Source organism: Strigops habroptila, chromosome 7 (assembly GCF_004027225.2).
Source record: "Strigops habroptila isolate Jane chromosome 7, bStrHab1.2.pri, whole genome shotgun sequence".
In the NCBI taxonomy this organism is placed as follows: Eukaryota; Metazoa; Chordata; class Aves; order Psittaciformes; family Psittacidae; genus Strigops; species Strigops habroptila.
The window spans coordinates 13,656,753-13,772,738 of record NC_044283.2 but is presented as its reverse complement, the minus strand read 5'-3'; the positions used below and the strand labels follow the sequence as shown (position 1 = coordinate 13,772,738).

The window sequence follows — 115,986 nt, the reverse complement described above, 5'->3', positions numbered from 1 at the left end:
ATGGAGCATACAGAAAGAAAATCACTGTCAAAGCTTAGTTCAGCTGCTATTACAGTGAAGTAGATTTAGATTACGCCATGTTTGCTTTAGAGCAGTTGTTTTACAGCCTAAAATAGAAAACATAATCATGGAGCCTGATAAATTATTTGGCTTGTAATCATGAGTTTCAAAGCTACCAGAAAAAGGACACTGACAAAAAAGGTTTTGATCTTAAAAGCTTTTCTGTTTTTCTCATCTATTTGGCAAAAGGATGCCTGCTGGGGCCTTAGGGCACCAAGGATCTTTACTAAGTGCCTGGGAGGCCTTCAGAACAATCCAGTAACAAGCCAAATAGGAAGAAAAGTGTATTTTGTTCCTCTGCTGGCTAGTGAGTGACTCTTCTGGTAATTTGAGTATTTGTCAGGAATATAAGTTGTTGAGCTCTGGTTCCAAATAATTACATTGGCACATGGGGAAAACAGGAATCCTGATTGTGCCCAGCTGGGAATAACTTTTAAGGCTTTTAAATACCTAGGACCAAGTTAGCTTCGATTTTTTCCAAAGCCTAGAAGCCATAACCCTAAAGGATGCTTTTGTCTGAAATCCTAATGCGAGTGTTACACAAACGCTATTTATGTGCCATGCACTTTGTGTTTGCATTTGAAACATTGTTTCTCTTTCTTGCTGCTTTCATGTAACACTCCTTTGTATTTTTAAGTGCTTAGAATAACCCTAGTGTGACAAAATGCTAAATAATAATCAAAGTCTAGGACATAAAATGGTAATGTCCAATGTACTTCTGATAAGGATTCCTCTCATATGTGGACTGCAATATGGATGAGTATCTTGAGTGCTCTGACTGTCCTGCATATATCATTTTGTCCTTGTCAGTAACCTGGCTGTACTGAAATCATCAAAGAGTTACCACTTTGGAAAGTTTTGTTATAAACAAGGAAGCTTTGTCAACTACCATTAATATTGACACCATTCAGCAGCTCAACTATGTGATTTGTGCTATTTGCTATTCTCAAAAGTTCTTCCCTCTGAAGATGCGATTAGGTAAAACCTACCATTAAGAGGGTAGCCCTTGGTATTGCAAGAAAAGCCTGACATATTGTAAGTGCCTAGAAATCAGAAGACAAAAATAATTTCAAAATACTTGTAGCTATGTTTAAGTAACATTCCCAATGTGTTGGGATATACCCACGTGATTTCTGAATGTGTGATTTGTACCGAGTAATAGGTTCCTTCATCCCTCCCTTATTTCTCCATGAAATTAAGCAGTTTATTTTGTCCTATTAATCCACCAGGCCAACTTTCTCTCTGATGCATCATCACTAGTGAGTCGGATTCAGAGTAACTCGGCGGTGTAAGCCCGTTTGTCCACCGGGTGGCAGTGAAAGCCCGAGTTACGATGGGGTTGGATGGTCCCTGTGGCTGCACTGCTCCACTGCGGCTCCCCGGAGTGCGTTCTTCGACCAAGAGTACCTTCCCACCGCACATCCCTGGTAATCAGACTGTGGCTCTATCAACAGTGATAAACCTCACTCCTTTATGTTAGGAGCGATAATATGCTACCTGGTTTGCTATCTACATCTTTAACAAACTGTAAGGAAATAATTTCTTACCCTTAGGCGTTCCCTTCCAAACAGAGCTGGAGATGGTATTGCCAGCAACAGCCAGAAAATGTCTGTGATCCAGTCTTGTGGATATGGTGATATGTGATATAAATATAATTGGTGATATGTGATATAAATATAATTAGTTTTATAAGGTGCTTTATCATGAACATGTGCTCCTACCTTATGCCTTAATGCTTCACAACTGTTCCCTTTGCTGCAGGTTGTTGCACAAAGTGAGCCAGCTCCCTAGCACTCACACAGGGGGTCCCCTGGCAGCACTCAATGGGCTCTGGGGACCTCTTACTGTTTCTTGATACTATTTTCTAAAGAAACACTAAATTACTCCTTTTGCTTAATGTGAAAGAATGCTGAGCACACTAAGTAGATTTAACACTATTTTGAACTTACTGGTAGCCACATTTTGCCATTCATCAATTGTATGATGCCTACCTGTCAACTCACCTCTTAACCTAGGAAGTCATTCCCCACTAATTCTCCCTGCAGACCAAATGTCTTGACTTCTAGTTCTGGCAAGGATCTGAAAGTATTATAGTGGAACTGAAAGGGCAAGGATCAGAGGAACTGCATAAACAGTGAGAAATCCATGTTCAGAATAATAAGAATGTTTGGAAATGGCATGATTGACGTTGCTTAGCTGTACCCTCCCCAGCATGGGAGGACAATAGGTTGAAAATCAATAAAAAAGAATCTGAAAATGCATGTGTTAGTAATAGATGCAGATCAAACGCTACCATTGGTCTTAAACATACTTACAGGTCTGGCAGCAGTAAAGGTATCTATAAAGTGTTATGAGTCGAATAGTATGACTTTGTCAGTGCTTTAGCTTTACAACCCAACTACATTTCACCATTTTCCCATTTGTGGTGAGGGTTATCACTACAACTGGTATTGCCATAGCTCTCAGAAAGACACCCTCCTGTACGTACTGATATGCAGGTACCCACAGACATATGTAAAAATGTCTTTAAAAGTTGGCCTTCGGTTTCCAGCAAAGTTGGACACTAGTGTTCTTTAGAGTTTGTGTGTAAAATGTATGTTGCGTTGGTCAGATTACTGAAGGAACACACGAATCACATTTGCTATCCATTTGTAGTCAGTATCATTATTTATGCTTGACGTAAGTGTAATTTTTCCCAAATGAGAGGAAGAATTTTAATATGGATTAAATCTTATTCCCATGCAGGGGGGAGAAGCAGACAGTCCCTGCTGCTGCTACTTCTAGAATGTTTTATAATATCCATAGCTGCACAGTAGGACTAGATTGGTAGCACGGATAGGATAGTGCTTGAATGGCTGATGTCCTCCTTTAGTAGAAGTGATAGATACTTCCTTGTCTTTGCCAAATATTTCCTTATGCAGCAGTCCTTTTTGATATTCTAGTAGTTGACATCTATGTACAATAATTTGAGATAGATGGAAACAAGAATAGGCTACTGGGAAATGACAGAAATATCCACTTGCTCCTCTGTGTCTGGTGAGCTGTTGCTTTATGATCTTACGACTACCTGCAAATTCTTTTTTTGTTATAAGCCAGTTGGATGGAGTTCAGCTGAGCAAAATGCAGTCAGGCAGTTGGGAAGGTATTAAAATATACCACTTCAGGCTTCTTTGTAGGAATTATAACCTGGGGATTGTCACTAAACTCCTACTGTGAATTAGCTTGGCCATCCCAACACTCCTGAAAATATTAACCCTTTCTGTCTCTCCAGTCTTGGGCCCGATTTGCTTTTTCTTTTGGAATTCAGATTTGTCTATAATGGGAAATGAAGCAGGGAATTGTTAGTTCATCCTTGTCCAGTGCTTTGAAGATGTAAAGTGTTTTTGGAAGCTGCTTGGTACAGTTGCTCATATTCTCCTTAGGGAAAGAAATCTCACATTTGCTTTCCACAGCCTACCCTTAGCCAAGCATTCGAGGAGCTCTTGCTCCCCTTCTGTTCCCACAGGGCAACTAGATGTCTTTACTGCCAGTTCTGATTGAAGACATTGATTCAAGAACCCGATTTAGGGAGAGTCCTGAATGTGTTTGGCAGATTTCCTCAGCTGCTGTACTTCAGCGCTCAGTGGGAAGCCCGTCTTTCTGGAATTGTTCCTTGCTTGTAATTTTTATTTTCTATTTTTCACCGCGTTTTCATTTTGACTGATTCTTTTGCAAATGTGCACCACATTTAGTGATGTGATTGATTTAGAATTCATAAGTACTGGGTTTAGATTTCTTAGCATCTAGGGTGCTTAATGCCCTCAGTTGCAGCTTCCTGAAGCACATAAGTAATTCAAATATAGTGGTGGCAATGCTGCATAATTTACAGAATAAAAATAGTTTTTAAGTTCTTAGATCTCTTGCTGTGAAGTAGCAGCAATCCTATTCTAGTCAACATCTGTGCTGGCTGGAAGTAGCTGGTCTTGGTTTCATTTTTTTCAGCTAGCAGAGAAGGAGTTATTCCTGTGGCAACCAGATCCTGCAGGGTTAATACCACTGCTTTGAAGTTACTACTGATACTGCTTGCTGTATCTTTTTGTCATTGTTTTTCAAAGAATCTTCTCTTGCACAGATTGTCAGTTTAAAGGAATGCAAAATGGGTTACAGGATAGGAAAAACTCTGCTGTTTTAAAGCCATGATAAAGCTCTAATCTTACAAAAGAGTGTGATATGCAGTGTACATAAGCCATGAATGAGGTTTTGCTTTTATGGTCCTTAGTAGCAGGCAGGAGTTGTGCATGTAAAACCCTTTCCATCAAGAGTATAAAACTAATAATATTTTATGTTAATAGCAATACATTTTTAAGTCAAGAGTACCCTTGTGATACTAGTTAGTTATACAATTCTACTTCATTCACTGAGTTACTCTATTTCACGGGGAAATGGTTCAGAGCTGTGCCAGGGAGGTTTAGGCTGGACATTAGGAAGCACTTTTTTAACGAGAGGGTGGTCAAACGGGCTTCCTAGAGAGGTGGTTGATGCCTCAAGCCTTTCAGTATTGAGGAGGCATTTGTACAATGCCCTTAACAACATGCTTTAACTTTTGGTCAGCCCTGAAGTGGTCAGGCAGTTGGACTAGATGATCGCTGTAAGTCCCTTCCAACTGAAATTACTCAATTCTATTCCATTCCATTCTATTCACTTCATTGCCTTGCTCCAGCTGCCCTGAAAAATATAATAGTAAGCACTGGACCTTGCCGTTTAGTAACATTTCTGTTTGCAGTTCTGTTTTTCAGAGTAATATATTCAAAGCTTTATTGAAAAAAAAAATTACAGAGGAAACCTGTTGCAGTCTAAGCACCTAATTCTAAGAATTCATTACTCCCTAAAAGGGATAATTCATCCTTTCAGTAAAGGTAGCTGGCTCATTCATGACTTGCTTTGCAGGCTCCCTCTTATTTTTCACTTGTTAGTCATCTGGTGTGAGCAGATGTTTGTACATCCCCCCTGTCTTTGTCTTTTGACATTTAGATATCTTTGTAAATAAGCAGCATATTTAAGAGCCACAAAACAACATGTATGAAAACTGCCACGGTCAATAAATGAAATCCCTACAGATTTAGGCTCCTCTGTCACTCGGCTGTTTTGGAAAAAAATTCCCATTGTCCTGCATCCCTTTCCATTCATTTCAGCATTTCTTCTCATCATATATTTAAATATCGAACAACTTTTTAAAGTGCTGATCTAAATTATCAAAAGTGATCATTAATTTCCTGTGCCTCAGATTTTAAGTGCTCGCATTAAGAGTGGACCTTGACTAGCTGGCTCCCTTCCTTTTGCTTACATGAAGGCTTTCCGTTTCCCTGCTAAAGACTGAGAGACCACAAAATCACTTGGTGCTTTTGGCAATTTCAGTCACTGGATACTGAAGTGAAAGTGAAATCTTCTTAGAACTCTATTACGAGTACAAACTGAATGAAAAAGCACAGCCACAAAGATTACAGAGCTTTGAATTTACATGTACATTAGAAACAGCCTGATTGCTTTTTTTTCCCCCTCGACAAGTTCTATTTGCAAACTGAAATACATCAAGATCAATGACATGTGCAAAAACTTAAATGGCAGCTTTTGAAAAATTGCCCCATTCACTTGATGAGTTTCTAATTACAGTAAGATGTAAAAGCTTTTCTTCCCTGTGCTATGTAGGATTTTGTCCTAACAGTTTTTTTTAAAGCCACCCTGCTGTTAAAACAATTTAACTGCAGTGTTTGAGTATAATTTGTCCTATATTTCTTTTGCTTTCTCTGAGGAGTTACATAACTTTTTCATTTCTAATGAGTTTTCCTAAATATAAATTGTGATGTTATATTACGCACCTCCTTTGGCTCCAAACCAATTAATCAGAGGTGGTTCAAGGCCAAAGAGAAGTCTAGGATCGCATCATGTATTCCTGGTGAAAGGTTTGTTTATGTACTTTTTGTTTTAAAGAAATGGTTCAGTGGATAAGTCAATCTTCCGCTGAAATTGATCTTATCCTTTAAATTTAACACTAATACTCTAAATTAATCGATGATCTTTTGGATATCTGCATGACCTCGTGTTACTTAGATGCTGTTTCAAACCCATTTGTATAATAACCCAAACATTACTGTGCTTTCCTAAATCAGATAACTTCAGCCATTTAAATGACTGTTTAAATCATAAGCCGGATTAACCTGGGAAGAGATCAGTAAAAGATCAACCTCACTTCACCCCTAAAGCAGTGCTTCCTTGCCTTTAGCTTTATCCCATCACTGCTGACTCCCCAGATTCCTCTGCCAGATCTCTGCCTCCTCCTCATCATGACTGTCACCTTTCTGCTCCAACTTAGCAAAGTGTCAGGTTGGCAGCTGGGAATAGCAAGAGGCACAGAGAACAACTCATCTGTCAGTATTGCCTCTCCCTTCCTCCCCCAGACCCAGAACACTCATCTCTCCTGCTGTGTTTTGGCACCTTCTCTTCACCAAGAGATGAATTTGCAGGTGTACAGACGGTGTGAGGAGGTATGGTACATGATTTGCCTTGCAGCAGAATTTCTCCCTTCTGCTACATCTGCAAGCTCAGTCAGAGTACTGAATCTCAGACCAATCCTTCTGGCTTTTATGGTGCTGTATCTTATGTGGGTATATCACTGATGTTTGCCCGTTTGGGAAATGCTGCTCTTGAGAATCTGAGTGCTTAGAACTTTCTCTGTCTCAGTGTTATTCCAATGTGTGGAGCATTTCCTTTCTGAAAAAATCTTGTTTGGATGTCTACATATAAGTTCAGGATGATTAACATTAGGAAACCAGGCTAGAAGAATTGTTTGACATTTTAAAATATTTCACAGCTTTCTAGTGACCATTTCTCAATTTTCCCCAAAGCAGAATTCAATCTCCTCCTTTTCAGTGCTTTCGGAAATAATAGATGTACATGCTTCAACATCAATACCTTTATTTCCATTCAGCAGTTCTACAAATCTGGCAGTACATATAAATCACAATTTTTCATACTGCTGTTTTCTGTCATCAACAGGGTATCGCTTATGTTCGTGCATAGGTTCACAATCCATTTACCCATTATCCATTTTGGCATGAGTGTAATAATTCTGGAGTTGTTCACACAGAAGCCTATCACATACAGAAATCAGAAAATGAAATCATAAAGAGGAGGTTCAGTTTTAGCTTCATTGCTGTCCCAGTGTGGATCTACTGGGCAGAAGGAGGGACTAAAGGTGCAATGTAAACCTCAGCACCTTCTGATGAGGTGAACTCAGGGCTGTATCATGTGCTATTAGCCATGCAGCCGGCTCTACCTGTCTGACTTTGCCATGCATTTCTTGCATCTCCTTTGGTGCATCACTTACTGTTTTCTTACTGTTCACTAACAATTTAGTATAATTTCTGAAGATTATTGGTTCATGAGCATTCATATGAGAATGCTCTGTTTCCTTTGGTAGTTGTAAGTAACCTCTGATACCAAAGGGATGGACCATTTGATGTGTTAGGGTAAATAAGCTGCTGGGACACCTGGCAAACGATAGGTAGTGCTGCTTTATTTCAGCAGTATTTGTCCCTATTCATGAATGCTTATGTTGCACAAGCAATTGCTGCATTGCACTGCATCAGCACTGTTCCTAATCCTGATTTGGAAACATCAACTGTTAACTTGACAAAGCGTGACACATGGTATGTTGAAGTGTTTTCAGCTGCACTAACACAACGAATTGTAATGGCTCCAGAAGAGCCATTTCAGTTGATTGTGTCAATAAACTACAACCCACAAAGAAAAAGACATGTGGCCAACCTGAATAAAGCATCATCAAATCACAGATAATAGGTTAATGGTCACAATTTTTGTCCTCATTTTTAGAAAAAGTATTTTGCAGGAAAAAAAAAACAACCCTGCAATTTCTAGAGCTTTTGCCTGTGATTAATCAGAAGTCCAGCCCTATGGCACTTCCCATTTTACAGTATTTCCTTCATTTCCATATGTAGACAGTGTGTGACTTTATTCTTCATTCTTCTGGTACAAAATGAGGCCTTAGCATGTGCTGTCAGGTCAGGTCAAAACGCTGTGCCATGCAATTGGTCTTTCTCCAGCTTTTGTGAGCTATAGACCTGCTATTATTCAAGGAAGACTTCTGTATCATTTCCTGGACCAAGTGCCAGCAGACAGAAGCGTAGCAGCTTAGCACTACCTCCTTTTTTCTTTTTCCTCCAGTAGTTCATTAGGAAGAACTGCATCTGCTTGATGTTAGTGCAAATTTTCTGCTTTCATAGTTAGGCTGATGGCACACACAGTTGAGTTCTAACCTCACTGAGACCATTAAGGTTTCAGAGTAAGTAAATCAGGGTACAATCTGACTTAACAAGACTGGCCGTTAAGTCATCTGTTCCGTGCTTTGGCTGCTTTTTCTGCTGCCTATGTACCAGTCAAAACCCACATGGAGCTATTGTGTTTCCTCAGAGATCACTAACATTAGATAAAGATTGCTGGCCATGACACTTAAGTGCCTCAGCAAGGATGTGCAGTATTTGTTAAGCATCTTGAACCTGAGTTACTCTCTAGAAGGCACAGAGGAGCACAGTCTTTTCCTCAAATTCACAATCCCCTGAATAACCATAGCAAAATAACCTACAGCACGAGCCCTGGAGGAAAGAGGTGTGCTACTTTTGAAGACACATTTATTTTCAAGTATTCTTTACATTTATATATATACTTTTTTGCATCCTTAGGGCAGCAACTTCTCACCAGGAAGCATGCCAGTTTCCTTAGTAAGTTACCTCATTCTTTCTTCTTAAATCATCAGTAGCAAACTTCAGTTGGTTATTTGATATCAGAAATGAAATCCTCTTAGCTGCCCATTTCACATAACTAGCAAGTAAGGACATGTTTAGTCACAGATATTTGTGTGTTTGTATGTATATGCACATGCACACACAAATACCTATCTTTTTTCTGCTACATCATAGTATATGGGGTGAAATGCACCTAAGATTAAAAATGTTAAGCAAACTATTTGTGGTAGTACCGAGTGGCAACAGCGCAGTGTCTAGCTGCTTAACAAACTTGCTATGTGAGGATTTTTCCGTAAAACTAGAGAAATGGATAAGACTAAGCCTAGTTAGTGTAAGTTCATAAAAGGCAGATTACCATTAAAGAAATGCACGGTGCCAAAGATAAGAATAACTTACACTGTGGACAGGCTATCCAAAATTCTCCTTTTCTCTACAAGGGACACTAAAACAGAGTACCCCGAATATGCTCAAATAAGTAAAAAAAACGGCCACACCAGTCAACTTGGGAATTTACATCCATTCATCTTAATCTGATACTTCCTCAGGCACACTCTTCATACACAATTGTCCTTTGCTTTTGACCATTTTCAGCCAACAGAAGCTGGAGATGAAAGGATGTTGTCAGTAAATTTGTTAAACCATTTGCTGTGTTATTTTGGCTCCCTGTGGTATTCTGTCAAATATACTTCTGATCATCACTGGACTTTTGATGTCATTTGGATTCTGAATTACTCTGGCTTCACATACAAATGAATGAATTACACCCATCCATCCGTGGGTTATTCATCTGTTTGCTCAAGAACACTTGCTTGTAAAAGACAAGGGTATTGCCAAAATTAAATAAAGTACTTTCTGTTTTCTGAGAAACCCCTGTGTTTCCACTTACAGGTGCAATTTTTCATATAAAATGAGATTTTCTTTTTCTATTTAACACATCCATGTATGATTTATGAAATGTTACTCGAGTCAGACAAGCTTATTTTACACTTTATTTACTCAGAACAGAACACTGATGGGAGAAATAAATGAGATCGACAAGATGATCCATAGTCAGAGACATGACTTTCTTTATGCCACAGCCAGGAAAGGAACCTGGGCCTCGAACATCGCAGGCCATTGACCTCGGAAAAAGAGAGATGGAGTGCGTTTTGGCTCTGACAACTGGAACAAACCACACTGAGGGGCTGCTCATGCTGTCACCTGTGAGAAGAGGTTGGTTGGGTTTGGTGCATAAAAGCTGAGCGCCTGCCTGCCTCTTCTTCTCAAGAGCTGCCACCATCCCAGTCACTTGTTGCATCACCTACAGCGGGTTTTGCTCCACATGCAGCGCACCTGCCAGACTGCAAAAGGAGCACGCCGCTTGTCTTGGGTTATAGGAGGCTGTGAATCTGAATCACTTTCGTTTCCCCCTAGGACAGACGAGATCGTAAGATGGATGTGCTCTCCCCTCACTCGGGCTGCAGAGCTCTGCAATACGCATTTACCTTCAAGGGACGCGAGCGCCGGGTCCAATACTCGCGGTTCCCCCCTTTGCGGAGGGAGCTCGGTCTCACCGCCCTGACAGGCACGATCGTCCTTTCCCTGCAGACGCGCTAAGGGCGAAGCTAACCGCCCGGTGACACCCGCCCAGCACCGCCGCCGGGCAAGGCGAGGCCGTGCCCCCTCCGCCACGGTATCCAGCGGTTTCCCCGCCCGAGGTACCGCGGCTGCCCCCGCCGGGACCGGGCGGCCCCTACCTCAGGGACACGGGGCTGCCGTGAGGAGCAGTGCGGCGACCCCCCGAGCCCGTTAGCGCAGGGCACTGGCATCCACCGCTCCCCCGGTGCTGTTCCGTTCCGTACGGCTCCGCCAGGGGAGGGGCGCGGAGGGCGGCGCGTCCCGTCCCGTCCCTCCGCCACCGCCTCCTCCTCCTTCTCCTCCACCTGCTGCCGCTGCGCTAGTAGCCGGCTGTGGGGAGCCGCCCGCCTCATCCCCGCGGGGCCCCTTTGTGCTGCTCCTGCTCCAGAGCTGCCCTCAGCCAGGCGGCGGCTGCGTCACGGCCCAGGCGCTGCGGCCGCCCAGAGACACCCCGCGGAGGGACAGCCGCCGCCTCGACCCCCGCTCCGCCATTGCTGCGCGGGCCGCGGCGCGACGGAACGACGCCTCGCCGCCCCCCGAGGAAGGGCCGGGAGCCGCGGCGGTGAGTGGCGGGGCCGCGGCCCCACACCTCGGCGAAGGGCCGGGAGCCGCGGGTGGCCGTTGCCTCTGTGAGGGGCGGCCGGGGAGCGCGATGGCGGGGCGGGGCGCGGCGGGCACGGACAGGCAGCGAGGGGAGCCGGGGCTGGGCGGGGGATGCGGCGGTGGGGCCGGGGCGGGGGCCAGCGCCGGAGCCCTCCCGATCCCGCGGGCTGAGGGGCGATGCCGCACCGGGGCCGGGCGGGGAGTCGGCGCTGGGATGAGGCGAACGTGTCGGGGGTTTTGGGGTGCTTTGGGGTTTGTGTTTTGTTTTAACTACGGTAACAAAAGCGCTGGCCATCGTACTTCCCAAAACGCCGAGATGTAACCGAGTCCCAGCGGCCAACGCTGTTTAATATTAATATTCAATATTTATTAATTTTTTCCCATAAGCTGTTTCCCGGGGGCTGTGGAAAGGTGTGGTGCATCCCGAGTTCCTGACATTTTGCGTTTCTGTGCGTGTATGCCAGCAGAAAATCCCTCTAGCCTGGAAGAATGGTGAAACTGGGGAATAATTTCAGCGAGAAGAGCACAAAGCAACCCCTTTTGGAGGATGGATTTGACACCATCCCCCTGATCACACCCCTGGATGTCAATCAGCTCCAGTTCCCACCTCCTGATAAGGTACAGTAGGCATTAGTTTCCACCCTGGAGAATCACACCCAAATCTCAGGCGAGCAACAAAAGAATAGGTTATGTGTAATGAGCAGCTTAGAAATGTCAAGGAATACGGGGTGTTTTCAGGCATGCTAGTTCCCTCTGGGGAAAAGGATTAACAGTTAAGCTAATGAAAATCCAGTGATAGTGATTTGCATTAAAAAATAGTGGGAAATATTAGCAAGAAGCATCTGTAGATTATAGTGCTGCTGTATGAAATATCTAAACATAAAAATGCAAGCTTTTCTATGCTGTATTGTCATAGCCCTTTCTATTCTGTATCTTTTTTTGTGTCTGGAAGGTATTGTGTATTCTCTGTGAATGACGTGAATTTTCTGTCCAGAAAATGCCCCCCTAATGGGGGGATAAAGCACCGCTTTATTTCTCTGCGAGATGTGCATGGGCAGACTGGCCACAGGGAGAAAGAGCTTCCACGTTCCTGCCGTGCTTCAGTAGGAAATTAATGCTAGACCCTGACAAGCTGAAATAATGAGATGAGAACAGGCCATTGAGTTTTCTCCTTGGTGACTGATTTGGTTCAAAACCCTCTGAATAGGTGATTTGAATGCTACATAGCTGGAAGGAGACAGTCCAAGGTGCTGCTTACAGGTTGGAAGGGAGGTGTGCTTCCTGCATACCTCATTACATGGCTTGATTACTGAGGATTTAGGAAGGTGATGTGATAGCATGTAAATACATTTATTCTCACAATAAAGAATTCAGCAAGCATTACTACAGGTAAGGCATACAGTAGTAGGATACTTTTTCATATATTTCAGTATCCTGTTTTTCAATACCCTATTTTAGTTGGATACTTACTTGAACATTTTTCACTTATGCATCTGGCAAAAAAAAAAGCTTTGTAGCCTTCGAAAAATACAAAATTTAACTGGGAAACAGTAATATCTTTATGCTGATTTTTGTATTTGGCATTATGTCTTCCATGAGCTCAGTTCTATTTCTAGATAAACTGATAGCTGTACATTCCTCATAGCTCAGAAAAATGCACATAATCTTATGTTAGGGTAAAGAATTTTACCTTGTGAAATTTGTCTCAGGAGAGTGTTGCTTGTAGGCAATACAAATAAATTTGTGACCTCCATTTTAATTGCTATCAACACCATTCTGTGTCATGTGTGGTGACCAGTTGGCAGGCATAAATGCAATAAGCCATAACAGCTGTTAGAGAGCTTGAGGGTCCATTTTCTGCCCTTGGTTACATGGGTGTAAATCTTGTAACTGAGGACAAAATTGCACCCTAAGGCTTTAAAACAAGTTAAGCCTTACTGTGTCTGATACGCCTGCCAGCTGGTGACTGGATATAACCGATTACCAAGGACCAACATCCAAAGGAATTTGTGATGTTACTGCACTGCTAAGCAGGAGTCCGAACTGGGGATCTGTACGGTAATAGGTTTAACTTCAGCAGAGCCTCTTTAGTGAGCCCAGGAGGTTCTGTGCCAGCCTGATTGCTCCTACTAGAATGGGGCAGAACTCCCCCCTCCTTCATGCCATTTGTCTGGAATGAAAGCAAATTTACAGCTAGGCTAGAAGCTTAAATAAAGGAATATCTGCTTGGCTCTTTTACTCTTTCCACTGTCTATCTGTATATTAGCTTTCCTTCCTTTCACAAACATAGAGAGGAAACAATAAAATCATGTATTTATTTGCCCTACTGGCTGTAACTGGTTAGCCAAGTCAGGGTGTCTTTACAGACCCAAAGGCAGTAGTAGAGCAACTGATGTGGGGGAAAAAAAAGAAACACTATTAAGTCAAGCTTAACACACAGATCAAATTCTGAAGTGCAAAGCTATTAATGTATAATGAATAGGAGTACATCATATATCTATGGTTATTTTTCACCTCCAAGGCTCCAGTATGGCAGGGAAGCATAACTTCTTGAACAGTAGTGACTACAGCACTAAGAATTTCTTGACTTTTGACAGCTTCTAAATTAAAGGGATGAACTGATTCAGATGCATACTTAGGTATATTAAACAAAAGAAGACATTACATAACCACACAGAACTGTACGTTCAGTGTCATCTGGGGGTGACTTGAGTTGCCTGAGGTTATGCAACATAAAGGAGGAAGTAGAATGTTAAAAAGCATTCCAGAAATCTACAGTTTACTTCCACGATGCTGTTTGGCAGTTGTAAAATTAAACAGTAATTATTATTAGTTATAGCTGAAAATAGGTAAATAGTTCTAAACCTCTGTCATGCACATATATGTGTAATGCTGCATAAGCGCATAAGCTTTGTGGTACTGAGTCCAGGTACAGTTGTACATTCTAGATGCCATTTCAGGGAACCCAAAGCTTTAATTTCACTGCCTAGTGTCTTTAAGTGTCACAAGTTAACTTCAGAATAATGTAGTTCCTATCGAGACCATGTCTAGCTCTAAAGATAGAATCTGAAAATATAAAGGAGTCTACATATTTTTTTCTTTGAAACAATAGAGAAAACTGGGCAGATCTTAATAGCACTGTCAGTACAATAAACTGCACCCCGTCTTGGGACTGGTACTTTGAAAAAGATCCTGAAAAACGGCAGAAGGCAAAAATGAGGCAAATAGGTTAGGTATATGAGAATTTTGTTCAATTAGAATGCCTGGGAGAGTACTAGAGATGTGGCTGGCGTAATGAGTATTTTAGGAATACAGGTAAGGTGCTAAATGGTGTAGCTTGGGGCAGTAACTCATAGCAAGGAATAAACTGAAGTTAAAGAGCCTTGGGTGTTTCAAGATGTCTCATTAACACAAGGGTTTGTGTGCATCTTGCTGCTTGCAGCTGGTAATTCCAAAGTTAGATGTTAAAAATAAGAGTGCCAAGACCTATAGTCTAGTACATAGTGAATGGCAACTAGATGGGTCATTTCACTTCTAAACAAAAAACCTGCTTTCAAAGAACATGGCTGTTGGTGGCATCATCTGCTAGATTTCTATGGGCACTCTTCAATAATTGTCTCATCTTATTAGTCTCCAGTTTGAAATCCCATTAGTGGGATCTCCTGAAGCAAATGGAGGTGGCTGTTTTCAAACTACACAAGGTGGGAAGGTTCAGGATTTGGATTTGGACTAAGTAGACGCTTGCCTACTATAGCAGCATAGTACTGCCACAGCTGAAAAAACTGAACGTTTGTGTAAGTGTTGCATAACAAGTCTTCTGTAGGTCCCTCAGAACCACTTCGATGGATAATTGGGAAAAATAACAACCTACAGCTGCCAAACAATTACACGGGTAGGGGAGAAAAATACTGTGCTAGATGTGCTTGTAAGCAGGTAAAAGAAGAGTTAATGAATAAATAAGGTTCCTATGGCCAGTTCAAGGTCAGGTGGCATGGGGCTTTGAGCCACCTGGTCTAGTGTGAGGCATCCCTGCCTCATCTAACCCCCACTAGAAGGGGGGGTTAGAGCTAAATGATCTTAAGGTCCTTTCCAACCAGACCATTCTATGATTCTGTGTTTCACCTGACAGCTTTTTGATTTTTCTCTTTTTTTTTTTTTAAAGGTTGTGGTCAAAACAAAAACAGAGTATGAACCTGATCGCAAGAAGGGGAAGTTCCGTACTCCTAAAATAGCTGAATTCACAATCAGCATCACTGAGGGGGTTTCAGAAAGATTTAAGGTAAGCAATGCTATATGAAGATGTTAATGACTCAGTTGTGTTCACAGAAGTGCTTAAAATCAATTGCTGATTGTGTCAAAACTGTCTAGAACTGACAGAGTGGCTGTCGTGGGTATAGCAGGACATGAGGAAGATAAATGCTATAATAGATCAGTATATATCAATTAGAAGCAGAGGAAATCTTGCAGCATTATTGCTTGCAATCTTTCACTGGCAGATTAATTCAGAAGGCACCTCTGTCAGTGCATGGGTTTTGGAACATGACTGGCCAGGGTGTATGTGGGCTGCATGCAGGTAGCTCTCATGGCATGGATAAAGCTCCTGTTAGTGTTGAAGGACAAGAACCACAAGAGTATTTGTTTTCTTTTTGGCTTCTTATTTTTCACTGTGGCCAAACCATTCTCTTAAAAGCACTGTCATAGTCCATTATGTATATTTTTGTAGTTAAATGTATGACTTGGCAGCTCAAGAATGTATACCAGGGTTCTTTGCTATCAGTTTTCCTGGTCCAGTTGTATCTTACAGCTTGGTGATGGCTGTTACTGGCAGACAGCGGTTCAGCAAGAATCTGACTCAGATTTACTCTTTAGTGTCCACACCCCTATTACTCCCTTTAGTACTACTAAAGGAAAGCTGAGAGCTTAACTGGTGCAAGGCTTGAATTACCGTTTCCCCTTCTCACTGGAGGATAGGTTTTCTTGCTCTGTGTAAGTAAAGCAAAGCAGGAAAGTTGGCACTTCAGCTCATGCTTTGCTACTTACTCTCTTAACAAAGGAAGACTACAGCTTTTCAGGGCTGTTAATTTGGAATCTTACCCAAGGGTGCCAAAGCATTTTTAAATGGTAAGCAATGACACTGGTCAGTGCACAGGTACAAATCCATTTGGAAAGCCTGATATTTACTATGAGGGGAAAAATACAGAGTTTCAGTAAGGGTGTGGTTTTTTTTTATATTGCACACTTCTAACCTCAGTTTGCATGATAGGAGTTGTAGTGCTTACCCAGAGGTTGTAGTTCTGTTGTGCCTGACCAGTGGTTCTAAAAGCTGCCCAGGCTCACGCCTGCTTTCAGAAGTGTATACACAGCTCTGTGGAGCATGCTGAACAAAGAAAGTGAAGGCTCAAAGAGGGGTTAGAAGTTTCAGGCTACATTTGCAAAGGAACTTTACAGTGTTACCAGGACAAATGTTTTTAAGTGCACGTCAGCTGGTGGAGTCTTCAGACACACAGTGAAGCCTGTAGGTTCCCAGTAAGCCGTGTGGGGAACCACGCCAGATAGCTAATAAGAGATACGGGGTGTGGCAGAAATATACTAAGGAGGTAAGAAACCTAGTTCCAGTTTTTCTATTCCCTGGTGTGGAGCAAGGACATCCTGTCCCTCAGGGAAAATGCTACATTCTGACTGGCATTCTCCTCCTTGGCACCAGTCCTTGAGAGTAATCCCCTTCCTCTCAGGTGAGGGTTGTGCACGCTGTATTGCTGGGTAAGATGCAGACGGACAGCTGAGAACAAAGAGAACTTATGCCTGGCCATCTTTTGTGTGTGTCCTGGTCACACTACGGTGATCTGAAAATGCTTACTACATTGTAAAAGAAAGGAGAGAGAGAGTATTTAGTTTGCGTGTGCTGCTAGGACTTTGGTTCCAAGCAGCTGAGCAGAACCTATACCTGAGGAGTTTTGCACTTATCCATTAGCTGTAGCGACTAAGGGATTTCATTCTTACATTAAATTGTAGATAAGGAAGGGTTTTGAACATCTTGATTATATCTAAATTTTTTGCACGTCCCTTTATAGATCCAGCCTCTTTCTGTCTTTGTTGGGAGGGCTGAGCAAATGAGACCTCACTGAACAATACATAGCTTGTCGTGCTGTTGGGTAGTCTTTTCTAGTTTGAATAGCTGAACAGTTAGAAGCCTGACCATTTTTGTGTTGCATTTTTATACACCTTTGGATGGCGTACTTAAATAAAATAGCTTTTAGATACTCTTTTATGATGATCACTCTGGGATTAATCTCATACTACAGGGTTGCTAGGTTTTGCTGCTAGGTAACTACTGCATCAGAGAGAGGTTTCGGTAAGATTCGGTATCTCTTGGGAATCGCAGGGTGATTCACACTGTGGCTGTAAGTCTGGGCTGCTAAAGAAGAGTGTGGGGGTTGATCAATTAGGAAAACTGTGGTTCAGTTAATTGAAAACAATAGTTTCATGCAGAACATTCAGGTCCTAAAAATGTCCCTTAATCTCTATGTAACAATTTTAGAATTGAATTATGCTGCTTGCAGCATTTTCAAGAGAACTGACTGCTTTTCCAGCAGGGATGATTGTCATATTCACCACTCCCAGTAGTAAATATTACATGAATAATTGATGAAATTTCGTAAATATGTAGATGAAAAGTACTGATTATGTGAGGTTTTCTCCTGGGTCCTTATTAATTGTGAACCATCATGTTAACCACTGCTGTTGATTCTGAGAGAGCAAAAGGATATTTGTTTGGAAATTAAATATTTGCTATAATTATGAAATGCATTATTTAACTGATGGGATATTGACTTTGGCTTGGGTTCATGACAAAAGCTTCAGATGCTGTTTTAATGACTTGAATATTGTACATCACCGATGCCTAAGCTTGCCACAAGACCCAGCCCGAATGTTGTGCTAAAAATAAAGAGTCAGTCCTATTTACAAATAATTCACATGTGTGTTCTAAGATGTACTTCTTAAATAAGAACAAAGCAGATTGCATTTTTGGGATTCAGCAGTGCAGATCATCTAAAGCTGTTCTTCTTGAGAAATGACACATTCTAACAAAGGAAGCAACTCCAGCATGTGCATATGTCATGTAGATCATTTAGTGTTTCAGCAGCTGGGTGAATAAGAGATTATAAAACTTATTTTCTGCATTCTTCATTACCACAGTTATTACAACAGAGCTGAGAATGTTTACAAAGATAACTGCAAGTGTAATTTTCCTGTTTGAAGCCGCATTCTGAATTCAAATCAGAATCTGTCAGAAGAATGTGAAGACTTCCTGATTCTGAGAACACTATTGTCTTCATTTAGTTTTATGGCACAAACCACACCAAGGAAGAGGTGATTTTTCACTGGAGGTTATTTTTCATTGAGAAAGAGAAGTCTTGCTTGTGTTCTTTGAACAATGTAGGCTAGTGTGGGGGGGTGGTCCTTGGCATCTGGAAAGCAACTTTGAATCAGGCAGGTTTCTCTCCTATAAATTGTCCACTTTACAGAATAACACAAGAAGACTGGAAATGTCATTTCAAAGGAGCCTTACGAATCAGGACATAAGAGGAAGTTATTGCAGAGGAAAATTAATGCTATCAGTTATGCAAGGCCAAACCTTTGCCCCCCCCATTGACAGAGCAGCATTTTTACGAACTCCAGTTGGATTTTTGTAGTGCGATGTCTGTTCGGGCACCCACTGAATTGGGCTGCAGTTGACAGTTGTGCACAAATACACCAATTTAAAAAACGTTTGGTGTATCAAAGCATGAGATTTTTTTCTGTCCTTGAATAAAGAACATACAGAGGTATTTTGAAAGCAAACACTTATGTTTCCCAAAAAATTTCAAGCCCTTAAATAAATCCAAGCTGCGGTATGTCTTCAACCATTTGGTTCTGTTCAAAGGCAATTCAGTTCTTCAGATTTTATCCTTGACATCTCTACATACATCTAACTGCAGAGCCAAAGCCTCAAGCTTATTTCTGTGGTAAGACCATATGGTGCAAGCCACGTACTTTCAAGTAGCAAGCAGTTGTTGAAATATCTGTATGAGGTTATGGAAAAGGAATCAAGACTTACTGTCAAAATCAATTCTTGCAGTTTTACCTGGTCTCTTTAGGAGTGAAAAAATGTTGCAATGTATATTTAAGTACTTCATTTCTGACCTGTCTTAAAGTGGCATCCTTTAAAAAATATTTCTGACTTTTTTACCTGTTCGTAGTAATACCAATGATTATTATTGCTGCAAAAATAATCTCTTTGTTTCTGTGTGATTACTCCGTGTGTTGAATAGCTCTTTGTTGCTTCTGAAAAAGTCTGTTAGGTGCAGGAGATGTCAGCTGATTCCTGTGCAGGATATCACATCCTTAAGTATGTTCTGTGTCTGTCACTTAGTGCTGGAAAAGTGACAGGTACTTACTGTCATGAGTAGTTCTGTTTTCTTCAGTAGCATTACTCAGAGGATTAAAGTTACTCACAAGCATAAGTGTTTGGCAGGGTTTGAATCTTTCTGCTATTACTTCAAGCAAGAAAAATAAAGGAGATTCTTCTTTCAATGTAACTGCTATTTTAAAACAGTTGATGTAAGTAAAGGCTCTGCATGGCAACTGTGGTTTTTCCATTTTACATGTTGGACAAGTCTCTGATATGACATTGACAATCCTCATGCTACAGTTTTGGCTAAAAGGAATTTTTGTTACAGTCAGAACGGGAAGATTGAAGTTAAGTGGGTGCCTAACAGCAGCTCCCCTGCTCCAGGTCAGGTGTCCTCTGCTACTGTATCCATTAGAAATCCTTTTCTTGGAGCAGAACCAGTGGCACTGGTGACACAAAAGATGTTTTGGGCCTCTCGATATGTAACACTTACATAGCCTTTCCTCTCCAGCAGTAACCTTTTCCAGCCTTTCTCCTGGCCTCAGTAATATCCTGTTTGTATGGGAAGGTAACATAGTTCTTGTGTCAGGGTCTCAGGGTTTCTTGAACTGCTTCCTCAGATCTTTGTAGTTAAGAAACTAATATATGGTGCCATGTGATGGAAAATGAAGGAAGCATTCAGTGTTGAGCCACAGTGCTAGACCCTCAAGGCCACTGTCTTGTTATCTATTTTTGTTAACCCATGGTGTTAGATCTCAAGGCCACTGCTTTGTTAACCTGTTTTTGTCTAACAGTATCTCCCTCGGGTTTCGTTAATCAGCTCCCCTGCAGGCTGGTTCTGTTGTCTTGTACTGTCACTGTTAATAAGCACTGGGCCTGTAGCTTCATTGCAGTTATTTTCCTTCATGTACCTATCTGCGTTTCTTGCTGCTCCTCCCAGTCATCTCCAGGTGAGCATCCAAGCCAGTTCCCTCTTCATCTTTGTCCTCTCTATTTGAGGAGGACAGTCTTTTAATTTCTTCTACTTTTTCTGTACAGTCTACCCCAAAACTATCATCCTCTTTGACCACAAAGGTTTAATGTGAATGTTCTGGTGAAGAAGTTGAGTTTAATACATAGATAGATAGCAGTCACATAGGTAAACATGACATGTCATGTTAGAAATACTCTTCTTAAACAGGCACCTCGTTGTCTGTTGAGTCATCGGTCATCTTGTACATGTATATATGTTCCTGAAACAAACAAGTATGGGAAGTTGTACCAAGTTGTTCTGTATAATTTAGATTGCTCTGTAAATAAATGTGAGTCAAATGTTGCATGTATAGATATGAATGTTCCTTTTTCTTTCATGTTGCCATTTGCTTCAAATTGAACAATTCTTAATGCTTAAGTGCATTGTTTCAGATGCATTTTTCATGTAAACTTATAGGGACAGGCCCAGGTAATAGCAAACAATATCATTTTGGGAAAGCAGGAATATTAGGGGAAGTGAAGAGCTCATTTCAGTGTTCTCCAACGTGCTGGTAGAGGGCATTGTGCAGCTGGAGATGCAGGATTTCAGTGGAGAGAGGTGAAATGGAGGTCACGGCCATTTGCAGGGAAGTCAGTGTGGTGTTCTACGAATTTCAGTCTGTGGGCTGTAGCCAGACACAATCTATTGTAATTATAGTCTGCCTGCCCAAAATTCTCTTGTAGTTTAAATTGGATGGCAATAATCTTAATTTCCTGTCCTAAATGGTTGTACAGAGTCGCTGTATTTCATCCCAGTGGGCTTTGCATTTCACTGGTGAGCAGAGCATAAATTGGTTGTAAATCACTTCATATGATAGGTGCTCTATAAATTTATGTCTTCACTCTTTTTGTTTAGTGCTAGCCCCAAGTCTGTGCCTAGTACTTTACAGGCAAATAGGAAATGAAAGTTGTATTCCCAGGAGGCTGCAATTGGAATAGATAATGCATAAACGTGGAGCAGAGATGAGATGTGACCAAGTGCCAGTGATTGAGCAGCGAAAATTACTGCATGTCTTGTTAGTTCCACTTTAGTTCCACTTCCTGTAATAATAGGAATGCTCATAGTTGGGTTTGTGTGCAGAAAGGTGCATGACGGAAGGAAAAGCATGAAGGAAGGCAGTGCAAAGCAGCACAGTAACAGTGTGTTAATGAGAATGTTGGTAAAGAGGAAGAGGCATGATGGGAAAGGTGGAGGTGAAGGCAGAGGAAAAGCAGGTGGCACCCAGGCTTTAGTGGGATAGTGTGATACAGGCAAAATGGAAGGAGATAGAGCTAAGAGGAGCAAAAGGGACAGACTTGTGCATGCCTTGAAACATGACTTGTAATTTGCTCAGAAGGGGACAGGAGCCAGGAAAGAGTGTGAAGAGAAGCAGGCACAGTTGGTGCAGTTGAATTTTGCTATAATATTCCAGCTTGATTTAAAAGGCAGCACAAGAAATGTTATAGCAAAGTGAGGAAGGAGGAGACTGCAGCAGCCAGGCAGAGAAAATGCAGCGTGCGGTGTTCTGCAGCTGTAGCGACGTAGGATGGACTGATTGGGAAGATCTGGCAGATTCCGATGAAAGGGCCTCTCAGAGGCTTTTTACATGTTAGTGAGTTGTCAGGTCTGGTGAGTTTAATTTGTTCAGCAAAATGCTTACAGAGACTGAAGACAGCTTTTTTGCTATGGGTGCACTTAGTTCATTCATTAGTCATCTCTCATTTCTATTACTGTAATGGCTTCTGGCTAGACGTTGTCCTTCTGCTCTTCACTTGCAATCTATTAATCTGCCACATACATAATACCTTGTCGTCTTTTCTGTTCACTTAGTTTTGCTGCCAGACCCCTTAAAACCACCTTTAAAGGACACTCTCAAGATGAAAACAAAACCACTTTGAGTTCCTAGTTCAAAGAAAGAATTGTTTGTGCTATCTCGTAGTTATTTTATAAAAAGCATTTTAAAAGCCCATCACTCGTGTGATGTGACAGTCACCTTGGAGTTCGGCAGGATGTACATGGCAGTGAATGATCATAGTAATTCAGAAGCCTTCTGCTTCCATTGTGTGGGGTCCTGCACTAGGCCAGCTGGCTACCACAAAGAGAAGAGAGTCCAGATTCCTTCCAGAAGGGAGGGAGTGGTGCTTGTGCATGCAGTGCATCCTCTCCTACCTTGAACAAAGGAAGAGGGCAAGTTGCTGCTAGTGCCTCGGTAGGAAGAAGAGAATAGCTTTCCCTTAGTTCATAGCGAGTGTACAAAGCTGCTGTGGAAGAAAGCAATAAAATGACAGCTTTGGCAGAGCTTGTGGTCTAAGGAGTAGCTTGATGCCTTCCCTCTTCCCATGCTTCTATTTTTGGAAGGCATCTGGGAGGAGAGGGCTCAGAAGGTGAGGTAGGAAGCCAAGGTTGTGCTGCGTTACTGGCAGGGGGGAGCAGCCAACTGTCTCAGGTTCAGAAGTGAACCTTAGGGTCTGACAATTGTGGATCATCAGTGGTGAGTTACTGTGGGAATGAAGGAAAATGTCTATTAAAAGGAAGAGAAGGATTTTCAGCTTACAAGGGAGAAGTGGATTGGGTTAACAGGTGATTGCAATCACCTTGGAATCCAGCGATGGATTTCTTTCCATCTTTGTCATTTGCACATGTGACTGTCCTTTACTTAGATGTTACTTGTATCTTGAAGGATGATAAGAGAAGGGAGCTTCTCTTCTAGTAGGAAGGAGACAAGAGCTTACTTGATTAGGGATTTGCAAATTGAGTGTGATTGCAAATTATTGGAGATGAGAATAAAAATTTACATGTTAATACCAAAATTAATAACTTCAGGAAACACAGTAAGCAAGAGAGACCCATGAAAATTACAAACTAGGAGCCCTGAGAGCGCTTTCCAGTGGCTGACTGTGTGGCAATGGAAGAACCATGCTGGATGTGACCGGTGCGAGCAGTGAGAACTGACAGCTCCATGTATGTCTCTGAAACAGATAAATGCTCCATGTCTCAGCAAATCAGCCCTGAGGTTGTTGCTCTGCAACTTGCCAGGCTCCAGCAGTCTGCACAACACTTGGCTTTTGACCTCTATCAAAAAACATCATTACTTTCCAAAACAGTTTCAGAGCTTTGGAGAGAGTGGTCCTGCGGTGATTGTGGAAATACAAATCTTCTTCTGTTGTCCAATATTTGGTCTCAACTATAAATGAGCTTGTTAGCTTTACAGTGTGTTCCTGAGGCCTCATCTGTATGTCAGAATGGTTACAGCTGGGAAATAATGGTGTAAATCTTTTATTCCCAGCTTGTAGGATAGCCAGGGAATACGGTTAAAATGCTTTGAGATATGAGAATATTTTTCAAAGCATTTTAAACTGTTTACTCCTATCTATGGAGAAGGCAGATGTGAGCCAAATTGATCTGTACCATGGCAATTGTTCTGCTTGGTGTCTGTGTCCCATGTCGCAGTCCTGTGCTTCTAGAGAGCAGCCCTTGTCAATGGCTACGTGGAATATATTTTGTATGGCATGGGAAGCCTCAGCAATAATCCCATATGCATTTTATGTTTGCTCTCCCCAGCTTCTACTCTCTCTTTCCCATTTCTTCTCCAAGGGAAAGAGCAGTGACTGTCAGAGCAAAAGGAACAGTGTAACACACGCTTTGAGTCAGTGGGAAGTGAATGGCCCAAAACCTGCAACTTGGACCGGGCTGTGTGTGTTACAGAGTGGCTGGCTGAGGAGTCTCTGGCTCCTTTCTAGTTCCTCACCTTCCCACACTGCCCAGCAGCAGCTGGAGCTTGGTGGGGAAAGGCGGCCTTGGGCCCATGGCCACACCTGGACAGGGCACTGGGGCCCTGCATACGGTACAGCAGGACTTAGGGAACCAGCAAGGCGATAGGGAGGTGGGACAAGGAGCCCCAAGTGGGAACTGCAGGCTTAGAGATTAGAGGTGAGTTTTCCTAGAGCCTGGAGTGCAAGGAGAATTGTGGGGGGAGAGTAGAGAATAAGGCTTGTTACAGTTGTAGGGAAGGGAAAACGCTGGAAGGTGGGATACCGGGTTTGGGCCAAGCCTGAGTGTGAAGGGCTTTGTATGTGTGGGTGGGTGTACTGAGGAAACACAGGAAGAGGCCCCAAACAACCATGGAAGAGAAAAGGGAGAGGCCTGATTAAAAACACATGAGAAGGGCTGAGCTAGGGCATAGTTTGGCAAGGAATGGGGGGAGGTGGAGGGTGGGTTTGTGTTGTGAATTATTAAGCTGGGCCACCGAGAATGACCAGAAAGGAAAATATGCTTTATCTCTTTGATTCTGGAGCTCTTGGACATACTGAGACAAGGAACATGTCAGCAGAAAGTAGAAAGTTAGCAAGACCTTTGTGTATGCAAATAAGTAACAAACTTGGGGAAACACTAATTAGGTTTGAAAATTGATGTCAGTGTGAGGCTTTTGTAACCCAGTGACTGTTCTGAGAAACTGAAGATGATGCTGTTAACCAGAAAGGTCCTTTGCTCCTTGTCTCGTTTCAGTGGGCATTGTTACATTAATATCTACATTTCTTCTGCTGAATTACTTTCTGACCTGTAGTTCTCCCAGCCTCTCTTCCAGCCCCCCTCTTTGTGCTTATTTTCTGTCTGTCAGAAATCCTTACAAAATCCTTGGCTTCAGGAGCACACATAACTCCCCAGCCTTGTTTCAGCCAGGAAATACAGCACTCACTGTTGTCTGCCCATGGTGAAGTTCACTTCCCCAGCATGAGACGTCCTAAAACTTCATCTCAGTTCTTCAGTCCCACTGCCACACACAGTTTGCAGTGCTGCAGATCCTGTTAGTTCTGGGGTTTATCATAAAGGCACTGTGTTGTGGTGGTTTTTATCAAGAGGCAAAGCTACGAAGTTGTTTGTTGTTGCTTTCTCAAATACCAGATTATTCTTGTTTGCATAATTGACCCTCATGTGCCTAAGTTCTCTTCTTAGAAGATGTATACAACTGGCTTACTTGTCTTCCTTTAAAATTCAGATTATCTTATACTTTGCTTTAATTAATTACATAATCTTGCTTGTTTCTGTTTATTGCTGTTTCTTATGCTGTAGCACATGCGGGCTTCTTTCTAACTTGCCAAAACCCCCGGAAGCTCAACCACTCTTAGTCTGTGATCTCCTCGAGCCACTCATTTGTCTGTCAGTAGGAGCTTTAGAATAATAAAAACACACCTATGGACACTCTCTCAGGTAAAGAATGCTATTTGCTCAGCTCACACCTGAGCAAATGGGTCTGAATTAGGGAGCTTTGCAGTGTGACTGCTAGGCCAAAATCTTGTGCTTTCTCTTGTCAGTGGGCGAGGGCATTCTAGAGGTAGTTCTGTTTCTGGTCTCACCTAGAAGGCTGCCGGTTTCCATCTGCTCCAAGTTTATTCCTGGGAAAGGTTAGCTTGATACTGACACTGATTGTAGGTTCAACTTCAGGTGTGTCTTGGATTTTCCTCCAGCCCAAGTTCAAGACCAAATGAGTGCTTATGGACATGGTGGAAAGTCAGTGCCATGTTATGCAGTCTGTAATGGCTGTGTAATATAGGATTCAAGGCCAGGTTGGACAGGGCTTCGAGCAACCTGGTCTGGCTGAAGGTGTCCTTACCATGGCAGGGAGTTGGAACTAGATGAGCTTTAAGGTCCCTTCCAACCCAAACCATTCTGTGATTCTCTATGAGCATGGTGGAAAGAGGTGCAACAGAACTCCTCGAGGCTAGCCCTGTATTGAACATGGTGTATTCCCTTCTGGATCTGGCAGCGAGCTACTCCTGTATGGTCTCTGTGTGGCAAAGAAGTACTACTTCAACCTGTAAATTAAGGAGCATTGAGCAATGGAGCATGCTGACTCCTGGTGTAACTGCCTATATGTTCATAGCAGGTGCAACAAACTCCCTTGCTAACAAGAGAAGGCAGACATTACTTTCTCCATATCCTGCTGGAGTCACCTTTGTATTATCCGGATGACACCTGTGCTAAAGCACTGTCACCTGACTCCATTGTGCGACAGGCACAGGGAAAACAAACACACTTATCATCAGCTGACATGACCCAAACTTGCATCATCCGAATCCTGAAACAGCAGCAGACCCAAGCTACCTCCATGTGTCCTTCTGGCCTCATGTGCACTGAACAAACGTGCAGCCAAAACCACCTTGCAGCACAGAGCAATGGGCCTCTCACCAGACAATCTGCTTGCTTCTCAGAGAAGGGGGAGGTAGAAGCACTTAGGTGCTGCTTCCTTATTCTCCCTCAGTAATTAAGCAGCTGTTTTTAATCCTTTGCTTGATTTTGCTGTAAAGTGCACTCACAGGTGGCTTCTGTTGCCAGCAGTGACAAACAGCAGTACAATTAGCAGTGCATTACTAACATGAGCATGTTTTACTTTCCTTCACAGGTGACCGTGCTGGTCCTTTTTGCCCTCGCGTTCTTAACGTGTGTTGTATTTCTGGTAGTCTACAAGGTTTACAAGTATGACCATACCTGTCCAGAAGGATTTGTTTTCAAGGTAAATTGCATTCACATTCTAGAAAAATAGGAGAGCATGTAATATTCTGTGGTGTTTTCTGTATAACCTTGATTGAGTCATGCTGTATTGCATAGAAACTTGTGCTTGTTTACAGAGGTTACTGTGCTTCCTGCTGTTTCTTTCTGCTTAATTTATAATTGAGGTTGTACTACTGCATAATTTTCCTAACATTGTTATTTTGCTGATGCTTTTAACATTGAAAATACAGCAGAAGTCCCAGCACTAGTGTACTTCAAACCTACTTCACCTCCAGTTGTCTGGACAAAGCCTTCACTTACTGGGTCATATGGGTTAATTTTGCTGTTCCTCTAAATTCATGTGTCTTAAGAAAGAAGAGGATGATAAAACTTGGAGGAGGAAAAAAAAAATCACTCTGGAATATATGTCAAAAACCCAGTAGAGTGATGTTCTCATTAGCAGCAGACTGACTTCAGGGTTATTTTTGTAGAAAGAACTTGTTCTAGAACAGTGACCTCGGAGCCCTACTGCCACAGGCCAAAAGGGATGCCAAAAAAAGGGAAAACACATTTATCAGAGAAAACCTCTGGTTCTAACCAAGAGGGAGGCTGCAGAGCACTTCATTTGTGCAAGATATTAGTGCTGGCTCCTCAGCTGTGACCGGGCCTGAAAGTCAGAAAGGTAACATTGATCTCTCCATTGTAAATTCAGCAGGGTTGAGCTTGGCTCTAATTAGATAGAAAAGTAGCAGTGATGATGGTATCCTTCCCTCTAATTTGTTAAGAATACTTAGGCACGTAATGAATCAAATGGGTACCTAGTGTCTTCAGAAGGACTTAAGAAGGAATGGCTGCCTCAGCACTCCTTGATGATCCTGTTTAGGATTTTTGATTCTGTCACTTCAGACATATAAATATCTTGCAAGAATCTAGTCCAAAATTATAATCAGTGATGCCCTGCTCTATTAACTCAGCTCCACGCATTCAGTTTTAGGTTATACTGCTTTCCCTTGGTTCAAGGGCAAAAGATACTGTGGTGAGAATATTTGCAGGTAACTCAGGAGATCCAGTGCTTGGTTTTGCTGTTGTTTTCTTGTGTTGTCTCAGACAAGCACTGAAACCCCTCTGTGCTCATGTCTCATGGGACTATAGCCTTTTTTTCCCCGTAAGATTTCTCTTGGCTTTGAGCAATTTGGAATACGGACTGTATGTTCCTACTGAGCCCGTCTTGATGTGATCCTGACTTGACAGCAATGGCCAGTTACGTATTCCTGTCATAAGTCTAGTAACAGCCTGCTGCTTCTGGTTCCTTTCATACCATGTTGTCCCTTCCTTTGAGTTGCAGCCTTTTGGCCTAGTGTTACAAATATTTAACAGGAGAACAATTCTTTAGCTCTATTTCAGTTGCAGTGGGAACAGTCTGGTGGGGTTTCTCTCCTTAGGGCCCTGTGTTTGAAACAGGTTAGAAGGTCCCATAGCTCATGCTCTGTGTTTAAAGTGCAGCACATAGACAGGGCTGTGCTACTGTTACTCTCCCAGTGTTTGATTTTTTGAAGGCTGATTCCCAGCTGCTTGATGGCATAACTCCAGGACACCCAGCATCTTTGGTCATGTAACTCTTAAATAAGAGTCTTACAGGATAAACACGTTAGCAAATGACACCAGGCCCGAAACTACCAGTGTTGACATGAACTTGTATTTGTCGCCTTTGCATTTTTTTTCTGGGAGAGTCTGTAATCCGTCATGTCAGAGCTTGGCACAGATGTCCTAAGAGATATGAAGATGACATCTGTCACCTTGTGACCCATGTCTCTGTGGACTGGCTTTGTGCTTCATGTGGACTCAGGAACATTCTCCATCCTAGATGTCCTCAGGCTTTGGATGTTGATGTGATTTCCAGGGTAAGGGCAGAGGTGTCCCCTGCCTCAGGAAGCCTGGTGCCATGGAATCTCTGCATAAAGGCTGATGTACTACAGCTCTGAGTCAGACTTGTTCTTCTCTGCCTTGATGCTCTCATACATGGAGCAGTTCCAAAGGTTTCAGTGTTCTCAACCTTCCTACTGTCCTATACATCCAGGGCTTGAAGGTGTATTTAGAAAGGTGCTCATCTTCCTTTGTATAGCAAAGTCAAACTGCTCGAGCCTCCACTCTGTGCTTGCTCAAGCTTTCTGACACAGCCCTAGTACTGCTGTTGGGTAGATCCCTCACTCCTGTGATGTGACTTTTACTGGCTCTTGGTGACTCAGCTGAGTTTTCCTGTAAGACCTGAGTGCACTTACATCCTGGAGGAGTTTCTGCAGGGTTCAGCGTGCTCCAGGCTGCATCTGTTACCCTTTAGCTTTCATTGCCAAGGCACCTGTGTTCTGTCAGACTCATGGACAGTACAGCAAAGTAATTTCAGTGCATTAAAGACAACACCATCAAGTCTGGCATTACTGACCCAGCAAAGTTAATGTGACAGAAGATACTTTTTATAAGTGAATACCACTGGAGTCTTCATGTCAAAGGAACAAAAGGAGTTATCATAACACAGCCAGACATAGACTGGGTTTTCTCAAAGGCCTTAACCCATAACTAATTTCTGAAGTAGAAGGGTTGTGAAAGAAACAAGAGACTGGCAGCTCACTCTGGAGCATCTGTTTCTCCTCATGGCCTTCCTTACTACTTCTCTTAACTGGAAACCATGGTAACAAAAAGGATGGAGAGATGTTCTGTGTAAGCTGAAGGTGTTAGGCGAGCAGCAGGATGAGCGTTGGTCCCAGTTGCTGTTGCTCAGTCACTCCCAGTGCTGTGTGGCTGGCCTTGGTTGGGAGCGAAGCAGAGGGGCTGGCCTTGAGCAGGACACAAGGAGCGCTAAGCAGAAGGGAGCTTTTTCCCATCTTTTCTAGAAGCATGCAATCCCAGGAGCAAAAATGCAGTCAGGATGGCAACTGCTGTGTGTTTCTTTAGGCTCTTCGGTCAGATGTTGTGTTTGTGAATACAGAAATCCCCTTACTGAGTCATTTTGCCTGTTACAAAGCAAAGTGCTTCTAAAAGCAACACAAGATTCTGTGGCATTCTTTTAGACTGGCAGTAAACTTGGCTTGTCTTCAGCACCAATAATTATAGTTGCTTGAATTTCCTTGGCAGATTTCATTAGGTCAATGGATTGATCTAATTTTAAATATTTACAAGTTTAAATATTTACAATTGTGACTGCATCCCATAACTTGGTGAAATAACCACTACAAAAATGGTTTGTACTACTACCTACTTCTTAGTCATTCTATCACATCAGAAGTAGTGTCAGCTCTCCCAGATAAAGCATGGATAATACTTCCAGAAGATGGCATGGCTGATGTAGGGGAACATTAATCTCAAGTAACTCTATTCCAGATTCCTGGATTATATTTTAAAAATCTAGGTCCCAGTCTGGCAGCCAGGTTATGGCCACAGGGACTCAAAACAGTGCTGAACAGGCACAAGTGTCTGCTCAGCTGGGGTGAAATCCCACCTGCTCTGTAGTGCTACTTCCAACAAAACCCTGAGGGAGGATTTGCCCTTGTGCTTCCTTATCAAAAGATACCAGATAAATGGAACCTGGGTGGATGTGGTGGTAACTTGGAGCGCTGTTGCAAGTCTGACATACATCAAGGCTTCTGTCACAGGAGCAGCTTGGCACTGAGGAGGTGTAACTCGTGGGAGGGCTGTTAGTCCCGTTGCAGCGACTGCTTGCAGCAGTCACATGTATTCATCAGGGCAGGCGGGTTCATTGCCGGCAGGCCTCCTGTTTTGGCAAGTCTTCCTTTATTTCTTTCATACCTTTTGATACTTCTTTTCACTGACATCTTTGGGATTCAAAATTTATGTTAAGGCAAGACTGACTGCTAGATCTGCCCCAAGGATTTTGTGCTTTATGATTTAAACCATTTCAAACTGTTGCTACTGGTGCTTATTTATGCTCTTTTGGCTTTCTGACAAGGACAAGAGTCAACCCAAAAGTAAACATGGACACACTGAGATAGATAGCACCTGGTCCTAAATCCCGTGACATCTTTGCATGTGTGTTTGTCCTCAGAAATCTCCAATATTAAGCTCCATTTGCCAAGTTGCAGCAGTTCAAAGTAGCTGTGCTACTATAAATTTTAACTATAAATTTTAGTCTGCCAGTGCAGGAAGACCGAATAGCACATTTCTTTATAAAACAGTCAGAGTAGAAATGATTAAACTTAGTTTTCTTCAAGCTGCAGCTACTCATAGTTTGTATCTTAGAAGGCCCATTCGGTTGCCCAGGGGGCTGCCCCAGCACATGAAGGTATGAGGCCAGGCAGGCTGGACTGGCAGATGTGGCAGAGGACCTGCAGAGAGACCCGTCACTGTCTGTAGCAAGACCTGGGGCAGGGGGGTCACAGGATATGCCCAAGTCATTTTTTACCTTCAGTGCAAGTAGCTGCTGTGCAGGCTTTTACTGCATCATCCCCAAACGGCGGCTAGATGATACCTGCTGACTAATGCACTGCACTCCCTTTGGTTTTGAAGATGACAGCAAAGTTTGGATCCTACTCTCTAAATCACATCTTTCGCTTTCAAAAGCTCTGAGCATCCAGCAGTTTCTATTCAGTGCTCTTACACTTCTGGGAAATTAAATAATGCAGTCCCATGGCTAAAGATAGCTTTTTAAAAGCCTGCTGCTGGCTACGTCTTTGACAATCAAGAGTGAAGTATTCTGTATGTATGTGTGTACACACTTGCACATCAGCTTGGCTACTCGCTATGTTTTCCCTGTATGTCTTTCTTACAGGGCTATAAAACTGTGTGCTTTGGCACCAATATATCTGTATTAATTTCTGTCCCTTAGACTGAAAACACCGTATAAAAGTGCCTGAAGCTAATCCAAGGGTAGGATACAGGCAGCTGTAATTGTAGAGCAAACACTTGGAACTAGGTGGGGAGGAAAAACCATCCCAAAATATAGCTGGAACTGGAGATTGAGTACTTTTAAAAGCAACTTCAGGCAAGCATGTTTCTTGTGTGTTAATGGTTCTGGCACATAAACCTGGATTGATCTTGCTGGCAAATGCATGAGCAGTTTAAGGATTGTGGGGAAGAACATTTTGAATGCAGTAGGACAACACTGTAGTTAATTGCTTTACGTTGCATCTTGACTCACAGAAAGTAAATGCTGGCTTAGACTAAAAGAGAAAGAAGAAACAAACCAGACCTGACTGAACCACGTTCAGTGTGTGAATGGGGCTGTGTCTGTAATCTAAGTGATGGATTTTCTTTTCAGAATAATCAATGCATTCCAGCTGGGTTGGAAAACTACTACTCTGAACAAGACTCCAGTGCTCGAGGGAAGTTTTACACAGTCATAAACCACTACAATCTGGCCAAGCAAACCATCACGCGCTCGGTGTCCCCATGGATGACAGTACTGTCAGAAGAGAAACTATCGGAACAGGAGACTGAAGCCGCGGAGAAATCGGCTTAGTGTGATCCACTAATTAGTAACACTGTCATTTGAAGGTAACTAAGGGACTTTAAGGAACTTTTCATTAAATATAATTATGGATAATTTAGAGGTTACTCATGTTTATGGTGCAATTGCTTCTGTTTGCTGATACTGCTTTGCAAAAAAAAAAAAACCAAAAACTTGCTGCAGAACATTCATGGGCGTAAGACAAGGTGCCTATCAGCATTGCGTTAGAGCTTTGACACCATTTTCAATGTTAACAAACCCCCAATGTTAGGTATGTTCTTGCAGTTCATTGGATACTGACAGATTTTGTCGCTGGATTTCCAGGGCTCGGACCTTAGATAAATCACGTGTTCTGTTCTCTGAACTGATCCTTTAGTTATGAATTTTTTTATTCTCTGTCATTTTGCAAACTGAAACACCCCAGCCATAACCAGAGTGATCTCTTGTTCAGCTCAAAGCTGTATCTAATACTTAGTTTTGGCTCAAGCGAGAAGGAGAGTCAGCATTGATGTCAAGGGCATAATGTAATGACTTGTATGGAGAAAGAAAGTGTCAGGTAGCATTTTTCTTACATTTTTCTCTACTGTCGTTTCTTTGTAAGTAAGTGATGATGAAGTTCTCCGCAACAAGGCATGCTCAATGTTTTATTATTGCTGTCGACAGGATTTAACTGCATTTCCACTGTGGCTTTAGCATCTTGGTACGGATGTGCACTGAAACACAAACTAGGTAGATGTCATGGAAAAACACAGACAGTTTTAGTGATGGATGTTGAGGATAGTGTAAAACAGAGGCAGTTCAGGATGTCCTAAGGAGAAATGACATCTTTTGGTCATAGTTCAGAGGCAGAAAGCCTATACACAGTACATGTAGCCTGCCATGTAATTGGTTGGATGCAGCTGAGGGAGTAATATGTCTAAATTTTCTCTCTTATTACATTAACATTATCCCTTTTTATGGATTGGGAAAGAGCTCGCAGTTTATGTATGGTTTGCAGTGTGATACTTTTTAAAACACAAAGCATCACAAGCAAAACTAGCAAATTGGGTACCACAAGTGGGTCTTTTAAAGCTACATGTGAAACAGAGTGAAGAGTAGAAGTGTTCATGTATGGCTTGGGAGGGGAAAAGACGTAGAAGAACATAGTATTGTGGATGCACGCAGAAGTTCCATTGTAATTACAGACTTATCTATTCTTTGTGTGAAACCATGTTTTCATTTTTATTATAAATCTTAAATATATATTACAAAAAAAGACATCTTATTAATTTAAGAGTTAGACAAAATAAGTGTGTGAAGCATCTGGGCAAGCCAGTCACCTTTCTGTTCATGTCACGTGAATGGGACAAGGGGCAGTGGAGATGTCAAAAGTTCCTTTTAGGTAGAGACTACATCAAAATGAAGGGAAAAACCTTAGTATGGGCTGTTTCTCAAGATCTGGTCAGCTCTACTTTTATTTTTCTCCTGTCAAATTGCTTTATCAACCACCTTTCTTACCGACACAGTTAAAATAACCATTATTACTTCATTCTCTAGGTTTGATATGAAACATGCATTACACAGCAGACATGTAAAAGGCTTTTTATTAAGTCATAAAAAGCAATAAATTATGTGCCAAATTTTTCTTTGAATTTAAAAACTTTAATCTTAAGTTAAGAAATTCGAAACACACCGTGTCTGCATTTTGCAATAGGCAGATGCCGTATCGAATGTCATTAATTCACGTGTAACTTTTGACATTTTCACTCTGCAGAGTAGGGAAAAAGGATGCTGCTGCTTGTTGTGTATAACGTCTTGAAATACACATTTCAGGAGAGAGATAGATAGCAAACCACACATTTCCTATCAACGTATTTAGAGGCCATTCAGATTTTACAAGATAAAGATCTGTTTCTCAGCACCATCCTCCATCAAAGTGATTATCGAGACATCTTCTCCCCCCCTTAAATTTAGTACAATAAAAACTTTAATGCACAAGTAAATACTGATGAGAAACAACTTATTTCTCTCTCTGATAACAATAAATGTTAAAAAACGCTCAGCTTTACAATCTAGGAGAAAGAGACTGCTTATGCTTTGTGAAGGCTAACCTGTTTTCCCTCTGCTTTAACAGGAGAGAGTTTATTGATTCTTGTCTGCAGTTGTTTGGGAGTTTTTTTTATCTTGGTTAACAAATTACTGCCAAGTTTAGTACTTTGAATTGTTTTGCTTTAATGTTGGCTCCTTGGGCTTTGTTCCAACACCCCAGCACATCTGTTTCACTGCACAATCTGTTTGTGTTGTATTCTCTCTTTTCACCTAGAAGTAAAGCTCTTTAGTTGATTTCTTACCATTATTATTACTATTAAATCAGCCTGCTCTCTGACTCGAGTAGTTTCAGAGGATGGGAAGTCGAGGTCATACATGTGCAAAGTGATCACTATGTACTGCAGTGGTGTGATTAAATAAAAGCCTGAGACAGCGTAGATGCTTTTGCACAGTACCAGTTTTCTCTTGCTCTGGTCTGCACACGGGGAGCTGGACTCCAACCGTCACAGATGTGGGGGTGATTATGATAAAACCAGCATCGTTTTATTTTCTCCTCTTAGCTGTGCTCCAGCTTGTAGCTTTCTTGTCAGCTCCTTCAAAGCTTTCTGTGTTCTTTGCAGGATTAAGTGTGGTTTAATGTTTGATAAAGGGATTTAAAATGAATGCTATCAGCTCCCTCTGCACTAGTGGATATATACATGTTTATTTACTGGAAGATAGTCCCATCATAGCAGTATGAAAAACTGCACAGAAGAGGCAGGTGCGCCATGTACCCCGTTCTGCTGAAACCAGCGTCCAAGGTGCTACAAACAAAGCATGGAGACAGCGCTGTATTTTTAATTATCATACCAGTCCAGGAAAAGCAAGGAGAACGAACACATCACAAGGAAGAATAGGATCCATACTCGAAATCCAGCATTGTTTTTGATGGCCTGTGAGGAAAAGGTTCTCTGTTACCATCACCAGTAAACACACAGTGGCATTTCAGCAGTGGCAACCCAGGATGCCTGTTAGTGCCTTCCCTCTTCTCACCCACAAGAGAAAGAGCAGAGCTCACCACCAGTTTCAGGTGAATAGGTCAGGCTGGCTGCACCTCTTCAGATCTGTCACACTAAACTTTATGTCAACAACTTAAAGTAGGTCATTTTGAGTGGAACTCAAAGCATTAAGAACTACGTCAAAATGTACATATGTAAAGGGTAGGTTTAAGTTCCAAAAGTGAAATTCTGTGGTGAGAAATAATCAGGCCTCCAGCATTCTGATGAACACCTCCTGACTGAAAACCCCAAACCCAACAAAAAACCCAAACCCCAAAAAAACCCCCAAACCCAACAACTGTTTCTGGAGTTGGTTTAGCACCAGCAGTCATGTATTTTGGTCTCAGAGCAAGTATTTCTTTTCGATTCTCCATCCCAACATTGAGACCGGCAGACAGCAGGGACCTGACTTTCATTTTTCAGATTTACACATGGAATTGATTTTTTTTTTTATGCAACACAAACATTAATGTAAGAGATGAAGTTTTGTATTTATCACCTTTCTCTATTGTCCTTAAGCGTGGTTTAGGAAACTTAGTTCTACCTACAAATGTAAAAAATGAGGCAAAGGTAACTGTGTGCCACATTTGATGCAATTCTCGGGAGAGCTGAGCAGTAGATAAAACACACAGAATATGTGACTCAAGGATGAGTTTTCAGGAAGGAGCAAACCAAACAACTGAGCTATGTACTCAGCAGCCTAATTCAGAAGTCTGTTTTTACTGAAATCTCAGTTCCTGAAAGAAAACATCATTTCATTCTAATTAGTAAGACAGTGGGATAGATAAGCTTGCTAGGAGCACGGGAGACGGGTTCAGCATGATGACTCTTCTGCTGATGCTCAGCATTTAACTCCAGCTTCAACAATTCCAGCACTGTCCTTTATTCACAGTCTGCAATTCCCCCCTCACCCCTTTTTGGTTTTTAATCAAACTCCACAAGTGCTTAAGCTCATGCCAGGTACCTTCTGTTCGGTGAGGCCAGGTAGATGCTGCAGCTCCTGCTGGCCTGTGGAGTCCTTCAGTCATGGTCAGTGAGCTAAGTAATACCATCAAGAGCCCTCACTAACCTGTACCAGTGTCCCAAACTGTGCCTCGACACCCCAGCACGCACTGCTCAGTGCTGTGGGTGAGCTCACATGTGCTGTTAAAAGCAACAGCTGGACAAAGCTGAAAGTGAAGAGAAACGAGTTTAAAACACAACTGCGAGATGTTACCTCTCGTATGTCTTCATTGCCTTCTTTGATATTCTCTGTTGCACCCACGACTAATTGATGGATATTGTCAATATCAGTTTCCTGTTAGAAATAAAAATGAGAAACAGTGATGAATGTCAGGGGAAAAAACCACTTCCAAAGATTTGGGCAACAAGCAGAATTCCAAAATCTGGAATTATGGGCAACTTAGTTTCAGTGATGCAAAAGTACAGAGATAATTAACTTGTAATTTCTTTACCTGCGATTTTATGAGTCTGAACAGAGACCACCCAGACCTGCAGGAAGTCTTCAGTTATCTAGAATCAAATCTAACCTAATTTTCACCAGCTCTTTTGGAAGAGCTGCCAGTGTTTCCAGAAGAGGTGCTATGTGAAGTAACTCATTTACCAGGACACTGGTTCTGAGGCAGAGGGGTCATTCTAACACATACATTGCATTTTCCATCCCCAGTACAGACTAGTAAGTAATGACAGTAAATGTCTTGATTTTGCATTTGAAAATCAGAAATCTTTTCCTTCACATTTGCATCACAGATTAATAAATCTCAAGCTTATATCTTGCATGCAGCCAAGACCAAAACACTCCCAGTAAACCCCCCCAGCTGTATTTGCTGGTGTAGTATTATACTGACCTGTTGCAAGACTTTTTCAGTGAATATCTCTTGTAATCTGGAGATTTCCACCACTTTTCCTTCAATTTGTCTGGGCAAAGAACAGAAACACTCCATTAGACACTAGTGCAAACATTGCTTGCTCCTGCAGGTGCAGGTTCTCCAACCCGGGATAGGGCTACTCAAAAGGCCTCCACAGCAACAGCCTGCGATGGGCACTCCACCAGCGCACGGCTGGGAGACACCAACCCCCCAACACCAGGACACCAGCCTGGGAGAGGCTCCACCTGGAAATGCCCCAAGAGTGGCCTTCACTGTTGGGTTCCACCTGTCCTCCATCTTTCATGTAACGTAACAAAATCCATGGTGAACCCTAAGTAGTTCATTCTGACATAGCCTTTTTATGCTACTGTGCTACTGTGAAGTGTGGAATTCACCCTGCCTAGTACCAATAATCCAAACTCCATTTCCACGTTATCCATTCAGGTTTTTTGCGCAGCACACAGCAAACAGCCCCACCACTGGGACAGTTCCTGCCTGAGGGTCAGTAACTGTCTCTCCCTCTGCTGTCTGTGTGTGCAGTGCACAACATGGTACGGATGGAAAACTTCATCTTTTGTACCTTAACTGAGACAGCATGTAAACCTTCCGAATTTAACCAGCATGTTTGGACAGTTTGTGTGTCACTCAGAACCATGTGTGGGACAGCACAACGTGTGAACTCACACGGTTGGTTTCTTGGGCACCCCTATTGTGTCCCTCCCCTACCACACCACTGCCATTCCTGCAGCCAGGCGTCCTGCACAAATGCACCCTGGGGGGGGGTTGTCCAGGTTGTGGGACTGTCACCCGCAGCAAAAGTAACAGGAAATGGTACCTGACTTCATCAAAGAGGTTATTCATTTCACCAACGAGTCTCTGGTTCTCCTGCTCGAACTGGAAGAAGGAAATCACACACATGAGCTCATGTGCTTGGCCTTGGGGAACCCTCTTCAGCCCCCACCCCAGATCAACCAACCTCCACCTGTCCTTGCAATCTATTTACAATACATCCCAACTGGAAAGATGTTCAGGAATTACTAATAGTGGCCTACATAAACAATATGAATCTGCTTGTTTGTAACCAGTCCCTGTAACACTTGTCATTCTCCGCCCCTCAATGAAACAAACCCCAAATATAACTTGGAAGATTTTGCTCCTGTTACTTTGCAGGAAGGAAAAATACATTGAGTGAAATCTCTTCCTTGTCATCGAGTAGGGAAAACCATTGAGTGCTTGTGAAAGCATGTGATGCTCTGCATAACATCTCTGCACTGTCCTTCACATTACTCACGTATTGCCCATGGCATAAATCACAGAATCATAGAAGAGTTAGGGTTGGAAAGGACCTTAAGATCATCTAGTTCCAACCCCCCTGCCATGAAAAGCTTTTAGATTTTGCTACAATATGAAATATTTTGATATATATACTTCATACTTTACAAATACATTTGCTTTAGTTATTCCAGTAGACCTCTTCCATTTAAAACTCAAGAGTAATCAATGAAACACCTTAATACACTTTTAGCACTACATTTTCCAAATACAGCATAGAGACTTTATACAGGAAAATCAGCTTTGACTTTCCAGATGTACTTGACTGCCTGATCATTTGGGATTCATTACAGAACAAGCCATCATGCAGCAAGTACGATGACATGATTTGCTGAAACAAAATCTGCACAGACAAAATACAACTGAGAAAGGTATCCCATGGCATAGTGGAGCCTGTTGGAAGCTGTGCCATAAGGACTATGTTTTAGAAATAACCTGTTAGGACATCCTGAGCTGGGATTTTCAAGGTGCCCGGGTGAGTTCATCCCGCAGCTCGGCCACTTGGCTCCAGGCCCCTTGTGCTCGGGGAGCTCTGCCCCAGCCATCAGCGACAGCAGAGCACCTCATATCAGAGGGGCCATAAGCCCCTCTCTGGAGGAGGGAGGTAAAACTTATTCAAGGTATTCTACCAATTAATTCAACATGGCCAAAGCCCCGGTAGCATCTGGACCTGGCGGTACAGCCACAACTAACGAGGTCTCTGCACTTTCCTCACAAAGCTGGCACATACCTTGTCTATGTGGTTACACACAAAAAGCACACAGCATACACATTTCCACTGAAACAGGACCTGCTACGTGCCTCTGACAACGTGGAGTGGGACACGCAGCAGTGCAAATACCACAGAACAGGATTCAGAATGCAAGGAGTTTGGCACCGGAGCTGTGCAAGACAGCAAGCCCTGTTCTAGGTCAGTTGGTCTCCTTGTTCTGAGCCAGCCTATGTAACGCACTGGGGATCCTGGCATCATCCAGTCACGTTACACTTTCATTAGCAGTACAAGTGCAGCAGTCCTTGTGGTCACCTTGCAAGGTCTCGGTATCCTTTGTAACACAGAGCAGCGTGTTGCCAAAAGAACACCAGCAGAGCAGCGCTGCTAACAGTCTGACTGGGTTTGCAGTCACTGCAACAGGAATTGCTCGCTATCTGAGCAAACACCCAACGTTTGAGCTGGCAAAAAAAGGAGGGGTTGCCCAGAGAAAACAGTAAGTAATTTAAACAGTCATCTTGTGACAAAAGCGAAAGGAAGGAGCGGGGAAAAAAGGTCTGAATCACACAGAATTATGGGAACAGCAAGCGTTGTGTTACATCAGTGAAAGGCAAATGGGCGTTTTGCTTTTAGAGCAAAATAGCTGGAAATGAAGCATTTCGTACTGCAAAGGAGTTTAAACACCACCACGGTTCGTCAATAAGATGCAACGTGAAAATCAGTGGCTATGACATACAGTTGACGTGACCCACAGCTGCTTGCACAGAGCCAGCCTGTGGCAGTACATCCATCCAACGTTACTTACTGCCACGTCTGGTGACCACCTTCGGCTTGACACTGTGACCCCCTCCCTGCCCCAACTGTGCCACCAGCATCTCTACCCCAGGTCTTGAAGATCTTCCTTATGTAGCTAGTGTAGCTCCTCATGTGCTTCCCTTGAAATGATCCAGAATGTTCTGCCTGAAACTTCCGCTGTATCAAGTACTTTCATAGCACTAACACAGAGAAGAAATAATGTGTGTACACTGCTGAGGGTGCAGTGAGAAAGATCTAGTGCAGCCACTGAGGAATTCGTCCTGCTCCTCTCCCTCCCCACATGCACAATCCCAAGCAAGTGCTGTTGCTATGTCATTTCACAGTATGACACCTTAGCTCACTGAGCACTCTTCCTCCTGAGTTTTCAGGTAGGTTAATAAACTGAACCCCACCACAGGACCAGATGATAAGGCTGGCTTAAGGGAGCAGGAGCTGAGCAAGACTCTGCACTGCCACAGCCACACAAAAAAGCAAGAGAATGAGAGGAGGCAAGCCACCTTTCTAACCCTCACCTTCATTCCCTCCTTATCATGCCCCATCACCACTGTCTCTGCCACTTTGTGCTGTAATAGGTTTCATCCTGCTTTAGGCTCATCAGGGCCTCAGAGGAACAAGCACCTGACCCTCTGCCAACAGCAAATTAAATGTCAACCTGCATGGCTTAGGGGATATGGCTACTGTGTTAAAACCCAGGAATCTGTAGGTTTAATCTGGCAGAAGTGAGTGTGAAATGACAGGTAAGTTAAAGAAAGCTAACAGTGAATCTCATAGAAAAAGGTTTAGTCTTCATAGTCTGACACAGGTAATTTATGTCACAAAGAATAATGAAAAATGATTTTTCATTTCTTTTAAAACACAGATTTCTTTTCGTACTAGAGGTTCACTGTCTACCTAAGTGGCAAGATCAGCTTCCTCTCCTTGGTTAAAGGGCTCCAGAGAGTCCAAGCTTACAGATGAGGAGGGCAGCTGCTGGGCACTGTAACCTTCACTGTGGGTAGAGCAGCCTGGCCCCATGAGTAGAGAGGAACATAATGCACAGCTCCCTGCACTCCCATTGACTGCCATCTAAACATCAGTGGTTTTGTTGAATAAAGAAGTGTCAGTGTTGCAACACATTCAAGTGTCATTGTCACTGCTGGCTGTAGTGACTCCTTCTACAGATATATATAATTACATAAATATATATCAATATAATTGACTAATACAGTGATATTTACTTCACAGTGGCGGATGGTTAAAGCTGATTCATCAGTGCACTCCTTTATGTTCACACCACTGTACGTCTCTGGTTTTAGTGAGTCACCTGAGGAGTCACCTCAGAACAAAGCAATGAAATAGAGCCACAGGATTCAGCACTGAGTCGACTGGCTGGTCCTCAAGTGACTAAATGGGGCCACCAAGCTGTAATTGTTTTTCTGACTTCTGTAGGGATAAGTATTTCTGCACAAATGTTCAGCATCAAAAATTCCCTGTTTTGCTGCCTTAGTGAAACTGAGATAACTAATTTAGAAGGCAAATTTTCAATAAAGAAACAGTGAATGATTTTAATCCCTTACAAATAGCACAAATCCACTTGAGAAAGCGTTCTTTAAGAAGTCCCTTTGATATTTAAAATGCTCCACTGTCACAGATTGCCTTTTAAACCGCTAAGTGACCTTCGCAATGTGCAATCATGGCTGATGGACCGCTTGGTGCAGACAGACAGCAGTTAAGATATGCTAAACCAGTCAGTTGAACAAAAGGTTAGAGCTCAGAACACATTACATACCAGTGTGTCATAAAGGGATTTCCACGATGGGAACATTAACCAAACTCCAGCGATCAGTATAGCTCAATGATTTATGGCTTATTAAAGGAGTCCCTTCCAACAGGGAAATATTGTTACCAAAGTATGACATAAAGTGACAAACTGCTTAAGATATGTCTACAAGTCTAATGCATACAAGAAATAACCACAGTTCTGTTTTGACATCCCATGAGGTAAGTCATTCCATGTACTGTATCTGAATTTAAGACAAAACCAACAGAACAAAAAAAGATAAAGTCAGGGAAAATTAGATATTTTCACAACTTAAACAGCAGAGACAGATTTTTTCCCACTTAGTGCAACCACAAGACACCTGCTCACTGTATCTATAAAAACTATGAATATACCTGTACTCAGGGTTACAAACTGAAATATATTGTGCAAATCATACCATAACCTGCAACCACTTTGAACAATGTAAAGCTCTCTCCTGTGGGTAAAATACTGATAGAAATTGCTGCTCTAGTGATATGATAGGGCTCTAATTCATTATTTTACCCAGAGGAGGGATCATGGAATCATGATTGAGAATTGTTAAGTATGATCTCACACAATACATTCTAATTTAAAACCAATACAGCAGTTTCTACACTGTAACCTGCCCTTTTCATGGAATCATTCAATCATTTAGGTTGGAAAAGACCAACCATTAACCTAACACTACCAAGTCTGCCATTAAACCATGTCCCGGAGTGCTACAGCTACATGTCTTCTAAGCACCACCAGGGCTGGTGACTCCACCACTTCCCTGGGCAGCCTGTTCCAATGCTTGACAACCCTTTCAGGGAAAAAAATTCTCCTACTATCCAGTATAAACCTCCCCTGCTGCAGTTTCTTCTCTTCCTATCACTTTTTACTTGGGAGAAGAGACCGACCCCCACCTCACTATTTCAGGTAGTTGTAGAGAGCGATAAGGTCCCCCCTGAGCCTTTCTCTTCTCCAGACTAAACCCCTCCAGTTCCCTCAGCTGCTCCTCATCACACTTGCGCTCCAGACCCTTCACCAGCTTCGTTGCTGTTCTTTGAACCCGCTCCAGCACCTCAATGTCTCTCTTGTAGTGAGGGCCCCAGAACTGAACACATGATTCGAGGTGCAGCCTCACCAGTGCCAAGTGCAGGGGGACGATCACTGCCCCGGCCCTGCTGGCCACACTATTGCTGATACAGGCCAGGATGCCGTTGGCCTTCTTGGCTGCCTGGGCACAAGCTGCTCATGTTCAGCTCTGTCAATCAGCACCCCCAGGTACTTCTCCATGAGCAGCTTTCCAGCCACTCTGCCCCAAGCCTGTAGTGTTGCATGGGGTTGTTGTGGCCCAGGAGCAGGACCCGGCACTTTGCCTTGTTGAGCCTCATACAACTGTCCTCATCCCGTGGATCCAGCCTGTCCAGATCCCTCTGCAGAGCCTTCCTGCCCTCCAGCAGATCAACACTCCCACCTAACTTGGTGGTGTCTGCAAACTCACTGAGTGTGCATTCGATCCCGTCATCCAGATCATTGATAAAGGTATTAACCAGAACTGGCCCCAATACCAGCCCTGGGGAACACCACTTGTGGTCAGCCACCAACTGGATTTAGCTCCATTCACCACAACTCTTCAGGCCCCACCATCCAGCCAATTTTTTTACCCAGCAAACAGCGCACCCGTCCAAGCCATGAGCAGCCAGTTTCTCCAGGAGAATCGTGGGAAAATGTGTCAAAGGGTTTACTGAAGTCCAGGTAGACAACATCCACAGCCTTTCCCTCATCCACAGAGAGGGTCACCTTGTCATAGGAGATCAGATCAGGCAAGCACGACCTGCCTTTCATAAACCCATGCCGACTGGGCCTGATCACCTGGTTGTCCTGAACATGCTGGGTGATGGCACTCAAGATGATGCTCCATAACCGTCCCCAGTACCAGGATCAGGCCTATAGTTCCCCAGATCCTGCTTCTGGCCCTTCTTATAGACGGGCATCACATTTGCTAACCTCCAGTCAACTGCCATCTCTCCAGTTAGCCAGGACTGCTGATAATATGTACACAATTCTCTTTAAAACGAAAACAGAAAGCAGGACAAAACCTTTAGATTTCAGACTGGTACTCAAGAACAGTATGAGAGCATAAGGAGCAGCCTCTGAAGGACCTTTTCTGTGACAAACCGTACCATAATTATGTGCAACTTACTCATCTCTGACGGGAAGAGTGATACATATCGTCTTTGGGAACATCTCTAATCACTGCCAAAGAAGCTTCACAAACTCATGCTGCAGCAGCCCTTTGCTTTAGTAAAGGTCACAATTTTGAAAATTGCACATCTACTGGCTAGTTATAAATCAGCTTTTCTTTCTTTATATAAAAGAAAGCAATGTGTGCTAATGGAGGGAGGCTTTCCAAGAATTCTGAGCCATGTTCAAAATGATAAATTTTAGGAATATCAAAAAGCCTAACAGATAGGTTGCCAACAATCATGTCTATGTCAGGAATTTTGTATAGATCAGTTCAACTGGAAGTAGAAATGGATCAAACAAGACATAAACGTGCTGATAACAGGGAAATGCAGAAATGAGATTCTGTTGTGACAGAAAGCAAGCTTGTTGCTATTCCTTCTAGTAAACCAATCTGATCCTGATAATCCAAAAAAATAATAACAAAAAGGAATAGTTAAACAGTATCATTATTTAAGGTGTGTTGCTGAAATAGTCCAAGGAAAAAAAACAAGGGCCAATGCTTTATTCTTTCAGAAGTTTCAAAATGCTTCTTCTGATGTTGCCTTGACTTCTATTGCTTCCTGACTAAAAAAAGAGCAATTCATAACTAATTGTAAAAACAATATTAATTGTTGAAAAATAGTTGTTTCTCCTTTCATGGCTCCATATAAGCATTCTGTAGCAATTTTAAATATTAGCTGCCATGAAGAACCAGGAAGCCATGTGCAAAACGTATATCTTGTTATGGCATTATACTGCACAAAATTAAAGCTGAAAATGGATTTGGGTGAATCTGTATTTTAACACATATGAATACAGCAGAAAATGTAATATAATGGACAGTAAGACACGAGAGATACTTACCATTTGTATTTCTTCAGGTGACAGCTCATCTTCACCTTTGCCATCCCCCCATAATCCAAGGTTACTTTGGGCATCAGGCAAATTCCTGTCTGTAAAAGGAGCACCAAACACTTGAGACAATGCAGGCCACCGAACAGTGAAGTGAAAATAACTTTTCATCCATTTCAGAATGCTGATGAAATTGTTTTGTTTGTCATTAACAGAGATTCACCCTAGATCTGCAGCGCAAAATCACACCCATAACCTTTAACTTCTCAACAGGGACAAAAATCGATGCATATGTTTAATTTTGTGAACTACAAGGAGTTGCATTAACACGTTGACAGTGAAGGATGTAAAACAACTCACAGTGCACTAAGACTTGTTAGGGCAGAAAATACCACAGCATTTGTCTTTTAACAGGAGAAAACACACAGTTTTCAAAATGACAGTCTGTATGCAAACTGTTATCTTCCAATGAGACTTGACCAAATCACCAGCCCCTCATTCCAAGAAGTAAAAACAGAATCTCAGCAACATTTTGAGCAAAGTTCACAGGACAAGCTCCATTTCCTTATGCTGTTTAATCTGCATATTACAGTGCGAATCCTGCTGCACGCTGTGCAAGGGGTCTTCCTGCATACAACAGGAATCGGATCCGATTCCACAAACTAACCCTTACACATCATAGCTGCTTCATTGATTTCAGTAGTACTTCCCTTTTGATTAAAGCTAATTATCTGAATAAATCTTAGCAGGAGTTGGGCATAAAAGATCTTGAACAGCTATTTCTGGAATATTCCCTTCTGGAAGATTTATTTTTAGGCTTAATTATATACTTCTGATTATAGATGAAGAAGTTGGAATGGGTAAGAAAAGACGCTGTGCTGCAGGAACATACTGTTTCTGAAGCTGTTCTAGCCTCAGTGTATAAAACCCTAATGATAAGACTGCACTCTTGAGAAGGCCTCTCCCCTCTTCACTGGCTCTGGCATTTTTACAAACTCCAAGAGATATCTGCGTCACCCCACAATGGATCAAAGCTGAATTTGCTTTGACTTATCAGATGCAGGTTGCAAATTAAAGTACAGAAAGATTTAGTTTTTACTTTTTCATAATTTCAGACTTCCTATTTATCCCAGTCCATTTTTTTCAGGCATTTATAAGTACTGTGATTTGTTTTGTTATAACCTTCTGAACCTAATTTTTTTTCAATTGCATAAGCAGCACTAATGCATCATCATTCAGATAATGACTTGTCTTGGGAAGCCTCTGAAAGGAGAAGTCCTATTCATAAACAAACATAAGAGAATGATTATAAAGAGAAATTTTCTCCTTTATCCTTCACTATAATATTTGTGGAAACTCTCAAAACATAAATATTATGAGAGTATTGTTTATGTCTCCATTATAAATGTGTATTTTGCTTCCCAACAACCAAACCACGATGTACAAACAGTGACAATGTTACAAATGAGGGATGTGAATACAGAACATAGTAAATAAATAAACTAAAAAAACCCCCTAACCCAACAAACTATGTTTTCCATGGGGTATCATCAGTATTTCAAGTCTGTTCCACGGAAACACAAAACTTAACTTGTTTGGGTAACCAGTGTATTTACATTATATCAAAATTATAATGAATTATTTACTGGGTTCAAAGAAAAGAAGATAATTAGTTTATGGAGCCAAGAAAAAAAAAGACATATTCCTATTTTATCCCAGAGGAACCAATTACTTTCAGACACTGTCAGCTCTGTTAAAAAAAACAGCACCTGTATCCAATGTGATTGTTAATAAGCAAGTTACTTACGGAAAGAGGTAAGCGAGAAACACATACCTCCCCAGGGTTCCTCCTGTCACTGCGATACCTTTCTGGCTTTCTGCAGCTTTCATGGAGCTGACATTAATGCTTTTATACAATTCACCCAGCAAAAGCCAAACTACATTTCTTTTGCAGAAAGAGAAGTAGTTAACACATGACAGAGATACAAAGTCATGATCAAATCCTCTGAACCCTTCCCCACACTGAAAGGAGACAGCTGCTAAGCTTGTGGGCCAGTTCAAAAGCTACTCATTATTTACATTTACTTCGTAAACTAAATGTCAAATTTGTAATATGCAAATAAATACTTCCACATAGAAAAGCAATCTCCAGAGAGACTATTTCGCTACCATGAGGCACATCCAGTATAATTCTTATGTAAATGGGTGCTTTGCCTCAAAACAACAGTAATCAAATTTTGCTTTGGTTTCTGCCAAAACCCCAGACAAAACCCAAGTTGTGCTTCAGCACACCAAGTAGGACATTCAGCTGTTCATCATAATGTTCACCTTAAGGACAGGACCACAAGCTGCTCTCAGAACCATCTTTACAGCTGAGATACTGAATGCAAGGGACCCAGGCATGATGATGGCTAATTCATAAATAGAAATGATCACCATTCTCTAAACCACTGACATCCTGAGGATGAAATCGTTTATTTCTAAAAGTGATAATTTCTCCAGTTGCTTTGAAATTCAAAAAGTTACCTGGGGCAGAGGGAAAGGCTGTAAGATTTAAACTGAGCTGCTTGCTTCCTAGTCATCTCGTTCATGCTGTTTCCATTCTTAGACAACCACCTACCAGTTAAGTCATGAGGCTCATTTCTGTAAGCAGCAGCAACCAACACTTATCCTTATGTGAGGAATCAGAGGCCATGTGCATTTACAAACTGTTTTAGATTTATTTTGATATAAAAGTTTTCAAAGACTAGTCAGCAATCCTTCCTAAGCACTGCCTCAGTGCCACTTATGTGACAGGACCCTGCTTTCTTATAAAAAAATTAAAGTATAAACTAGTAAGAGACAACTGGAGTAATCAAAATTAACGTGCAACAAAGCCTCATTTCTGCTTATTGCAGTGGTTTGCTGTGTCCAAGGCAACCAAAGAAGAGCGTTTTCCACACTGTGGCACAGATTTTTGGAGCTAAAAATGGTACAGATGCTGTGGTGGGAGTGCACACTTCCTGAGGTTGTGGAGACACTCAGTACCAAGGGAAGAGCATAGGGCAAGGAAGATGTTACTACAATGCCGTGTCTCTGCTGGTGCTAGTGCACAGCTGTGGAACACTGATAACGTGTTAAGATGAAACTCATCTGTGTGCTGCATTACTTAAGACATACTATAAAAACGTTGTAAGCACTAGAAACTGCCCATAATCAAAACCTTTACTTCTTACAATAAATTCAGTGTCTGGGGGGGGTAGGCTGGGGAGACGCATACTGATAGGGCTACAGAAGTACAAACTGGTTTAGGAAGATAAGCAATGCCATATCAGAAAATGAAACCACTTGCACACTATGAGGTAATTCAGTATTAAAGACTTCATCCAGAAATGGAGTACCCACTTCACATGAATCCATCCTTTGTAGGGCCCTCAAATCACCAACCAGAAGAACTTTTTTAATAAAAATCACTCAAACAATAACTGATTATCTGAATAATGTGGCCATCCAGTGCATTTCTTCTATCTATCTTGATGAAGTACTTTCCTAATTTAATGTCACATTTCATACAGTTTCAGTTTCTCTCAGGAAGATATTTCATGCTGTACATCACTGTGTACCTTGGACTGCACAAGCAGGAGCACTCAAGCCAGGGAAAGCAACCCCAGAATCACAGAAACAAGGCTTCTCTTTAGGTATGAAACCTCAAATTATCTGTATAGTGATGATACTCCAAAAGGCACTCTGAAACTAAGTTCTGCCAGTGTACACATCCCACAACAGACCAAAAGAGCTAAGAGGAGGGACTTGTATCCCCCAGCCTCAGAAGCAGGCCACCAAGGAAACAGAACCACTGTTCACAAGTCTTGTCAAGAATAGCACTAGCTGAAATGACCCTGGGGTAAGAGATACTGCCTGGGACTTCTAGCTATCTCCTGCCCACTGAAAGATGAGCTGCAATCCTTCCAGCAGGGAAACTCAATGCTATGGAGAAGAACATCCCCAAAACATCTGGCTCTGGTGAGCCAGTAACCTCCCCTCTATTCTACCTTTGAGTTTCTACTGTAGAAGTGTCCAACTCAAGGTCTCTGTGCTTGAAAACTAGAAAATGTTCCCAGGAAGTCATTCAGCTACTTTCCAATTCCTTGCCATCAGTGAAAGGGATGTGGAAATATCAGACAGAGCTCAGAAGACATGTAAGTAGATGGATACTGATATAAATAAATAAAAAGGGAAGAGTCTATACAGTTTATTGAGAAGATGAAGGATCCACCAAGGCATAAGATGTTTTTAGCTATTTGGCAAAGCATGTCAAAAGTTTAAGATTTTGCTTCCTCAGTCTCACAATGCGCTTCACAAAAGCCTGATCAACTCAGGGAAGATGAAAATAGGAAAGTGCAAGTCACAGAAACAGGCCCTTGTAATGTGAAGGAGGTACTATTGACCAGATAGGCCTTACAGGAAAAGTAAACTATAGCAAGATTTTATTCTTACCTTTGCTTTCCTCAGCAGAAAGTTTTTCTTCCGAATCATCTAAAGGATTCTGTGAAGATTTTTCAGGGGAAAGAGGTGATTTGGACACACTGCTCGGCTCAGGTTCAAGCCTGGACCTGGAAGCACAAGAGCCCATAATTTAACTGGTATTACACAGTTGAATTTCTCTAAAATGAGAACCACCACAGGTTATTAAATTCGGCACTTTAACTGTTTAACTATTGCAAGCTTCATGTTAAGTATTTCCCAGTCAAGATACAAAATGTACTTAGCAACCTTCACTGCAATATTATTACAAGTAATATTTACAACTGTACTTTATATTGTCAATTACCATTAAACAAAAAAAAGAAAATAAACCAGAATTAGCTTTTTCCTGAAACAAGTATTATTATTTAACGAGCTTTAAAGAATAGTTTAACCAGGATGAGAGTGATCCTTTCCTTGTCTGCTGAAAGACACAATGGACTATTTAAAAGCAAGGAAAAGTGGACTACATATACTATATACTACATCTAAGTCCCTGCTATGTAATTTTAATAAAAAGGCAATGCAAAAAGTAAGAAGAATATTCAGTGATTCTATATTAAGTGCTTGTCAAGTATGTTTCACTGTGGCACCAAGAAAAGCTTTAAATTAGCAGCAACATCTTTTTCCAGTAAACTTCTGTGGTTTACTGTGGTCTGCAGTGAATTCTGTAACTACCACACAGTAGACTGTTAAATGCTCAGCAATTACGCTGTTAGAGAAGCTAAAGAACAAAAAACCAAAAAGCAATGGGGCTGAGTCACCTTCTGTGCCACCTTCATCGCTTCCTCCCTTCTCAAACACAATCAACAGTTAATCTCACTCTGATCTGCAATCCTTCCCTGCTGCTTAACTGGAGGTGTTGCATTTTGCGTTCCTCTCTTTTGTATTGTGTCTAAATTCTAACCCATAATTAGAAAATCCTCAGAAAACCAGAATATAATGCATGAGTCACCACCGAGTGACTACGTTATTTAAACAAGAAAAAAAAACATAACTGGGAACCTTTCTGAGTTCTAAAAACTCTGCAAGTACTGGGCTTTTGGTGATTTTACATAAAGAGAACTCTCATCTCCTCCCTCTCAAGTTCCAAATTTGCCTAATAATGAGGAAAAAAAGACTTATCTGGATGTCCATGAGTTCAAATAATAGTTTGGATACTAATAAAACACCAGTTCCCCAGATAATAAAAATATCAGCTTGATTTGAATAATTGCATACATAATTCACAAGATATTCTAATGGAAAAAGAAATTTCAATTTGAAACGAGATATGAATTTGAATGCCAATAAACATAAAGACTGAAAACCAAGGACCTGTGCAGAAAGAGCTGCTTGTGTTTCTATTTCTCAACTTTTCATTCTGGGGAACTAGTCCTTTGTAATTGGCATAACTTTTTAATCAAAAAATATGAGCTAATACATAAACGCAACTTATGTAAGAAAATTGTAACATTCAGGCAATTTGCTGAAGAGCTTAGGATGGTTATCAGTATAAAAGGAAACATGATGAAGCAGATTTCTACTGCAAACCTTTTGGTATTGTCTTGATACATATTTTGACTAATTTGTAGGAGAAAAAAGATCTGCATTAGGATTAATTTACTTTTAAAGAAATGCATTCCTTTCTTCTTTCTTGTCCTTACTTTGCATGGTATGCTAATGTACAAAGTTTTCAATTAAAAATGAACAAAATGCCTGGGATACACTATTTAAAGAATGCCTAAGATTTTAAGTGATGGAACATGTTCTTATTATCACATTAATGTCTGCAGAAATCCTTGGGGAAATTACAAATGAACTAGTTGAAGGCGTATGAAAAGAACGACATTTTTTCTTCAAGTCATCATAAAGATTGGTTTATGCCTGTAATTTATTTAAATTGAAGTTTAAATGACAATTTAGCCATTACATCACATCTGCAATGATACAGACTCCACCTGGTCAACATCTGTTTTCTACCTCTTAGATCCATAAAGAGAGGCAAAGAGGTATCCTCTGATATTATCTAAAAGGACTTCATCTTCTGGGTTATTTTTTAATGCTTTATTGCTCTTTATTTAAGAAGTGTTCTAACTTCTGAAATAGCTCTTTCATTGCTCCATGTTTAGCCTACATCAAATTGAGTTGTTTTCTCTGTTTAGTCATTTGAGAAATCTTGGACCTGGTATTTCACATAGAAACAGTAATGGAAGAGTATAACAAACAGAAGAGCTGGCATTTGTTAGCCAATTCTGTAACTGCAGGCACCATGCTACCTTTCTTTGAAGTTCTTTAGTGTGAAGAATATTGATAAGGTTATGTATTTTTACACATGAAAAATATCACACAGTTTGTTTCTGTATGTTTTTTCTGAGAAGTTCTGGGAGTTACAAAAATACCAATGCCTGCCTTTTCTTTCTTAGCAAATTTTAGAACTGGTTTGGGGTAGTTTGCTTACTTGGTTTTGGCTTGTGCTACTATTTACATCTCAGGATATTTGACTGAATCTAATTGTGCTTAATCATGCTGAATCACTCTGAAAAAGATGTACTTACGGACTTTTGAAAACATCTCTCTAGTTTCAATGTAAATAGCTGAGCGAGCCAAATGCCAAACTGATAAGCAGCATAGACTCTTGGAAAAACACTCAAGAACTTATTTATTGATGTGTATGTTCTGGAACTTGTTCTTTTTTAATTGAAATGTACATAATGGAACGTAAGGTTAGAATTCAAATAATGCTGGTTGAGAAGACATGGAAACCCCTTCAGGTATTAAATTGCAAACCTGTTCATTTTCCTTATCATTCTTACACCTGGAAGTGTGCAGAAAAAGCAACTAAAGCAGTATGGGGCTTGATACTTGACTGAAAAATACCCAAAATCAAGTAAAAATAAAAAAAAAAGAAGACCAGAAAGCCAGGAAGCACATCATCTTTAACTTCTCTCAGACATTTTCACCTCTAAAAGAGCAGCCTGAATATATGCCACAACAGGAAGCAGAAACTATTTTGTTTCAGCTACAAGGTATATTCAAGTTTCTACTCGCCATGAAGACCCGCCATGTCAAGTAGCATTTATCCACAACATGGTCACTTGCTTTAGCAGAAAGACAGTGGCTTAGAAAAGAAGAGAACATGAGAGAGAAGTAAAGATCTCTTGTACCCAAACAGACAGTATCTTAAGTAGCATCTTTGAGACATATTAGCAATGAGCAGTATTTCGTTCTAAATTATTTTGTGCAGAATATTACTTAATGGGACACAGGAAAATGTTTTGTTGTATTTGTAGAAGTTCAACAGGTTTATAAACCTACATTTTACTGGTTTGGTGCTTTAACATTTACATAAATGAGTAGCACAACACTGTATTGGCACTCTGCCACTTACAGATATAACTTCACATGCCAGAAGTGTAAATATACTGGATATACCTGCTGAGAGCAGAAGTTGCTCATGCAGCTACAGATTTCCATTAAAACAATCTCCTTAGAATCTAAACATGAGTAATAGCTTTGTTGAATGTCCTACAAACTAAAGGCAAAGTTAAACTACTTTTTTGGCACTACTCACAGTCTCTTCTTATCTATCACTCGCTTAACTCGGATGGCTCTTTGTTCAGAATACAGCTTACACACTCCTGTTCAAGATAGCAGTAAACAAAATTTCAGGTTAGAAGAGCATGATTTCTTTCTTGGAAAATATAATCATTCATTTTTAACCATTCAATAAATACTAAGTACTTTTTAAGTAATCTTCAATGAAGTCCAAGACGGCTGTTCTGTGCTCCTTTACCTGAGCAGACTGGACACCCTTGTGTGCTGAAATGCAAAAGAAAGATACAATCTTTTAACCTTTTACTGAACTGCACGAAAGTTTGCCTTTACAGTTGACACACAAGTTATATATTCAAGAGCCTATTAACATTTTATATATATATCTTAGTATTTATTTTAAACATAGCTATATTTAAATATAAGTTCTGTGAAACAGCAAATCATTACAATAAACTGAAAGCTGAGAACAACTAGTGTATTACAATATTTATGTTATTGGTTTGTTAGATATGCCACTGAGTCACATTATGTCAATTAGATTTCTAAACAAGTATAGATGTCAGCAAGCTAAGCATAGCAAAACAGATCTAGAGATTTAACTTGCTTATAACATTGAACTTCTAACATTTTACATTCTCTAGTGTACAGATTATGTGGAAATCTTTGGGATTTACTGTGTCAAGCATCCTTTTAGTTCACATACATGAATATTTCATATTTTGATGCTATGTAGCTCCCATGCATGACTGACTTTCAGTGATTCTGAATAATGCTATAACTATGTTTCAATGGCATTTCAAAGCTGATGAAAATCTTTGGTATATTGATAAAGCACACACAGCAAGTCAACTTGAAAATGGCAAAACAGAAGTTCTCTCTACAGATTTCATAAGATGGTGTTGTAAAGGTGTGATCCCATACTCAGGTTGTCAAAAATGCTGTTACTTTACCAGGACTTTGTTATTTAATTATACCAAACTTGGAAGATTATACTTGTAATACCTTACAGGTGGACAAGCTAGAAAGAGACAACCATAGAATTTAGTAAGCTTTGGTTCAGGCCCCTGTGCCACAGTGCTAAATTACTATTCAAGTAGTAAATATTTAAGACTATTTTTTTTCCACTTGCTAATAAACGTATTTAAACAAATAAATAGAATTCTATGCTCTGCCTTCTCTTCCACTAACATAAGACAATTATGTATAGTACTAATCAGGGAATGGGATTACACAGATGCAAACAAAAAGGCAATGAGACTTCACGAATCTCTTTCAAGATGCATTTCAGATTCACCATGCAATATTCAGCATTGTATCAGCCTTTATCAGTAACTAAGGGGAAAAAAAAAAAAGGCATTTAAGAGTTGCTCAGTTTACCTTCTGTTCTCAGCTGATGAATGGCATCGGCACACGTCCTCATAAACACCTGAGCATCTTGATCTATCTGATCACGCTCTGTATCTGTCATCCTCACATACTCAGACATAATATGGCTGAGAAAGAAGACAAACTGTCACTGAAGGTATCCCCAACATAAAATCTACAAATACACACCTTAGACCTTCTTCCCATTCACTATCCCCACAAAAGCTTTTCTGCAACATTGATTTTCATGGAAAAAGAACTAAAGAGTACAATAACCATTCCTGATAAAAACGCCGCTGAGAGGGTTTTTAACATATTTTAACACATTTTTGACTAGTAACAGATGTAAAAAGAGCAATATATCCTATCAAGTCATACACAACCAAATACTGAGCAGATATAGATACAGATAGAAGATACAACTACAAAATATAACATTACCCTCAGTAGTTAGTCCAATCAAGCATATTTCAATTCTGAAAACATGAAAACAAGCAGGATAAAGGAATAGCTCAAATGTTGAAAGAAGTACAAAAAATTGGATTTTGTTTTACTTTCATTATCCTAAATACCGAGATTCACTTTTAAAGGAGCTGTACTGTGAAATATGTGAATTTAAACCAAAGTAAAGAACACCACTGGAAAACAATGCATTGGAAAATGCACTGGAAAATTATTTTTACTATCAAGTCAATTGTAAGATTTATTAAAACCTGTTCCCGTTGTTTATTTCTATTTTAGATGATTCATTATGTATTTAATATTTTCTAATAGGATTCATATATCTTTTTGGTACTAAATTAATAAAAATGGAGGCTGTAAAATATAGCTCTAGCACATGGTTCATATGGCTTGAAAATTAGTTTCTGCTTGCTGGCCAGCTAGTACACAAGCACAGATTAGCCAGCAAGCAATAACACAAACTAATTGGAAGTAATATTACAATACTTAATAAACTTGTTTGTTTCCAACACTGCCATGTCTTTGACATCTAAATACCACAGCTTTCCCTCCCCACCCCTCACCCCAGTTAAAACTATTCTAAATGTTATAAAATTATTTTTTAGAACTTACAGAAAACATACAGAAACAGATATAGTGTTTCCATTTATATTTTACTAGCTGAATTGCTCTCCTTTGGTCAGGATAGATCGGTTTCATACATTTGTGGCAAAATCCCCTTCACAGCTGTAATCACTGGGTTTTCAAGCTTTAATCTGCACTCTCTGAGAAAGCAGCTTCTGAATGACGAAAGGTTTGAAATTGTCTGATTTTAGAGACATCTGATGGAGAGGCTTTCCACAGCCTGGTTAAGATGATACATTGATAGTTACATAGGCAGTGTAAGATAAATCATATTGTTAAATATGAGGACATACCTCTCCCCCACTCCTTTTGCAAGCTTATAGAGATGGGTCTTTTTACTACTACTCTGTGGCATAGCAAGTTCTTAGCATGTGTAAAGCCAGAAAATCCATTTCTCCACCCATATTTGCACAGGCCCAGACAGAAGGGGACCATTATGATCATCGAGGATGGGTTCATGCATAACATTGTTCAGCAAGCCCTGCCTAGAGAGTTACTCAAGCATGTTAAGGCACATAAATTCAGATGGAAAATGAGGATGGAGTAACGGCCTCATGATGGCCCCCTGATGAAGCAAAAAAATCTTCACTCTTCTATTTCAGATTACAACAGTAAAAGTTCTGGTTGGTCTGCTACTGAACAGATACAAAGTTCTCGTCTTTATACACCTAGGTTCTTGCACCCTGCCCAGCTTTGTGGCATTTGCAGAGTTCTATGTTTTCCATGCACTTTTTAACACTACAGGGTAAAATAAACATTACAAAATACAAACCAGAATTTTCTTTTAAATCAGACTTAGAAATACATATGAAAAAACTTGCCTCAGGCATGCTTTATTTTTTACTAACAGTATAACTAGTAGTAATATAGTGATACACTGAGGACAACTGCAACAACTTTAACATTGGGAAACAAGTTGTTCAGTTACTTTTCATAGTTGCTAATACAAAAATATGGTAGATTAAATTCTTAAATAGGAGCTTCACAGCTTCAAAAGCAGAAAAATACAGCTAATTTAGGTAACAAGAAATAGAATACTTATCATTTTTTAACTATTTACAGCTTGTATAGTGTCCGATACCAACACTTTCGAGTAAGAGCTGCTCAAGTCACTCAGAGGCAAGATTACCTGAAACCCAACCTCTCTGGCAAGGCAAAAAGGGAGTCATACAATCACATCCCATTATGTCAAAATACATATGGCATCCACTAGTACTAACAGAGTACTGAAATCCCCACTGCACTCCTCAGTAAATCTGCACGTGGAGATTTTACTAAAAATCCATTTATTCACCATCCTTTAGCCTTACCATAAATAGAACCATTCATTTTAAAAGAATAAAGGGCCAAGACAAAACAAAAACACACAAAAAATGAACAAAACCCAACTGAACAACAACAAAAAAAAAAAAAGCATCTGTCCCCTGTATGTCAGAGATACAAACACTTGTTCAGAAGTGCAGTGGCAGTATCATAGCAGTGGACTGACACATCACTAAATCAAGAACGGTCAAGCAACCAGGTTTTTCAGAAGCAATCAGAAGAATTAGCCAAGACATGCACTGGCTAATGCATGCAGATAAGGGAAGAAGGGGAAAAAGAAATTCTTCCAGATTTTTATCCTAATCAATAAGAGAAAGCTTAATGAGAAATTGGGCTGGAAGCCAACTTGGGTTATTTGTGATTTTTAAGAAGGTGGGTGAATCGTAAGATACTATCTTAAGTGGCTATCAAGTAGGCAATCTTCAATAGTCTAGAAAAATGAGGAGGTTAAACTGCATAGAAAAGGGAAACCTAAAAAAGAACAGAAAAATAATTCATCTGAACTAGTAGTTTTCATGTAGAAATTGCTTTACGATAATTTGCAGTTCTGCCTTTGATGAAAGGGAAGAATAGGCAATGCACTAAGACATCAGCTTAGCTGCTTCATGAGCTCTTCATTGAGCTCAAACACAAGCAGCAGAAGAAAGAAAGTGCAAATTAGGTCTGATTGCTACTGACAAGTCTAAAGGAACACAGCATGTAGGGACTCAATCAGAAAAGGGTCGAGTGCTGGATGAGACACACCTGGCAAGGGATGCCAATGATAACAAGAGATTGCTCTGCAATATTACTTAGAGAAACAACTAAGAATGTGGTGTTGGCTTGTTAGCTCAGTAGAGAAATAAAATTATACACAGAATATGAATAAATTCTAGATGTTTATTGGTTTGGGGGTTTTTTGCATTAACTTTCATCACTAAAGTCACTTGTAAGCTGCAGTTACTATTCCCTTTAGCTTACTGCTTCTAAATCATCTGGCCTCAATTTAGTACCTCCATCATTATTAAAAAACCAACATAATTATTTGTTGATATTTTCATCACTAATAACAAGTGCCAGACAATATATTAATAACAGGATCTTGAGTGAATGAGTGTCTAAGAAAGAGTGCTATGCAAGCCAGATCATGGCACAAGTGTACCTTGAAGGGGCAGTGCTTCCTGGGATAATGGTGAAGATAAACTTGGTGAAGCACATATCCCTCCTATCTGTGTGCCGAAGGGGTGCTCTTGAAGGGAACTAACTGGCTTCCAAAAAAGACCAGGGTATATGCACGTCCACAGAGTGTGCAGAGACAGGAGTCCAGGCCTCGGAATAAAATAGGAAATGCATCAAATGGAAGGATGCATCCCCACTGCCAAGAACTGGGGGAGGCTAAGTGAGTGCTTAGGTTGATGAAAAGATAAAGTGTAGCAACTATCTTTAAAAAATAGGGTTAAGGAAAAAACAACCAAACAAACCCGAGGATTATAGACCACTCAGCCTAGGAAAATACAGGCACAAATAATCAAACAATTTTTAAGTGCTTAGGAAAGAACGAAAAGATAACCAGTAGCCAAGATACATCAAGAATAAGACATATGCAATGTAATTTACTTCTAGGATTCAGTAACAGGTCTTATGGTTGGCTGAAAAGCAATTATTGCTATACATCTTCTCTTTAGTGTGGCTTTTGTTACCATCTACCATGACATTCTCATAAGCTACCAGTGAATAAATGAATTAGAAGAAATAAGTATCATATGGACGTGCAACTGTTTGAAAAGCTGAACTTGGAGTAGTCATATACCCAAACAGAAGGACACACTGAGTTATGTTCCACACAGGTTTGTCCTGAATCTGATGCTATTTAATACTCTCACATTAACAACTCAGACAGTAGAATGGAGTATAAATTTATTAAACTTGCAGAGGCATAAAGCTAAGCAAATTAAAACTGTATCAAGAGAACAAGACTTCCATTCAAAACAACACTGCCAAGCTGGAGAAATGACATGAAGAATTTGAATAAGGAACGGTCAGAGGCTCTTTGTTGCAGCAGGAACAATTATCTGAACCCACAGAGAATGGGGAACAACTGATTAGGGAACAGTTCTTTAGAGAGTCATCTGGGATCATACTGGATCATAAACCAAACATTACAACAATGCTATTGCATAAATAGTCATTACAATGGGATGCATAAATGCAGTATAATCCATTCCAAACGAAGGTAATATTTCTGCTATCCTTAGCTCTGAGCAAGGCCTCAGATTTGTTTCATTTCAGCACCTCACTGCAACACCAACTGGGAGAGCATCCAAAGGAGAGGAAAAAGTACAATCAAAGGACAAAAACCCAAATATATTGTAAGTGTTGATTCTAGAAGAGACTGAGGAGAAACCAAAATAAACTAGCACAGAAAAGGAAGCAGGAAAAGGCAGAGGGACGATATGGAATCTCCACTGAAAGAAATATTTAAAAGTAAGCAAAACATGGTGGTAGAATGACCTAATCATTCCCTTTTTGAATATGTCAGCCGTGCTCCTTCTAGCCCATCATTTCTGTGATCCTGTTTTGCTGGCAAAGCATGAGGAACCAGAGCTGATGGAGGCATTACACCAGTTTTTGGAACAAGTAACTCTTTCTGCTGGTGCATAAAATATTTTCTGCTTACTGATTCAATAAAGACACCAAATCAAGCAGAAAAACTTGATTTTCCTCCAACAACGTAGTACAAAAGAGAGAGAAGCAATAAGCTGAAATAAACCAGTTATAAAATACTGATATGTACTGTTTGAGCAGAGATATGCTCAACTTACCACCTGCAGATATTGTCTTACAAATATATACATAAATGTTCCCACATACACACACTTAACTGTGTTAGTATATGCACATATGTACATGTATGTATAACCTTAGCTGGAAATACAGCAGACATTTTTTAACTTTTTCCCTTTGGGCACCTAATATGTTTTAATTATTTTATTTCTTATTTAACTACTAAATTTAAACAATACTTATGTTTTGTGCACTTTGATTTACTGCTTTTTTCAATCCAAACGCTGTTTGACATAAATCCAAGGTAAAAAGTTATCTACTCAAATGAGAAAATGTTCCCCAACAACATATTTAAAACATTATTTTTTTAAAAGTCCGTGAGGAAGTTTCAGCTACAGAACAGGCAGCACAGAAACACCTGAACTAGTAATTTCTTTTCTTAAGGTACTGTTCATCACTAACTCACTAAAGATATGCATTAGCCAAATGTAACATTGCTGGCAAAGTCCTTAAAGATCACAACTTAGCAGGGATAATTTTCTAATATATAAACATCCAGTATTTACCATGCTTACTCATCAATTTAAAGTTATGCTTGTGATTATCTAGTAAACTAAAAAGAAGTTTCAGTTCTGTTTTAAGAGAAAGTCCTTGCTTATTTTTCTTATACATTGCCTCAAGAACTATACCCCATACATGCTTTCTAAACACCATTATGAAGGTTAATAAGCCTACTTGAAAAAGCTGGTGAGGAAGTCCTTGAGATAAATCATAAACCAGATACAAACCAATATCCAAATATGTTCACCATTGCTGTTTTTAAGTATTGTACATTTTCGATACGAATTAACTAATTTTCAAATAGCCTGAGATGTCCTAAGGCTGAACTGTTGAGTTTCACTTCTTTCCAAAGATTCTTGGAAAGAGAGTGCAGTTAACAACATCATAAGTGACAGCTCAGAGACAGCTACTATTAGCAGGAACAGTGATGATACAGCGTCCCACCATGTAGCTACATGTTTCTGACAAAAGACCCTGCCACTGAATGTGTTCACTGATCTTGAGTATGACACCCAGAGGGCTTCGTTAGGTTTGAAACGTGTCTATGAAGCCAGCAAGAAAATAATTAAAATTATCTGAGTTATTTTTAAGACAGGGTTCTAATGTTAAATAAAAGTAATGATACATACAAAGCTGTTAAGTGACATGAGTCACTCATAATCTTTGCTACTCATTCAGTGTTTCCATTATTTATTATTTTTCCTTAAAATGTGTGTTGTAGAGAATGCACAAGTTTTCAGTATTATTGCCTTCAATTTTTAAGCCAAATTAGAAGAAATAACCATACATTTGGAGAAAAGTTTGAAGGAGGAGATTCTTTCTATACATGTCTCTCTAAATCAGAGTCGTCTTTCTAACAAGCCAGTTTCAATTTTCTTTCCCTGGTAACTCATGCTTCAGTGGAAGATGATACCACATCTCTGGTACTGCCAAAGCTCTCAAAAGTTCTATCCAGAGGAGAGAAGTATGACAGGATAAACTGAACAAAACAGAAAAGTTCCTTATCACAGAAAGCTGAAAAACAAGGTGTAAGAGAAAGCAAATGAAGCCTGATAAACAGGAAAGGGTAGAGGTGCAATGGCCTGTAAATCAGCTAGCTTAGATCACTGCATCATTAGTTTCATGTATTTTGCCATTCACATATTTTACAGCTAACAGTCAAATCAAGAAGGTGAATAAGCAATTACTAATTCTCAAGCTTTTTGGACTCAATTTAGGTATTTCAGTTAAATATTTAAAATTTGATCAAATGGGTCAGGGCCTTCTTTCAGTTGTCTTTCTCCTTGCTAAAAATCTTCCCCTAAAATGAATTAAAGACATACCCCCTGTAGTGGCATGTTTTACGCATGCCAAAAATAAAATCTCTATTATTAAAGAGTTTACACTCTGCAAAATTAAGGTCAAAGCAGCAATCGAGAACCTGGATGTAACACATTATGAAGAAGTTTTAAAACGCATACACTCTTAACTCATCAACGCATCATCATCAACACATTGTGCTATAGTTGGAAAAACAAATTGCAAGATTGACAAAACATAGGAGTCAACTTTCATGAACAAAGTTAAACTTCCTACATAAATTCCAGAAGAGCCTTTCAGTATTAAATTCCTCAAAATTTTTCTCTTCACACAAGTGAGGCATTTGCTAAGACTGCAAGACTGACAGCATGGATGCTATGATCGTCTTTGCATCCAGAAAGTGGAACAGCATAAGCCATCTAGTATGGAATTTGACAGTACTATCTGTTTTAAGTTTGGCCATTACAGGCAGGATCAACTGCAACAACACATGAGACTTGGAGGATTATTTTATTGTTTAACAAAGGAAATGACGCTTTTTTCCTCTCCTTAGTTAATATTTGAGGGGGGGGGTGTGGGTGTGTGTGTGCACGCACGAAAAATCACTGAGAATCACCACAATAACTGGTTAAAAAGGAGTTTACAAGAAGAACATTAAGAGCTTTTAGAAACCAAAATAGCTTGGACAAACTTTTACTCCTCTTATCGCTTCAATTTTATGCACACTACTGTTAATAAAATACAAATAACACCCCAAAATTAACTGGTACTTACTGTTCTTACTGTAATTATTTGCAGTTTCTCAGCCTATGCATTCACATGAAGTTTTCATACAGTAAACGCAGTTATTTCAGTACTAAATTGGTAGCTCCACCTAGTGTTGTTCACGACCTATTCCAACAGGAATTGAACAGCACAGCTAGTCAAAACATGCAGCCGTACACTACTTCTGCTTGCTGCTTGGAAATGCAGTTCCTCATACACCTTGCACACAGAATTGACACCCACCCCGAGCATCATTTTCACTGGCACTATGAATAGCTCTCATGGCCCTAGACTTACAAAATGTGCCAAATTTTTGTTTGTTTGCGTGAAACAACAAAATACTGCTTTTAACCACCTCAGGGAGACAAAAAAAGGTGCCAGAAGTCTTCTGTCAACTTACTCTGGGACACATTTTGATACCACTGATTGTATAGTATTGCTATTACTGTGACAGACCCTTTCAGGCCTAGAAGTTGCTTCTCAGAAAGGCTGTTCCTGCAATATAGACTGAGCTTAAGGAATAGCAGCAGATGGATCTGTTCCTATTGTCTTCTCCTGGGGTATGGACATCTGTCTGGATAACGCTCCTATTTGGTACCTGTGAAGCCTTTTGAAGAAGGGTATTAAACTGATTTGAGACTTCAATGTCTTTAAACACAAGATGGCTTCAGACTGCATTTTCTCTACCTTGACTGCTTAGCTTTAGTCAGGGTTGTGGCAGGATCAGACGCAGACAGGGCTGACTCCCCCATGCAATACTGCAGTTACTGCAGAGGGACTGGAGAAATGCAACACAGGAAACTGTGAGGTTTCAGAAGATCCTTTAAAAGGGAAAGCTTACTTAACACTGTCTCATTTAGATATAAGTTTTGAATTTTTCCTAATGGCTGAAGAGAACTAAAACTTTCTCCACAGAACAATAACTACCAGAACAGAAGCCTACCGTTTTGTTTCAGAAAAGCAAATCCTGTGGTGCTATCCCTTGACATGGTGCTCTCAATTATGTCCCTCATCTGGAATTCACATTCCAGAGTACGAAGAGACCTCCTCCAGGTCCTGCTGATGCTACTGACTGTATCCTTAGTGATAACAGGTAGGTATAATGTCACAGAGTGAAAGGGAAAACCTGGATCACTGCATCTAGTATTCTGCTGTTGCAGGAACCACTTCAGAAACCTACTCCGCGGGCCCTTAAAAGGTGTCAGACTCAGACTGCCAGGTTGTTTTGTTTCAGAACTCATGCCTAAGAGCCAGAAATCTTCAAACTCTGAGTCTCATTTTATTTAAGAAGAAAATGGTGCTTTTACAGCACTATTCTTCATCATAACTATCTTACAGTAAGCCAATTAATAAGCAATCTAGTTTTGGTTTTAGTCATTATGCCTATAGATCTTTAAGCAGTTCACTTTATAAATCAGAAAATAAATAGACCTATTTAAACAGAATGCACACTTACCTGTAAGCATTAATGTAATCCTTTCTGTGTTGCAGAAGAAAATCCTTCAGCTTTCCAATATGAGAAATCTAAATGAACAGAAATCATAATTAAACTTCAGTCAGATCACTGATAAAAGGGGTAATGGGTTTAAACTTAAACAGGGGAAGTTCAGGATAGATATAAGGAAGAAGTTCTTTACTGTGAGGGTGGTGAGGCACTGGAATGGGCTGCCCAAGGAAGTTATGAATGTTCCATCCCTGGCAGTGTTCAAAGCCAGGCTGGGTGGAGTCTTGGGCGACATGGTTTAGTGTGAGGTGTCCCTGCCCATGGCAGGGGGGTTGGAACTAGATGATCTTAAGGTCCTTTCCAACCCTATTCTATGATTCTATGATTCCTTTTATGTTTAAAGTTCAGTATTCCACACTTCAGACACAATTTTGTGAAATTATTTATTCTATAATTAAATAGAATCATAAAATTTACTCTTTCTTACAATTTTCATTTTGCAAGCAGTCAATATGTAAAAATCAACTAAGATCTGTTGCATGAAAGTACAACTCAGAGAAAAGGAATAAAAATACATCTTCTACTCAAGAAGCATAAACTGAACACTAAACACCACTGAACGCTAAATACAACTACAATATTAAACATGATAATAAGAAGACAAAACATTGTCTAAACTGGCAATCCAGAACCTAATTTACAGAGCATATATCTGTATCAAATTTCTATTTCTGGATTTCCACATCACTGTGGATACATTTTACTATAACTCCACCCGATTTTCTTTACTAAAAGTCTTTACAAAGATCCTTTGAAAAGATGAAAAAAACTCCTAAAAATCTGAAAGAACTTTTGCAAACTCTAGTCTGATTTAATATATTTGGTGCAGTGTAAGATGCTGCTTATTCTAGAGAATAGAGGAACTACAGAAATCTAGTTTAACTGGCTAAAGAAATGTGATGTCTACCACTATGACTTCCTCGGCAGGTCTTGAAGGAGACATGATGCGGGGTGTAGGAGGAGAATTATATACATTAGTGGTGTATATTTTCAAGGGGGAGGCAGGGAGAGACTTCCTAAACCATATTCTCAAATATTCATTAATAATTCAGTGTAAAAAAGCATGCAAGGAATTTTACAAAACAATACTTGTTTTAGTTTACAAATACAATAAATGCGGCTTACTCCATGTATCTGGGAAAAGGCATCAGAAGCTGTTCAAGCCTTAAAATCCCATTTTCATGCAAATGTTCCTTGTAATTAAACAAACAAAAAAACCCACAGAGAAAGAACACAGAACAGTTTGGATAAATAGAAGATTAATTCCCCCAATTATTTTTTTCAAAAGGTCTCTTTGAAAGAAGTAAGAGGAAAAAAATGTGCTCAGTAAGACTGCAGTGATTTGTACAACTAAAAGTGTTTCCTTGTGCAAATAAATACGCATACATTTCCCTAGTATTATTTGCTCTGCTTCATTTTCACTGCAACTCATCGTATTGAATAAGAATTTTCCCAGTTTTCATGTTTAAAGTTTTCCATGGGATTAACAGCACAGAAAATCTCACCCCATTCATAGCAAGCTGAGTTCTGTTAGTACCTCCAGTAGATCCAAGGTTTCCTAAATTGTGTTAGCACCAACACATACAATAAGAAGGGAAATACTGAAATTACTACAAGACAATGAGGCACAAAAAGTAAGCTCAACCATTCCACAGATGTTCCTTCTCATTGCCACTGGAGCTTCATTTTTCTATGTTTTCTTTTTCAGCTCAGACTTGGTATGTCATGAAATTTGCTGAATAGATAAATTGAACTTGACTATGAAAGCAAAACATTTAAACCAGTCATACAGTGTTTCAGTAGAACAATACTACTTCATAGGCAGAAAGAAAGTACTACAGAGGACAAAAAGGAGAAATGTAAAACAAGAAACACATTTCCAAACATTTCCATTAATACATGAACAATCACTAAACTAGAAAACGGTTTCCAAAATTTTATAAGTAATAAATCTCAATATTACTGCAATAGCTACAATTTAGAAGTGATTAACAAGCAGAAAGAATCAGAATGACAAGCAAGAACACTGTCTTACAGTAATTAATTCATCTAGTCACAAAGAGCATTCTATTTAGGCTAAAATTGTCATCGTGTGTTTGAATTGCTCTGACCCCACTTTGCCTCTCCTTCATTTGTAAAGCTATTTTCATGAATTTAGAATGACACCATTATGCCCATACTCACATCAAGCTCTTAGTTCCCAAGATTTGCATCAGAAGTGAGACTTCTTGTTCTACTCTCCCTCAAATTCTAACAGCACCTTCTGCAATCCTGCGCTGCTGCCATTTCTCTGTTGCCTTTTCTTACTGTGTACTACTGGCACAGTTTTGAATTCAATTTGTCATTAACATATCAACAGAATTAAACAATTTTTATGAAAGAGAAGGTCTCACTAGCATGAAAGGAAATACCAATTTTATTTAAAAATAAAAAAAAATGGGGGTCAGTTATGATGTTTAATCTGAAGACAAAAAATATCCCTGATTATACAAATATAAATCTTGACGATATCTCCAGAGTCATCAACCTGCAAGTATTCTGGGGTTATCAGAGGCATACCATGCACTCTTTACAAAGTTATCATGCTCCAGCCTAAAGGTCATAAAAGTATATCCCTATTCCAACTGAATGGCTTTATTAGAATCCTACTGCTCTTATTATGAATAAGAACCATCAAATTTCCAGGTTTACTGATTACCAACTTCTATCCATCTGTTCTTGCTTCAAAACAGTCCTTTCTTTTAAAAGCGCTGCTTCCCTGCATGTGTGTTGGAGTTTACCATTAGTCCTGCCTCTAACTTCTGTAGCCCCAGACAAATTGCTCCAACCTTTTAGTTTCTTCTCACAAAATGAGGTTGCCTAACCTGTAACTTCCTTTGCATTTGCTCCAGTTTGTATCCATCCTTGCTTATGACTAGAAGGGCATTCACTGATGTTAGTTACTTGTAACTCAGCTGGACGTACCTCTTCTTCCACCATTTTCATTGATTAGTTTAAAGCTTTCTCTTTGTTTCAGTCTCTAAATACATATTCTACTTCTGAAGTTCTTTCTTCTCCCCACAACTCCAGACCCCAGACTCATTCAGCACTTGCTGTAAGATATAATGCTCCTCCCTCTCCTTCCCCGCAGTACTCTCTCATCAGTAAGTTTTACTGACCCATCTTACCCTGGGATTATTTTTAAAACTCATCCTGGTTAGTACTGTTCCTATTTTGGAGAATGCAAAAAGTAATTCCACTATTAACCTCTCTTCTGCCCAACACTTCTTTCAACACAGAAGCACTGCTTCTGCTTACTTATCTTATTCAGTTAATATTTTCTCTGCTAATCTCCTCCAGACTTCTATTAGCACTTTATCAGACACTGTACAATCAGATACTAGGTCATCTTAATGAAGAAAAAGCAGATTTTCTTATAGCTTCAGATTGGTTGGGCACATCCTATTTTTAGTAAGATAGCAAATTATACTGCATTGTGTCTTGCTTTCTTATCTTTTTCCCCTTATAATCTTTTCAGAATCCTGAACCACTTCTGGGTCAGGCCCTGCCGACGCCATTATCAGTTTCCCTCTGCTGACTTAATTATAGGCATTACATTTGCTTCCCTCTGATCAAAGGGTAGATGAAAGCAATTTGAAGACGAAGCACAAACACATTGTGAGCAATATGAGTACTGGCCTCTTGTCATGGCTCCCGTTCTCTGCCTTTGGAAATTGGCTTCTTTCTTCTCTGAAAGTCCGGGGCAGAGAAAGCAGCCTCTCCTTCAACTGTGAAATAATGAAATTATTTCCTTTCTTCCCTGAAGGGATAGGAGGGCTTAGAGAAACGCCCTGCGTAGTTGCAGCACTCCTGCACTACATTAAAACTAAATGTATCTTATGGGGAAGAACACTACTGAATTTCCAGGTATAACTGACATTTTTATGAGAATCATGGGAAAAAAAAACCACCTTTCCTCCCAATATTGCTAAAGTCAGTTATATTTTTATACTAAAAGCATGTTCTTGAGCTTCTGTTCATTACCAGAATACAGAGTATTACATTCTTTCTGACAATGAAAACCACTTACGAAACATCAGGCTCTCCCTCCCTCTTTTCTTTCCATTCGCACTGGCACTCCCTTGAGGTTCAATACCACACACCAACACACTGAAATGACTTTTTTTAATTACTCTTCTTGAAACGGGGGTTAATAATGCCTAAGATCAAATCTAAAGAATGGGTTTCTTTCACTTCAGCTCCAAAAATACCTGTATCAGCACAAGGGAGGGCAGTAGCTGGATAGCATCATTAGGAACTTCCTAAAAGATGCATCTGCCATGAAAGGAGATATGTTTATTAAAACTCAAGAAACTCAACATAACCTCCTAAGCTCAGGTACCAAAGCTGGAGACTCCAGGTGTTATTTAAAAACTCCCAAGTGTAGTTGTGATTGTCAAAACCCAATTGATTCTCTACAGGGATGCAGCTTTCTGCTGGATGGCAACAAAAGCATCAGCATCACACAAGTCAAAAACACTCTGTAAATTTACATTAGCGCCTGTAACATAACTTTAAGTTACTTGCAGTTCCAGTTTGTACATTAAAGTTTATTTTCATTGTAAACTACCTCTTTAATACATAAATCTGTATTTTGTTGCTGATGTAGAGTTTTTAAACAACTCTTATTAAAACATAAAAGCAAATATTGCATATAATGCAGGTCCAACACAAAAGGAAGCTGTGAATGGCTGCCATCTGCTACCACAGGTGGCATGCATAGCTCTATTTATACTTGGAGCCTTCACTAGAAATGGTAGATGTTCCTCTATTTAGAGATTTTTCTTATGATTTTAGAGTAGGCTGCATTTTTAAACAAGAGGAGAAAGAGGAAAGCATTCCCTCCAAAGCAGCATCTTCAAAAGACGTATATACTTTTGAACGAAGACGCTGAGTAAGCTTCCTTCAGTATCTTAGCAATATATACAGCATTTCTTTCCACTCCCAACAAAGAATTGATCACTCATGAAACAGTAGGTTCCAATTTGCATACGTTTAACCCACTGCAAGAAGCAGCAGCATTGTTTACGATTAAAATGATTGGAGTAGGTTCCCGTGACATATTGTAGAGAGAATTCGACAGCGCTGAATAGTCATTTTCATTGAACAAACATAGCGTTTTATCAAGTTTACCCTTCCAACCAGAACAACACACGACTATTTACTACCATATAAAATCGACTGTTACACTTTGCACTACATTGCTCCTCTGAATTTTTAAAAGATGTGCTTTGTTAAAGGAAAATTTAAAAATACTTAAAACCAAAACATAATAGAAAAGCTCTTGCAAAAGTCCTAAGAGACATGGCATTTACTGTGGATTCAGCAGCACTGACAAGCACTGCTGATGGAAGCTGATGGAAGCATCTTATTACCCACAAAAATAAAAATAAAAAATAAAGGTTTACATTTAATACACCCAAAAAGCCTGATCTTCAAATGTCTTACCTAACAGAGTCCATCTACAGATTCATGAATAGGCGACTACATTCTACAATTCCTTCTGCAAAGAGCAGAAAAATTAAGATTGTTATAATATTAATATATCACCTATCATGTTTTCGATTCCAAACGTACAGTCAACCCAAACATACCCACTGCCCATTTCAGAAGAAATCAAGAATTTCAATAAGACACCACATGATGTACAGGACTGCATGATTCTGACCAAAAAAAGTACAGGCTCAGTTCTAGGAGGAGATGCAGTAACTGGTGTAAGAACACAAACTTGTTTCTATGAGAAAAAAAAAAAAAGTTTCCAATTTCTACACCATATTAAGAGAAAAAATAGAAAGGAAATTTTCCATGGTTAGTGCATGTAATGAAGTGTTTTCAAAAATCTGGCATAAAACCCAAACAAAATAGATTCTATAAACAGAAACACAATTTCTATTAAATAAATTTTAAAATTAAGAGCAATACCTAAACTATTACAGTTGGGAAAGAGCAGTTAGAAAAGTTTTGATGCAGAAATGACTCTTAGGGAGAAGTTTTCCACTACAAACTAGTGCTGATAAGAGTCATGAACTATTTAAAAAGTTCAACATACAAAAGACCAGGTCCCACACAGCTTCCTTCTAGGTTATATCTTAAGCACATTTAGGGACAATGTCAGCCCACTGAATTCACACAGGCCCCTGCAGGATGTTGCCTAAGAACAGGCAACATTTTGGTTTTAAGATACTATTACCTGGATTCTACATTTCAGAAACTGGAACCTTCAAAAGACAAAGTAACAGAGTTCCCTGATACAGTGACATGCAACAAAGATTAAACCAATTAGATTAAACCAAAGACTAAATTCAGAGCTGAAACTTTGAATGCAATAGTGTGGAAACTTATTTAAGGGGTTTGGATGGCGACTTATTAGCAGGCCATGAGGTGGTGCTGTCCTACCAGAATTCACTGCAGAGGAACACTGCCTGCCTCCGAACGTCAACGGGCCAGTTTTCAGCTGATTTGTCTCTTGAGGGGATACATTTGGTTTAGGTTTCCCCAGCAAACGTGAAAGTTTCTCAAACAGGTCACGCAGATCAATTGCTGTCGTAATCTGAAACCCAAAAGAGCAAATAATATCTAAACTGCGGCGTGGGGGTGGCCCGGCGCTGGAAGCGGGTACGGGGAGGCGAGGAGAGGAGACAGCCAGCCTGGCTACCTCTAATCTCAGGAAAATTGTGACTTTGTTCAGTTCCTGCTTTACATCAGCATATATGTTACAGCAGCAGCAACGGGCAGGGAAATGTTTCAATCGCATTTTATTAGTAGTAGCCTTGCATTCAGAGCAAACACAACCAAGAATGGGGGTGTCGTATTAATGAAACGTGTGGTACATGGGATAGGAACATTCAAAATCGAATTAAACGCCAGGAAAATTAAGACTGGGGCATTTTGACTCTTCAAGGTAAAGATGGTACAAAACTTTGAATATTTTTTAAAACTAAATGTGTAATATTATCAGCATTTTTCTTCTTTAAAATAATTTTCTTTTTTTGTAAGACTGGAGTAAAATTTCAAAGAATCACTGCAAAAATGTGCATTACCCATTGTGAGATATTGGAAGATAAATCCTGTTTGCAGAATACCACATGCAGCATTCGGTGATCACTAACAAACAGATTAAGAAACCTCTAAACTGCAGTAAGAAGGAAAACTGATTTCCTAGCACCTGATCTGGAGCAGAAAATGCTTCCTTTTGTATAATATGAAACTGGCAAAGAATAGAAAGTAAAAAAGCACTGCCTTGCACAGTACAGAAAACAACAGTTTACTTTAAAGGAAATATTCTGGGGTTCTAATTCCTGCTTTCCTTAGCATATATTTATAAATACTGCCTATGGTTCAAAAATTGACTCTCATTGATTTTTTGCTACTGTCATTCACATTTGAAATAGCCTCTAAAGCACACTTTAGATCTGCACTTGGTTATTTTGATATTTGATTCACTGTTTATTATAATAAAGTGGAAAATGTGGTAGTAAATAACTCACTAGCAGCCTAAAAGCCTCACATTTCATCTTACCATTCTTTCCTTAAAAACAATCCAGACTTGGTGTAAGATTTGGTCAAGTGCATGATGAAGAGATTGTTTTAGGAATTTTGTGACACAACTGCAAAACATTTTTCATTCAAGATTCTTCTGAGTAAAGTGAAATGACCTAAGAGTGTGAAAGTTCCAGTTCCCCACTGACCACAATAAAGACTGAAAGTACCCAGTACTACCACTAGATTAAGGTTTTACTGGGGTGTTATTTGGACGTGGGGTTGCTGTATGGTTTAAAAATGTTTATGGTACTTACGGCAAACTCCAACTGTATAGAAAAATTATTTTGAAGCCATTGAATATTTTTTAAGACTGAAATTATCCTAAAGTAAAAACCATTAAAACTTAAAACCATTAAAAAAAAAAAAAAAAAAAATCCAAGTGTTATAAATACAGGGGGGCAAAAAAACCCCTTAGTTTATAGGATGATTACTTACAAACACTAAATTTCAGTTCTTAACCAGAAAACTGCAATACATGTAGAAGTTAAAGAGGTCTGTGTGAATTTTGTCACAGTTTTCTTAGGTCTTGTAGGAACACACTGATTTGATACCTGCATGTACAGAAGCACACCTAAATATTCCGAAAATCGTCTGTGGAACATAAGGTGACCTCCAGAAAAAATTAACAGTAGGCTTTCTACAATGTAACGTCATGCTAAATGTTTTTAGTAATTTAGTCATTTATCCTCTGTGGCAACAAATACTTTCAATAAAAAAAAAAAAGAAGAAAAGGCAACATCTGATTTTAATAAAACTTTCTCTTCCCCTTTTTCTTGTTTATGGTCCAGCTCTAATCCTAACTTTCTTTAACATTTATATTTTCACACAATCATCCAAAACCTCACTGACTAAAATATAAACCCCACAACAATTGTGGGGAAAGTTTTGGTTGAGAGATAAAAGTAAATTGGTCAAAATACATATCTGCAATAATTGGCTGTTACCATTGCTGTTCAAAACACTCCATTTACAACCTTTCAGTAACTGCACTCAACTCTGCCTGTGACTTTCTGTAAGAGGTATTTTTCTTGTCCCTTGTTCTCACAGTCTGAACTCATTTAGTGCTATGTTTTCTTGACTCCGAGATGTTTTATGATAAAAAGAGATTTCGAGTCTCATTTAACAGATACACACCAGTAAAAGGTTACGCTGATGACCATCGTTATGAAATTCAGAATCCAAATTTTTGCAGAGAGTGTCATGTGCATGTGCTTCACTTTGGGGTTACACTGCAGCTGCTCCAGCAGAAGCCATCACAGGGCACCAGAGCAGTTAAGCCTGTGGCATCAGCTGTGCCGGCGTGCTTGCTGCTGAAGCCGCAGCCAGACTGAAGCCTCCCTTGCACACACTGTAGTCCCATGCTCCTCTACCGGGCCTTTTTCAGTCAGAGTTCTACATTTTCGGTTTATTTATACTAATACACCTATATACTGATGCGCACGAACTGACACAACACTTACTCTGTTCCTAAATCCTACCACTCTGTCAAACACGATACAGGGGGCCAAGCACCATTCTGTTTCAGTGTCCAAGTATTTTACTGGATTCTCATTATTGGTACAATAATGTTCTTGGCGCAAAAATCCTTCCACTATGTTTCAACACCTTCATTCGTGTTATGCAGATGAAACCCTACTTTAGTGCTTGCTTTAGCTTTTATGCCAAGTACGTTTCTCCCCCATTAAAAAACTGGACCAAGAAAACATCCAGTCGGAAGTGAGAAATTGATTCCTTAATGATTCCTTCTCTAATGTAATGAACATGTACAAATCACGTAAAATCCAGTGTATTGATTTATACATAAATCAATATACTGCAAAGAAGCCAATTCTGTAGACATTAAGATTTTCATTCATGCGCTTTACAATATTGCCAGAAAAATTAAAACAAAGGGCCTGGTTTTTTCCACCCTCCTCATGTAACAGGAAACCCCACGATCTGGATCATCAGCCCTAAATCTCAGGAACTCACTGGGCCCTGGTCACTGTAAGTCCTTTACGTGGCTGATGTGGAGCGACACACTGATGGGGCTATTCGCATCTTCCGTAAATCTAGACGAAGTTCCTCAGCCAGGGGCACAGCTCTCCTCCCTGCCGCCCCACTTCAAATGGGCTGCTTGGCTGCATTTCCTGACAGGCTACCATTCCTCCACTACAGCACCTAGGAAGTAGAACCAAACACAAAAAATCCCTCCTCCAACCTGGAGGAAATAACTCTCCTCCACTAGTCCTTATAACAGCAAAGGCTAAACCGAAGTGAGGAAAACAACAGTAGCAAAAAAAGAAAAAAACCAAAAAGGATAAGGATAACTCTTGGACCAGACAGGGATCCTAACAGAGTCATTATATTTATATCTGCTAATACTATCCCGTTCCCTCCACCCTGTCCCTTTCTAAGAAATAGAAGTGTCTTATAAAACCATAATTAAGGCAAACCATGACAGGTTCCCAACTCCACAGCAAGGGCTAGAAGTTTATCAGAGCACAAGCTGGGCTAAAACTACCACTGAGAACAAAGGCACCTTTCTGTGTCCCAACTCTAGAATCTTCTGACATGACCAAAATCCACCCATAATGTCTGAGAAAAAACCCTTCCTTTAGAGTGCATCACTCTTCCACATTTCTATTAAATTAACTACCAAATGACCATGAGCTTCACAAGGTAACTTATAATATGGCATGAAAAGTGTCTCTGGATCCCTGCATTTGTTCACCACAAAATGCTACTCATATTGATTTTGATCTACTGAGGTGTATTTGCCAACTCGTTTGGCCTATGAAAAATATGGTTCCCCCAACCATGGGGGAGAATAATTTCTACTTGAAAATATTCCAGTAGATAGTCATGTAGAGATTTCTGCCGAGAAAGCGCTTGCAGGATTTGGGAGCAGTAAGATGTAGCTGTAATTAAAAGGGAAATTGATGCTGTATTTTCACATCTGAGTAATGCTGACAATTCAAAAGCATATTTTTGATCACTGAAAGCAGAAATTCCTGACACAAATGTAAGCTGTGAAGTAAAAGCACTTTTCCTTTCTCACTTTTTCTCAGCCATGAATCTCAGTAAGATTTTTTAAATGTCCATTTCCTGTAATTTTGGTAATTTTAGAGTATAATTATTTTTACATTTTTATGATGCCTTTGGGGTATCATTACAAATATTTTTTAAGCATTTAAACTTAGAAAAATAAAATTAAGTAATAGCTTCTCTTAAGGACTGTCAGCCCTGTTCTGAATAAACAATCCCTTTTAAAAGCAATCCAGAGATTTATATCCGCTGTAACCATAGAAATTAATCTTGAGTTTAAACAAAAAAAGAGTAAAACATACTTTATTTCATGAAAATCAGAACACTGCTATTGCAAATGAAAGTTGGGTTTTTGGTTTTTTAATTCAACAGACAGCTTTTTCTGCATCTGCATCTTAAAATAAGGGTTTACTTGATGGGCTACTTCTTACTACTTAATCATACTCATTTAACCAATGTGAGCAAAGCATTCACATTTCTGAGTATTTTAATTTTACTCAAGATAGATGTCAGTCACTAAGAAGAAAGTTAGGCTTTTCAGCTTAGAGAAGCTGAAGTTAAATGTAAGAAACATTTTTAACGATAAGAGCAACCACGAGAAACTGCTATGATACTGTGAGGCAAACAAGAGGACAGCACAAAAATTTGTATGAGTTTTTCATATAAAAACTTTGTGAATAGCAGAGAAGAAAAAAGCACAAACTGGGAAACCTTTTTATATGTCAGCACAGCTGAAAAAAAATGACATGATGTTCAGTAAAAAATAAAGTGTTCCCTACAGACTAAGAGTATTTACAAGGCTGCATGAAACATTCCAGCATGCAGACCCTCAAAGCCAATGATACTGCATAAAGAACATCAAGGTTAAAATAATTCAATATTTACATCTTAGCTAAGTAAGAGCTAAAACAGCATCAGCATATGCTGCACTTTCAAAAAGGAAGTAAAAGAACCTTAAGTTCACATGAGGAAACACTGATATGCTTCACAATATAACATCAAAACAAGTAATCATAGCCTAAAACCTAGGAAATTTTTCACATCACAATTGTTTGAAAGAGCTTCCTGTGGGAACAGCCGTAACAGCCACATAAATTTAACAGAAGTTGTGAAAAATGCACAAGTATATAGTAGAAGGAATCTTTATCAAAAGAAATACAACCTAACAGCTCATTTCTCCAATTCCCGTCTGTATTATGATGAACTATTATGTGGCACTTCTGGCTGTTACATTACCTGTATGTAAAGCCTTCCTCTAAGCCTCCCTCAATCATATCAATAGGAAATTATCAGACCGTATCAGGCAAGGGAAAAAATAAAATCATCAGTCTTATTTACAACTAGAAAGCTAAACTCTGAACTTTATACTCTAAATCAAATTATTCTATCTATTGTACAATGACAGGTATGTAACTGAAGAAGAGAAAAAGCTGCTTCAAAAGCCAGAAGTTTCTAAAAAGACAGTAACTGCTTGTAAGCCAGAGTAAGAACCCTGAAGTCCTCAGGAGAGAAAAGCTTCTGGTTTCCTCCTCTTACCCCAGTCCATTAAGGAGAACAAGAGCCAAACGAGAGACTCTCCCAAACCCAAGGCTCACACTGATACAGGAAAGCTTGGTGTGGAATGCAAATGGGAAAGAAGAGACTCAGTGAACTGAGCTTTGCAAGGCCATACCAGACACCTGAAAATACAGCCGTCCATTCCTGGCTCCTGGCTAACTCACCTGTTCACTGTAATAGACTACCTCTCCCTGAAACATATTACTCAATTCCAAAAGCATTGTGTCAATCTCTACAAAGCCTCAAATTCATAGGAAACCACAACTTAATGTAGTGGGAAGCTTTTCGATGGTACGTGTCCACAGAAAAGAAAATACATGATGTGTAAATAGGGAGAGAATACAGAAACAAACCAAAAAGCCTAAGAGAACACAAGAACAGGAAAGGGTTGGCTGAAACAAAAGGGAACAGTGTCTGCACTGAGACCTACCACCACCGTATACAGCTACATCAAGCCTGAGGTTTCAGCAAGTATTCAACTCCAAGAAGAAAGGCCTGTAAACTAAGGAGTTATTTTGATGACTGCTCAGGAAAGCAACACACAGTGTGTGAAACACACACTGACACATCCTGTATCTAATGACAGATTCGTGTTCACAAGCACTTTGCAGTGACAGCACACTTCAGTTATCCAGCATCTAAGTACACTGAGATAAAAATCATGTGAACTACCAGTGGAGGAGAGAGATTGTGCTTATTCTGTAAATACTGATGAATCAGAAGAGCTTCAGAAGACAAAGATATATTAAAACACTATTTTCCAAAATTAATTTGAATTCTGATTTTACTTGAAACAATCAGTTAGAAAGAATAAAACAGGCACTGCTTCCCTCCCCATCCCATCATTTTCTTCAGATGTATTTTACAGGCAACATCAGTTTTTAACTGCTTGTGGTACATGAACATTTCAAAGATGTTTGAATGTTTCAAAGATGTTTGAAAGAAGCCTTACTTTTCACCACCCTCTGCTAATCTACATATAGGCATTGCTGTAACATGTGTAGGGTAAGAAGGAACCGTCAAGCAACTAAAACACCACCATGTCAACAAGCAAACACGGACAACTGTCTATGAGTTTAGAGATTAACCCATAAGGAGTTGCTAAGAAGCTTTGTGTTAAGATTCAGTGCCCATTAAGCAGTTTCATTGTGTCTCACCAACTTCTTACCAGTGAGGAAATCAATGTTACCTCCCTGTCTTTTGCTGTAAGAACTAAATTGCTCAGGTTGGGATGCAGTAGCTAAATGCTACTGCCTTGCTGGGGGGAAATAACAAAACAACTGGATAGAAAACACTTATGCTTCAGCAGATGTGCATACGTAAAAATAGGAATATCTCTTGTAATATGGATACTGGTTTGTACACAAATTTCACTCTGTGAACAGCCTCTTGAATCATTTGGGTTACAAGCATCTGATTTATAGATGTCATAGCTACCATACCACTGCTCCACAGCCCTGCTCTGCGTTACTGCAGATGAGTCAGTATTACTGAAATATATTTCATCAGTATTCTGCCCATGCACTGGCATGATGTACTTAGGAAGATAGGAAGGTAAACATGAAGTGCCTCCCCAAAGGGGAGCTATCTCACTAGCAACTTTAGGATAAACATTTTAAGGCTATGAAATCAGAATGAAAATGTGAAAGCTTAATACTGGGAAGAGAATTTACCATAAGGAGACTGGTCAAGATTACATGGCAGATGTCAAGCAGGTATCTGACTGTATGAATAGATGGAACAGGAGTTGGTAAAGCTTGCTGTGACACAGAGGTAGAAAAATATGTGCAACACTGAAAAGTGAAGGAAAGGGAGAACTGAAGATGGAAGAGAGCACAAAAACGGCAGCATAGGGTATGGTCTGAGGTAAAGAATGAACAAATGCAAAACATTGTAAAACACATCCTGGCTAAAGCAATAATGATGTTTTCAGTGCAAAAATGCGATAGATACCAGAGACACAAGAGCTAGTGCACGCTTGGAAGAGTGGGACCCTTATTTAGGGTAATCAAACAAACAAACAGACAAAAATTAATAGAGGGAAGAAACACGCCCCACAACCCTTAATTAAAAATCCTAAGATGTAAAATACTCTGCTTGAAAGTGTTGGAAATAGCCTAAACAAAACACTGTATGCTATATATATATGTTAGCAAAGAGAGGGTTAACATGGCCTCATGTTTTTAATAGCCTGGTTTACTCCTTGGCTCATCAGCATTTGAATCAGGGCATCCTAAAATTATAATTTCCCCCCCAGAAACACGCAACAATTTCAAATGCCTGCAGCTCTAATGTTACACCCATGGAAGACACGCTTTTGGCTGCACTGTATAGCTGTATAACTGCAGAGCAGCCGTGCAGATACTGAACACCATGATTCTTTTTCATCCCAAACGTTCCTCAGTCCCCTTCGTAACGGTTCAAATGCTGTTCCTGCAATAAGCAACTCAAGTGTCTGTCTGACACAATTACAGCATCAATGAGCATGGAAGAGACTGACCAAAATGACTAGTAATAGAAAAACAGAGAAGGAAAACAAAACCTGTTGCCTAAATAGAAAGTTTTACTAATGTAACTTTGTTTAGTTATATTTAGTTGTACTGTATCAAGTTAGCTGAACTGTGACTTTTTATGAAGTTTAAGTAACCAACATGATTTTTCTTTTATTTAAACTGTTTGAGGAATCTGCATTTCAGAAATTAAAAAAGCATAGTTTTAATGACTGCAGGCATCTTTTTACTGCTTAATTAGTAGGCCTTTATTAATACTAATTAATGATATGGAGTCCAGAAAAGGAAAAAGACCAAAAAGCAAGAGCTGGACAAGTGAGGAAAAAAACAAAGGAAAAATTAACTCTATAGATTGGAGCTTCACAAGGACTGCCCTTTTTCTTTTTATTCTTTGTCTTATAAGACAAATTAGGCAACAGCAAAAAGACTAAGCCTGTCCTGTGCTGCAGAAAGAAAGTAAAACAACTGACTGGATATTTGTGGGCAACCAATTTATCCTCCTTGCAGTTCAAGTTTTCTTACCATTTAAATAAACAATTCTGTAATATGTGCTAGCAGAAAATCAGAAACCAAATACAGTAACAAAGGAATCAAATGGAGCACAAAAGAAGAAAATACCAACAATAAGAAATCAGTGACACTAAAATTTCAGGAAGGAGATTTCAACAGAGAGCTATGATGAAATGCGACACACAGAGCCAGACTCCTTAAGAGCCACTAGTTTTTGCCAAAGCCAAGTCCAGGGATGATAATATAGTTAATGTTCCCTTCAGATTTAAACATTAGCCAACAAGGAAAATTAAATGCATTTACTTGAACGGAGACAGTTAAAAGATCCGTACCGTCTGCCTGGTTCAAAGCGTGTGCTCCAAGGCAGAGATCATATGTATAGTCATAAGAGCTGACTTAAGTAATCCAGTTTGAAAACAGTCCACACAAAAACACCCACTGAAACACAAAGGACAAATACTTTCACTTTTAAAAAATCCCTTTTCATTAAACTGAAAACACCTTTTTCTTTTTTTTTTTAATAATACTGTTTTCCTCTTACATTACAAACGTAAAGTGTATGTAATGCACACAGCAGAGAATCTGCTGTGTAGTGTTAGTTGAATGTGACTAACTGAAACTGGGTAGTTTCTTGTGACAGTCACAAAACGAAGTCCTTTTGCTAATGAGCAAAGAGGTGGAACCGTACGAACCAACTCCAACTTGGGACAAAGAGAGAGTTGATAAGGTCATGAAAAATCATGAAAAAAACAGTCGTTTTTCCATTCTTACTGTAATGCAATTTTTGGCTATTAACACTAGGCATTGCTCTCCAAACGATTACTGCCAGCAGCCTTTGCATTTGGGTGAGAGAAGTGTCACTACACCTTAGGATGAAAACTATGTAGATCAAAGTAAACACAGTATGAAATCTAGACGTCTCATTTTGGGCAACCCGCAGGCTAAAGGCACTGCCTTAGTAGTTTACTCTCAGAGCATACTAATTTTAGCTGTTGGTCTAAAACGCTTTCATTTCTGAAGCTCTGTGCAACATGGAAGCCCTGTAAAATGAACTAAAGCACAGGTAACAGATCCAGCATCCTGGATGTAGTAGCCTTTTCCTATGAAGCTATAATACAATTTCATTACATAAATTAAAATTTCAGAAGTGTGTATCAACCATCTTTCCTTATTTTCAATTACAAAGCTGATGGTACATGGAACTGCAGCATTAATGTTACCAGAATTTCCAGATGAACTGTTTGTTTCTTGTGGCCATTATGGTAACAAGGAGGAAGAAAAAAATGCTGGGGGACTTACTGGAAGTACTCAGTGTTTTTAGACTGTGTATGGTCCTATCTTCTATGATAAATCTAATAATACAAATATGATTGTACAACAGATTATGACACTGGCCATTAGCTCCTGATGTGGAGTTAAGACAGGGAAGAAACAAGAAATTCTCAGTGATTTTATAAATAGGATTTTGATGAAGGGCCGAAATTGAAGACTGGATTTCCTGACTTCTGAGTGCCTGGCAGTCCTTTTTTGAAAGAAAAAAAACCCAAACTGATGTTATATACCAAAAACTACCATGTTTTCTCATCATATACTATTACAAAGTCTTCTTTAAAATTATGATTATGAATATAATTTGATATGTTTCCATATTACCTTTTCAGAACACTACCAGTCATCCAGAAAACATCCATAAAACTACAATAAATACAGAAGACAAACACTGGAGAACTTTTAGCATGCCTATAAAATATAGAGACAAAATACATTCAGAATAATCAATGGGCCTCTCAGCTTTACAGTTAATGCAACATTTCATTAGATCAGTTTTTTCTCAAGTGTTACAAGGAAAACCAACTAAACATCAAAAGATTCCTGCTTGTCACATCAAATTTACTACTCATCAAAACAGTCTGCCTTATTCGCCAAATATGTGTTGACTTGGAAGTCGTCATGAACCACATTCTTAACTAATTACAGCAACTGCTACAAAATACTGATTACTATTAAGAATCAGTGAGTTCAGCTAAACACAGCAATTATCATAACCTTCACTTGCCAAGAGACGCCATTCCACCAAAGGCACACCACACAATTAAAAGTTAAAGACATAGTGTTTATTCTGTCCTTAATCGTTGTTCCTCCATTGCTACCCAACAGATAGGAAATATATTACTGTAACAACAGAAGTCTTGCAAACTGCAGTTGGTTTCTGCAAACTACACATCTTAATTGCAAAGAATGCTTTCCAAGTGAAGGTTGCACATGAACTGTCGTGTAAGGAATAAGAACATCATGTGGGCAACATTGTTAGGTCAGTGAACGCAGCACAAGATACTTCTCAGCAAGATGTATATTATGTGGTTTGTTTCATTTGTGGGATAATATCAAAAAATGCCTGGGTTTCAACTTCGTGGTCAAAGGGATAACCTATGCTTGCTGCTACAATTTGTAGCTGTGTATGTATTCTTTCACACTGTCTCCATGGCTGAATGGAGAGTCTATTTGCACTAACTGAAATAATAAAACAGTAGAAAAATGTATTTTCAGCATAGTTTCTAATCTGGGTCAACTACTGGCAATACTGCAGTCAGGCAGGTTTAGGGTTCATTTTTCTAAAGGAGCAAAAAAATATCAAAGGGGTTTTTTTAATCTCAACATTAAATATACAGATATGAGGATGGAGAATAAATGACAATTTTGGTCAGATGCTTTCATAATTTCGTTGTTGCAATATTAAAGACTCAAAAGAGCTGGTTAACCCACTTCTGTTACATTTTAAATTATTTATCCAATAAACTCTTAGGACTTGGTGTCATTTTATTAACTTCACTAGGATAAAAATGTAACCATAGACACTGCATCAAGAAGTAAAAACTTTCATGATCTAGCAGCTAGGTAGCAAAATAAATCCTTTAAAAACTATCAAACAAAGTTAAAAAAATTAGATATAAATTCACGTTTTAGACTGTGGTCAATTGAGGTCTAGACAAAACCCTATGTTTGTTCACTGCCCAGTCTCCAGTCTGCTCCAAGTTTGAAAAGGTAATTGAACTCAGTCTATAATTACTGGATTAGATACAGATGGGCTCTGTACATTTCAGGAGAGGAAAGAACTGTTTTGATTCATTTTATGATTGCCTGTAAGGTCAAACTTTTCAAAATGTACTTTCATCTGTTAAATGGTTTCTCAAAGTCCCAGGGGGACATCTTCAATAACTGATGTTTTAAGCAATTTGGGTCTATCAGATCCAGTCTTTGAATGTAATATGCTGTCCATTTTCTAGAATTATAACTGTGCATGTAGGTTAATTGCTACAACTCAGACATATTTTCAAAACTACACTTTGGTGAAAAATTCCAAGCTTTACCCAACAATTGCTATGCATAAATATTTGTAGAGTTATTTTGGTTTAGGGGACAGAATATTAGAAATGTCCTTACTCATAATTCCTTCCCGTTTGTCAGAAGTTTCTGAGAACGCTGTCTTAGGATCCAACTCAAAGTATGAACGGTCCCAACAAAATCAGTTCATTCCTTACAACCAAAAAAATAAGAGGAATGTACCTTAATAAAAAAATCCTAAAAAGCACTTGAGAAGATTTCTCTTTCAGTCTCTTTTATCTGAGCCTTCATCCCCACTCTCATTCAGAAGATAAAATGTGGAACAAACAATGAGCATTAAACTTTCACACTACTAAGAACTTTTTGCAAACTCTTTTCTTCAGTTAAATCAACCAGAACGCTTCAGCCTGTTACAACTAGGATTTTATCTTGCATCTTTAAATATCTTGCTTAGTTAAAAGCTCAAATGCTCCACAAAGGATATCTAGCTCTGCTCTCAATTAGGAACTCTCAGAGCTACTGTAATAGCAATTTAAAGCAGAAAAACAGTCATGCAATCAGAAGGCAATATAATAGTTTGGTTCACAGACTTAAAATAGGTAGGAAACGTAATTCCAAACAACTCACTATTCATGAGCTTTGTTTTATTTGCGTTACAACAAATCTTGCTTATAAAATTCCAATAGCAAACTTTTTTTGTTACAACATACATTTGTGTTTAATTAACAACAATATCTCACTGGTAACAGCCTCAGTCAAACAGTTATCTTTGTAGGATCAGACACATATAGAGTTGTTCTGCCAGAGATTTCGTATTTAAGCACCAGTAATAAGGATAATAGAAAATTCCCTGCCCATGGCAGGGGGATTTGGAACTAGATGATCTTTAAAGTCCCTTCCAACCCAAACTGTTCTATGATTCTATGAAATCTGTTAACATAATCTCCCTAATTCCAAGTGTGCTAAAGAAAAAGGCTTAAAAGCATAGCAAGCCATCTCATGTAATTGCCATGATTAAAAATTTACTCATATTATTTCAAAGTCTTCCACGTAAGGGACAAAACCTGAAGTCAGAACCAACCATTACAAAGCCCAACAGGAAGATACATGATAATAAGAGTTATTTGTATGCCTGCTCTGACAGAAAATCACACTCTGCCATCATCAGGCTGTGCAGAATTCCCACAACTACTTACAAGTCTCACTGGAAGAAGCAACTTCTACTATATTTGAAGAATTGGTTGATACAAATCGGTTTGTTCAAAACAGTTCAATCCATAAAATGCCTGCAAACAAACTTCTGTAATAGTAGCTCTTTTGTAAACATAAAAGCACCAGTAACAACCACATATTAAAAAAAAAAAAAAAAGTCTTTGGTGTAAACTTCTGATTCTTATTAGAGTCAAAGCCAAGCCACGCAAACTTACTCACAAGATAAAATCCACATAATATTTGCATTATTTTCCTTCCTACATCCCTAATGGATGCTTTTAAATGTACTCCTTTAGAACCGGAATAATATTGAGATTAGAATTTACATAGGGTGCATATGTTTAATTAAATAAAGTAAGACTCGATCTTTATTTAAGAGCTATATAGAAAAGGCTTCTTTTCATTCATTGCAAGCAAAACAAAGTTTCCTACAAAAGATGTACATGCCTTATTTTCCCTACAAAATAAAATTACATGAAGCATTTCAAGTGTATTGTGTGAACCCACAAACCACTCCTGAAACTACTGTAATTTTTCAGACAATAAATTGTGAAGAAATGGTAATGTAATAGCCAGACCACAGCACCACGCATTCTGTATGCCATAACACAGAAGGAAATCAATACAAGAAGTTATCCCAGGTCACATTTTAGACCAACTAATTCACTCTTTGATATTTTTCCCTTTTTTCTTCTCCTCCACATTTTAATTATCTCTAAGAAGTATTTTCCTGTACTTGCTGTAGGCTTCTTTACATGGTATTCAAACCCATAAGAAACAGTATCTGAGCTCTCAAGTATTTCCCATCTATTCTTTAATGGGTTCCACAGCAAGCTAAATTTTCAGGAAGTGGAAATAACATCATTAAGAGAAATAAAGTGTATTCTTACAGTAAACTAGTCTCACATTAGGGTGTATCACTGTGTCTTTACGCAACTGAAAAACAAAGAAAGGAGATACCTACTTATATACATGAAACTGAGTCAGTGTGCAGACTGCAGCAAAGTAGCATTATTTAATCAATGAATACATCACATTGGTTAATGATTCCTTCAGTCTTTAAAAACAATATTTACCTGTCTTTGTGCATCCATTCATCCTCTGAAATTTGTAAGGAAGGAATCAGAAAAAAAACCCCAAACATTAAAAAGTTGTTGCTTGCTTTGTAGTAACTCACTCCTGTGGTAGAAAATGAGATTAAGCACCCTGTGAAGTCTAATATGGCTATTTCATTTTAGAAATGCTTTAACACGTTGTTTCCTGTAAGTTCATTTATTATTAAAAATGAAGACAGAACATTCATACATTCACACAGCCTAAGGTCAGGCTGATCAGAGTCATAGGTCACCCGAGCAGTAGTCTGGGATTTGGAAAACCAGTATCCAATTCTTTGCCTTGGTACAAAGCCGCATCCCATATGTAAAAAGGAATTCCTGAGACATCCCTACACATTAACTCCTGCAGTATTTGTTGAGTATATGCACTTGATTTAAGAGATTTCAAGTGATGCAGAATCTACCAAATCAAGGATCAGCTGAATACCACCACAAATAATATGGACTTTTCTCAGCACTGTATCTTATTTTTGCTTTTTCATAAGATCCATGAACAAATTGGAGACTTTTTTTTTTGTGATCATGTCCCCTAACAAAACAGGATGAAAAAATTTCTCACCACAAAGTAGGTTTTTGAGATGTCAGCTCATTTTCACAGCTCTTTTCTGTAAAACCAAAACAACACAACCTCTCCCTCCACCACCACCACGTTTCTGGAAAAGGTTGATGTCAGAACTGGACACAACCTTTTGTCATTTTAGTAGTGCTATATACTCTTCCTTTAACTGATAATCCCATCTATGTTCCATTCAACTTACATCTGTTTAAAACTGAAGTTTCTTTATTTTAGTAGTGACTCCTGTCGGTATTTATTAGGAGCCGAAGAGGCCAAATTACGCCCTACCATATCCATGACTACAGTCAATAAATGCCCTACTTACACATGCAGAGGTAATATCGTGCCCAAGAATCTTTGCATATATGTAACAATTTTTCTATATCGTTGAAGGAGCCATGGCTTAATTTAAGCCAACATAAAGGAACACTTTCCTATCACGGCAGAAACTACAGTACGCATCACACTGTCCAGATGAATTGACCCAGAGAAAATAATCCATAACAAAGACAACTGAAGAAAGGAGAATTTTAAATTAATCAAAAATTTGTAGCTGTCACTTGAAAATGGGTATGCAACAAGGTTCTGAAAGAAGAATATCCCATGAACACACACATCTGTTTAATATTACAAGCCAACTGTCAACATCCTAAGTGAAGTTTTAATTTAGTATTTTTTCTTTCTTGATGTTTTACCTTTAGTCAATGCCTCATGAGAGTATCAGCTTTCTATAAGAAACTGTTAAATATAAAGAAATGTTATTGTAGCATGTTTATAAAATCATAGTTCGAGAACTTTTTATTTTTCTAAAGCCTGACCACAACTTAATTATCTGCAGGACATTCCAAGCTCACAATTGCAAGCTCCAGTTCCCAAGAAATTTTAAACAATATCTACTGTACAGGACATACGGTATTGCAAATACCATAACATGGCAGTGTTTCCAAAAGTCAGCATTAGAGCCTTTAGACATGGTTTTTATTTTCAAGAAATATTTGTCTCCTTACTAATCATTAAATGGTTTTCATCACCATTACATGTTTGTCTTTCACATGTCAGTTTGCTATCACCATTTATTTTTAATACAAGTGAACTAGTTATAAAGAAGACAGATATAATGTATAACATGTCTTATGTTACACATAAAGTGTCATAAGAGTAAGCAGTAGGTTCCTCTGCAGCTCACAAAATGTTTTGCTTCTTTTCCAGGAAAAAGCAAGAAAAAAAAACCTCAAACCAACTGCTAAACTGGAGATAAGGTAGGGGGAGAAAATGAGAGCATTAGTTCAGCCAAAAACTCTCAAAGGAAAGATGGAATTTCTTTAAGAAAGAGAAATTGTTTAAGAAAGAGAAATCACAAAAAGCCTGGGAATTCAAAATTGTTTCTACAAGAACATTGTTGTCCTGCAAGAACATCCAAACCACCTGAAAACAGGCAAGAAAACAAACAATCCATGATGCAATTACGTCTGTGTTTTACACATCAATCTGAAAACCAGATTTCTAGAACAAGAAAACAAGATTTCTAGAACAACTCAGAACTCCAAAAGTACATTTTCTTCCCCAGAATACCAATACTCTGCAGAACACTTTGGTTTCAATACATTGCTGACCAACTCCCCTGTCTTCCTGTCCCTTTAACTAACTTCTCCTTCTCCGAAGACTGTCTGAGGACTCTGGCTGCTTTGCACTCCCTGGCAGCTGCTGCCGTAGAGCCGGGGTGAGGAGTCCCACCACACTTACAGTGAACTGCTCTGGTGAGGGGTCCCACCACACTCATGGTGAGCTGCTCTGGTGAGCGGTCCCACCACACTCATGGTGGGCTGCCGTATAACCCAGTGCTCCATTCTTAACTCCTGTTTTACCCGCCAGGCCTCAGGTGTGTATTTCATTCCAGAAACCCCCACAAGTCCTGCAGCAAGATTATTTCTGGTCTTCTAAGTGCAGTGATATTTTACTTTCACCTGGACTAAACATTTGAGGACTTACTTTTTTTCTCCCCATTAAAAAGAACCCCAAAACATTGAATGACCACGTAATAATTCTATTTAGACTATTACTCCATATTAGACCTCTAATAAATTTATGAGGCAATCCAAGACCCTTTCAACCACAGAACAATGTAATGTTCAAGATAATCTTCACAGAACCTCTACCAACATTTACTAGAAACCCATTTCATACTTGCTATCCAACTGAGAGGTGGAGAGGTGGGAAACACCAGTCTGTTGCATCTTGTACTACGGAAATGAAATATTCAATTTAGAATAGTAAGATTAAATCCACATTCAAAACCATTTAGAAATCAACCAAAAAAGGAAATATCCAGTGGGAAACATCAAGCAATCTATTAATAGTGGGAAAGCAAAGATTGAAAGGAAGCTGGATTACATTTAACTGTATCTGGTTTTTGTTTTGTTTGGTTTCCAAATGCTGGACAATACCTACGGAAATGGAATAGATTGAAATTTGAGCAGATGTAGTACATCCGCTTCTCTATTACTCTCACCACCCTCCATCAAAAGGGAAGGCAAAGTCAGAATGAAAGGGTAAAAAGGGACAACAAAAACCTCAGGGCTGGTACCTGATCACTACAAAATGTCGTTTTGGGGCAGACAGAAAGCTTTGACGCACCACCCTGAAGTCAGGAAACCGACATTTTCAAGCAAGTACCCATCATTTAAAATTCTAGGCAATTAGATCACACTGTAATATTTTCAACACTAAAGCACATTTTCTCAGAATTGCTGGAAACAATTCATAGCTCCAATTTTCACCCTTTAATTGCTGTCACTGCTGAAGCTATCGTACCAGGTTTTAATATTTGCCAGTCTGACAAATATTTTCAAGCACAGTGGTCTGACGTTTCAAAGACACAGCATATAATTACCTGATCTTTCACAGAAAAATCACATCCTTTTGTCCATGGCAAAGCACAGAAAACTTTAATCCACTCATTACCAAAAATCACAAGGAATCAGTTCACCGTTACAGCAATAACTAATCCTGATGACCAAAACCAGCCCCAATTAGGAAAAACACGTCAGTCCCACTTGTTGAAAGCAATGATTTGTAACCGATTTTTGTGAGAAGCTGCAACATCTTTATGCTTTGAAGTAGCTGTTCTCTGAGATTTAGAGTTAAAACTCTTTTTGCTGATCACATGTGTGAAGCCTAGCATCCTAAATTACGTATCTCCCCATCTTATTAATATTCAATACACTTCAGATTTCAAAGCCATTGAGATGTGATGACTCCGAAATTCTGCCTGCTAATTGCCACAGAGAAGAAAACCCCTTAGCGCGAGTCTAGATCTAGCAGAAGCTAACAGAAGTAGCACATCTCAAATGTCCAAGAATATCCCTTCTCTACCTAACTTCACAAGCAGGATACACCATGCACACAGAAGCAAGAACTGCAGGATGCCAGGAAGAGCCATGGCTAAGTTCTACTCTGGGCTACTATTCACCAAACTTATCCTATTTTCAAAAGAGGAGGAGATAAAACAGAACCTAAAGAACTGGTTACTAACTTCCAGATAAATTAGTTTTATTTTCGCCTCACTGGTAATGCCTGGGAAAGTAAATCCCAGCAGTTAAACCTCTAACAAATCACACTAATATTGTTTTAAGTCTGCTTATTTTTAAGTTCATTTCTGTCCCAAACAGGAGATTTTAATAAATACAAATACAAAGCCCAAAGCTTGTAGCGATGGCAGTGTATCAAAGTACTCAAAATAATGAGCTGTTCTTGCTCCCAGATCTTTGATATAGAACTCAGAGAAACAGTAAAAAGCATAAATTCATCCATTAAATTCACTACCCTGTAAGTTGCATTCTCGCACTTCCATTTCCCTTCCTTTCTCTCCTATTTAGACGTATCCTATCATAACCTCCATACAACTTCCTGCTGTTCTTTTTCTTTACCCATACTTCTACCTCTCATGTCAGACTGTCTCTTCTCCAACCTACATCATTCTGTTTTCTTCCAGCTAAGCCTACTCACTTTCTGTTGTCTCTTCTATTGAATCTCTCCAGCCTTTCAGATGCCACAGTCCCTAGCCCACCTTTCTCCATCTTCAGATGTCATGCTAATGTAACCTGTGTTTGAAGCTACAGATGATAAACCTCAGCTTTCTTCCACTTCCACATGCACTACAAACGTCCATAGATTTTATCCTTATTTGTGGCAAGATGACAAATCAAGAACTCACAGGAGGTGTCAGTTTAATGGACAGCCATAGCCAGAAGAGTTTGCAGTGACCAGCTACACAATGTAACAATTCCTCTAACAATGAAGTCAGGAAAGAACCTCCCACAACCAAGCTGGAGGTAAGGACAAAGGCAACATCCTCAAAATGGGAACTGGAGCCTCAGATACTTTTGGACTCCTCAGCACCACATGAGGTCCAGTTAGTCAAAACAAAACTAACAGGCGACTAAGGAAAGCTGTCTCCCAAGCCAACTTTCAATCCTGATGTTCAGTTACAGTCAGAAAATAATTCCCATGGAGTTAAGAATGTACTTAAAAACAAACAAACAAAGCAGTGGGGGACAACGACAGACATTTGCACTGACATTTCCCAAAATGTAACTCTTCCCCCAAGGCCAATCTATACCCTCACCACTGTTACTGATGGGAGTTTTGCCAAAACCAGAAGCATCACAAGGGGAACATTAGTGAACTGGCATTTAATCCTGTTGCATTAAACAAGGTCAGCATAGCATTCGTCTCCAAAAATCTTAAAAACATCTTTCTTCTGCTATTTCCTTTCTGGCTTTTCACATGTTTCTTCTCTACCAATTAAAATTATCAAGTTCTTTCCCTTCATCTCTCAGGCTAAATTTCTTCTCTAACAAGGATGAAGGAAATGAGAAGTAAAAACAATAAATGTTCGTAACAAAAAACTAACACGTAGCATAATTTGCAGAGGGGAAGAGATAAATCAGAAATCTTAGAAAGCATTACACTGTAACTCCCCACTTGAAAAAGTGTCATTTAGAATTGTATTTTCTGCCTAGAAAATGGGGAGGGAAACCCATATGCATGTAAAAGAGTACAAAATGCAGCACCAGCGGTGAACTTTGAGGAAAAAAGTGACTTTATAACTGTACATGGGAGAAGTCAGAATTAATTCTAATGACCTCAGCTGTGGGCCCAATTTATTAGAACTTACCTCTCATTAAAAGTTAAGAAGTGAACTGAAATATCACTTGCTGTCCAAAATTTGGCATAGTCATTAATTTCTAATAAAGACTATAACTGGCTATACCATAAGCAGTATATATTTCCTTGCATCCAAATACTCTCTCATGGGACTTATTCTTATGTAATCATTAAAGTCAAAACGATGGTATAAACTAACCTTATTAATTCAGGTTAGATTTTTTTAGTTTGAGTATAAAACCAAAAACATTAAAGCACGCCATTTTAACCATTTTTGGCCATTTCCCTCATAGCACTGGTTAGTATCAGCTATTCAACTACAACAGAAGTAGCTCACTACATGACCACGCAGTCTTCGATGCACTGCCTGTGTTCTGCTTTGGACTTTAACTCTCAGATATGGAAGTTTAGAGGATTAAGCCCCCGCCTCCCCACTGCCTTCAGGTCTATTCTACACCTGGCAAATACATGTCCCACCCTATGAAAGTTGACATAGCAAGATGGTCTTTTCATTAATTTGGATATTTCTCTGTTTTTTAAACAGCTTAGATATAATTGGATACATTCTGGAGACACCAACTTGAACTTGACCCGTAGCCAGCAGCATAATAATTATTGTCATATTCCAATAAAACATTTAATACTTGGCATTTTTATTTTCATTTACCTTTCACTTTTAAAACAGGGATAATGTTACTCCCTTCACCAGCAGATTGGTACCTGCCTATCACTGAAGGTACTACATATCCAAAAGTAGGCAGTGGAAAAGCCCATGAACCTCCCAATCTGCAAGCCAACTCTTTTTTCTTATGATACTAAAATTGTATTACGCAAGAAGAATCCTTTGTCTGAAATTCAGACCTAATCATCTACTACTCTTTTTCAAACTGTTTTTGATCTGTAAGCCCCTAGAAACTTTCCAGTGAGCATGCAGACTTGTCCTTCTCTATTAGTGCCACGTACTAGCTACAGATTATTTACTGTAACCAGACTCACTGCACAATTTTGTCTGAATTGTATTCTTGGTACCTCTTCAAACAATCCTGAATAGTCTGAAAGGGATCAGAAAGGATGTATGGTTAAAAACACTTCTAATTGTGCTATGCCAATAATTATGTCATGCTATTCAAGGTGGTCCTATGTGGTCAATTTAGGGGACCAGCTACTAGTTTGGGCATTTCTCATGCTTTTGTAGGCTTTATTAATGCAGTGACAAAGATTAAGTCACTGTAAACACCATATACGAACACCCCAGCCTTTTCTTCTCCTACAAGAATGCTCTAAATACCAAATTGCACAAAGAAGTGCAGGAAGACGCCATGTTTGGGACCAAGGACAAAACATCAGCTCTTCATCTCTTCCAATAACAATGCTACTTTGAATTATCCCATGGGCTCCATTCAAACAATGAGACATGCTGTACTTACACAGGTAGCATGAAAGGCTGTTTTACTCAGACGATGCAAAATAAAAAATAAAAATTAAAACCAAAGCAATATACCACAAAAAGCAGGTGGCCTTGAAATCAGAAGGGTTCTCAAAATTTATATGCAATGTCATTGTTTTGGCTTTCACAAGAACCAGTTTTGGAGACAAGTTTTATGCGGGGATTTTTCCTACTCCTTACATATTTGTACAGAGCAGCTGAACATATTTTTTATGTGAATATTGGCCTATCATACCAATTTTTTTGAAGAATCAGTTAATCATCCTACAGAATCCATACACAGAAGTTATATGAATAACAGATGTTGTAGCCTCATGAATCTGGCATCCTTATGCGTTCAACAGCTTCAAACACAGACATTTGATCATTCTGAAATTTTGCATTTAAAGACTTAGAAACATTTAACCTTTCAAATTTTCCTTTCTCAAGGATATGTTTTCAGATTCGTCTGGTATTGCTTTTGAAGGATTCATGCTCCAACACTTCATTTTTTAGCTTTCTGCAAAACCTTAAAAGAAGAGAATCTCCCTAGCAAAACACGAAATTTCATTCATGGCTGCAATCAACCCCACCATGAAATTCTGCTTGACCATTAATGTATATTTATTTCTGTAATAGGCTGTATCAGCCCTGATTCCATTTCACCAACACATACTGAAGCCAGCAGTGATAAAAAGTTCTCACTCCTTCAATATGCTCAAGTAACTAAGAAAAAAGCGTATTTGGCAGATGATATTCCCAATAGCTCACACTTGCCTTAAAAAAGTAACAGGAAAAGCTTTGATAGTCAGATTTCCTAAGACTGTCCTAAGACAGAAGTTCAAGTGCCAAACACCTTCCAAACACCTTCCTTTTAAAATACCCAAACCTGCAGGTTTAAGACCATGGTAAAGCCATGAATGAGTGCCACATAAACTGGGCCTATGCTATATCTGAACTGCTCATGTTTGTCCCTGAGCACTTACTTCAAGGCTGGAGCAGGGGAATGCCCAAAGGAGACTGTGACCCCATGGGAAGCCTGTGCTGGAGCAGGCTCCTGGCAGGACCTGTGGCCCCATGGAGAAAGGAGCCCCCACTGAAGCAGGTTTGCTGCAGGACTGGTGACCCTGTGGGGGACCCACACTGGAGCCGTCTGTTCTGGAAGGACTGAACCCCACGAAGGGATCCACACTGGAGCAGTTCATGAAGAACTGCAGCCTGTGGGAAGGACTCATGTTGGAGAAGTTCATGAAGGACCGCCTCCTGTGGGAGGGACCCCGCGCTGGAGCAGGGGAAGAGTGTGAGGAGTCCTCCCCTGAGGAGGAAGGTGCAGCAGAGACAACATGTGATGAACTGACCACAACCCCCATTCCCTGTCCCCCTGTGTCACTGGGGGGAGGAGGGAGAGAAATCAGGAATGAAGGTGAGCCCAGGAAGAAGGGAGGGGTGGGGGGCAGGTGTTTTACAATTTAGTTTGTATTTCTCATTATCCTACTCTGATTAGATTGGTAATAAATCAAATTGACCTTTTCCCTAAGTCAATGCTGTTTTGCCCGTGACAGTAACTGGTGAGTGATCTCTCCCTGTCCTTATCTCAACCCATGAGCCTTTTGTTATATTTTCTCTCCCCTGTTCGGCTGAAGAGAGCAGCGATAGAGCAGCTTTGGTGGGCACCTGGTGTCAAGCCAGGGTCAACCCACCATAACTACATAAGTTTGTAGAAGTATACACTACATTTCAAATAGCTGTGATACTGTAAAAGTCTAATAGAAAAAATGCTGGTTTTGTTTTAATTGACCAAAAAGCACTCCCATATATATATAATGAATTCTAACAGTCTTTTTTAAGTTGCAAGCAATGAAAAGTCTGTCACTGTTATTGCAGCTTTCTTGTCGGGAATCCCTCAACTACCATTTCTTATCTGGTCCCAGTCAATATGTAACTGGTGAGTAGGTGGTGAGATGCCAGAAACATTCACCGTACATGTAGCACCAGTCATCTTTCATCACGTATCAGACAACCCAACAGTTGTACAATGCAGCTGACAGACCAAAACAACCCAAATCAAATAAACAGTGATGGGTCAATGCCGGGGCAAAGAAAATCCTTTCAGAAGTTCATGGGCATAACATTTGTCTTTGATTTAGAAGAGCATCCATAGGCAAGCAGGTCAGTTTTGTCACAGTTTAACAGTATGATCAGCACCAGCAGCCTCTGCAACTAACATCACAATGATTTTACTTAACCTCATAACATCCTTGTGTTACCAAGGTAGTCTCAAATACAAACGCCTTCATCAGCTCCCCAGAGGCTGCAGTAACACAGTATATATACCTGAGCACAAAACAGTCAGCTTTGAAAAGAAATTCAAGTTAATAAAGAAACATGAAGTACTTTTTGTGACTAATGCAAAATACCAAGAGCACACAAAATGTATCCTCCCATTTTTGGTTTCCCACACACTACTGATTCAAGTCAAAGCTCTGATATTCCCCATTCTCTGTGCCTACTCTAATCCACCTAAAAAATCATGTTAAGTTTGAGAATGTAGAAGAGGACTTTATAACTCTGTCTCCCAGGTGCAATGAAACTTTACCATAAATACAGAAGCCCACTGTGCAGACACAGAGCTTTCTTACGGAAGAAAAATGAAATTCAACAGAAAATAAGGAACTATTACAACTTTGCCAGCTTCTCCTCCAAATGCTGAGCACCTTCAATCCTCCTTCTTAAACACCGCTTAAAAGCCTGTCTACAAAAAAGACCGAAAAAGAAAAAAGTAAAGATTTCCACAGTCCTCAGATCCTACAGCAACACTCATAGTCCTTTGGGGGGTGGGGGAAGGAGAAAGAAAATGTATGATAGAGTTACACCACTTAATACAGTTCAGCCAAGTGCTCAAACACATTAATGTGATACAAAACCACCATGGGATGGGTGAGGAAGAACTCTAATCCCACAGCTGTGTGGCTGCCCCAGGCCGGGCTGAGCACCCACCCAGCACCACATTCCAGCTGTGCTGCGGCCAGCTTTGGACCAGAGCTGGATGCTGCTCCCACAGCACAGGACTACAGCTGTGCAGTGAGAAAATGATGAACGTGAGGCTAGGCTTCAGTATGAACAGAATTAAAGGAAGAAAACCAAAACTGGGAGGAAGCAAAAGCAAGGCAGCATTGGTGATAGGAAGGTAAGAGAGAGAAAAGACTCGGAAGGAGGAAGAAGTAGGTGTCAGCCTAGTCTGAAGCTATAAATTATTTGGAATACAGACACTGAAACTGAGAAGGAAGAACTAAATGCCCCAGCCTGGGCAGTGTTTAAGTCCAGGCTGGATGAGGCTTTGAGCAACCTGGTCTACTGGGAGGTGCCCCTGCCCATGGCAGGGGGGTTGGAACTAGGTGAGCTTTAATGTCCCTTCCAACTCAAACCATTCTGTGATTGCGTGAAGTGGAGACAATACTGGAGGCAACTGGGCAGAAGGTGAAACACTTCGGAGGGAATGAACAGAAGTCTGTTGCTGTTCGAGTATCTAGAATGGAACCTAAAAACCTCAGATTTCCTCTGGATACTGCAAATAACTATGAAACACTTTGACAAAGCATCCAAACACTGTCTAGTGCTAAACCCTTATAGGGCAACAACCTGCGCTCAGCACCAGCCCAAATGCTGGAGTTCTGAATGGCAGATTTAAAAATTGCAGCTGTGTTGATGATGCAGATAAACGTCAACATGATGCACTCTTGATATTTAATCATTTTTAGAATTCTAGGAATTTACAAACACGTGTTAAAAATTAAAAAGACTGCCCTGGGGTAAGACAGAAGGAGCCCGTTCTCTCTAACACTGCAGAACGCGGAATATCTGCATCAGGAGATGCAGTGGGGAAAAAAACGTAGATCTCACAGGAAAAGATCTTGACTGTAGTTTGGCGGACTGGTCTGATCAGTGCAGATAGATCCCTACCACTCACAGTGGACAAATCACTTATTAACCATAAAAAAGTTGATTTATATTCATTTAACAGGTACCTGACTTGACACCCTCTGCTTAGGCCTCAAAGCAATCGCTGAGCTACTGAACATCAAACATCAAGTGTTACAATGTACGTTAGTTTTTAAGTACTTTCTCAGAACTGGAAAAAGTACAATGAGCACAGAAATGCGACATTAGTATCTGTGCTTGAAAACTAAATTATTCGTAAGTTAGAAAATGACAGAACAAGCTTACTTGTGTGTTTTTTGGTTAGTCCTAAACTTGTATTTGCGTTCCATAAGCCTGTTTCCTCAGCGAGAATACTGAGCAGTCCTTTTCTCTGAGTTTTTCAAAATATAGCCCAGTACCTTTTTATACATGTGTTATTCAAACCCTGCTTTAGTATCAGATTTTTTTCTCTGCCTTTTACTCAGTATGAAGGAAAATAACCTGCAACAAATTCGCTTCACAGCTTCACAGCATGACTGTGGACTGAGGACTATTACCAATGCTGGTCAGCCTTCAGCTCTGTAATTCCTTAACTTCTCAGTGCTTGTCTTTTCAAATCTTAAAATGTCCTAGTTACCTTTGTACATGTAATTTGTATAGAACTGTCACTTCACAGCCATACGGCGCGACAGGGAACAACAACAAAACTGAAGACAGCACATCTGGTGCAACATTACAAGCGCTTGTGCTCACATTTGCTACGGGAGCGTTCTCTTACGTGGCAACTGGCATGAGGAAGTGGTAGTGTCAATGCACACACGGCCGCGGCCCACACCAGGAGCGATAGCCCGCCTGGAAGGGGCCGCGGCCGGCAGAGCCCCCCGGGACTGCCCCACTGGGGGAACGCGGGCAGCGGGCGGGCTCGGATCCTTCCCCCGCCCGGCCCGGCTCTCATGCTGCGCTCCCGCCCTCCCGGCCCACATCCGTGTGGGAAAGAGCCGCCCCGGGGTTGTCTGCGGGCGACTCCGGGGACCGCTCGCTCGCCCCGGTCCTCGGGGAGGGCCGGACGTGGCGGCCCGCTCCGCGGCGGGCTGAGGGGGGCGGGCTGTCCGCGGCGGGCCTGGCTGCCGCTCGCCCTCCCCGCTGGGCCCGGCTGCCCGCCGCCGCACTCACCACTTCCCGGGCCCGGCCGGTGAAGTCGCTCTTGGAGCGGCCGGCGCTCCGCTTGAGCAGCTCGTCCCTGGCGTTGTCACCCGCCGCCGCCACCCCCAGCGCCTTGTTGCGGGTCTTCACCGTCTTCACGCTGGCCTTGAAGAGTAGAGTGATGTCCACCGCCATGGCGGCCCGCCCCTCAGCCGGCGCCGGTGCCGCCGCGCAACCTTCCCCGCGCAACGCGGCCCTGCGCGGCGCGTTCCGCCCGGCCGCGGGGCAGGGCCGGGCCCGGCCAGGCCGGGCCCCAGGCTGCCTGCCCTGCGCGCCCGGCCCCGCTCACTGCCGCGGGACCACGCTCCCCCGCTGGGCCGCGGCGGGGTGCGCGGTACCGGGTACGGGCGGCTGAGGGCGGGCGCGCTTGGGTTAGGGAGAAGCGTGTGCCTCCCGCCCGCACAGCCCAGCGGGGACCGGCGCCGAGGCGGGATGACCGGGGCAGGGTTGTCCCCGGCTGCCCCCGGTCTAACAGCCGCCCTGCGGAATGAAAGCTGTGCGCCACAGAACTTTGGCGTCTGGACCAGGCCGCTGTGGCGCCGGGGCAGGTGTCGCCAGGTGGTGCTGTTAGACCCAGTCTCTCCAAAGATCCTAGCTTGGCAACTGAAAGTCATGGCAAGAGGGGCTAATTAGGGCTGATTAGTGCATGTCAGCAGATCTGCACCGGGGTCTGGGACTGGCTCTGGTGTGAGATTTCCAAGCAAATGGCCACACGTGTGTGTGCCCTGGTTGTGTACCTGTGAGCTGTACAGGTGGAGCAACCTTGTCACCCCCAGAACATGTCGTGATGATTTCTTCTCCACCAGGAATCCGGCCTCCGAGGTCCTCGATCTGCTGCCATCCAGCACTGTGGCAGTATCACACCGGTACCTGGAAGATGTATCACACAGTTACAGTGCAGACCTGAGATGTGGCTGATCCTGACGAAAGCTTTGTGAAACAACCTTTGTTGTTGAGGCAACTTTATTACCATGTTCTGTACAGTAGACCAGCTGTGTGACACTGCATGTCAGAGAGAGGAAAATACGTGACCAAATAACTAGTGGTGATCTTACATTTTAGTATCTTGACAGATACCATATAATGCTCTGGGGTGCAGCAGATACCATGTAGTTTTTAACTGCGTTCTCACTGACCAGAAGCACGTTCCCTGAGACAGTCTCCAAAGAACACGGTTTCAAACTCCTGCGTCTCCCCAGCAGAATGGAACTTAATCAACCACAGCTATTTTTCATATTTACTCCAGAGTATCAGGCTTTCTTCCCATGCTGATTACTACTCTGCTTTCAGTTCAATTCTCATCAATTCAGCCTTAGCTACAGATTAGCTGTTCCCTCGTAGTTATATTGTGATTAGTGTTTGTTCATACTTTGTTATTATTGCTCTACTTTAAATGGAGGTTTTGTTGTGGCACAGATGTGTATTTCCGATTAAAGGAATAGACTCTTTCAAGTCCCTGTCCTCGGTGCTGGATTTACCATGAAAATATATTTAAGGTATTAAAAAAGTGGGCAACAAAGGAGATTAAACTTTGCATTTCAGGAATGTCAGCAGTAGTTTGTTGAACTTTGAGCCAAATGTCTTTGCTCTTTCAAGATTAAGAAATACAGAATAAAAATACTTTAGCAAAGGACATATTTAATAAAACTATGTGGAATTTACATGTAGTAAATCAGATATTTTCAGGTATGTTTTCTAATATTGGTTGTCTTCCTTTCCTTTGAATTATCAAAACCAGATTAAGCACACTTAATAAAATTCCAGGAGTGTCTTGATCACACTGGAGTGGTGCAGTTGACACGCTGGAGGGAAGGGATGCCACCCACAGGGACCTTGACACAAACCTCATGAGGTTCAACAAGGCCAAGTGCAAGGTCCTACACCTGGGTCAGGGCAATCCCAAGCACAACAAGGACCTTAGCTGGAAATTCTTCGGGAACAAGACTGTGTCTGTAATTCTACTTTTACTTATTTATTTGTGCTTTGTGTATGTCACCAGTAGTTACTGAAAAACACCCCAAAACAGTAATAGTAATATTGTACAACCAATTCTGAACCTCAACAGTCTTAAAACTCCCATTCAGGTACAAGAAAATAAACAGAGACACAGTTTAAAAGAAACACAGTATTAAAATTCCATATAGCTGATCTCATCTGTCAGAAATGGACTGAACAGTTAATCTGGCAAAGGAAAATGTTAAAGGACCTTTTTAATGTGAAAGCGGTTGCTCAAATGGTCTAACTCATTATGTACATAATACCCAGGGCCTCTGCTGTGGAGATAAATAGATACCTTTGAAGATTACAAACGCTTTAAAATCAGTTGCTAAGAACTGGGGCCCAGAGCTTTTATTTGAACTTGATCCTAGCTTCCTGTATATAGTAACTGCATCTACTCAGTACTTATTTGCACTTCCACAGCCACCTTATTTTGAAAGTTTAAAGCTTACTTTGGAGCAGATAGGTTTCAATAATACATGCTGGAGCTTCCTGTAATTGCTAAAAAGACTAACCCTGAAATTTAAGATTTTAAGGTTGGAGTAAAAATCCAAAACACACACAAAGGCCTATAGTCCCACCACAAGCAGTGCAGGTAAATGTGTAAGAACGCATGCACTGTGCACTCAATTGTGCCTCAGCAGGAGCATGCCTGGAAGAGGAGGAATTAGGAGCTTACAAACTCCAGTTCTGTGCGCTGTGTGGGGATAACATGGTGATTGTCAGGTCTTGGTCTACCTGCTTAACCTGGGCAAACCTGCCAGTGAAAGCGAGTCAATGTTTCCCTGAGGTTATCAATCAATGGGACCATTAAACAGGGGCCGGTGGGTTCATCTCCTCTCAGAGACAGGTAACTCCTCAAATTGTAATTCTTTTTTGTATGAGAGGTAAAAAAGACAGATAAAGCTCGTGAACATCTTCCCTTCCAATGCACTCCAGCTACAAAAGTCCTAATTTCACACAGACAATAGAAAACTACATGCGGTCAATTTTATATGTTTTGGGTTTTTTCTGACATAAACTCCATGGCTTTCTTTATGTGATGGCAGTGTTGCAAACTGAACAAAATATCAAAAGGAAAGCAATTTGCTTACAGCATGTTTGTAATCAACACAGATCAAAAGGGAAGAAGCTGTATTTGATGACTGTTTAAACTTTTAAGCCAATAGCATGCATGCTTACTGGCTGAAAATCAAAGTAAACACAACAACGTTGTGGATGTGTAAAGAAATCTCCTTTAGTGTTTAAAAGTAGGATTAGAAGACAGTACACACTGTACAAAGGAAGTAATGTCACTGTGTACAATGGAACACAGTTTTGTGGAAAGAATGGATATGAACTGCATAGCTACAGGCAGCTTGTACTATCTGAGGCAACAAATATTAACTGCTAAAAACCAGTTTAATTTGCAGTAACATCAAGGTTCTGTTATTCCCCTTGAAACTAGACCAGCATATCATAATTTACAACAAAAATACTAATTAAAAAAAATATAAATTATGTTATTTTTATATATCATAGATATAAAAAACCTATCTATGATATACATTTAAAATATATTTTTGCCTAAAAATATATCTGTATATATGATGTCTAACAACAGAAATTCAGGGGAAAAACTGATAACTTGATTTTCCAATTGTTCAAAAGCATACTTAATTCTTAGATATGTTATGTATAAAACCATTCTTTAATTGTAATGTATACCCTAACATGATATATGCAATCTAATTTACATCATCAAAGAATTGTGTGTTCAGTGCAATTCAGCTTGATCTATGGAAATGTTAGAGATCTGGCTGCTGTGGGTAAGAAGAATTCTCAGAAGTGCTGATTCTTCCTCACATAAATGGAAACACTCGTGTCCTCCATGTGGGCTGATGTCAAGGAGATGCTCAATGCCCTGTGCTGGGGGTGCCCCTGGCTGCACAGCTCCCCTCACGCTGGGGCAGCAGGACAGGCTCCGCTGGGCAGGCCCTGCTCTGTTGGCTGTGGTATTGCAACCAGCTCCCTAACCCTGAGCAAGCAGCTGGTGCTCACTCTGCCCTGAGACTGGGCACCTAAATACCATTTTGACTGTCATAATTAGAACAAATAAGGCCAGTTATACCTATGGCATTCATTTCCCACAACCAGCATGTACACCTGGAAAAGATAAATAGAGACAGCGTTTTTATCTTAAAATTTGATGGAGAGATTTTAGCTTGTTCAAAGTCCCTCTCCTTTGAGAACTTCCCATACCCTCCTAGACTCTTGAAGGCTGGATGGTTTCTTCTCTGAAGCTCTGCATGAAAAGAGTGCAGCTGGCACTTACACAAAAATATCAGCAAGATTATACAGGAAGGCTTCACTGTCACTACCCCAAGCTGTTATTTTTCCATGTGCCTTGAAAACATCGTATTTTGGTCTCCAGGAGTAGCATGCATGTTACATGTATTTTTAAGACAAACATTTAATCAGTGAAAAATATATTCAGAACTTCCAAAATCACCAATTTTGGAAATCTTGAAAAAAATAGTTGAGCATATACTCAGACCAGTTCTATGTTGCATATGCAAGAATCCCACATGTTTCTTTGCTGCTAGACCTACAACATTTGCAGACTTGTATATTCTATAGTTTAAAATACTGCTGTCTGAAGAGCTTCTTCATTGGAAAATTGATGGCAGTTAAAGGAGTGGGAATTTAAGAATGAGAAAAGAAATATAATGAACCATGAGGAAAGATGAAAAGTGGAAAAAGAGATGCAGATAAGGTTTATACTAATTCAAATCTTACAATAAATTCAAGTAAAATGAGCAAAATGTACGGCAAAAAAAGTTAAGAGCTTGTAAAACAAATACGGGACTGGAAGGTCTTGGGGCAGGGAACAGACGACTCCATGTAGCTGAATTTTAAGAATTGTAAAAATGTACATGGCAATAATCCATTCAAGACAAAGTGAGCTTTGAACACTCTCTAAATGGCACTGATGAATGTTAAGAGTCAGCTTTGGCTGAGCACAGGAATGTCCAGATGATTTAGGTAGAGCTTGGTTTAGTGCCTAGTGCATTCACAAGCTAGTTTGCTGTTCACAAGCTTCCCTGAGTAGATGAAGCCTTATAAATTGAGCAGCAGCCAACACAAAGGAATCTTAATGCAGAGTTCTTGCAAGTATAATTTAATATAAGTAGTAAAGAGAATTAATATCCCTAACTACATACGTCAGCCTATAGGGCCTTAGAAATGGGATAAAAATAGGCACAAACCAGACAGGCTGGATTTTGCACACCTTTGCCCACCATGTTGGATGCAAGAGGATTTAGCTTGAAAATACATGTGCAATAAATATCACATATGTGGGATGCTTTTATTGTCCCACAGGTTCTGAGTTACTAGCAGTGAGCAAAGCTAAAAGTATGTATGCAAGAGATCCTTTAGAAATTTGCCAAGTAAAATAATCTTGACATGCCCACTGTGAAAATAGGAGGAGGGAGGTTGAAAAGAAACTCTTTTCAGGACCATACTACTATGGAGACTGAAAAGCAGCGCAGACACAGCAGTTCCCCCTAACATAATCCAAATTCAATCTTTTTGTCAAAATTCATGTGTTTAGGAGTGAAACCAATGTAGCCACTCTCTAAAATTCCAACCACCAAACAAAAATGGAGAAGAAAAAATCTGTTATAAAATTTAAGATGAACTTCAGTCATGGAGCACAGCACAGAGCATACCAATGTCTTGTATTAAAGAGGAACTGTATTTAAATATGATCTTTCATTGATTCCATGTTAACACGCAGAATTGATGGTGGGGTGGCCCTTACAAGAGAATGGGTAGAACAAAAATGCAAAAAGGGTAGAAAAATTAAAATGTAAAAAGAACCTGTTTAGATAATTATTTTAAAGGACAAGAGGAGAGGAAAAGCAAAGAGCTTCTCCTAAGTTATTTACAGGCAGTGGTTTAAGAAAGGGAATTGTGAAATATGGACCATTTTTGTTCGATTTTCCCATAAGAAACTCAAATCCTGGTGTGTACATAACAAACCATGATGGTTGGACAGGCATTGAATTTATGTTATTATGAGTGCTTTAATAGCATAAGAGGAAAAATCAAACTGGGATTTCCATTTTGGTTTATTTGATGCTAACTGCGATGACCAACCGATATCAGGGAAACAATGTCTTTCTTAATGCCTGAGTGCTTTCCACATTTATAGGGTCAGAAATAACAATAAGCTAAATCAAAGACTTTTCCATTGTTGGGATTTGAATGAGGCCCAGCATACGTCACTAGAGATCCTACAAAGTCTTTGCCAAACCCACAAAGGACTGGAGTAATTCCATAGCTCCATGCTGGCTTTTCTGAGGTTAGGCAATGGCTCACTATCTGCTGAATATCATGCAGATTAGCAGTAGAGTGGCTTGTTATAGTGGCTTTCACAATAAACAAAGCACCAGTAAAGACACCAAATTAATTGACGTTGCAATAGTCAAAATTAAGTTCTCTTTAGTTCCATTGCTTATGACTTTAAGATTATGTATGTTCTCACAATATTTGGCTATTTTTATTACAGCTAAGCTCCCCGAGCATTTCATGGGCCAATTGCACAAAGCACTAGTGTGGGTACAAGGGATGGGATGAGAACAAACAGCGTAGGGAAGAAAGGGTAGAAAGGGACTGCAGCAGCCTCAGTTTATACTGATTTATTCTGTCAGTGGACAGGCCCAAAAAACAAACCAGCAGAAATAAAGCAGGCAGACTAGCCTTATAGAGAAAAATTTTATACTCATTTGTACCCGCTGAGTTTAATAACCCTACCAAGCTAGTGGAAGAGGCAGAGAAAATATAGTGTCTGACTCTACTCTTGCTTATCTCAGTAGCAGCAGGAGTTAAACTCCATGTAAATAGAGCACTTATGACATGTTTACAGCCTGCATAGCAGCACTGCATAGAGATCCCTGAGCTGGCTCCAAGCAGGCTAGCGTGTCCAAAGCTAGTGGATTCAGTGCCTTGAATGCTTTGTGCCAGGGTGTAATCATATCCCCTTGGTCTTTCAGCTTAGACTTGTACAAAGGCATTATTATTGCTAAACAGAATGTACCTTACCTGGTAGGGTCTTAGAGCCAACTTGTTCTTTTCATGTTGATAACTGAGAGTCAGTGTCTGGGCTTTCCTGGTCATCTGTCTTTTTCAACTGATAAACCTCCAGTTTAGAGCAGAAATTATTCTTGTGAGTCCCTAAGGGGAAAAGAGGGAAAGAATTGATACTCCTTAACTCTAAATAATCTCAGAGTGGGTACACAGTCTCAACTCATTCTCTAGCCACCTCCACAGCCAGTAGTCCTTTTGGCAAAGTCTGCCATTCATTCTAAGGGACATCTGTGGTGGGTGAGATGTATCTTCTTCATATTTCACGATTTAGTTTAGACTAGACTTTCAGCTTAGAAAGCTTTTAGCTTAGTTTCAAGGCGGATGATTTTAGGTTAGATGAATGCAATCTTTCTTATCATGGTACTTCCTGTGAGAAAAATGGAATATACAAAAATGAAATGATTCAATACTTCCTTGAGAACACTGGAGGGAGCTCACAGAAAGAGACAGGAAAAAAGAGAAAAGGACAAGAAAGAGAAGTTGTTGCAGTTGTCTGAAAATTAACATGAATATTTACACCTATGGATTGCTTTTCGTTTCAATCCATGTACAAATGTAGAAAAAAAAAAAGGTATTTTTTTTTACGTTAAATGCCTGTAATTTTTCTTTGTATTTGTATCCTGGCATCATTTTAGCTTTCTATTTTGAACACGTATACTTAGTAAACATACATAACAGGCCTTTTCCTTTTCATTTAAATTGATGTTTATTTGAGTTCTCTTGTTTCTGTTCACTTGGCTTCATGCTCTGCAGTCTGATATTTAATCTAAAATGAGGGAGAGGGACTTTGGCAAACTGTAGTTATACATCCCCTAGGAAAATACCATCATCTTCAGTGAACACAATATAATGAGGAGGTGTCCTGTTACATAATTGAGGAGGCATTGTCTTTTATATGCATTCTGGTTCATTTTTCACACTAAATTAATCTTAATAAGCATCTGCTTTGAGTAAAGAGAGTTTTGTGATATTCCAACCATGACCTCTCTGGAAGTCCAAGTGATTTCACTTTATATTTCAGACTGGAGTATTCTTTTGAAACATTTCCCTTTACTATATGATAATCAGTGTGTTAACATGAACTGATTAATCCCATCAGTCTAACATTGAGCCCTTTCCCCAATAAATTCATGGCTGCAAAATCACTGGCTTCTTAAATGAATTCAGGGCAATCCTACAGATTAAGTTATACAGGAGGTCAAACTTGATGATCACAGAGGTCCCCTCTGGCATATAATCTATGAATCTGTAACTCAAAGTGGAAAAAATACAAAGAACTGTAAACTGGCAGTAACTGAAGAAATAAAACTAGCTGCTTTTAAGACAGACCTTGTTATATTTATGAAAAAGATTATATGAGCTGGTTTCCTGCAATAGCTGGAGCATGGACATGGTGGCCCTGCAGTCACTTCCAGATCTGTTTTACTAGGTTTCAATTGCTGATCAGCTTGTTCTCATTTTTCATATTTATTTTAAAACAGTTTTTGATACAGTTACTAGGATAACAAATTAAAGATGGATTTTAGCTCTTTAAAGAAAGGCTCTCTTTCGTTTCAGATGACAGACTGAATTGAGGCCTATGAATAATGCTTGTGTTGACCTGCCAGAATATGTCTTAGCAGCGATGAATTCTCAAATACCCAGGCTGAGCGTATTCATTTTGAAGTCAATGGGAGGGAAGGCAATACAGCCCTATGCTGGATCAGGCTGCATTTTAACATAACAGCAATCATATACTGTGTTTTCTTTAAAAAAAAATATAAAAAATAAGAAAGGACTTTGCAAAAGCCACATTTGATTTTCTGAGTGTGACTTTTGACAGTTTATCTGCTTGAAATTATACAGCTTTACAGCATAAATGTTCAAAATCTGCTGCAGAGTTCCACAGTTACAGTTCTCTCCTGCCCTACTAGTTTGTAAGACTTGACAGAGTTGCAGCTCAGGGAAGAGCGGGACTAGATGAACACAGGAAATAGAGACATTTCCAAGAAAAGTAGGAAGTGGGTTTGATAACTTTTTTTGGTAACTTTTTTTGGTAACTTTTTTGGTAACTTTTTTCAGTAACAAACTAAGGATTTGGTCCAGTTAAAATCAGTGGTAAAATCTACACTGGCTCAGAGGGAATAAATATAGGCCTACCGTTTTTAAAAGGAAACTTCTTACTCTGGAGATATGTCTCACACGAGACAAAAGGCTATTCCCGTTTCTGTTTGTTGTTGCCATTTTCATGGCACTTTTTAATAAGATTGGGAAAAGGGTTATACACCATCATGTCTTGGCCCAATTTCATCTCCAGTAGCTATTTTTAACCACCTGAATTTCTTCCTGTGGTTTCCATTATTTATAGCGTTGCTAGGTTTTACTTCCCCTGCTGTGTTTTCCTCAAGATGTACTTGCCTTCTGCTGGCAGGTGACTAGCTCCTGGTGTATTTTGCTGCCTCGTGGAAAGATTTATGGAATTTTGTAGGTATTTGTGAAACACTTAGAGCTACTTGTTCAAAAAAGAGCTTGGAGATGCTGGTTTAAACTCATAATCACTGTAAATCTCAATATGTAAACCAAAAGCTTAAAGCAAAGGCATACTTAGTATTCTTTTGTAAGCTCTGCAGTCTTTCTTTTCTGCTCTTCTCTCACTCTGACATGAAATATTTTTTAATTAAAGGTTAATATTTATTGTATTGCTTGCATTTCTTCATCTGCTTATTGGCAAAACACCAGCAGGTTGCTTACATAGTCCAAGAAGGAAATGCACGCAGACTCAGGGTGCGGTTACATCATCTCTTAAGATAATATAAGTTCAGGCTGGTGCTGAAAGACCTGTCATGCCTGTTGCTGGCACTGGCAGCCTGTGCCCATTGCTGTCATTACCACTTGTGTGGCTGCCCAGTCAACCACATCACTTTGCATTTTCTGTAGGCTTATATTTCCATCAGATTGGCTTGCTCCTGACCATGAGTGCCAGCATATTTAATACAGTGAGAGTGCATAACCAGAGGCAACTGGATCTTAGGATTCCCTTTTTTAGCAATGCCCCCATGTAAGAGTGACACAAACTGATGGAGAAACCACAACTGTGATTTTAATGGTCACTAGTGAATATGGCTGCCTCTATTGCTGGGTATCTAATTTAAGATATTTCTAGAATGTGTGAAATTCAAAATGTTTTGATAACCAGATCCCTTTAAGGTGCTCAAATTGAGTTCATCAAAAAAATTCAATCATTTCTGAAAATCATAGCTGTAATTCTCACAGCTTTATATCTAGGAAAACCTTTCAGACATGGAGTATTTGGTTGTTAGCCCCCTTCTTTATGACTATGAGGTGCAACAATACAAATAGGAGATATCAAAATAATAGTAAATTAGTATCCTGAGGTTAGTATCAACTGAGTGGATTTAAAAGATACATTCAAAGTCCTGTTTGGTTTGTTTGAAAAAGAAAAAGTTAATAAATTCTTTGCAGTGTATCATGTCATGTGGATTTTAACATCTCTACCTACAATCCAAATTCTGAATCAAGATTACTTAAGTGCATATCAGCTAACATGGATCACCAAAATCATTTATTCAATTAATTGTCCTCTTTCATTTCCAGCCCACAGTTGCCTACAACATACATGCTTAAACTTGCAACCGTAATTCATATGTCAACACATTTCCATTAACTAACCACAAATTATCAACTTCAGTTCCATAGGTCTGACCACAGGTAAGTTTTTCCTTTGTCCAACACACTTTAGAGCTCAGATGGAGATTTTGAATGTGGTTATGAGTGATAAGATATGCAATGATAGCAGTATTTTGTGCCTGAAAGGGCATTTTTAGACTTGCATGTGTGTGAATACATTTGTGTTTAACTATATTAGCATGAACCCGTGATGTGCTTATAGTCCAGTGTATATGCATATAGGGTTATTCAGTGACTAAAAAAAAAAATGTTTAGTACCTTTATTACTTAAAAATTAACTTGAATCATATGAGATATAAATGTGCAAGTTAAAAGGATTTTAAAGGAATATTATCTGTAGGAGAAATGTAACTGAGGGTTAGAATTTGCCTTGGAGAAGTATATTACGTTAGTAAGGCAGGGGTGGCCTTTCCCAACTGATTCCCCAGGTAAGAAGGAAGGTGAAGTGACTCCACAGCTCAAAACCACTTCCCAAAGTTATGTGATAGCATTGTTAGAGAAGTCCGGTTGTCTGCAGTGCTTTGTGGGCAGAAATGAAGGGGCGGTTGGTCTATAGGGAACAAGCCTCAGCACAGGAAAACCCTTATGTCATTCATAGCTGCCACTGAGGGAACTCAGCAAAGCTGAGTTAGCTTGGCTACCAAGAGACTGAGCACATGGTGCTGGTAGGCAGTCATATGTGTTTTCAGCTTTGCGAATTCATGGACCTTAGGTATCTGTGTGATCACTGGCATCCTATGACCTCTGGTGAACACGTGCCTCTGGAGCCCACTTATGAATTCCATAAAGGATTTTTTTCTTCATTTTTTTTACCAAATGAACTAAACCAACTCCTTATTGTGAATTCAGTTTCAGATAGTGTTAGGTTGGGCTAATTACTGATACTCATTATAGCAGAGAGCTTGAAGACATAGGTTTCTATATGAACATACAGCAAATATTACTAGGCATCACTCATTAGAGAACACTGCCTCAAAATGAAAACTGCAGTACAATCAGACAGCTCTAAAACTTTTCCACTGGCAATTCTGTTATATTAATACAGAATCTACAAAAAGGCTATCTTTTTTGTCCTTTCATACCCTAAAGATTGCACTTTTCTCATTGATTTAAATATAGGAAACAAGGCAGATGTAGAGCTGGTAAAAATATGTAAACATGATTGGGTTTATCTGAAAGAAGCCTCATTCCATAGTTTATTTAAAGGCAGCCATAATCTTGCTTTTAATTTCAAAAGCTTATTTTGCTTTTATGACAATTTCTGTTTCTCATTTGCTTTATCACGGTAATTCCTTATTATGTTTTACAAGCAAAATAGTTAACTACAAAATGTTAAAACCTCTGACAGCTTCTTATTAAAACAGTGTCAAATCCTGAACCCACTTGTTCAGCTTTTTCACTACCTTTCTCTCCCTGACTCACAGTGAATCACTGAAAACTAGTGCTAAGAAAGTGAATACAGATTTCAGCATTTGTCCCCAAAAGAGTTTTAAATTGTTATGTCCAAATTGCCAAACATGTTAACCAGCCCATTGATACACATTCATATATATATTTATACTTTGAAATCAAACTGATGCAATCCTACAGAGTCTCAGTCTTCATGTGAGACGATTTTGAATCCATGTCCACAGTCTTGTCAAAATGTAGCTAAATTGGTAAGGATTGTTAAATCAAAACAAGCCTTTTATATTGAGACAGTCATATTAGCACAAACATGGTCATAGCCTATTTGTTCACACTTGACTGAATTTATGACAGCTTAACTATTTTGAAAAGCAAATGTCTTTATGATAATATAAGTGGATTCAGACTCAGGGATTTATAACAATTTAATTTGTCTTTTTGTTTGTTTGTTGCTGGGGTTTTTTTTTTTTTTCAAATTATTGATTTGGTCAAATTGTTGGGTGCAAAAATTGAGTGTAGATCAGGCCTCAGATCATGCTCTTATTAGCAAACCAAACACTGGTTTTGTTTTTGTTGCTGACGTTGTTTGTTTTCATTGCTGTCTGAATGAGCCTTTTATGGTCTCTGCCTTTGCCTGGCTGACTGCACCCGATTGTATTTAATTACATTTACCCAGTAGTTTTAGCTGGGATCCCCGGCCATTACCTATCAAGTCCAATCGCTATTATTTAAATCCAATGACTCAGAATCAGAGAACTTATCTTTTACACAGTTATTGCTTAAACATCCAGCATAAACATGCAGAGATCTGGAGGACTTGTTCTGACTGTGCTGATTAAAGGCAAAGAGCAAGATGGATGGAGTCAGTTGTGATCAGCAGGCTACAGCGTCCTGCTGTGCTCCAGTCTCTGCCATTGTGCTGGGCTCTGGGTACCAGACTTGCCATGGTCCTCTCAGGTCTAAAAGGAAAGCTGGCTTTGTTTGCCTGTAAGCATCTGCAAACTGTTCTGACACATGATCTACCCTCTCAGCAAGGCCACTCATTAGGCTGATTATCACTTCAAAGTTTGTATTATCATCCATCTCTAAAGGCAATTAGGAATGGGTGGCTTTGAGTATCAGACACTGGGTGACACTAAGTGACTCATCTTTATTGATTCTTTTGTGAGCAGAGACAGTGATTGAGATGATAGGATTGCAGCCTACCTGCCCCTTTGACTGGTAAATACTGAAGAAAAACGGTGTGTAATTAACTGACAGTTAATATAGGTTCTGTTTAGTGTTCAGAAAGCACAATAGTGGAAGCTGCCCAAAAGGAACAAAGTAATGAAACTCCTTTGACAAGTTAAACTCTAAAGCCAACTGTGTAATTATCTGACAGTTAAAGGGGGGAGGGGAGGACTTGGTTTAGTATTTATGAGACCAAAGGAATTCCTGCGCCTGAACAATGGGGACAGTTACTGACAATAATCATAACAGCTACACAAAATATTTGTTTGTGCAAGTCTGACTTTCAAGTGAATAATGATCGGTTTCAGGGTCAGAGGAAGCCCTGCGGTTCAGCTCTGTGGTGCTGGTGCCGCAGCTTCCCCCGGCCTGTCCGGCCGCTGCCCCTCTGCTCTGCTGTGTTCTGCTATGCTCTGCACTGCATGTACTGCTCTGGTCTGCTGTGATGTGCTCTGCTTTGCTCTGCACTGCTCTGCTCTGCTGTGCTCTGCTCTCCTGTGATGTGCTCTGCTCTGCACTACACTGCTCTGCACTGCTTCGCTGTGATATGCACTTCTCAGAACTGCTCTGCAGTGCTGGTGCTGCGCGCCCACAATCTAAATTAACTAACTGAGCTGCTTGCATCAAAGGTCTACAGCCTGCTCTGCACCCAGAAATGTATTGACAAAACTTGGTCCATCCTGGATACTATTCACATGTAATGTTCTCATACTAACAAACTCTTCACTTTTCCAGCACAGTAATAAATATAACTTTTTATTTAGCGACACAAGCCTTCAGCCAGAACAAGTCGATCAACACCAAGGAATTTCAGAGGCACACTTACTGTGTCCTCCACTGCAACACGATAAGCTATTCTCCACCTACACACTCTCCCACGATGCAATATTCCCTGTAGGAATCGCCTGCCTGGCAGCATTCTGAAACCTTCTGAATGAAGGTCACAGTAGAAAAAGGAAGAAAAAGTCAAATTCATGTTCCAGTGTAAACCGTACTGTCTTGGAAAAGGATATACTCATAAGGTGCTAAGGAGAGGGCTACTGACTTTTAAAGCTCACAAAGAAGGAGTCTTATTACTTAAATGAGCCTTCTGGTAGTCTGAAAGAGACGATGAGGGTGTGCTGTTGGAAATGTCAGGCTGTTAACTACCACGGAGTTTCAGAGGAGGTCCTGTCAGAGTCTTTAGGGTGGCATTTTGTGGACTGAGGCTGTTTAATATTGCGATTTCATCACCCTGGGTGTGTGTGGGTTTCTTTTTTAATTTCATATAAATTGTCAAAGAGGAGGTAATGCCTTAATCCTCCTTGCGAACTGAGGATATCAAAGTGCACGGCAGACTAAATAAGAGAATGACCCCATGAGATGGACAAAGGAAGGGAAGCCTGTCAGCCCTTCAAGTTTTAAAAAGTATATGCATATTCAGCGTATAAATGTAGAGTAGGTGGCTTCCTTAAAGAACACTGCTGCATGTTTTCCTTTCCTCTTCTCTTCTGTTGATTTCCAATTGATGTCTTCCATACAACAGAGAAAGTCTTTGGGGTCACATAGAAATGATGGCTACAACTTCTCATTTTGGGGGGTCGCTGATGTAAATAATTTCCTTACTGCTAGCACTAGCCACATGTTGTTGCACATGCTCGCAAGAGGGATGAAAATGATCTGTGGAGTTTGTGGGGTTCAGCGAAGGCCCAAGCAAGATAAAAATTAGGATGATGTAGGGAGCTGTGAAGTTGGGCATGGGAGGAAAGGTAACTTGATGGAGGAGAGGATTCAGTTAAATGGGGTGGTTGAATCTTCAAGCAGTATCAATATCCTGTGCCAGTGAGAGACCGGCAAGACTGAGTGGACCCATGTCTGAGGCATGTACAGGTTATCTACTTTTAGTCATCATGGTAAATAATGAACTGAATACGGTATGGCTGGAAGATGTCTAGATGGGTCAACAGAGGACTAGCCAAACACAAGGAAAATATTGCAACTGTACGTGGTCTTTCTGAAACTGCTGCAGACGCAGAATATTGTACCAAGTTTGCATACACATTCTGCCAAAAGAAAGCACTGACAATGTAGAAGTAGCACAGAAAAGAGTTATAAAGATCTATGTGAAAGACTAAAAATCCTAATCTACTTAATTTATCTAAAAGAAGCTTATGTCCAAACAAAACCTCCACTACTAATTTGTAAGGAGCATTCTACTTTCTCTGTCTCTCACTTTTACCTTCTTTCCAATTTAATCTGATCCAAACAAATTGTACATGAACAGTCATTTTCATTTAGGACTTGTTCACTGAGATACTTAGCAAACAATCAACTGACGAACAAGATAAGGACAGCAAAAGAAAGATAAGCTTTTGTTTAGATAGTGGAATCACAGATAAAGACCTAAGCAGGCCTGCACAAACTCAAGAACCACTGATATTATCTTTTAAGCTATGGCACTGTGGTTGCTTCTGTTGTATTTACTTGCTATACATACTAATAAAGACTAATTTACAAATAATTTTAAGTGTACATAATCCAACCTTTTTTTACTTCTCCTTTTGGTTGAAATTGAGAGAATTAATCTGAAAAGTGTATTATTTGCTTTTGAATCTTTGGGGGTTTATTCTGGAAACAGCAAAGCAGAAAAAAATTAATCACCTGAACTGACAAGAAAAGAGGAAACAGAAAAAATGTGAAAGAGTTACAATATGGCAGTCACTCTTTTCACTAGGACTTGATTTTGTTAGTGGTGTTGGAGAGCTGGTACCATGATTATAAATGTAGCACCAGTTCTATAGATAAAAACACTACCACAAGAGACATGCTTTGCTTTCAAGGCAAGTATTTCAAAGCACTTTACAAACATTAGCAAAATAAGCCTTACAGCTTCCCTGCAGAGTAGGTAGGAAAGATTAAACCCTCCTCATGGATGGGCAAACTGAGTTACAAAGCAACCAGGTGACTGGCCTGAGGTGAAGCAGCAGGTCCAGGAGGGTGGGGAATCGAAACCTGACCTCCTTACACATGCCTCTGCTCCCCAACCACAGGACCTGTACTTCTATAATGGTTGATGTAAAGTAATAGTCTCTAGATGAAACCCATAGAAAATTGCAGTCTCTGAAGGTATTTATTTGGCACCTTTCACGGGCACTGCAGCCACACCATTCTTTTAGAAAGCACGGTCCCATTTAAAATGCACTGAAGACTATAGCAGTTCATTTATTCTGTGAGAAAATATGTGTGTACAATTACAATACAACCAAATATTTAACTTGATGAATGAACCAAATATTTGATTTGAGGAATATGAACTTTACTAGCAAGTTTTGCTGAGAAAATATATTTAGATGTTGTTCTGTTGAACATATATACAACATATACTTGCATAAAATGTTGATGGAATATGTGCATTGTTATAAATATGGCCTCAAATGATATTGAAATATGCACCTAAAGATTTTTTTAAATAAAAGGAACTTAGAACTTGAGCCTACAGTTTCTCCATGTCAGAGCAATACGCTTTTTGCGAATTTTTGTTGGGATGGCTTTGTGTATCTGAGGACAAATCTCTTTCCTTTAGTTTGTGTCATACAGAAGCTTAAACCACCACTTAGACGATCATCACTGTGCAATGAGAAAACTGAAATTTCCTACAGACAATCTAAAGAGTGGACATACATGCCAAGAACTGGACTGTTAGAAGCTTTAGTCTGACTGAAAACACCTCACCATTCCTTGTGACTGTCCCAGACAAGGCACTGTCCATGGACTCAGGTGTTCACATGCTTTCTAAATAACTATGAAAAAAGATGTTGTGCTTGTCCGCTCTTATACCTGTTCAGAAGATCAAAGCAGAAGTAGACATAAAAATTTCCCAATGTTTTGTGGAACAAAACTCAAGGATGAAACTGTAAAATTTGGCTGCCGGGGAGTAGATTGGTGTAACTGATTAATATAACACAAAAATAGAGAGGCAAGGGAAAGGAGTTCAGGGCATCCTGAGTGGAATAAGGTGTGAACCTGATGCACAGAGGAGAGTAACTAGTGAAAGGATTCAAGGGGCCTGTGATGGGTGCCATGGTCAATACAGTGGATAGTGACCATAGCAGCAGTGTTTTGAATGGCCAATGGTAAGTACAACAGACTGGCAGAGCTGTGGACAGGAAAAGAGAAGAAGGAGAAACAACTGAATGATAGAAGAGCTAAACATCAAATGAAGAGGTGGAGGGAAATGTGAGCCATGCTGTGGAAACATTAGGGGGAAAGCGGTAATACATTTTAGCTGTAGTTTTGGTGTTTGGAATAAAGGACAGGGATGAGCTGAGGAAGAAATAAAATTTCAAAGGAAAGAAAATAATTCTTATATCAGATCTAGATCTGGGTCCAGGTTTCACACATCCTCTACTCTGGAGTTTTGGCTCAGCTCACAAAAGGAGGAGCCATTCAAGACTGGGTTCAGATTCAGCCACATTAAAGATGCAAGGTTTAGGTTTGACACCATCTTAAAAGAAAGCCCCATATAAGCCAGCTTGGAGTTAGGTCTATATAGAGGCCAAAATATAGAGTATTATGGTGATTGATATTTGTTTGGGAGTCAAATTTGTTCTGCATGAAAAAGCCAGGGAAAGGGTTCCTCTTCTCTGATTCACTGAACAGAAGGTAATTGAAAGATCTCTTTATGGCAGGATTTACGACCCCTGAGCCTCAGTCGTTTTGAGCTAAATAATAATGCATTTGCATCGTAAGTGTATCTAATTTGAATTTCGCTTCCTGCCTAAACACTTTGAAAAGATGCATGCCTTGAGGTGTCTGCCTGAATAAAATTCCTGTGGAATTGAGGCTAACAAATAAAGTATGTCGTGGTGTGTTAGAATCTGCTCTGCCCTGGAGAATAGCTCCCCTGATAAACTGTCTGATTTATAATGACAACTGCTCCCACTGTTGTATACAAGTATACCTTACAGTAATGGGGAATTAAAGAGGCTTTCATGTGAACCAAATATTTAGCTTTGAAGTCAGTGGGAGCTGAGAGAGCCCAGCACCTCACAGGATTAGTCCCTTGGGAATTAACCTTTTCACCTTACTATAGAGGAAGGATGAAATTTTAAGAAGGGATTTTAATGCTGTGAGTGTACTGAGTAATGGGAAGGATGAGAATTCATAACAGTGAGTTACCTTCTACTTCAACAAATACTGGGATCATTCTATAAGACTACACGACTTTCTCCACACCTTATCCCTGCTAAGAGTTACACAGAATTAGTTTTCATAGAGAATGTAGCCTGTGGTCCTTTGTCATAAGGTTGATCATGTAATATACAATATATAAGGAAGGGACTTTATGTTTTAAGTTGCTATGTTAACTAACACATCAGCACAATATCAGTTGTGCAAATGCAATAAGTTTTTATGTTTTCCTGTGAGAGACTTCCCATCTGCTTTTTGCCTTCTGTTCACTGCTTGAATTAACAAAAGCGACCATGGAAATCCAACTCATTCTGCAGTTAGTCTGTCAAAAGTGAGCGCATTTTTTCCAGGTATTCTTTTGTTGATGATGATATTAAAAGTGACTTTTAAATTGGCTGTTGTGAAACAAACAGAATCCACCATTGAGGGAAAAGACAAACTACTTATAATTAGTTCTGGCAGCTGGAGGATGGCACTCCTGCTGTTTCTGCT

The 115,986-nt window shown here is 39.9% G+C and overlaps 3 protein-coding genes across 8 annotated transcripts; 1 reads left to right on the top strand and 2 right to left on the bottom strand.

Annotated features, from left to right (window-relative positions):
• Positions 1-9,827: 9,827 nt before the first annotated feature.
• On the bottom strand, positions 9,828-10,828 carry LOC115610774. The gene is made up of 3 exons (XM_030492767.1): positions 10,635-10,828; positions 10,163-10,590; positions 9,828-10,058 (listed from the first exon to the last, which is right to left on the bottom strand). The coding sequence occupies exons 1-3, from the start codon at positions 10,826-10,828 to the stop codon at positions 9,847-9,849; spliced, it is 834 nt and encodes a 277-aa protein (XP_030348627.1). The 3' UTR covers positions 9,828-9,846.
• NSG1 (neuronal vesicle trafficking associated 1) lies at positions 10,287-34,890 on the top strand. 5 transcript variants are annotated; one of them, XM_030492936.1, is made up of 5 exons: positions 10,287-11,037; positions 11,546-11,696; positions 15,241-15,357; positions 26,862-26,972; positions 32,220-34,890. In XM_030492936.1, exons 2-5 carry the CDS (start codon positions 11,568-11,570, stop codon positions 32,418-32,420), a joined length of 558 nt encoding a protein of 185 aa, XP_030348796.1. In that variant the 5' UTR covers positions 10,287-11,037; positions 11,546-11,567; the 3' UTR covers positions 32,421-34,890. The 5 variants fall into 5 exon arrangements, with proteins under 5 accessions (XP_030348796.1, XP_030348798.1, XP_030348799.1 ...); XM_030492938.2 differs by having other exon boundaries at positions 10,348-11,037; positions 11,543-11,696; XM_030492937.1 differs by having other exon boundaries at positions 10,711-11,037; positions 11,466-11,696.
• STX18 (syntaxin 18) lies at positions 33,605-97,419 on the bottom strand. Of its 2 annotated transcripts, XM_030492934.1 has the most exons (11): positions 96,844-97,419; positions 63,703-63,770; positions 54,462-54,577; positions 53,271-53,348; positions 53,101-53,167; positions 49,521-49,636; positions 45,057-45,145; positions 38,177-38,235; positions 37,321-37,390; positions 36,690-36,770; positions 33,605-35,368 (listed from the first exon to the last, which is right to left on the bottom strand). In XM_030492934.1, exons 1-11 carry the CDS (start codon positions 97,006-97,008, stop codon positions 35,273-35,275), a joined length of 1,005 nt encoding a protein of 334 aa, XP_030348794.1. In that variant the 5' UTR covers positions 97,009-97,419; the 3' UTR covers positions 33,605-35,272. The 2 variants fall into 2 exon arrangements, with proteins under 2 accessions (XP_030348794.1, XP_030348795.1); XM_030492935.1 differs by lacking the exon at positions 53,271-53,348 and having other exon boundaries at positions 96,844-97,048.
• Positions 97,420-115,986: the final 18,567 nt, after the last annotated feature.

Excerpts from the sequence above, each read along its gene's own strand:
- NSG1 (XM_030492936.1), top strand. The coding sequence starts at position 11,568 with ATGGTGAAACTGGGGAATAATTTCAGCGAGAAGAGCACAAAGCAACCC. Across the intron at positions 15,358-26,861 it reads GGGTTTCAGAAAGATTTAAG|GTGACCGTGCTGGTCCTTTT; the intron begins GTAAGCAATGCT and ends TTTCCTTCACAG. Across the intron at positions 26,973-32,219 it reads CAGAAGGATTTGTTTTCAAG|AATAATCAATGCATTCCAGC; the intron begins GTAAATTGCATT and ends TTTTCTTTTCAG.
- LOC115610774 (XM_030492767.1), bottom strand. The coding sequence starts at position 10,828 with ATGAGGCGGGCGGCTCCCCACAGCCGGCTACTAGCGCAGCGGCAGCAG. Across the intron at positions 10,591-10,634 it reads TGCGCTAACGGGCTCGGGGG|GGGCCGCCCGGTCCCGGCGG; the intron begins GTCGCCGCACTG and ends TCCCTGAGGTAG. Across the intron at positions 10,059-10,162 it reads CATGTGGAGCAAAACCCGCT|GTGACAGCATGAGCAGCCCC; the intron begins GTAGGTGATGCA and ends CTCTTCTCACAG.
- STX18 (XM_030492934.1), bottom strand. The coding sequence starts at position 97,008 with ATGGCGGTGGACATCACTCTACTCTTCAAGGCCAGCGTGAAGACGGTG. Across the intron at positions 37,391-38,176 it reads AACCTCTTTGATGAAGTCAG|ACAAATTGAAGGAAAAGTGG; the intron begins GTACCATTTCCT and ends TTCTTTGCCCAG. Across the intron at positions 36,771-37,320 it reads CTGAAAAAGTCTTGCAACAG|GAAACTGATATTGACAATAT; the intron begins GTCAGTATAATA and ends TATTTCTAACAG.